General features: G+C 40.5%; 4 protein-coding genes and 1 long non-coding RNA gene across 10 annotated transcripts; 2 read left to right on the top strand and 3 right to left on the bottom strand.

Moving 5' to 3' along the window:
- Nucleotides 1-12,217: 12,217 nt before the first annotated feature.
- LOC133218328 (uncharacterized) lies at nt 12,218-36,649 on the bottom strand. The gene is made up of 2 exons (XR_009727102.1): nt 36,044-36,649; nt 12,218-13,341 (listed from the first exon to the last, which is right to left on the bottom strand). It is a non-coding gene; the product is annotated as an uncharacterized LOC133218328 (long non-coding RNA).
- A 1,430-nt stretch (nt 36,650-38,079) lies between these two features.
- LOC133218326 (cytochrome b5) lies at nt 38,080-90,120 on the bottom strand. Of its 2 annotated transcripts, XM_061364675.1 has the most exons (6): nt 90,092-90,120; nt 52,251-52,380; nt 44,553-44,681; nt 42,898-42,927; nt 40,289-40,323; nt 38,080-39,195 (listed from the first exon to the last, which is right to left on the bottom strand). In XM_061364675.1, exons 1-6 carry the CDS (start codon nt 90,103-90,105, stop codon nt 39,117-39,119), a joined length of 417 nt encoding a protein of 138 aa, XP_061220659.1. In that variant the 5' UTR covers nt 90,106-90,120; the 3' UTR covers nt 38,080-39,116. The 2 variants fall into 2 exon arrangements, with proteins under 2 accessions (XP_061220659.1, XP_061220658.1); XM_061364674.1 differs by lacking the exon at nt 90,092-90,120 and having other exon boundaries at nt 52,251-52,446.
- CUNH18orf63 (chromosome unknown C18orf63 homolog) lies at nt 54,155-72,596 on the top strand. 4 transcript variants are annotated; one of them, XM_061364671.1, is made up of 14 exons: nt 54,155-54,310; nt 54,975-55,053; nt 56,431-56,487; nt 58,748-58,859; nt 60,013-60,054; nt 60,942-61,018; nt 62,500-62,609; nt 63,253-63,349; nt 63,452-63,537; nt 64,108-64,285; nt 65,437-66,513; nt 67,124-67,240; nt 67,690-67,774; nt 71,516-71,658. In XM_061364671.1, the coding sequence occupies exons 1-13, from the start codon at nt 54,177-54,179 to the stop codon at nt 67,741-67,743; spliced, it is 2,220 nt and encodes a 739-aa protein (XP_061220655.1). In that variant the 5' UTR covers nt 54,155-54,176; the 3' UTR covers nt 67,744-67,774; nt 71,516-71,658. The 4 variants fall into 4 exon arrangements, with proteins under 4 accessions (XP_061220655.1, XP_061220654.1, XP_061220656.1 ...); XM_061364670.1 differs by lacking the exon at nt 67,690-67,774 and having other exon boundaries at nt 71,516-72,596; XM_061364672.1 differs by lacking the exons at nt 63,452-63,537; nt 64,108-64,285; nt 67,690-67,774 and having other exon boundaries at nt 71,516-72,596.
- Nucleotides 90,121-98,217: 8,097 nt separating the features above from the next.
- DIPK1C (divergent protein kinase domain 1C) lies at nt 98,218-110,846 on the bottom strand. 2 transcript variants are annotated; one of them, XM_061364677.1, is made up of 5 exons: nt 110,552-110,846; nt 110,067-110,124; nt 103,922-104,599; nt 100,111-100,275; nt 98,218-99,423 (listed from the first exon to the last, which is right to left on the bottom strand). In XM_061364677.1, the coding sequence occupies exons 1-5, from the start codon at nt 110,611-110,613 to the stop codon at nt 99,208-99,210; spliced, it is 1,179 nt and encodes a 392-aa protein (XP_061220661.1). In that variant the 5' UTR covers nt 110,614-110,846; the 3' UTR covers nt 98,218-99,207. The 2 variants fall into 2 exon arrangements, with proteins under 2 accessions (XP_061220661.1, XP_061220660.1); XM_061364676.1 differs by lacking the exon at nt 110,552-110,846 and having other exon boundaries at nt 110,067-110,513.
- A 15,686-nt stretch (nt 110,847-126,532) lies between these two features.
- CNDP2 (carnosine dipeptidase 2) lies at nt 126,533-138,919 on the top strand. The gene is made up of 11 exons (XM_061364681.1): nt 126,533-126,689; nt 127,627-127,770; nt 130,170-130,332; nt 131,781-131,869; nt 132,749-132,949; nt 133,457-133,541; nt 134,089-134,249; nt 136,211-136,375; nt 136,895-137,036; nt 137,653-137,800; nt 138,224-138,919. Exons 1-11 carry the CDS (start codon nt 126,630-126,632, stop codon nt 138,291-138,293), a joined length of 1,428 nt encoding a protein of 475 aa, XP_061220665.1. The 5' UTR covers nt 126,533-126,629; the 3' UTR covers nt 138,294-138,919.
- The last annotated feature ends 5,260 nt before the right edge of the window (nt 138,920-144,179 follow it).

The following is a 144,179-nucleotide window of genomic DNA, read 5'->3' on the forward strand; positions in this document are numbered from 1 at the left end:
TTAGCAGTCGTTACTATGTGATTATTTAATGGTATATTTGGACTGTTCTAAAGTTCATACAGTGTTCTCTCATACAATGCCACAAATACTATATGTATACCTTCAGTAATGCTACTCTGGTCTTAAGCTATCCTGTTGATCTGCCTCCCAGTAATCCCACTTGCAGAATCATAACTGGAGATAATGCTTTGTTACACCCAGATAGCTGCCTTAATCACTACAACCTTGACTTCAGTCAGATCCTCATAATGTTTGAAAGTATTCTGTGAAGATGAGTCACACATTCATCCCAGTCACATGGGCAGAGCTAACCATTATAGCAGAGCAGCCACCAATGTCAATCTGTGATAAACTGCAAAGCATTTGGGGGTTTCCACACTGTACACAATGTAACTGACTTTTACTGTGTCTTTAAATAATGAAAGCAATTGATTCCCATTGTTCTTCATGTTATTTTCTTGAAAGCAGTAGAGTTACTAACACCTTTTGACTTACGACTCTTCCCAATTCTTAGCATTTCATTTTCCAAAACTTCTGATTCAGAAGAAATTTTCAAACTAACCTAATTGATTTACAACCAAATAAAAAAGGAAGAAAATAGTTAAGGCCCTCATTGCTTCACTGCAACCTGTTGCAGTTCTGAATGATAACATTACACACCATATTTACCTGCCACTGCTTATGTCCAGTTGCTATAAGCATCTGTCATACTGTTGTGGTTACTGAGAACCATATTTAGAAGAGTTTTGTCATGAATGCAAGACAGAGCATGATTGTCAGAACACATCAGAAATACTGCCAGCTATGTACGTTTAGAATCCAAGATCACTAGCCTTAAGCCCATACTATACCTTGATAAAAATGTAATCTCTCTTCACCTTTTGCAAACCACGACTACATAAAAATACATAGTTTAAATTAGAAAATCGAACACTGTATTTGCCTTGCCTTTATGAGTCAAGCAATGTCAACCTGTGATGTCAAGCTGCCTGAAAGCCGCTGTAAACGTCAACAACAGGCTAGCTTGTGGAATGGTGGGTAACTGGAAGGTTCAGCTTTCCTTTTCAGTAACACAGGCAGTAAATATTTCAGTGTTTTCTTTTTAAAGCTCTTTCCTTTTATTCTCTGAAAAGCACAAAATTGCAGCATGTATGGGTTACTTTCTGATGTGAAACTGTCATGTTACTGTTACTAAAGCTGTGGAAAAATCATGGCCAGGAAGTCAGAGCTCAAACAACCTTTTCATGGAAATTAAACAAATTTTCCAGAGTTAAGTTTTGATTGTTGCAGAATTAATAAAATTACATATGCTCAAAACCCACATCTCCCTTAGGAAATGAAAATATTTCAGCAGTGAAATGCTCTTTTTCCAGAAACATTGTGTCGCAAACTACTCAAAATGTACTTGAGGTGGTGTGTAACTTTGTCTTAACTTTGGTGTCTCTGCCTTCATTTTTGTGCATGCCAAAACTTGTGCATGTATTAATAGGCAGCCAAGATCCTTTGAGCTGGTTTGTGGGAATAATAATGTTACTCTGTCATCTACACGACCTCTGAGTCTAGGCCCTGTGTATACTTGCTGTATTGTGATAGAAAGAAATAGACCTTCAGGAAATTAATTTTGTGAAAACTTTAAAATATAACAAATGACTACTCTTACTAAGCTTCAGTAAACAGAAGATCTCGCTAAGGAAATGGAATTTTAGACTGGAAATGAAAAATGTTGTTGTGCATGACTGACTGAGTTTAAAAATTACCCTGATACATAAATAATTCCTGCACAGAAATCAAGTTTCAACGATCAATTTAGGTAATAGAGTCATGATCTTGGGAATGGTTGCAAATAAATGTATGTCTGATACAGCAAACTTCAACAAACTCACTTAACAAGGAGAGGAGACAGGAATGTAAGACAATTATTGTGTCACGTGGCAGATGCAGAAATAAAAAGATGTGCTGGGGGTTTTCACAAATAATTTCAATTCACTTTGTTCTCAGCCATGTCTCACTATCACAAGGGATGCTATCCTAATACTCATGAGGTTATTACAGTATGTAAATGATCAGCCACCTAGTTTCAAGGAGCAAGCTTAAAGATATGACAGTGAGGGCTTATAACAGGCCTCTCTATATGGGGCTGTGAAGTCTGCTTGAAGATTTGGAATACAGTTGGTACTGGAAAAATGGATAAATTTGAAAGCAAAAAGATCTCCCCTCAACCTCTTTTTTGGTGGGGCAGAATGGCTTATTCCCTAGAGAGGTGTTCACTTGCTCAGAATAGAGAATAATAGAACTCCAGTGCAAATTCTCCTTAGGCAGCTGGGAAGTCATTATGATACAATATACCCAAGAATCATGAAACAGTCATTCCAACCTGTACTGTAAATAATTGAACAGCAGAAGTATTTAACAGTTGTTCTTATTAAATTCTCAGGGATTTTTTTATTCTGCATGAGTTACGTAAAATAATCTATAGGAATTATAATGTGAATTAGTACCATCCTGTATTCAAATTCAGTATATTTAGATGTCCTTAATAATGATACATAGTTAAAAGTTGAAAATGTACCAAAAATACTTTGCAAGTAAAAGGAAAGAAAAAGGAAAAAAAAAAAAAGAGTCTGTTTGGAAGTCTGTGGTTGTCCTAGGAGGAATACATATGATTCCCTTCATCTCTGATAGGTCATCAAGGAATATTTGTAACTCAACAAATAAAAGAAGCGCAAGTATGTATTTCAGTAAAGGAGTTCAGTTTGGAAAGCCTCTTGCTTGCCTCTCAAACTGTTATCAAACTGCATTTCATTTTAAACAGCCACATAAAAAGTAATACAACTTGTGGAAAAAAACAGTAAGTAAGCTTATAATTATTGACATAAAGGATATGACACAGTACATCTTAAAATTATCAAGGATTTTAAATTAATAGTGTCAGGTTTAGTTGGCGTATATGGCAAGTACGAATATTTACCTGTCTATATGAAAATTTGCTACATGACAAATCTTGGGGTTTGGGAATGAAGATGGAGGTCACTTGCCAACTACAGTTGCAGACAGAATAGACTTGAAAGTTAACTGTATTTATGGCCTGACGCAGCACAGCGGCATAGGCAACCAGTCACAGTGGTGGAATACCCAGGGGAGCTGGCAGTGGTGTACATGGTCTTTACTTCCAGATCATGTACGTGCGCCTGCCTCTGCATCTTAAAACCTCCCAGTACTGTGCTGAGAAACGTTTCCAGGATAATCATGTTTATCCAATCTCTATTTAATCACAATTCCCTTTATCTGAATCACAATTATGTTCTCTAGCATGAGTTGCCTTCTTGTATTACTCCCCACAATTAACTCTATTAACCTTCATTTATCCAAGCGTGTTTTCACTTCTTACAGGAACAGGGTTGCTTTGCAATTTGAATCCAAATTCTTTCTTTACTTTTTTTTATTCCCCCTAGAAACAATGATCTCACCCATAGCAGTGCCTTATTACGGTTACACACATAACATAGCTATATTCCCTGACAACTGATTTGCGGTATTAGTGCTGCAACATCCAGAGAGGGGCTGGAAATGAACTGCTGTTTTGTATGCTGTCTGGGGCCATGCATTACCCTGTTTAATAACATGAAGCCATGTACTGATGGCAGAGTGCAGATTTGCAGAATGCCACTAGCTGCTTTTCGGCATGATACCTGGTGAGATCCAAGCACCTTCTCCTCCTCCTGGGGCTGCAAAACCACCGAGTTCAAGTGTGTGACACTGGTAAGGATAAAAGTGATGGAGAAAAATAGCTGAGACATCTCAAGATTTAGGACAGAAAGCAACTTTTTTTATCAACTGCCTTGAGCATAAAAGTCTCATAATAAGCCACAACTATTTTTCCCTGAAAACATCCATGAAAGATATCCCACTTAACTAATTTTTTTGTATTCTTCCCACTTCTTTTCCCTGAATTTCCTCTTTAACACCTTTTTTGAGGGAGTCCCGCCAGCCTCTAAAACTATTTCTGTTTTCCTTCAAAATATTGTGCCTAACTTCCATGTCTACATTTATCTTCTTATATTTAATCCAGCAGAATGAAAGCTGACAAAGAAATATCACACCTTCTGTTTCCAAGATTTCTAGAGCTGGTGGCTTTTCTGCTGTGGCTGTTTACAACTTTTTCCATCATGCTTGACTCACTTAAAAGGTAGTACAAAGTCAGTGGCTACAGCCCGTAATTCAGCATCATCTGGATGACAGGAAGTCTTACAGCTACGAAATATTTTACCCTATGTTAAGGTAAATAAAGTGAAAGGATTTCAGGGAAATCATTTTGATTTTACTGAGTGTCTGATTTCTCCATCAAAAAGCAGCAGTATAACATTCAGTGTATTCCCCATGAAAATCTGGAGGTATGATTATATCAATATATCTACCATATATACAATGGTTTATATCCAAAATAAAAGTCAAAAAATTAATCCCTGACCCATCAAAACCTGATTAAGGGGAATTAATTCCGAAGAACAATGTCATCCAAACCAGCCATCTGACACATTCTGCAATTATTAGCATATTAACTTGTCATATGTTTCTGCATAAATACATATATATGCATATGCATAAAAATACATCAATATATAATGTAAAGCATATATGTTGTATCATGTATATTTTATATATGTACTAGAAATACATATGTATATGTAGATACACATATGTATACATCTACATATGTGTGTATGTATATACATTCTTGACGTCACCTTGGTAAGCTTTTCATGGAACATCAAAGTAAACCAGCTTCTTGAGGCTATTCAGAAGCAGACACCTACCATTACAGACCAAGTCAGGTCTCCAGGGATATTCCTACTGTGATCTGAAATCACTGTGGTCTGCGTAAGCCATGTGAACTCACAAGTGGTGAGTTCTGGATGGTAGCTCAGATCAATCCCTTCATTTTTTAACTCATGTCCAGCTCTCCATCCAAATGTTCAAAGGCTGACATCTACAAAAACTCCAGACATCTCTCAATGGCAAATGCTTCAAGGGGAATTAAAAAGAAGAAATCAGATAAGGACAAGGATGTAATTTGTGCTATGATTAGAACCTGTCATCTCTAATCACTCCTGCACTGAATGAATCATGGCAGTTTCTCCTTGATAATCTCTCACTCCATCCTGCATTGTAATGGTAAAGGCCAGAAAAATAGTGCCACATTCACTGGTAGTTGTCAGCGTTTGGGACAGAATACCAAAATTAAAATCATAGACTCATGGAATAGATGTAAAAAAATATATACATATTTATTATTATTTTTTTAATATTAGATATATATAATCAATGTAAACCAACTGCCAATGTCACAGTCAGCCCTAGCCACCATGCTGTATCACCCACCTGAGGGATGTTACATAGTGACTTCCTTTCCACAGAGGACTGGCCCTGTACTGCCCAAGCAAAGTGTTCCTACATGTTGTCTACAAAATAGTTATCCATCACAACATAAATACCAAACCATACAAGATCAAAGTAAAATTAAAACTCTAAAAAAAGAACCCATTGTAATGTGAAGAAAATGACTACGTATTCCACAGAGTGAAGTCTATGTTTTTAGATTTAACATGCTCCTGTGAACATTGTTAGGCAACGCCATAGTCAGTGAGCAATCTTGCTGTGTGAGAGCATTAAATGCTTCTGCTATATGCCCAGTCTGATGTGGCTCCATTGCTGTACCTTGTGATAAGAGTTCAGAAGCAACCAGCCCGTACATACCCATGTTGAGGTCACTGAGATGACATAAAGGGTTTTGCTTGCTGTGCCTGTGGTCTGATACTCATGGGAGTCTCCACCTTTCAAAGGCACACATTTGATGGCTTTCTGAAAATTACATTCTGTTCAGTCTTGGAGCCCCGGGGAAGGTTTCTATCTCTAATTCAAGGGTCATTGATCTCTTCCCTGGGAATAAGAGGTGGTTTGCTGGAGGCCAGCTGCTGGCTGGTCTTTCAGACCTCTGCATACCACACACATTCCTAGGGCCATGCTTTCTGCATTCACCCGGCAGATCTCACTGGGGTTTTAAAGACAAAAATAATGTGGATACTTTCGGAACTGCCTATATATATCACTGCTTTTATCACAGTGTATAGGGTTACATGACAAGCACTTTCACACTGAAATAATTTACTTGGTAGTAGTAAGGGCTTGTCAGTAAAGATACAAATACTTTCTGTACCACTTAAACCAATAATGAGCACAGGGCTGGGACTCAGGAAATACTGATTCTGAACTAAATTCTGTCATCCATCCCTTCTGTTGGCATTTCTGTCTTTCTCTCTGCTATAATAATCACCTGTCACAAATGAGAGTTATGAGAATCAGGTAACGAAGGGAAATGGCAGAAAGCCTGGGCAGGTAGGCAGGGGCCCTCAAATGAAGCAATGATTTTGCGAAACCCAGAGGGCAAATTTTCAGTAGCTGGAGCACATTTCTTAAACACATTTCAAGTCAGGCACTCAAAAGCATTTTTCCAGGAAGATCTCATCACATTTGTCTGTGAGAGTGATGGGTAAAGAAATAATTACATAATAGGTCATGACATTTAAGTGAAATCAAGACATAACTCAAGAAATCCATAATCATACAGGAAGTTTCATAGGAAACTGTTAATACTAGCGCTGATAATGAAGGGCTAAAGTGTCCACTAGCCCAAGCCTGGTATTCCTGGGCATCCCACATCCCTGCGCTGCAGTTAATCTCTGGTTTTAGTGAAAAGCTTTTTGGACTTGAAGAAGAATGTGGTAAGAAACAGAAGCTCACTTTTAAGCTCAGATTAAAAAACACAACAAACCTTATGCATAAAAGAATGAAACGGGTCGCTCAAGGGCAGTATGAACATCTTTGTGCATATAAAGAATATAATACATATCTCTGAGCTGGACGCAGCTTTCTTCTGATACAAACAGGAGCCATAGCACCACATGCCATTTGTGGGAGCACACACATCGCTTCACAATGTAATGGGCTGTCTGAATAAAAGCCATGAAGTTGAAAGCAGATCTTGATTCTTCTCACACAACAAAACTAACAGAAACTGCAGAATGGGTTGAGCTTTCCTAACACTTAAACGGGGGAAGTTTAGATTGGATATAAGGACGAAATTCTTTACTGTGGGGGTGGTGAGGCACTGGAATGGGTTACCCAGGGAAGCTGTGAATGCTCCATCCGTGGTGGTGTTCAAGGCCAGATTGGACAGAGCCTTGGGTGAGGTGGTTTAGTGGGAGGTCCCTGCCCATGTCAGAGGGGCTGGAACTTGATGATCTTAAGGTCCTTTCCAACCCTAACTATTCTATGATTCTATGATAACACTGAACTAGGAACTTTATTAGGAGCTGTTAAATTAAATCCTAAGTCCTTTTACCTTCCTTTTTTACTTTCTTCACATTCCTTCTACAATCTTTATCGGCTTCAAGAAACGTTAATTAGAATGATGAAGTCCTTTGTATGCAATGAAAGCAGGCTCTCTCGGCTTTGGCTATAATTTGTAGTTTAGCACCACCTTCCTAGACACCAAAGAATTACAGCTTTGCTCTGGCAAATCTTTCAGCTTGAAACCTTCCTACAAAAACGGAAGTACAAAGAAGGATCGGGTTTTTTCTCAATCTGTTTCAATTACTAGACATTTTTAATAATAAGATTGAGTTCTTAGTCCTCAGCATTTTTTTGGAGATCATCAGTTTTTAGAAAGTATCCCACAGACTGGTGTTCCCTATAGCACCTCAGGTACGGCTCTGTAGCTGTGAATCAGTTGTCACAGTTTCAGGGCCCATCATTTATGTTTCCAAGTCATGAAAACTGAACTGTAATTATAGATCATGCTGAATATAGCATATTTTAGTATTAAAAAACGAGCTTGTGAGTGTCTGATCTGAACATGATATATTGACTTAACATTGTAAGCAAAAATTTCAACCTATTTTCTATGCTTCATCATAAATAACTGTTAAGAAAAGAGTTTCAATGATTTCTTGAAAAACAGGATTGACAGAACAAATAAAATTGTGGTTGGCAGCCTCATGGTTCACAATATAAACACTTTCTTCCATAATCCACGGAGATGATAAGGAAAACATTAAAGATGACAGACGTAGGGTAACTAACCTGCATCAGCATCAAACACAAGCCCATACCTCAACGAATATTGAAGCAAACCATAAAGGGTTTTTTTAATGCATTTTTCAGTTTTCCTTTTCTGCATGCTCCCCAGCATGCCCTCGCTTGAATGAGGCATGTCCAGGATCAGCTAACCAAGAATAAGCTTAATCACAAAATTACCCTACAGTGACCCTCTGCAAAACCTCCTTCTAGGTTGAGCTTATCTTGTAACCCAGAAGCTGCATGCAACCCCCATGTCATGTTCTGTTTTACAAAAGTCTCACATAATTGATACTTCAAAATACCCCAGGGGTCTGTGTACTTTTGCTTGGCTTGGTGCTTCCCACCACCACCACAGGAGGTGTTCCCTAAGATGCGGTCACAGAATTGTGGGTGACATGTTGTGTCCATCCTGCCTGTGTTCCTCAGGACAGCCCTGTGGCTAACTCGCTCACTGCCGTGTTCCATGCTGAAGCTGCATCCCCTCTTAAGTCTTTGCTGACATGGGGGTGCAGCAATCTCCCTGGTTGTAAAATTATTCTTCATCTAGAAAATGCCTTTAATATGGAGGAAGCCTCTTGTCTCTTAGTTTCTTTGCCTGTGCAAATACTGCAGCATAATCTGACTGTAAATGTAAAGCAACCCCTCATTTTTGTCTCTTTAGGGAAGAAACAAAGCTATTGCATGTTAAGCAACCATCACACTTTCCCTGATAGATCTCCACCCTTCTATTACATATTTAATTTCTCATAAACAGAACCCTAGTGGCAACCGACAGTGGGTTTAGTTATGGCAGTGAACTAAAAGAACAGACACAGTTACATCTGCTGACTGGGCAACAGCACAGAGAGAAAAGATGATGATAAGAGAGGAGCTGTAGGTGTCAGCCTTTAAAATCTTCCCTGAATTCCACATGTGAATCAGGTATGGTTTCTGGAAGCAGCCTCAAGAAAATGCATGTGAGTGAGTCTTTTCATGTAGATTAGTTTGATTTCTTTACACTTTTGTGTGGATATTCTCATTAAGAATTAAAAAGCCTAAAGTGACCTTTATTTAATTTATTTAATTTCCAAGGAGAACTAAAGCAGATTGCATTAAGGACACTAATTCTGGCTAAGAGTGTCCACATATTATTGTATAATGCAGTTTAGTTCTTGACTTTTCAATTCACATCTTTAGCTTGGACTGCATTTCAATGAGGCCCTGAGAAGCAAACACAAAGTGCATTACTGTTTTAAGAACGTCATGATAGTGTGCAATGCTTAACAGATTTATATTGTTTTCTTGTCCCACTTAGTGGAGCATATAAATATTTCCATAGACATTGCTACTCATTAGAGGCAACTGCATAAACAGATGCGCATGCTTACATGGCACTTACTTTTGATGCTTCTCTTAAAATTTGAATTTGGCTTTAATCACACCTAGAGTTTGCATAGAAAATATATCAGAGACTTCTTTCAACTGTATATGACATTTACCCTTGCAGGAATGACTGGTTTTCATACACACATGCCCAGTGAAAACAGATTATATTAGCAAGGAAATTATTTTTTAATGTCTGCACTTCCACTGGCTCTGCAGCCCTTCTTAGACACTGTTATCTCTAAAACCCCTCTCAGATTCCTCAGTATCAGACCAGTCACACTGTGGGACAGGTAGCTCAGTTGGGAAAGCCATGGTAAAGTCTCAAGCATCATGTCATTTTCCAGTCATAATGTTTATATCCCAGTAAATTAAGTTTGGGAGGCTCAGAGCATCAGAAACCATGATCCTGGAAGGGCAGTTGCCCTGGGCTGACCCTAGTTTTCCACCTTCCTCTCCATTCTGATTGTCCCCACAAAGGCGAAAGCACCACCCAGGGGCTTTTGGGCCTTGTGAAAAAGGAGCCTGGAGAAGGGCCTGTGGGTTCCCTGTGAGCAGGAGTTATGGACTTGGTCACTTTGATTTAATGCTTTTCTTCAGTGTAATCCACCTTCCCTCATGAATGACTAATAAGCAAGTCAAAGTGTTGTGGTCAGTAAGGTATTTCTACCCCCAATGTATTGACCTGGTGAAGATATTTGCTTGCCAAGCAGTTTTCCATCTTTCAGGTAAGTGAACTTTGCAATTAGCTCCCCGAGCATGGTGTTTGCTTGAAAGTAATGCCATTAAGGATGCTCTCTTTGCCTCCAGCTGCTGCACTTCAAATTTGATGGCGTTGCTGTCTTGTTAGAAATCTGAACAGAATGAAGGGCATACAGAGAGGACAGAAGGCACACAGTATTAGCAGTTATTGTTTGATGAATACAAAGTGATAGCATCAACTATAAAAGCTAGAGAAGTCCTGCTTACAGTTCTTTAATAACTTGGAATTAAATTTTACACAATGAGCATCTGTTATCAGTCAATTTTCCGCCACACTCATACAGCAAAAGCTTCAGCCAAGATAGTTTGCCTGTTTTCTAGGGCCAAGGCTGAACAAAAAAATGTGTCTCCATTTCTCCCCCTGCCTGATGAAATATACCAAGATCCTATTCTGGCAGCTCCAGCAACCTCTGATTTCAAGCAAGTATTTTGGATTCGCCTACAGACAGCTTCTGTGGCAGAAATATGGCTTTTATTCCTATGAAAATCCACAGAAACTTTGCCAATACACATAATTACCCTTCTCTGGTTCCCACAGACCAAGGCTAAAGGCCCTGCCTGCAGTTTTCCCCAAGTAACTGGGACAGGGCAGCCCTTCCTAGGTCATGATACTTGGGGCACCCAAGTCTGGGCACCCAGGGGGACCAGACCCCAACCCTCCCATGGCTGCTGGGTTGAATCCATAGAGATATTCCACTGGGCAGCAGGAAATCCCCTAGAGCCTCACAAGCAGTCTTTTCCCAGCATCTCAGCCTTTCCTATGGGATTTATGGCAAGTAACTAGGAATAGCTTTCTTGGAAAACATCATATTTTTAAATGGTAACATCTGAAACTCTTCTGTGTGCTGACAGATCCTCGCATCTTTCACACTCAGGATGGTAGAAGCCAGCTGAGCAGCTTGCTGCTGAATTGGAGTTGAGTGCTGCAAAATCCATTCAGCAGACCCAACACAGCTGCTGCAGGGAGAATGGGACCTCGACTTGGGCACCCAAGGCATGACTTTGATGAAGCAGAGCTGTGAGATTCTGCTATAGAGAAGAATACCAATAACTAAAAGGGAAAACCAAAATAAACCTTATTTAGAAAATTACTCCAATGTGGATTTGTTCTGTGCTGAGATTACCAGCCACTTGTTCTCTGTAATTCCAGCAGCTGCAGGAGAGTCCCTGGCAGGGACAGGGACTGGCAGATCTGGTTTAATCAGCACATCCCACCTCACCCTGGGGATGAGTGCCTCTTTCAGACACCATATCTCAATTGCACCCTGTCATGTCCTTAAGCCCTTACTTTTTTCCTATTGCCATAGGAAAGGGGATAAGCAGAGGCTGGAGTGAAGGTCTGTAACAATGGAAGAGGATGTTTTTTCTCAAACCCTTTTAGAAACAGGTTTTACTGAATATTTGCAAACAACCATGCACTGCTAGCAATTGAAAAAAATTGCAAAAAAATGAACAAATTGTCCTAGGTCACCTGTCTAAACATGTACAAAGTGCGCAGTGGGTATGTCAGGGAGGAGACTGCCAGCAGACAGCCTTGAGGACCCACTGGGATCCATCATCTCTTCCCTTCATACGCTTGGGTCAGGGCAGGATTTATTTCCATGGCCTGAGGACTGCAACTGCTTCATTTTAAGCCCAGCTTAGACTCATTAAATCCACACCGATGCCTTTAACAGGTCTTTTTTTCCACTTCAGAGCTCCCCAGGATGATAACTGGATTAATTGGTGTTTACACAGAGCTTTGTGATGGAAAGTCTTGGTAAAATGTGTGCTGTAGATTTAGCACTTTTTGGACTACAGATTCAAAAAAATGCAGTCTGAACTTACTTAGGGGTCCTCATTCAGTAGGATAGTTCCAAGCATGTTTAAAGATAACAATTTGAGTTGAGAACTCCACTAGATTCAAGCCTAACTTTATTAATTTCTTACACAAAATGAGCAGTTTTCTACGCTGTAATGTATGCCAAATGTCAACAATGTTTTATTTAAAGGTGTAAGCAAATTACACTTTTGTCAGACATCCATAAATCCTTCTGAAAAGGTGTCTGACTTATTGTGCATAAATAATTTGCACAATGTATATTGAGAGATTTTAAGTGTTTGGAGACAGATGCCTCTTCTACATCCCTGAAGAAAAATGGAGAATAAAAGTGTCTTTAACTGTTCAGAACAGATGGCAGGGCAATAAAAGTGCTGAACAGCTATAAAGCAAGCAAAAGAAAATAACATCCGTCAGACAGGAGTCAATGGCAGTGAGATGCACAAATACAGGTATTAGAGAAAAGTTACTTAAGAGTAAAGAATGACACTTTTTATCCCACACATCACATTCTGTCAGCCTCTGTCTTTTTGTTTCTCCTGATGCCAGTCTCTAATCGAGCAATGAACAAAAAATACAGTTAATTGATTTACTGGAAACAGATCTAGCCATATCCTGCATTTATCCCCCATGGGCAGCAGAGGCTGTATGCTGCAGGTATTACCTATTTCTTCACCCACCAATGCTGAAAACAGTGAACACTTTTTGCTGTAAATTCAAAATACCCTATCATATACTCTGAGAAACTTGGTTTCCCACTCTTTGTCTTCTGCACTGACTTGCCCTGTTACCATTTCTATGCAGATCTGGAAGGAGCCAGGATTCCCTGCCTGTGTAGCCAATGGCACATTCATCACCTGATGTACTCATGTGTGTGTTAATTAACAATTTCAGTTAATTAACAGTATCTCTGCTCCTACCTGAACTACTGTGGCCTATGACAACTCATTTGCAGGCTTTTGTAAATAATATTCTTAATAGTTAACATTCTTAATCATTACATTATTATTTTCATAGTTGTTACCTCTAGCACTCCAGAGCTTCATGAGGAGGTGTAAAACATAGCACTTTCAGGATCTCTTATTATCTGCTATCCTCAGACTTTGAAAGTGTCAGTAGAATTCTTAGATCCAGCCTCATCTATTCCAAAATTCATGTGTCTCTGTAGGTCTTTCTGTCTTATCTGGGGCTTTGGTGTCTCTTCAAGTTCCTTGTGATCTGCATAAGAACCCTTCTTGTTGTCAGCTGTTTCACTGAAACCCCTGAAAAAAAAGATTCTCCATGAGTAATAAATGTTATGTTTCAAAGGATATTTTTAGATTTTGCAAGCCCAGAATTTAAGACTTTGAGAAAAATTACGCTTTTAAGAAATTGAGTTTTATCAACCTGAAAAAGGGTAGATTTTGACTAGATATTAGGAAGAAATTCTTCACTGTGAGGGTGGTGAGACACTGGAACAGGTTGCCAAGAAAAGTTGTGGCTGCCCTATTCCTGGAAGTGTTCAAGACCTGGACGTCCCTGCCCATGGCAAGAGGGTTGGAACACGATCTTTAAGATCCCTTCCAACCCAAACCATTCCATGGTTCTATGACTCCAGAAACAGAAGATTTATGCACATGTCTTCAAACAAATAAAAATAAATAAATAAATAAATAAATAAATAAATAAATAAGAGTAGCATTGCAAGTCTAATAGCAATGCATGTAAAAGTCTATAAACAAAAAGGAAAGCTAATTTTTCCAATTTTAATCAAATTCTGGGAGTAGACAAGAAAATAAAGTAGGAAAAGTAGATTAGCTACCTTAAGCCTTTTTTTTTTTTTTTTTATATAAGACTCCTGGTAGACAAGAAGAGACTTATTTATAACTAAAAGTATAATTTAATTGTTTAATCATTATTGCTTTGGTTCCACTAAGAGTGTGTAATCACATGTGTTAGCTATGGAAGATGGTGTCTTTGAGGCTGCACAGAGCAATAAAAATTGTATAGCAATTCCTAAAGCAGTAGAGTTAGGCTTCTTCTTTCTTATAGGTACAGAAAATGTTTGTTTCTACTCTACAAACTGAAAAATCTTTTCCCTTTGGTGGTTTCTTTAGAATTTATGACATGCAGAAGGTTTGAAGTGTATTGACAGCAGGAAGGTTAGCATCAGCTGACTCTACACATCAATGTCTACTGCCTCAGATCTGCCGATGCTCTATTTCTGGGGGGATTCATCACTACATAAAAATCAGACCTGTGAATTATGTCTGCTTTGAAACTGTTTTGTGGTTATCTGATGCTCCACACTACATCGCAGTGTTGCAATGACAGGCATTTTATCCTGAATAAAAACAGATGAAAGTTCACTGGAAATGCAGTTACTTTGGGTTTTTCGTTGGGTTTCTCTTCTGAACAAGAGCAATATATTTTCCCTATTCATAACCTAACTTGTTCAGTACTCTTTACAAAAAGCAGGTATAGGATTTCATAGTGCTTTTGTCTACAGCATGCATCACTTTTTACATAGCTACAGTTGCATATTAAAAAATGGAAAAACCGCTTCCAATCAAGTCTGCCAAGTTCACAAACTTTTCCTGATGACCAGAAGACTTGGCTGGATCCAAGTATTTTTCTTTCCATGTTGTATGTCAACAAACTATGACTCATACTGAATTCACATAGCCCCTAAGAGGATAATATTAATTCTGGCTAAAGTCAAAGAATTCAAAGGTTTTATGTGTGAACAGGAAATAGATTCAGCACAAATCTTCTGTTATAACTGAGATTAACATAGTGATAAGGGGCCCACAGCAGGTAAAGGCATGAACTGTTGAGCTGGATATGCCTAACAGTTCCTGAGAACTGAAGAAATGTCTTTCAGAACCCCTGGGTAGTACCTTAGCATCAGTAAGTCAGTGGCAGAACTCCTACTGACTTAATGAACTACCTCTAACTGGGTGGATCTTCTTAGGTATTTAACCACAGACTTGCCTGGAATTCATCCTGGCAGGTCAGCCTGCAGGCACTGATCTTGAATAACACAGGAAAATGAATTTGAAATAGCTACAGTGTCTATGCAGTACATGTTATCTACTGCAAACATAGTGATTAAAATATGTTGCATTGCACAATAACCATCAAGAACATACCCATGAAACTGAGAGTGAATAACTTTTAATCCTTCCCCATTGTGCCACCATTAAAGCAGAAGTAGCCTATTAGTTCAAAACATGTACCTTTTTCTAGCATAGATGCAGAATGTTTTAGCATATCATGGCAAAATTCAAGAGGAAGTGCACACTTGTTTACGTGATCGTATACTGAATATAAAACTGTGAAATATTTCTTAATGCAGTTCTTAGTCAGTAAGGAGAAAATGTTAAGACTATTAAATGAAATCACAGTAACTGTTCACACTTGCAGAGTCCTCTGCAATGTATTTCCTGAAATGTACACATCCATTTTTTCAACTAGTAAATACCTTATTAAAGCTAAAGTATTTTCAGCAACACAGTCCTGGTTTTCACCCACAACTTCTACTGTTATTGTTTCCCACAATGAAGCCACACTGGCAGTAGTCACTTGCCCTTATCTGTGATGCTTTGTATGTCTGCACAGCTGAGGGAAGAGGGCTCCAGCATTCTTAGTCTCCTGCTCCTGTCCATACTGCCCCAGGCATGAAGAGCCTTGCTGGCCACTGACCTGGGAACACAGCTCCACACTCCTCTTTTCACAAAGAAGAGCAAAGAAAAAAGATCAAATTCAAAATCCTCTTGTCCTTTGAGCCTTTAGATGGGCATTGTGTACATACATATTGAAGGTTATGTATTATGGCAGCCTTATAAAAAAAAGATATTTTAGTGAGGGTTCATTAAAGGGGTTCACCGATACGCAGAATTTTACCTCATCTCCTGCCTGGCAGTCATAATAAATGAAATCTCTACACTACCAATTACTAACAGGCCTCTGATTACTTTTAAATGATAAGGTTCAATGTTTTATTTACAATTGTGGCTGATGTGTTATGCCTATTTTCCGAAGCAGTAGCTGGGAATGCCCTACCCCTTTATGATTAAATGCTTGCAAAAATTGCTTCGCTTTGCTACTAGAAATGGGAGTGGAGTGTTTGGCAAATCTAAATTGGCATTCCACTGAAACACATTTGTGCAGAAAGTTGCAGCAAGTGAGTACTGAAACCATCCAGCCCCACTTCTGTACACCCAAATGGGGTTAAAAAGAACACAAGTCACATATATGTTGAAGACATGTATCTCCAGGAGTACTGTGGCAGTATGTAAAAAAAAAAAAAAGGATGTGTCTTCACTGTAGAACACAGTACTGAGGAGATATCTGCAATAGCTGAGACTGAAGCTGCATGTTAGCATCATGTCATGCCTATCTTGATTTATAGTGTGGCTCAGGCCAGCTATCATGCCCTCTCAGCCCACAAACACTTTGTTCTGTATAGACAGAAGCTCAGCTAAAATCAAAATGTACTTCAGTTCAAGAAGCACCCACATGAGCTGTGCTCAATAGCTTTCCCTCTAGCTTTGCCAAAAGCCCATGCAGACCATATGTGAGGTCTGTCACTTCTGCATGGGACAGGGAGGATACCCAGCTATATTTTCTGAACTCACAGGCCACATGACCTGCATCACGGTGACAATCTATCTCTGTTTCATTGATGGCTTTTGCTGGACTCTGCTGTTCATGCTGCCTTAGACCTTAATGATGCCCATTTGCATCATTACAGGTAAAGTGCCCACAGGACACCAGAATGCCAGTGCTACCAAACTGTGTCAGAACAATACGTGCAAGACTACCCAACACATCTTCACACTCACCAAGATGGGTAGACCCACAGCAAAATCTGGAAATGCATGGGTCCTACCCAGGTGCATGTTTAGTTACCATTCCTAGCTTGATGTCCCAGAAAGATAGCAGTGATGTCCTTGCCCTGCCGTTCTCTAACACTTCCCCTCTGGTTTGTAGGCACCAGCCATGGCAGTCACCCAGCCTCTTCTCAGCACCTGTATTTAGCCTATCAGTATTTAACTTCATAGGTTACCAACAATTTAAACTCCACAGACCTTTTGCTATGCTTGAACGATGGGGTGCTTTCTGTAGAAAGCTAGTGTGCGCACACCCACTATTTCAGCTTCAACTGTATCTCAAAACTGCAATCTGTGTTTCTGAACCTGGGAAGTCATGGAAGAGGCAGACTACTCTTAGGAAAGTAATCTGAAGCTAATAGATCCCACAGCCAGCACTGCCAAGATCCAAACAAATGTTAAGTGGGAACAAATGAAACGGAAACTAAGTTGAAAATATGTTGCAACTAAAATATCTGCAGCATGTTTATGCACAACAGCTAGGGACTTTCCAGAAGTAGAAACCCTTTCCCTGAGGGAACTAATAAACCAAGGCAGATAAAGGTTAGGGAAACCTTATGCCCGAGATACAGTGGAAGGTCACCAGAAGTTATATAATTAGAATTTAAAGAAAAATTAATTCTCATGAGCAGTGGGAAAGTTTTTAAACAACCGTGGGATACAGGCGAAGTATCTTTCACCTGAAGTTACGCTTACAAAATCCTGCATCGCATACCACAACTTTGAATAAATGGCTGAATAGTAATTTTACATGAAAAAAGAAGATGCCATTTGGGATCATAGGATAATTCTGTCTGGGTGGGAGCTCAGGGCACCTCAGTTGAACCTCCTGCTCGCAGCAGGGCCAGCTCTGAGCTCAGACCGGGTTGCTCAGGGATTTGTGCACTTCAGCTTCTTAGCACAGTGGATTTTTTTCCCCTTCAAAGTAAGGGAAAGGGAAAAACATGAGAAGAAGCTTCTCTTCTATGTAGTTCACCAAGAAACTACCTAGACCAGGATCTTGTCCCCAGCAGTGCTCCACGCTTGGGCATCAAAAGCTGCCCTCATTCATATCCTTGAGCACAGCCCCAAGACAGCTTAATCTGGTGCCCCAGAGCTGTACTGAATGCTCAGCCCCTATCTTACCTAGTCATACCAACCTCGATTTTATACCGCTAAGGAGCTACAACACTAGAATTTCTTTCTTTCCTTTCCTGTATTATCCCATTCCTTCTTTTGTTTAACTAAAAAAGGTACAGTAATGAGCCCATACACCAGTGGTACATGGTGTCTTAGCTTTTAGGCTTCAAATATGACAGAAAAGATATATTCAAACATGACTGAATTAAAAGAAGCCAAATCATTGCCTTAGAGAAAATAACACATGTCTAGCAAAACACAAGTTCTTGTATGACCTTCTGGGAGAAAAGCTTGTATGAGACAAACACATCCAACAATTATATTTTTTCCCAAAAGACAAAATTCTAGGAAAGAATAAAAACTGATACTACAGAAACTATATGATCTTATGCTAAATTTGTTCTCCTGGAAAATACTAAATGCCATATTGAACAGGAAAAGGGGAACTTTTAGCATGAAAATGCCAGGTATTTCAAATTAATCAGTAGATCACCAACTGCTATAGGAAAGGCCCCTAGCAAAGATGGAAAATAAGTACTTTTGTAGGCCACAAAAGAGATCTCCCCCAGAAACTTGAAGGGAACTATAAAAAACTGTGCTGTTCTGTACTTTCTCTAGGACATGCACAATGTGGTAAAGACATCTCAGAACCTTTCTTGTGCAAATGTCAGCAAGCTCACTCTGTTTGCCTTGGTTTAATGGAGGATATTAACATCTGATGTGGTAAAAGTGTTTACAGACATACTTATTACTTCTGAAAATTAAGTCACAGCATTTAGGGTAACTCATTATGGCTGTAAAATCCATGTTTTTGCATTGTTACCTCAAATATATTTCAGCTGCATGTACAGACTTTATTCCCCATTAATTCGTATTGATCAGTAGCTTATAGATGGGCCACTCGTGAGACTGAACTGTCACGGCTACAGCCATACTACAAAGAAAGTTTGATAGCAATTTTCTTGGGTATGTCCCTTGGAGTAGATGGGTTACCCTGCTTCACTCCTAGCTCCCACCCAAGGCTTGGGATGGCGGCCTGCTACCTGCAAGTAATGGAAGACTATGTCCCAAAGAAAAAGAATTGCTGGTCTGTTTTTTTATGTGTTTGATTTGATAGTTCAGGTGTCGTGGTTTAAACCCAGCCAGACAGCTTATGCACTCACTTCCCCCCCCACCTTCTTGCCCTCCCCCTACTCCTGGAGGGATGGAGAGGAGAATCAGAAAGAATGCAACTCCCACGGGTTGAGATAAGAACAGTTTAGTAACTAAGGTATAACACAAATCACTACTGCTACCACCAATAATAATAATGATAAAGGAAATAACAAGGGAAGAGAATACAACACCTCATCACCAGCTGACCGATAACTTGCCCCCCCAGCCAGACCAGGCACTGACTGATACCTCCTCCAACCCTGCAGTCCCCCTAGCCCTTCCGGTAACTCCCAGTTCCCCCTTGGGCATGACGTGCTGTGGTATGGAATACCTCTTTGGTCAGTTTGGGTCAGGTGTCCTGTCTCTGCTTCCTCCCGGCTTCCCTCCTCCCTGGCAGAGCATGAGGCTCACAAAGTCCTTGGCCAAACCAAAACATCATTTTTATCAGCTCTGTTCCCAGCCCGAAAGTCAAAACACAGCACTGCACCAGCTACCAAGAAAGAGAAAAATGACTGCTACTGCTGAATCCAGGACATCAGGGCATAGAAACATAGTATTCTTTTGTATGTTTCTAGCTGAAAATTAATAGCCCCCTTATTTTGCCACAAGGGCAACAGTGATAGCTACTCACCTAGTCGAGTCTGTCCCATTTCTCAGCTTATTTATAAGGAATGAGTTTGGATGAGGAGCATTTTTGATGCTACCCTCAAGTTGAATAAATCATGATTAATTCTTTTGGGACATTTCACCCTTCTTCAAAACATATGCATTGTCATGCCACTCATCGCTGGGAGCTGCTTATTTTACAGTTTTGTATGCCTTGCCTGATAGTACTCTGAAACACGTAAACATCCACTGAAATGCATTTAACAGCTTTCTTCTCCTTGTACTTATCTAAAGCTTTAGTGGTCTGTAATTGTTGTTCACTGCCTTCACTGCTTTGCCGTCTTGCTGTTAATGTAAAGCTGTAAAGGACTTAGAAGTTGGTCTGATTTTCCTGCTTTAAGGAATGTTACTGCATGCCTTAAATCAAAATGGTTATAAGAGAACAGTTCGTGCCTTGAAGAAACTGAAATCATGCAGTATTGTGTAGACATAGTTAAAGAAAGGCACTGACACAAAACAGGTATTTTGGAGACAATTCAGTAAAAAAGAATAATTTTATCAAAAGCTAGTCAAATAAAACCTCTAAAAACATTTTTGTAAATTAATCTTTATATATATATATGAAGATGAAGGTTTGGTTTGAACAGATAAATCTGAAGCAAGTGTGGGAATGAGGCTGGGTACCTACACTGCCTTTCAGATGCATTTTGAATCTGCTAGATTTACAAGGTCAAACAGTTCTTGCATAGTCAGCCCTGCAAAGCCTGCCAGAGAACTGTCAGGTTAGGGGGATTTCTCTGTTCTTTTTTCATCTTCATTAATTAAGGTTCACAAGAGAGAAGTTTTCCATGTTCCAGCAGCAGCAATTATATCCTACTCTTAATTAAGCTAGTTAAACTGCCCTGAAAACTGTGAAGTGGCTTGAGAGTTTTTGACTGGCTTCCTGATTACAAATAACATCAAATCTGGTCCCAAGTGCACTTGAAGGAGAAAATAATTTGTTGTGAGATCTTGGCTTATGGCTTTTGCATACATTATGTATTTTTTACACAAAAATCCCGTTATAGCAAGTAAAGCCGAGAAGATACACACTTAATGTGCTGATGAAAATAAAGATGTGAGGTCCCCTGAAGTATATTGTATGGTAATGCATCCAAAATCAAAGGAAGTGATCCTGCCCCTCTCCTCTGCTCTCGTGAGACCTCACTTGGAGTATTGTGTACAGTTATGGTGTCCTCAACATAAAAAGCACATGGAACTGTTGGAACAAGCCCAGAGGAGGGCCACGAGGATGATCAGGGGACTGGAGCACCTCCCATATGAAGATCAGCTGAGAAAGTTGGGGCTGTTCAGCCTGGAGAAGAGAAGGCTGCGTGGAGACCTCATTGCAGCCTTCCAGTATCTGAAGGGGGCATATAGGGATGCTGGGGAGGGACTCTTCATTAGGGACTGTAGTGGTAGGACAAGGGGTAATGGGTTAAAACTTAAACAGGGGAAGTTTAGATTGGATATAAGAAAGAAGTTCTTTATGGTCAGGGTGTTGAGGCACCGGAATAGGTTGCCTAGGGAGGTTGTGAATGCTCCATCCCTGGCAGTGCTCAAGGCCAGGTTGGACAGAGCCTTGGGTGATATGGTTTAGTGTGAGGTGTCCCTGCCCATGACAGGGGGGTTGGAACTTGATGACCTTAAGGTCCTTTCCAACCCGAACTATTCTATGATTCTATGAAATCAACATTTGAAGATGTGATCTCATCAGAGGGAATGAAAAAGTTCTCGTTACAGAGGGGTCTTTTTACATCAGTATTGTGATGCTAACAGCTCTAAAAAGACAGAAAAAATTATTTTAATTTCTAAAATACACATAATTGACTTCACATACAGCCTGGATGCAAAATTTAGTCATGGAAGTCACCATTCTTGTTGTCAAATGCAGAAGAAGCTCTTTAAATATGACTAAAATCCTCAGACCAGTTTATATATTTAGTGATTTTTAGGTCTTGCTAAAGTGATGCTGATTATTTTTCAGATTCTGCACCCTTCCAGCTCTGGAATATATATTTACTGTGAGTGTTACATGTTTGCATAAGTATCTTATGACCACTGAGGCTCAGGTGCTAGGACTTTTTCTTACTGTAATGACCACCATGTACAGGAGGCACACAGTGTCTGGCAACTTCTATATATGTCGCTCCTGTATATGTCCCTTCTTCTCCCATCTTCCCTTGCTGGGTTTGCAGAAAATACTGCCTTTCAAAATACATTAAAAAAATCAGTGGAAGCTCTTTAAACACTTGTTAACCTTATCTTTTTTCACATGCTGAGTATTATGTGGATAAAACCACATTAAATAATGAGAGTATAAAGTGTGGGGAGGGAATATGAGGGCTTGGGGTGAGACAGATCTCTGAGAGAGCAAGCCAAAGGAAGAAATGAGGTGATGTGTCATGGCTGCAGGTAGACAGCTAGGCCTTGGCCCACGCTGATGCTGTCTGTCTCAGCAGGATGGTAATATATCCAAACATATCACAGCAGGACATGGAGAAATCACTGGAGGTGACAGGTAACAGTGGGAGAAACTGACAAAGACTATGGGGGGGGCAAGGAAGGACAGCTGCATTTCATAGGGCACTAAGGGAAGGTGTGTGAACAAGGGCACAACACAACAGCCGAAAGTTGTGCGGGGCAATTTGGGTGCATTGTAACTCACAAAGCCAACAAGGCCTGGGGATCTTCTTTAGTAATACCCTTCAAGGCTGAGGGTATCACAAATAGTGAAATTGAGGTGGGATGCAGCAAAACTAGGAGCAATGAGGAAAAAAGGATTAGGGCAGGCCTTGGGTAGAGATAGGGGGAGGTGGAGAAAGGGATGTAAAATGTCAGCTAAAAAGATGATCGAAAAAGGAAAGAATAGGGCAAAGGAAGATAGGGTATGCAGATGATGTGATCAGGCAGTCTGCAGGTACTTGCAGAGCAGCCCAGCACTTGGTCACAGGCTCACAGGACCATTTGGGCTGGAAGAGAGCTCAGGAGGTCTCCCCCCAACCTCCTGCTCACAGCTCTGAGATAAGAACTGGTTGCTGAGGGCTTTGTACAGCTGGGTCTTGAAAACCTACAAGGACTGCCAAAACTAGGATGTTTAAACCATGTTGGTTGTCTTCGCCTGTGTTTCAGCCTGTGTTTCAGCCCTGCTACCATGGTCTGAAGGCTGAAGGCAATGGGGTGCTCTCCATCCCAATTAGCAGGTTGCCCAGAGAAGCTGTGGCTGCCCCATATCTGGCAGTGTTCAAGGCCAGGTTGATGGGGCTTTGAGCAACCTGGTCTAGTGGAAGGTGTCCCTGCCCACAGAAGGAGGGCTGGTACCCAGGTGATCTTTAAGGTGCCTTCCAACCCAAACCATTCTGTTATTCTATGACCCATCGAGCATGAACCTCCCTTACCAAAGCTGCATGTTATGTCAATGCAAGCTGCCAAAACTGGGTTCAGTGTGTCCCAGGTAGCTGTCTGAAAGCTAAAGGATAATATATAAGAAATTGGTTTTAATCAGGCTATAAGCCATTTATACAAATCAGGCTGCATATCCAATGTTGCCACATTTAGTAACTTGTGAGTAATTCTTGCATCATTAAAAAAATTTTGGTACCTAGTCATTTAATCACTCAGTTCTTTGCACTCATCAAATGAAGCAGTAATAAACCCTATTTACTTACATTTCATTTTTTATTGACTCTTTACATGCATCACTCTGAGACCACAATGCCAAAACTGACCTCTTTCTCAGGCATCAGACATTATGATTTAACCACAGGAAACATCGTTCTTGTAGCCATAAGACAGTACAAGACCACAAGAGGGCAGCTAGTCTAGGTCCTGATTCAAGACCAGGGAAAATCGCACCTAAAAATGAACTGCCTAACCTAAAGGCCTGTGTCTACGGCAGCTCCACAATCACGCATGCAGCCTCTTCCATTGCTTCCTAGCCTTGGTATGTTGTTGTAGCACTGTTGGACTTGCAATCCCCAGATGTCCTCTGATTCTCTCCTGCGCAGTGACAGTGCTCAATGACTCCTGCCCAACTGTACCACCTTTTCTTTTGTCTTATCACCAGGATTAATGTGATCCCTATCTCAGGTTTCTCAAAATGTTTGAATTCTTACCTTGCTCCCCTGTGTTCACACCTTCTGGTATCCAGGAACATTCATGCAAGAGACACGGCTCTCTAATCTAGCATGAGCCACCAGCGAAGGTACAGCTGGGTCATCTCCACATCAGCCTCCATAGGGGCACTCTGTGTCCACACAGACTCTGCTCCTACACTGCTGTGCTTCAGGGCATGCATTAATGGCTTTTCCTTTGTCGATGGCTAGCTGTTTTTACAAGTAGTGTCAAACTTCATATCTCCAAAAAGGTTTTTCCTCCTGCCAAATTTGTTTGACAATAGTCAATCATTTCAAAATTATTCAGGGAAAATAATACACGTTTCATTCCAAAAGTGACAGCTGTTTAGAAAATAATAAGAGCAAAAGATGGGCTAATAAGGGGTTTTTTTGCTAATGTTAAGTAACTAATTTCTTCATTGACTACACAAAATTAGATGAGCCCACACCTGAATATAACATTTTCAGCTCTCAAGCACCTACTTCTGCTATAATTTTAAAATCCTGGTATAGGATGCCAACTCTTAAAATAGTGACAGTCTCAGGCCTGGAGAAGGTATTTTCTAAACACTAAAACAAGAACTGATGAAAGAGTTACCTGTTCCACCAGAAAATATATTATGATACTCATCTTGCTTAAGAGGTAGTGGGGGTTTTATCCAGAATAACAAGCCTGGTGTGAAGTGTATTTAATGCACGACTTTGTTTCTAATTTGAAAAAGCTGATCATTTGTTTGTTTTGGTTTTATGGTAAAAAAGCTTGTTGTTTACACTTTGACTTTGTAGCATTCCGGATCCAATAAACTTCTGATTCTCTTTTCTTCCACTCTCACAGTGGCTGTTTGAAAGGAAGGCAGAAACTACAGCTGCTGTGCCAGTACCTTCGATACGTAGAATAATCTGCAGTTGACAAGTTTCATCACTAGAGGGAAATCCATTACAGTGTTCTTCTCAGTAATGCTAGTATGCACACTGCCATCCAGAGCTGCAAGATGTGCAACAGGCTTCAGTTTGGATGCAAGAGTTGTATCAACCCAGAATGACCCAGAGACAACTGTTTTTCCCTTTCACAGAAGGGTGCCCAGAGGAATTGCCTCCAGTCTCATCACATCACACCAGAAAACAAGAAGGAAGAGACTGGAGTGGAAGTGTTCCCAGGAAAAAGAAAACCCCAAACTGAGACAACCTTAGGAGTCCAAGTTTTCTGCAGCAGTGTCTGCAAGCCAAAACCAGGCCAGAAAGCTATCACACTGATGACAGCACAGGAAAGGAGGTAGTCAAGACTATTTGCACCACCAGCCCTCAAACTACAGACATTTGGAAGAAACAGCAGCATTTGAAGATGCTTGTAAAAACCACTTCCAGATGCTCTTTCCCTAGATAGTATGTACCTTAAGTCAGAGTTCATGTTGCTGTTGATGACCAAAAAAGATATAGAAGACATCTTGTTCTGTCCAGTTTTATAAGCCTGGGACCAAAAAGCTGATTCGGAAATTAGTGGTCATAAGTGGAAAGCATGGCAAGCAGAAAGCTGGGGTGCTGTGAAGGCAAATATATTGCACTCTTGCTATAATTCTAGTTTGAACAGTTGTCAAAATCCATTTAACTTTCAAAGTTTCTTATTCTGTTCCAAAAACTGGAGTAGCTCTGTGTTTGCATATTGTAAAACCAAGACACAGTAATACATCGTGTCCTAGGAGGCTCACACTATATACACATACAGAGAAACTCATAGAGAAAACTCAGTCAGAAGGATCATCCTGGTCTCATCTTCTCTGATCCCTGCTCATAGCAGGGCCAACCTTGAAGTCAGATTCAACGTTAAAATTAGATCAGACTGCTCAGGGTCACATCTAGTCAAATTCTGATTTAACTCCAAGGATGGAGGAGATGTATGCTCTTTCCACAATAAACAAGTGACTTAGATACAGAGCACAGGCAGCTCAAGGACTTCATTTTTTGAAGTTTGCAAAATAAATTAAGAACACTAACAGAAGGGATCATGTGAAAGCAAAAACACTCCATAGCATTCACTAGACTCGGATCTGGGCTTGGATTATAATCTACTGTTCTGTAGCTTTTCCAATTCCAGTGTTTTAGTCTCACCCTAATATCACAAAAATCATGGGGTTTTTTCCCACTAGGGAAAGAAATGCTTACATTATGCACAGGTATGCAGTTTAAGGGTTATAATAAAAATTACATCAAGATGTTTCCTTTCAGGTTTCCTCTCTCAGCCACAGACTCTGTAAAACTTCCTTTACTGATTAATAGACTTCTGGCAATTAAGCAGTCCACAGTTTTCCTGGCAGGATTGAACCCTTTTGCTCTTTCTCGCTGATAAGCCTTTTAAAAGACCTGTAAAAGTAATTAGTTAGACTTTTTCCTAGATCACTCAGGGAAAATAAAAAATCTTTTCCACCAGCTCAGAGACATCAGGTAGCAAAACAATAAAATCGGTTCATGAAAATATGGGTTTACTTCAAGATAAGTTTCCAAATGTTGTGGCATTCGATGTGTTCCACATTTATTTTGAAAGTCTATGCAAAATATTGATCTCTTGTATTGTAATAGATGATTACTTCGAACTATGAATTGTTTTGAAAAAAAAAAAGCACAGACAGGGTTTAAAATGCTCAAAATACTGACTAGCTATATGAAATTTTTCAGCTAGGTATGACTCAGGTGAAATACAGGACCAAACTAGCAAATAAAGGCCACTGTATCTTAAGTCAAAGTCACTTCAGATGTTCTTGACCTTGGTGAAGGTCTCTCTTCACTACTGAAGGTTTCTGAGCCCATCCCTATCTCCATTCTTCATTCTTCACAGTCATGGCCACTGCAAACCCCTCACTTATGAACAAAGACTTGTACTAATATGCTGATTTGTAAACTGGGTTATATACCACTTGCCACTGGCACAGAGGTGACACCTCTGGCAGAATGGGGCTAAATCCACCAGTATATGTCTGTCAAAGCTGTCAGGCTCAGCAACACAAAGCATTAGAGCATTTGTCCTCAAATGAGAAAGAGACTCTAGATTCCTTCTCCCTATACCTGCCCCTCATCTCTTAGAAGAAAAGTTTATTTCCACCTGTGTAGCATGCTGAGCCTCAGCCTGGCCATAATCTCAGAGGATGCCAAAGCCATTCCTCCCATATCAAGCCCCTGGGGACTCTAAGCAGAAGGACATCTATTTTATGGTTAGCATCATCAAGGTATCAATTTGCTCAGCACAGTTAACAATGGGACCTCTTTGGATACACATACAGGTGCTACTGTAGTCATTGGGGAAACTTAAGTCAGACAGAAAGATTTTTTTGTGGCTACTAAGAGACTCCAGGAATAAGAAATATTCAGTCATGATTTTCAGGGCCTTTAGTTTTGGACATTGAGTGATACTTTCATCTGGCTTCTGACACCATCAGCAACAGTATAATCACCAGTAGGCAATAAGAAAACACCCCAATGAATCCTCCCATCCTGCCCAACAGTGCTAAAAATTAGCATCTGCAGAAACTTGACCACCAAACCCATAAAGGATCCCATACTTCTTTGCAAAGCTAACATGGCAAAGAGATCGCAGCACATAGAATCATAGAATAGTTAGGGTTGGAAAGGACCTTAAATCATCAAGTTCCAACCCCCCTGCCATGGGCAGGGACACCTCGCTCTAAACCATATCACCCAAGGCCTCGTCTAACCTGGCCTTGAACACTGCCAGGGATGGAGCATTCACAACCTCCCTGGGCAACCTATTCCAGTGCCTCACCACCCTAACAGGAAAGCATTTCCTCCTTATATCCAATCTAAACTTCCCCTGTTTAAGTTTTAACCCATTACCCCTTGTCCTACCACTACAGTCCCTAATGAAGAGTCCATTCCCAGCATCCCTATAGACCCCCTTCAGATACTGGAAGGCTGCTATGAGGTCTCCACGCAGCCTCCTCTTCTCCAGGCTGAACAGCCCCAACTTTCTCAGCTGATCTTCATATGGGAGGTGCTCCAGTCCCCTGATCATTCTCGTGGCCCTCCTCTGGACTTGTTCCAACAGTTCCATGTCCTTTTTATGTTGAGAACACCAGAACTGTACACAATACTCCAAGTGAGGTCTCATGAGAGCAGAATAAAGGGGCAGGAGCACCTCCTTCAACCTGCTGACCCAACTTAGGCCAAAACAGAGAGAGAAGAGCCTCCTCTGGTACTGCCAAATCAAAATTCACCTTGCTGCCTTTGATGGAGACCAGCAATTTTCCCAAACACTTCCCGCCTTCTCTGCCTGTCTTTGAGGCCACCATGAGTTGGTGGGTTTCAGACCCTGCAAAGCCGAACACAGGGCTGAGCTCTCAAGGGCTTTCTGGGCTGAGCTATTCTCAGTGTTCAGCATCATGACATTTTAGCACTGGAGGCTACATGGGATGCGTAGACCAGGACTGGGCTTTGGATAACTTTCAGGACAGCATGGAGCATCTGGGTTAAAAAAATGGGTTGTCCATGACACACCGCAAGTTGCAGCCTCATAAAGACAGCACAGCTGTTGCAGGTAACAGGACACAGCCTTGGCATGGACTTTGCAGAGTCTTATGATGAAGGTTTATCAGTCTTGTTTTGTCCAAATCTGTCTAGACCTGCTGAAAGCTTTCCTCTTATTTGGTTTGATTTGCTGCTGTGACAGCCATTTTTCCAATGAACAGGTAGCTATGCCTAACTTGCTTTGCATGTCTTCTTACAATATAACCATAGCTTTTATAAAGATGGTAGTAACATGCAGCTGTTTTGTATAGCATGAAATATTAATGACCTCAGCAAAATAATGTAATGCAGGCCTGGTATGAAAGAGGATGCCCTACAGATGGGCTCACAGGGGGTGGTGTAGAGGAGTACAGGCACAGGGTGATTGAGACATGGGTTAGCACTAAGGGCTGCACAGCTATAACCCACACACCAGTGGTCCACAAGAGAAGTAAACACGTGAGCAGTTTTGAAGGTTTTGAATGTTGCAAGGCTGCACAAACAGATGTATCTAGGTGAAGGGCAGCAACGGTTGCTAGCCACCGGCTAAGGCTGGAGTCAGATGGGTTCATAGCTCAGGTTCAAAGGGCTTTTCCAGAAATCTTAGAGCTTTGATTCCAAAACGTCTGTCAGATGTGGCTAAGCTAAACCAGTGTCGTTGACTGTGGTCCCTTCACATCTGCAGCTACATTTTTGCAGGCATCCTGAACTCTTACAGTTCAACTTCTAATGTTGTTCAGTGACCCTGTGAAGGAGCAGAGCTCAGTGACCTGTACAGACATCAGATGACGGCTTAATCTGCCACCACCTTTTTATCCTGTCAGTTTCCCTGGTATATCCCAAATGCCAGCTATGATGGCTGGCTCGACTACACACGTAAGTAGGAGTAGACTGGAGATGAGTCTAGCTGGTACCACCAGCACTTCTGCAGCTTCCTGCCTCATCTGCCACTGCCTAAATCTGGGGGTTGAAGCTTGGACAAAGGGTCATGCTGTGCCAACAGGGAAAAAGAGAGAGGCTGCCAACAGAGAGCCTGAATCAGTTCACTGTCTCCAAGACAGTCTCACTTTTCCCTTGGGCTTCCTGCTCTCTGGTGTCTCTGGGCTTGGCTTAGGTCTTGGGAAATACATTACTCTGAACGTTTTTCCTTCCAGTTTGGATACTGGACTATGATAATGCTCTTAGGCAACAGAAATAGTTAATTAAGCAGCAAACCTCTGAATGAAATTGTCATGCAACAGGGTCAATATAACTCTTTTGCCTTGGACTCTGTCCCGTGACTGTTACCTCCACATGGTGCAGAAGGACACAGTCAAAGTTCAAGTAAACAAGAGATTATTGGTGTGCTTGGGCAACTGGGAAGAAGAGGGAAGATAAATTAAATTGCTATGATAACCATAAAAAGATTGATTGCTGTTAGTAGTGCAGGGCAATGGGAGAGAGGGGACAAGAGGTTTATTCAAGGTTTGCAGTGAAAAAAGACAGGAAAAAACATCAAGAACAAAGCCTTTCCCACTTATATTTATATGAAAACTATTCTACACATAGACACTGAGTTAAAAAATTTACTGACTAGGTAGGAAAAGAAAGCTTTTTATCCTTTCTCCTTTTTAACCAAATGTAAAGACCTTGCTTACTTAAAAAACTTACAATCACTTCTTTTCTGTTTATACACTTTAAATTTCAAATAATTTACAAAGAGTAAAAAATATTTTGACCTATTATTATACTCCAGTTAAGCCCACAAGCCTGACATAACTATACTTATCATCATAGAAAACTTTCTCGGCAATTAATCAACTTAACAGTATAAGCTGTTCCCTTAGCACAACTTTATGAAGCCTCGCTTCTAAGGCCACTGGATTTCCTTTCATTAGCATGCACTTGCGTGACTCAGCTGATCCGGGCACACCTTCAAAAGAAACTCCTCATCAGCCTCTCACAAACCCCAGATAAATGGTTGCTCTGAGAGCTTAGCAGCCTTCAGAGGTGCCTGTGAAAGGAGTCCCGCAAATAAAGCCACACTAACAGAGAAGAAAAAACCATGGAAACACAATAGGCAGCCCTAAAGCATCACCTATGACCCAACCTTCTACAGCCGGACACTTGTTTAAAAACCCTCAGCTGCAGCTAGTAAAACTCTTGGCTACAGAGGGAGTCAACAAAGTGCCTTCAGCCAGCAAGCCAGCACTGGCAAGTGCTGAGAAAACACACATGAATACAAAATCTCTTCATGGTGGGTGTGCAGCAATTTTCTTCCTCTGAAACTTGAGTTGAACCAAACCCAAAAAGTAAATCCCACTAAGAATGAGGGAATTGTCAAGAAAAATCCCCTGGGCACAGACAAGCCCATCCACAACTCAGAGCTCTGTTATTTCAGCAAGGTCAGTGGGAGTTAGCCTGAACTTATGGTCAAGCAGCATTTGTCTCAATGTTGTTTTTTAAAGGCACTGAGTTTTCTTCCTAACTTTCCATTGAAGGCCTAACTTTCCACTGCCTAACTTTCCATTAAAAGCATGGTAAAACTGTGTGAATGGGGCTGAGTGGGGTTTTATACTCATCCCCCAGCTGCCCCTGCCTGTAGGGGAGGGAAGAGCTTCGAAGGAAGAAAACACAGCAGCCGGGTTTACAAAAGCCCAGTAACCCCATATGGTACATATTTCTGTACTTTTATCTTGAAAAGGACAAAAAATAACACATCGCCTCAACCTCTTAGGAACCCTTTTGCTCCCCACTGATCGTGTTGTCCAGCAACAGAACTGCTTTGTATTTTGCTGAGACCTGTGTCTCAGCTGTATTCTGGCACAGATACAAAATCCAGACACAGGCTTTGCCCCATGGAAGAAGCCATTGAAGACTCAAGAGGGAAGGTGGAAGAGAGCTATTCATTCTTAAGTAAAAACTTGAAGAGAAGCTTTCAAAAAGAAAGACTTCTCAGTGCCAGGTTATCACAGAGGAGTAGATAAGCCTGAGAACCGATTTTTTTTCCTGAGAGCACTTTATTTTTTCAGTTTTTAATAACATGTATCTATATATATGCATGTAGATAAACAAATAGGAAGATATCTAGGTCTTTTCAGAAACTCAGAATAATCCGACATTTTGGCATTAAGCAACCTTAAGATGTATCTTAGCTCTGTAAGTATGTTTACTTTGCTCAAGTGTTTCTAATAAGTACTGTGTCTCCTTCACAGCTGTACCTCTTAGAAGCACCACTATCTCAGCACTAGATTGCAAGAGGCTCAGAGTATAGATGGAACAAGTGAAGTGGCCTCCTTTTACCGGCACAAGGCCTCTCAAGAATGCAGCTTCACTGGTAGGAAGCATTGTTAAGCTGAGGCAATGATGCTGATTTTAAAGGGATCAGCCTGGTCAATGCAACAAAGCATCACTGGAACGCTCTGGAGTGAAGACACCCTCTGACACATGAGGACGCTTCAGCAGCCCAGCCATACAGTGGTGGCTTAGTAGAGTACAGGAGCTGCAATATATAAGAAGCAGGGCAGTAAGACTGTCACTGTCCCAAGATAACTCCAGAAATACTTTGCTTTTGAAAATCAGCACCAGTGAATGTTGCATGGCACTCAGAAGGTGGTATAAGAAAAACAACTCTTACTTATTTGAGAAGAGTTTCTCAGAGTTTTCAAATCCATGTGCCTTGTCTTTGAAACCTTATTTTTATTTTACTAATTAAAACTTGTTAAATTGCACTTTCCTTCCTTCTTTTCTTTTCTTTTCTACTGCAATTTAAAGAGCCCTTATGAGCTCCATACACTTTCTGTTTTACTATGATACTTCTGATCTCTGAACATTACAACTCACACTAGCATTAGAAGCTGGAAGAACTTTTGGATGAAAACTTCAGTGTTTGGAATACTACCTTTTTATTTAAGTAATGTTATATGTTGGCAAACTTTTCATTTAGGATGGAAATCAAATCAAGTTCTGACCTTGTGAAGTCACTGTACCCTATAAAATTTTTATTCCTAGGGCAGAGATAGGAAATGCCTGCACTCTGGCTTGGGCACATTAAATTATAATACAAATACTCAAACTATATCATGAAATGGAGAAATCAGAAGGATGATGACCAGGGTATAAAGTAGATCTTTTGTTACTGTCTTAGCCTCTTAGCAAACAGGTTTCCGGAAGAAGGCTATCCTTAATTCTAGAGCACTTTGCCAGACCTTTGTTGCATAGACTGGATTGATCCCCCAAAATGAAAATTGTTGTCCCAGTGTATGAAATTTATTTGAACTTTTAAATTTTAAAAACCACATTTTTATAATACAGCAATCCAAATTCTGTGGAAACGCTGTTTCCTTCATGGTATTTCTGGTCACTGATCTCTGAAGGTAACATCAAAGCCAAGATACAATCAATGAACACTAGAACTCATAACGCTCATATGAAACCTAGAAATCCTTTTTTATTGTGCAATAAAACAAAGCAAATTTAGCCGCCTTCTAATAGCATGGTATGGGTGGATTCAAAATGAGATTATTAAGGGAAGGTTTACCCAGAAGACAGAATGACTAGAGTGCAGCGTGCCAAGTGGAATACGTGCTCCTCTTGCTCACTTTTGAAGAACATTCCATAGCAAGGCACACAGCAGCAGTGCACCACAATATTCACACGTCGCGTCTCATTTTGTGCTCAATTTCAAGACAAAGTTTGTAGTCTTAATTCATTCTAGTCTTCAGATTTTTAGTTATTCTGGTAATTTACATAGTAAACAAAAAAACCTAACACTGACATGTACAAATACGTATTTATAAGGGAATTTAGACTCATCCACTTGCCTGCAAGGCCTGTCACTGATACTATTTTCAGCAGTGTTATTAGAACTACTGAGCCCTCCAAACAAGAACAGAATCTGTTTACACTAGGTATTTTACACGAGTGAAGTCCCTGCAGCAATGGGTTTAAAATATGTAGATTATTAAAGTACCAAAAAAATGTAGCTTGGTGATTTATTACTAATGTTAACACTATGCTGGTTTTTTTTTTTCTTTTCAATTCATTTTAGCAGTTGAGAGCAAGGTCATCTATTTTTGTGGGATTCATAATAAGCTTGTGACAACTTAAAGAACAAACTGAAAGGTTCTGACATGCAAGTGTGCGACAAGTCTGGAGCTGTACTCTCATGCCTTATGCAAACCAGAAGCGAGACCCAGCAGAAACCAGTAAGGTTACACTTACAGGAATGATGCAGACACATCCAAACTCACTCTAAACTAGGCCAGAGTTCATCCAGGCTGTAAATCTTTGTCCAAGAATAAGGGCAAATGTTCAAGCAGTTCATCTGTTTCAGTAGAAAAAACAATGCCGAATTCATACAGGAGAGGAGAGCAAAACTGTGCAGCTTAGCAGTTAGGGTACAGAGCTCAAAGAAAATCCCAGATGAGAAATAACCTACAAAGGAAAGACTATTTCTCTTTTCTCCAGTAACTGTTTATTTGCAGACACCAACTTACTGTGTGAAAAAGCGTAATTTGTTGCGCAGTCCAGTCCTGTTGATGTGTGTTACATGTTGCCTGAGATACCATGCTGGATGAAGACTCTCATGGGACAAGGCAGGAAGGTCTTACCTGGTTAGACTTACACATCTTCTAGATACTGAGCTTCTCAAGCATGTGATCATATAACCTGCAGGAAAGGTGCAACAGATTATCTTGCATGCAGCTGAGACTAAGAGCAGCCCACCACCAGGAGGTGCCTGGGAGTAGTAAACTAGTTTTAAATCTACACACCCTAGCTTGTATTCTAATGATTTGTTCACCCATATCCTCAGGTCTGAAGACCTCGCCATGACAATAAAGTATATAATAGCCTGTAGTACTCAAACGTCTTTCTTACGTCAGTAGTGTCAAAAGGTAGTTCTACAGAATCACTTAAAAATAAAACAAGGTCCTCTCATTCTAATCTCAGAAGCTGCTCATACCAACTTTCCTTTAGTATTCACAAATTGCTCAGACTGATGCAGAGAACATTACTCACTACAACACTACTCTGAAAATGGATCCAAACAAACACAAGTTAGGAATCCATTCAGTTTAAAAATGAATGGACATATTTGCATGTTTCCAGTTACCAGCCCACCACTGGGCAGGCTTCTAAAGCAGCAGGCTGAGCTCTTCATTCACATCCATCCTCAACATCCTTGCACTAAACACACCTATCAGGCTCTTACGGATATCCCTGCAAGCCATGTTAAGACCAGATGACTGACACTAAAAGTAGCAGCTGGCTTCAGAAATCTGTGACAAATATGACAGGAAAATGATCATTCCTTTTTTCAAGTCATTTAGGAAGGGACTCCCATTGCTTGGCTTACCACCTCCTGTCTAACCACCCCCTTAGTAGACCTTGAAGTAGTTTCCAGAACACATTCTATTTAAAGAGACATTTCCCCACAGCTGCCAGGTAAAAACCTTGCAATTTCAAACACAGGGCTGAATTTATCCTGGATGTAAGTAGGTGGAACTCCAGGGATACTATGAAGTGCTGTCACCCTGCAATAGGACCAATCAATCAGCTTTATCCATAGACCATGGTCTATGGAAAAGGGCAAGATTTCTGTGGTAACTGCGCTACTGGGTACAGTTCCTGCACGCCGGGGCATCCACATGAGATCTGCCCAGAGATACCAAAACAACCGTCCCTAAGGTTTTTGGATAACTCTTCTTGCCTAACAGCACTATTCTTCCCTCAGTGAACAGAACTGATGGCTCTTGTCAGTATGTTATCTGCCTAAGTGCATTAAATGTTAAGACCCAGGAACAAATTACACTACCCAGGATGAAAGTTAAAATCTGTTCCTTATACATGAGACTCAGCAGTGCAACTGAGTCCATTCTGAGCTTTGTTTCAGCAGCTATCAGTATAGATGAGGAGTCACGTTGCACATCCCCGATTTCAGAAAGCTGACAAAGAAAATGTCAAAGATGATTGTTTTAGGCATACTCTTACATGTAAGAAGATTAAGAACAAGTTTGACTAGTTTTCAGAAAGAGCAGAAAATCCAGCATTAATCATCTACCAAGGTCCAATGTTTCTCATGAATTCCTGTGCTTGTCTTACCATCTACTTCTAAGCTGGGTCATTCAAAACTCAAAATATTTCAACACATAATGAATTAACCATGAGAAGGAATGTAATGTAGTATGAAAGGAAAGTAAAATTCAAGTATATGATCCATTAGTTATTAGCTTCAAATCAGATCAGATCAGGTCAGGCATCACCGCTAAGCATACAGGAGCATGAGTTTGCTCCCATTCCTTGTTCCTTCTACGCTGTTTCTGAAATAGTTTTCTATATTCAGAAGAAAATGGTGCAACGCTGTTATTGCTCTATGTTTTAGTATGATGCTTTGATACAGCTCATTCTCAGTTTCACTTAATAATCTTCATTGCCAGCCTCAAAGAAAATCAGAAAATGCAGTAACAGTTCTGCTCAAACAGGACAAGAATTTATACGGTTCGTTTACCCTCAGTAGTGAAACATTCAGAAAACAAAAACAGTACCTTTCCATTTTTTTTTACCTCAAGGAAAATTGTGACCAACTTCCATTTGCCTAGCTTGTAGCGACCTGCCAGTTTCTCTAGCATCCTGTAAAATCCTGACTGCAGCACAGCATTCAGAACTAGAGAAAGGCCAGTGTGCTTCAGCAAGTGAGCCAGAAAAAGGGACAGCATACTATTATTTCCTTGTCATAGCAGAGGGAGCAAGTGAACAAGTTGTGCTGGCTTTACTCCACAGACACCAAGAAGAAGCCAAGGCTGCCTCCATTTAAGGGACCTCTCCGCCACTATGCATTTCTTGTGAACAGCAGAACATATGCAAGTGAAGGCCAATAATGCAGTGATCAAGTAATTTAAGGCAATATAAATATTGTGAGGTTGTACAAGTAGACAAGATATCTGATGTAAAGCTTCAACCACCAAAACCAGCCTTTCCATGCAAAAATTAGTATTAATTACCAATTAGAGCAAATACCTTTATATTTAGCGACAAAGGATTTTGTTCTGAGAAGAAAGCACACTGTCCATCTTTTATTTTTGCTTTCAGACTGTAAGAACATTGACTACCCTTAATTCCCTAGACTAGTCTTTCAATAGCATAGTCATTCAGTCCTCACCACACTCATGTACCTTTTCATTTCCTCATACTCAAAAACTAAAGTCACATAAAAAACTCCCATATCACCCCCTATGGAAAGCAGCTCTAAACTTAGGGTACTGGAAAGGAAAATTATTTTTTTTTTTAGCTTATAGTTTTGTCAATTTACAAAATCAATTTAAAAATCTGAAAGTCACATCCATCTCTGAAGAACAACTTCCATCAGCACTGGTGGAAGGGAATACAAACAGACCAAGTATAGGGTACAAGCTGTGCTGCTCCACTCATTTCACTTTTGGTCCACATTATGGAAATTCTCTGTGTATGGCTACTGAACTGTGGCATTGTGTAAATAAAAATCCAGTATATGGGACTCAGAGCTATACCATACTAAAACTCTCAAAATATGTGCAGCTTAGGTAAAAAGCCTTTTGCAGCATGAGTGACCTTACAGATCCATTTTGATTGCACTACCCTGTCTGCTGGTGTGAACTTAATTATCAGTCTGAAATTCTTGGAGGTAAAAAGATAGATATGAAAGGTTAAGCTTCTTAAAGTTGCTGGTTTGAGTCCCCCTCCCTCCCCCCAAATGTGAACCTGAATTTTGTTGTTTTTTAAAAAAAACATTTAAGACTGAAAACTTGATTTACGAGTCTAAATACCAAGTCAGAGTTAATCTGTGCTTTTAAAGGTTGTCCATAAAAGCCTGAATTTTTAAACTCTCATCCCATTCAGAGGGAAAGCTAAGGCAAAACCAGAACAAAGTAAGCTGATGCACAATCCCAAACACTCCCATTTTTATTGCAAGTTAAAAGTTTCAAGGTAAAGTTGATGGGCTTTACCCTAAGTATAAACCAAGTCTGACAGAACACATGAACACAAGACTGAGAGATATTGAACACTTTCACAGTCGAAGGTATGAGATACCCTTACTTGCTATAACAGTAAAGGAATTACCACAAAAGGAATCCTTAAAGGATTCCTGTATTGATATATTCCTACATATGCATAAGACAGCCTCCTGAAGTCACAGCACTTCCCCTCTCTCATTTTTCTATTTTTTTTTTAAGTTCATGTTTATAATGTACTATCTTTCAATTTGATTTGACTTGATACAGGGCCTAATCTCCATGCTGCATCTTCTGTGGTGTTGCCAAGAAGCAGTCCTTGGAATAGTGTTTTAAGTCCTTCTGAATGTCAGGGAGGCAAGAGCTTGCACAACCAAACCACTAAGTCACTAGCTAGTGCTGAGGTCACACTGATGAAAGTGCTTATCTAGGCTAACTGCTCCATAACAAACTTTCCCACTTTTCACATGCAACTCCTCTGCATAAAGGACATACTTTGACTCTTAGCTTGCACCATCAAACACGTATTCCAAGAAGTGTCTCAGTATGTGAAAGCATCCTGACAAGGCCTTCAGAAACATTTTCAGTGAACTTATTTCAGCCAGCAAAAGTAAGCAATTAAACTTTTATTCATAATCATTCACATATGACTAAAAACATTCACCACAAAATGCATACTTTCAGTTATCTTGTACTTAGCAGTGAAAATAGTAATCTCTTCATAGTAAAGCACCAAGGAGTACATCACAGAACAGTCAGAAACAGATTCCACATTATCAGTTTTTCCCCCATCACAATGCACATGACAAAGCTGAAGATCTTATAAAAAGCCTAAAAGTTCCAGAACAGATTCCAGAGTCACCTGAGTGCTTGGCAGGAACAGTATTATTTAGTAGCAGTTACATTTTTCTGACTTTTTTTTGCAAGAGAGCTACTTTTCACAAAACCGAGACAGACACAATTATGCCAAACATTGGGGTTCATATTTCACTGGGATTTTTTTAAATAGGAGTCAAACAGAACAGTTTGCTAGTAGAGTACCTACAACAACTGGAAGAGCAGATGTCAAGAGGAAAGAAAAAAAGTCAGCTCATTATAGCCTGATAGGTGCCTGTAAGCAGTTGGGACCTACTAAGACCCACTACTCCACTCAGCTTTTTCCATTATGTTTAATTAGCATTTCATTCAAACATACTACATTTAAGACAACAACATGGTTTTTTAAGTTAAGTTGTGTACATGGACAAAAATACCTGTACAAAGTTTTGGTAGTTATTTAAAGCTGTAAAACTTATATGTAAAGGGGGGTCCTATGGACCCCATTACAGACTAAAGAGAAATAACCATGATCAGTGTTACATACAGAACAATATTCTAATACAGAAAATAATACAGTTATCAAGTAATTCATTAGGGAGTACAATTGTTATATAAAAAGAGAAATGCTGCCTTTTTATCACTTCAGAATAGCAAATAAGAAGGCAACATTAGGAAAAGTGCACAGCAGACAAGAATGGTTCAGTTTTCTGAAAAAGTGGATTTTTTTTTTCTTCAGACATCAGGCTTTTATCTGGAAAAATATTGGATTAGGATTGCTTATGTCCTCTCCCAGCTCAGTCTCTTCTTGCATTAGCTCTTAGTAAGGCGCTTACTCTGACATGTAGGAACGATACATCAGGGCCACGATGATTGCTGCTATTGCCGGGATCACCCAGTTGGACCATGAACTAGAAGGATGTTTTTGAAACAGCAGTTTAGGAAGTGACAACCAGCAAGACAAAACAAACAAACAAACATGTCTAACAAAAAATATCATTGCTTACAGAAGTCCTTCCTCCCCACACCACCAAGTACTTCAAAGGTAGGGCAGCAAAATACCTGGCTGGCCACTAACACTCTAGCCAAGTAAAAAAAAAAATCTTGTACTGTTAAGGCCTCATACTGGAGCTTACAAGAAGTTTGCTTACTAGAGTAAAACTCTAGTAAGTAAGCAACATTTAAATCATGGCATGCTGCCCAGAGTATCATTCATTCAAAAGCCATTCAAGCAGCATATCATGTGACACTTCCAGAGGCATGGAACAGTCCTCTGACATTTCAGCAAAAGCAATTGTCAGCAGGATACAACTTCATAAAGTTTGATTCAGTGGTGTTTCAAAGTGCTCTTCCCCAACCCCAGTTCTGACAGACTTTCCTTCTTACAGGCATAATCCTCTTATTTCCCCTAGATGTAAGATTTGCTACAAGTATTGCAAGTAAGGCACCCATGTCAGTAAAAAAAGTCAGGCATGTCACCAAATCATAAAATCATAGAATCATAGAATAGTTAGGGTTGGAAAGGACCTTAAGATCATCAAGTTCCAACCCCCCTGCCATGGGCAGGGACACCTCGCTCTAAACCGTATCACCCAAGGCCTCGTCCAACGTGGCCTTGAACACTGCCAGGGATGGAGCATTCACAACCTCCTTGGGCAACCTATTCCAGTGCCTCACCATCCTAACAGGAAAGAATTTCCTCCTTATATCCAATCTAAATGTCTTCTATTCACCTGGCAGTCCCCGGAAATGAAAGCTTGTGAGACATAAACCATTTGGTAGATGCTGACACCTATTAAAATGAGAAAAAAAAATCTAGCTAGTAAGCCAACATGCTTGTAAAGTGGTACACAGATGCCAACTTGGACTTCATGTAAAACAAAAATGTTCATGCACCACTCTCTGACATCTAAGCTTCCAGCAGACAGCAGCTATTCGGCTTTCTAAGCTTCAGAAACATAATCACGAGGAACTTCAAGTTTGACATCAGGTGTCATACTATACCTGGAACTGGACTGAACAGTGGTAATAAGAGGTTCCTGGAAAGTAAAGCATAAAAAGATATATCAGGGAGACATCCCACTCCATCATCACTACCCCCTCAGTTTTTCAAGACTTGTTTTCAGGGTTTAAGCCTAGCCTGCAACTAAGTACCATGCTGAAAACAGGACACTCATCAAGTGCGATTAATTTAAAACCAGCTCCATGCATTGCATTTGGAAAGCATTTTCTCAGAACTCCCGTAACAGACTGTTGTCTTAGAAACCAGCTAGCAGCAGTTTCTGTATCAACACTGCATCAAGTGTTATTAAAAGAACAAAAAAAAAAAAAAATAAAATTCGCCACAAAGAATTTTGTTCTAAGTTTTCATGAAGCCAGCTTCAGCCTAAGGTTATGAAAAGCCTAACTTACGAAAAGTTCTAACTGCCTAAAAGATCCCTTACTTGTCTAAAATCTAATTGAAAACATTCTGAACTAATACACAAACATTTCCTTTATCAAACTTACATGAAAAAAGCTACTAATTTACATGCATGAGGCTTATTAAACTCAGTGTTTTAGTGCAGTGCTTCAGATAGCTTAAGCATCAGTCAAATTATAGCTGTTCCTGATACTGATTTGGACTCCTTGTTCAGTTTCCACAGGAAAAGTGCTACAAGATCAAATCCCAGTTAGGTACATGTGCACAATTTCTATGAAAACTTACTACTTCGAATTTTAGTAACTGCACATGGCCCTAGTGCATTTGTAAGATCCAAGCATTCAAACTGTACTTCAATTTCCATCACTGACAAATTAGTTGCTCCAGTATAAATGGACTGCAAATATTCGGGAAGAGCAAGATTACCAACACCCTTTAATGGGTTCAAACAGACTACTTTTGGAAGCACCCAAATCATCACATGTTTAGATGTAACCATGTTTAAGAGTAGGACACAATGATTACATCTATACTGGTGTTGTGAATGTCTCCATGAAAAACTAACCCCAAAGCCAAACAGCATGGAACAGCTTGTATCCACACTATCAAGGCTAACACCTCATAAAACAACCTGTCACAGCCAGGGCCAGGGGATGGCTCCCCCTTCACCAAGATCGTAAGAAAAATACAGCACAACTCATCAAAACTTGTTTTTAAACACTACCACACTGGACATGTACACTGAGGGTACTTTAAATACAGTGCAAGGATGAGGACATTTTAAAGCACAAGGCCTTTTTACTGCTTCTAGAAAGCCAAGGCACAGAGCTGAACCTGTCACATTGCCCCCCAGAGAACAGTGCAAAGTGAAACTACCTTATCAACTACACCCACACATCCTGCTGAAAGAAAGTGCTCCAGCTTCCTTCTGGAATGATGGAAAACATACATGCAGTGTAGATAACTATGACCAGCATTAAACAAGTGAATAAGCCAAACAGGAGTGTGGTAAGAAGTCACTTGGATCTTAACTCCCTGATGGCCACCATGCTCTGGCCAAACTAACATTCTAATTACTTCAGTTTAGTAAGTTCCCGTGAGCTTAATCAAGGGATTGTACACTACAACTTGCATTGGGCAGTCAATTTCTCAGCTGTGTTTATCATTGGTATTCTTACATCTTAAGCATAAGCTGCCCTGAATTTCAAAAGGAATCCAAATAGCAGATGTTATTCTTGGTGGGGAAAAAAACCCCACTGAATTCCAGTTACCACTCCATTTCTTATTCTTATTTGTAGATTAGTTGCAGTCCTTAATAAAATTAATAATTGCTATAGCAAACATTTCAGTGTATTTTTTGTTTCCATCCCTTTAGCTTATTACTTTTAAAAAAAGCAGTCACTTTTAAGATCTTCCAGTAATACTTAACAATGGTAAGATCCTATTCCTACTGCACTTCACCTAAAAATAATATTCAATTATTTCCTAATTGGACTGCTGCTGTTCTGCCAGCCCCGAGCAAACACTCTATCCACACAGCAGCAGGAACTGTACAAATTAATCCCCGAAGCACTTGCTCCTTTAAAAGACATCTGTATTTTATTAGGTCTATAGTTGAGTGCCAACACAACTTTATTCTATTAAAGATAGGAAAAAAAATAGAAAACAAGTGCAATATTGCACTGACAGAACACAGTAAAATCTACTGAAACAGTCAGGAAGGAAACAGTATTTTCACCTTGAAAAGGATATAAATTGCAAATTAACTGATTATAACGCAGCAGTCAAATGCCTTTACATTCTCTCTATTAGTGTTACCAATATGTTATTAAGCATCACATTCCCTCTAAAAAAAAAAAAAAACACCACTTAGTTTAATCCATTCTGTCTATAAACTCATTTTTTTCTTTAACTGAATACTAGAAAACCATTTGGTGATTCTAGATTCACCTTTTTACTAGAGTGTAATACCTTCACACTTAGTAACCTCTTGGTTCAAACCACACAAATAAGAAAAGAACAGCTAACAGGAAGAGTAATTTGAAGCCATATTAACAGGTTTAAGAAATTATGGATTTCAAACATTACATTTAAACCAAACTAATTTATTTTTGCCTCCAGGGGTATACCATTTACAGACACTATACCCAATGCCTAAAAGAAAAAATGTGGCATTTCAGGAAACACTTACTGGTCGTTTCTGAAGCTTCCCTCTATCGTCCTGCAGGAAAACAAGCAACAAACATTAAGACAAAACCCCAAAGTATTAAAAATAAAAAAGTCACTAAATCCAGTTTGCAATTTATTCTGTTAATGTGCACCTATTTTTACCTATGAAACAGGATTACAAAAGAGCAGATGTCAGTGTATGATTCTGAGCTATCACAAACAGGATCACTTGCTTAAAATAATACTTCCCAGTATGCAATAAAGAAGTGAAACTCACATCTCCAACAAATTTTGTTATTCCTTCTGCCCTTGCAAAAAATGCCTTTGCATTTTTTTTTCTCTAAACAGTACACATAACCTTAGTTTATGAGCTGATCTCAATTGTATTAGCTTGCTTCTGCCTAGTTTAACTTGTATTATCGGGCAAAGTCATGTAACTAGTTTTGTCCAACATCCTGTGCAATGGTCCTAAATTCAATGGATCTTTCATAAACTCATGAAGTTTTATTTAAAAGTCACATTCATTACAAAACACCCAACAGTATATAATCTTAACAGTGCAGTAATTATGCATTAAACTATCTTTTGGTTTCACATTAAATAAAAATAGGCACCTGTTAAACGAGGAAGAAATTAACTGGTAGCCAGGTTAAGAACAACTTTACCGGCATCAACTGCTACCTGAACTAAGTAACAAGCCAGTAAGGCTGCAAATGTGCAGAGTAGAGTTATTTCATATTAAGGGAAGATGCATTACTAACATTTATCAAGAGATGACCTAAGAGACACATGATCAGGAATATTACTGTGAAACATACTGTTCAAGACAGTGATATTTACTTGAACACAAGACAGAACATAAACAAAACAGAAGAGGGAAAGAGAAGAGGCAGGAATGGGCAATAAAGTAGAACAGATGGGCACATTAGCAGCCTAAACCTGTAACAAGTGGTTTTCAATTATTAAGATGCAGTAGAGATTAAGTAAGGCCTATCTGAAGGAAGCCAAGGTAGCAGCTCTGTATCTAAATGTAAATCCTTAACAACTTGACACAGTTTAAAGGTGCTTGTTAGAAATACAGGAAATGGTAAGGACAGTACAGAAAAGAGGAAGTGACAAATGATCCAGTTGGAACTAATCATAAACAACTCTTACAACTACAAGTAGGGAACACTGAGAGGTCAAAATTAGGGAGCCAGAAAGAGAGCGCATCAAACTAAAAGTACAATACAATAGTCGTTTTCTAAACATACAATCCTAGCTCTTCATAGGTACTTTTAGATCCAGATGGAGGCCTGGCATATATGTTTACCATGACAAAATCAGCTCTTAGTAATCACTACATCTTGACATAAGAAAAGGTCTAGACATTCTGACTTATCACCTTCAGGGGTTAGAGAGTCTCATTATATAGCTTACAGAATACATCAGAAATGGCATCATTCCATATTTAGTTTATTCAAGAATTATGCTGTAAAATATTTCAAAGCAGCAAAATTTTAGATGTGACCATCCTTATGCTACACTAATCAAATACCTTCATACTGGGGGAACCTATCTCCAGTCCAGGTCCATCCACAACCAGTGGTTTTTTATTCTTAAGTAAATTACTAGAGAAGTAACTAGACACAAAACTACTACAGTAAAGAGCAAGTAACAGTACTCTCAGATACTCACCGGGTGAAGCTCCCCAACAATAAAGGTTTCTGACATTGCCCTTGCATCTGAGGAATGGCCAACATCTTCAAAGTTCTCGGTAGCATCTCCCCCAGCTTGCTCCCTGAGGACCTCTTCACCACCTGGGTGCTGCAATTTTTAATGCATTTGAACTTGTTACTGAAAACCATTCCACATTTAAAAAATTAAATTTCTTAATTTCTAAAAATTAGTAAAATATCCTTGCAAAATCAGCTGCTAGACTTCTTAGTGTAAACAAAGCTCTCCAGTAACTCAGAGAGGCTTATGTACTCTCTGAAGCCAAATCCAAGAAAGTTTCTACTCCACCAGCACAAAATAGTAAAAGGCATTACCCACAGCAACTAAAGCATTTAGAACATCATTGGATTCAGTCTTTTCACAGCTCAACTACTGTATTCTCGCTTCTGCAGGAAATGTGTATTTTTTATACAAAAAATGCCACACATACAGCCAAAGGATAAAAGGCAAAAAAGGTATAAATTGCAGCAAGAACATTCCAGGTTGACATTAAAAAAGTTACTCATAAGAGCAATCAAGCACTGAAACAAGTTAGCAAGGGAAAACACAACCTCCATCCTTTGGGGTTGCCTACACAAGGCACTAAGGATCCTGACCTTCAAGTTAATCCTAGTTTGAGCTAGGCTTTGGACTAGATAACCTTACAGGGTTCTTTCCAAAGGAAACTGTGTGATTACCTAGTAAGTCAGCTACTCCAGAACTGTTTAAGCACAACTGAAAGCTCATACAACAGACTAGAATAGCAATTTGGTTTTAACAGACTATGGTAGCTCAGAATTCCTCTGCTGATAAAACCCTCAAGATGTACAGAAACCATCTCCCAGTATTTCCTAATATCTCAAAACCATCATCATTCCCTTAACCTAAATCCCTGCTCTCTACTGACTTTTATTCTTCCCCAGCATGCACCTCAATACTGCTGGCAGTTCCACATTTCCAGCCAACAAATAACTCTGTACATACTGCAAAATCTATCGTATCTTCTAGTTCAGTGCATTTTTTCAGCATCAAGTTACTCATTCATCTAACAGATCCATAACATGCCATAAAAATTCACTACTCAACTTTTAAGAAGGAAACTGCTACATAAACACCAGGAATGATAAGGTAAGCAAGTTGAATACACTTTAGTACTACTGCCTTGGAATAAAGCAACCATGAAGTAAGTTCTAATACTTGACCAGTGACACTGCAAATAAGGCTTCAGAGCAACAATTCTGGTTCTGATGCTTCTGACTACAGTGTCTGAAATGATTAAAATAGGCAAAATTTCTACTATTTAGGGTCATCTTGCCTGAAGCATCACTGAACAGAGAGTCTATGCTACAGCAGTAGGTTAAAGAAATGGCATAAACATTCCTGATAGTCTAGACAATTCAGGTTAGAATTTACTTAACATTTGCCACATTAATCTCCTATCAATACTTCTCTTCCAACATAAACAAGATTTCTTTATAGAGATCAGGAAGGCACTATTACTACCAGTTTCCAGTAGTACCGCAACTCGAAAACTCAAATCTTTGCATTAAAGGCAGACATTTATTTTAATAGTTGAAGTTGCCTTAAACCCTACCACACACAAAAAACCCACCCAGCAAAACAAAAAACCCCACTCCTATGTAACACTCTAAAAAGCGGAGATACAACAGCAAGAATGGTAAGGGATCCCTACCATGACTAAGCAAAAGCAAGATTAAGCAACTGATAAAGAGACTAGGCACAACAGCTGAGCCAAATAAAGGTTAGAAGAGTGCATGCAGAGTAAAGATTATGCAAGCAGATGTGTAAATATGGCATGCTCACTAAAATCCCTGCCCTTGAATCCATTCTGATAAGTATTCAGGTAAAGGACTAGACAAAAGTTGAGGGATCACTCAAGTTCTGTGCCTTGAAGCATGCAACACATTTAAGAAACTGAACTTCAGTTTAACAGGCTGTCACAGATAATGCTACAATTAGGACTTTAAAGAATACCTGCAGTAATGTGAGGTTTGGGGCTTAGGGTTTTTTTGTTGTTTTTGTTTTGTTTTGTTTTGAATATCATGCTAAAGGATTCCACTCTCCAAAACACACACACAAAAATATATGTAGTATCTTCAGCAGAAAAAGGCAAAATTCCTTAAAAAACATACTTAAGACATCAACAAGCAGAAGGCACCAAAGTTAAACTACCCATAAGGCACTAGTTGCATAAGTAGCGCATAGGCTCACATACATGAACTGCAGTGAAACCAAACCCTACTTGCAGAACTAGATAAAACACTAGTTACTCCAGCAACTTGTCAATACTACATGGTTTACACTAGTTACCCCCAACAATTCACCAGCAAACTAAGTTGATATCTCCCAGTATAACACCATCTACACTGAAACTATTCCACAGAGTACTTCAACCTGCAGGTTGCTGACTAACAGAATGACTATATATTATTTTGTTCACAAATCCTTATGTTGTGCCACTACGAAGAAATCATGTAGCTATATGGGCAACTTCACTGAGGCACTTAGCTTTTCTCTGTAGAATTAGTTTTTGGTCTAACTAGTAACTGATCCCCTCTGTCTATGAAACCACAATATTAGTGTCACCACAGTGACTGTGACGAACCCTCTCAGCAGCCAGTACACAGCAGCAGAAGGGGACAAGCTGCCTGACCTCTGCCACAACAGCTGGACAACAGATAGTATTTTTCCACTCACATCACCAAGACTAAGTTAATCAGACATAGAATTCTTCAGCTATATTGCTGATGACACTAGTAACCTAGTAACCTACTAGACACACATAAAAGTACTCTGAAAAAGTACTTTAAAGCTATGATTCTATGCTTATACAGGGTATTTGTTCACACTTTTGCCTGGTGAACAAGGATTGCTACCAGAATTTCTACTTTAATGAGGAGCCTCTGGACAGCCCCTGGAACTGAAGAGCCTGTTAAACTAAACAGACAGTGACTTCTAAACTGAAATCCTGCTGATACAAATAACTGAAGTGTTTTGCAGGTAAAATAGTGGGTCAAAGGAAGCAAGAAAGCTTATGCTGATAAATTAAGCTAGTCCGGCTCATTCCTAGGATACTCCCAATAAAGCAACATAGATATTTAAGTGACACGCATAACGTATCTGTACAGAGCCAGCACTAGTACATAGCATAGACCAATTCTTAACAGCAACACATTAGAAAGTTAGATAAGGCACATGAGCAGTTAAACTTGCTGCCCTCATCTAGGTCAGAAGTCCATAATTACTTCACCCTGAACACCTGTCACCTCTTCCCCCTCGCACTACAGTCATGAAACTTTTTCAGTACCATAGTTCAAGACTCTATTAAAGTATAACTACCTTAACTCATAACTGCTCTAATGCACAATTCTTAGCCCCTCCCCCTTCCCATATGAGGGTCCACTTTAACTTTCAGTGAGATTAGCAATGGCCTTTATCAGTGGCAGCCCTGTAAATTCAAGTTTTGTTTTCTGCACTACAGCAAATGAGAAGCAGAGAGGGGCAGCAACAGAGCCAGGAACACCAGGATAACCTCAGCATTATTGTGCAAGACAGACAGAATAACCCTGTTTGTTTCCAGACTGCATGAAAGTGGCCTTAAGTGAGTTCCCCAAATTATTTCTATCTTGTAATTAAGTTATAGGATAGAAATTCTGTATTCATGTAAAATTTTAAAAGCCAGGATCTTTTTACAAGTGTATTTTTGAAAACCAACATTAAGGTTTTAGATAAACTACAGAAGAAATGCCCTATAACTGGGTGCCCATTTCCCCACTTCCAATTATAGCTTGCAGTGCCTAGTGTAAAAGAGTGCTAAGTGCTATTTTTCCACAGCATTTGCAAATTCACCCACAAGCTTAATCAGAACTTAGGGAAGTGACAACACTAGTTTTAATTCTTAAACTGCAAGGTTCTGCAATAAAAACTCACAAGATACATTGACAGACCTCAAAATGTGCTAGTATCAGCACCCTTCACTGCAAGCTTTTAGTACCTTCCATGTTTAAACTGACGTCATTACTCCTGCACAATACCATTGTACTGAATGAATGCAAGTTTTTGGCACATAGGGGACAGAACATTTTTCGTTCTGACAGTAAAATAATATTTGCTTTTCTGCAGTTTGAGCAGCATGACTAAACAGACTTTGTGGGAGCTGCCCATTCTGTTTATGAACAGTACTGTGAAAGCTCAAGTTCATACTTTCTGAAAATCCATTTTCATAGCCATTAATGTTTTTGCTGGATTTTGAGTCCACCAACAACTGAAATAACAAGTCTGCATTACATCAATTTAAGGCACATACCACAGTTTCTAGAACAAAGGATTTCTCTCAGATACATGTTTCTATTCTTGTTAGCTTCTTTGCCTTATTTACGGAATTCAACCAAGTTCCCACAAAAGCCATAGGGAAGACTCTCACCACGATGGGAAGCAGATCAAGAGTCTTATTTTTACAGACCCAGTTACTCTTATTTAGCTCATTAGATGTCAAAGTTTGACTAGTAGGATTACTTCATTAATCCATTGATTGACATTTAATAATTAAAGTATGTTGGTAATGCTCAGCAGTATTAATCATATATGCATTTATCAGCAATACAGATATAGCCATAGAGATCCTGCTGTGATTAAACATGAATTTTCCTTTAAATGACATAGAAGCTGAAACTATGGAAAAGTTTCACAACTTTTCTGTAATACAAGTCCAACACCCTTTGACTGAAAAAGCTGATATACAAGTTTCTGTTTTCAAGAATAGTACTTCATACCAAGAGCTTTCAGATACTGAACTGCAAAAGCCAAGGTCTCTTGATTTCCTCTTCTAGAGAGCATACTTTGATAACCAAAGAAAATTCAGAGATATATATTCAAGTTATAAACTTTGCCAAGATCTGCCATTTAAAAAAATACACACATAAAAAAAAGCAGTTGCTGGAATCTTCATCTTCAGTAATCCCTAAAATAAGGCATCAAAATACATAATCCTTTCCTTCTCCAGCACTTCATATGTATTTCAAAAGACTTTTTTTATAAGCCTTGTCCTCAGGAAACCAAGGCAACATGGTCACACTATGTGATGCCTCCACTCCTCTTCAGCCTTACCACTCCCAAAACACACATCACTGCCCCCAGTCCACTTACTAGCCAGCTTCAAAGAAATGCTCAGAGGCTGATGGCTCCCAAGAACCAACCAAGCTTTCCTAAACATCTATAAGCTTTCTAAACAGACAACAGCTCCATGACAGCATTGTAGTGGAGCAAAGCTGCAGCATACTTTCAGTTACTAGACATGAGAGCATTCAGAGTGTCTTCAACAGTGAAGCACTGTAAATTTTTTCAACTTCATAACCAGTAAGAAAACATTTCCATTGTTAATGCAGTGGCTGGAGAGACTGCTTGCTGAATTAAGAAACTGGACCAGGGAAGTAACCTTCTGTCCCCAGTTATTCACTCCTTAGTCAACTGATACTTTTACTTACTTAATACTTGGAAGAGGAGGCCTGAAGTGATGCTTTAGCAGAGCATCCTCTTTACTACTACTAGACTTGTCTTAGTAGCCTACATTTAATTCTTGAAATATTTTAAGCTTTTATACTCCTACAAGGAGCTGCAAGAAGCAAAACCAAGTTTAATCAATAATGCTGTTGAAACAGCTAATGTAATTCTTACTTCACTGAGAAATATTTACAGTAGTCTGGAACAAACCAGCAAGAGGCTAGCTCCAATTTCTCCTCATCTATCACAGGCAAATGCCTCAGGGCATCTTCATGGTGTTAAAAGAATTAGCACATCACTTGAAAAATTAACCAGGTATCAAAAGCATATATTTAAAAAAAAAAAAAGTAGTAAAAAAGTGGCCTATGTAGTATTTTATTCTAAGTGTTCCATACCAAAAGTCACCAACACAAGAAACGTGACAGTATCAAACAGCTTTCCTTAAGAATGTAACTTCATTTAAATACTTTGTTGAAAATTGTCTTCTAACCTCATTTATTGTCTCAGAATATGACTCAGGAATTTCAGCTCCAAACACAGCCATATTCTATTGAAAGCTCTTTAGAACAAGAAAAAAAAAAGGTCGACCCAAAGTGCATCAGACATCCCACAGTTGTCAAAAACACAACTACTCAACTGCTTACAGGCAAGCTGAATTCTTTTGATAGGCTGCTGAATTAGTAACATCATCCTGAAAGCTGCAATGAAGATTTTCTTGGTGAAATCTGGTAGTTAATGCCTCTTAATAACAACCAATTTCATCACATGTACTGAAGGAAGAGGCTGTCAGCTTTCTTGTGCAGCTACTTATATCCAAAAGCTTATAATGTTCTGCTGGATTTTGTCAAGTGTGAGGCTTTTTTTTTTTCCCCTTGTGTTGTGTTCAGCTTAAAGTTGTGTGTGTGTGTGAGATCATCCTCTCCCACAACTAATCTGGAAATGCTTACACAGTTATGTATCAACCAAAACTAATAGTTTTCAAAAACAGGTACTTCAATTTTCAGGTCATATGAAAAACTGTATTCTCCTCTAGGCAATCTATAATTAATTTGGTCTTTCCTGCATAATCAAACAAACATTTCCATAACTAAAGGATAAATCAGACCTGGGACAGAGCTAGATGAAAAATAATCAAGGAAGAGTTAACAGATAAATTTCACAATACTGCCTCGCTGAAAAGCCAAATTGTGCTGACACACAGCTGAAGAGTGACATACTATCTGTGCCAACACTGCCTTTTAAAAAAGGCTTGTCAACCTTTTATTTCTAAAATTCTCAATTTAGGCTTGGAATTTTAAGTTTATAACCACAAAAAAAACAAGATGAGGCTGCAGGGCTACTTAGGTTTGAATTCTGTCATGTCTCTACAAATCTAAACTGCACCCTCAAAGAAATCACTGTAAATCTACAGTAATGCTTAACCAGATGCTAGACCTTTGCAGAGGGGGTATAATGGGAGTGAGAGAAAACTTAGCTACCACTACTTGCTCAGTAGCTGCATTTCTGAATCTCCAGTGAAGAATGTTTCAGACGAAGAACTAAAATACCTCTTTGTTAACCATGACTATCAGTGTTTACATCAGTTGTTCACCATCAGCAAGTGATAAAAAAACATCAATCGTTAACCAGAAGAGGGGAACAAACCAACCAACCAAAGGCATTCCACCCGACCACCGTACTAGTCTGATCGCATACCCACGCCGAGTGCTCTGGGCCACCAGCAAGGGCTCAAAGCCTCCGGGTACTGTGGTTTATACCATGGCAGACAGTTTAAAGGCAGACGAAGGGAGCGAGCAGTTCCTAGCAACAGGTTACTAGCAGGGGAGGACAGCGTGCCCGGCACACTCGGGTTTTGCTTGCCCCAGCCTGGGGCGCCCGCAGCATAACCCGCCGTTAGGGCCTCCCTCGCGCGCCTCCAACGGCTGCCGGCGCCGCCGCCCTCCAGCCCAAGGCCAGCGACCGCCACACGATCGTCTCAGCAGCACCACCGCGGCAAGCCGGCGGCAGCACCCCACCGAGCCGCGACCGCCTTGCACTCGCCCCTCAGTGGAGGCCGCCAGAGGCCCCCAGCGGGCTGCAACCCCGGCCACAGACCGGGGAGATAGCCGGCGAGCCGGCATCGTCTCACCAGGGTCCCCTTCTCCCTCCCCGGGCACCCACCTCATCCAGAAACTTAGTGACATCGTAGATGCGGTGGTGCAGGATGATCCAGGTACTCTGGCTGTTGTTGTGCTTCTGCACCTCCTCCAGCCGGTAGTACCTGCCCCGCCACGGCTCGCTGCCGGCCTCGCTGGAGCCCACCATCCCTGCTGCACACAATACCGACTCCCCAACAGACTACAAGCCCATACCCCGACACACACTGACCTAAGCCCCACTTCAAGCCTATCACCGCCCGTCCCCTCGCTTTCCGGCTTCTCATTGGCGGAGACAACCGCCATTCAAAGAAGGCAGGCGGCTGGTGAGCGCGGTGGGCGGGACCTGGGAGGGGTGGGCCGGCGGCCTCGTGTCTGCTCTCCTCACTCACCACGCTCGCTGCTGCGAGCTTGCGCGGTTCTCTCCATGTGACCAGACGCCGGTCACGTGTCGCGTTCGCCGGCGTCTGTCAGGCTGTGGCGGGGGATCGAACTCCTGGCCCTTCTTTCTACACCCACCACTTGGCGGGACGGGCGGTTCTGTGTGGGGTGGTTTAACTTGAGCTGAGTTAACTGTATGTGTGTTTCCAACAGGGGAGCTGGCCTCAAGCAGCAAGTGGATTACTGGAGTATTGCAGCACGCGCTTTATAATACCTTTGTCATAAAATCCCCAGTTGGCCATTTAGGATTCTTTTAAACATTATGAAAGCTGAGGACCCAGCCTTTCTCTTCCATGTTCGCAAATGCGCGAGATTGTTTTCTCATTTGTTTAAAATGGTCCATTCCCTTTAGATGTAGCTTTTGGAATTTTCTGATGAAGTGATAGTTTTGTCTGGCATTTTAAAAAAATAAATATTTTTCCTTATTGCTTGAACACCTTGAAATGTGTTTTCCTTTAAGGGTAAGCAACAAGGAAACATGTTATTTTAAATTACAGTTATGAAACACTGTGCTTTCTATAGGATATGACGGAGGTCGATCTGTTTAATGTGTAATACTGTTAAGCAAAGCAAAGTAAAATCAGAACAACAAAGTTGTCTTTGACATTGTTCCTCAAAAAATGTTTCCAATTCATAATTTTTTGATAATGATTTGCAAAATTGCTCTTCAGGTGAATACCTGGTGGCTTCCTAAAATTTGGAAACAGAATATTTATTGCTGTCTTCACTGTGCAGGTAAGATAATTTCCCCAAAGGTTTTTAGGGTTTGGAAGGGGGAGAACTATTAAAACAGGTTTTTCTGGTGTGCAGTGTTTATTCCTAGCTTTTCATAAGAGCAGACTTTCTACCTGCTTCTTTTTCTTCAAAATGCTTTGAGAAAGGTGCTATAGTTAAAAAGGTTTATTTTCTTTAAATAATGAAATATTAGTTACTCTTTTTTTTTTTCATAAATATTATAGTTCCTTTACTATAAGCCTTGCCTGTGCTGCAACAGGCATCCAACAGGCTGAAATAACACAGCTGCCTCTGTGTTTCCATGTTCTGTGGTTTTCATTCTTTGCCACAGTACAGCCATGGTCTTTATATGACTGAGCACATCTCTGTGGAGCTCCTAGGAATTAAACTTTCTTGCCACATAGGAGGGGACCAGCTTCACAGAGGGATTCCTCAGCTCTTGGATCCCAGATAGATTCCGGCCCCAATGGAGACTGAGAAGATGGAAAGGATGCTTTCATCCTTGTCTTTATTCTGAATATTTTTACTCTTGTAAATACTTCGGAGTTTTTTTTCAATCGTAGCGCAGTATTTATAGCAACAGTATATTGAGCTGTCCATTTTAGTTGATTCAATAATGTTATATTGTCTACCTAAAATTAATCAGAAATGATTATCCATTTACCTGATACCATATACTTAAAAGTTCGGTAAACAAATATCTGCCTTATAAAAATTAAATATTTTTTTTCCCTTTCAAGACCCAGAGGCCGCTTTGGGGCAATCTACCTATAGCATGAATGACACCAAGCACCAGCCTTTGTTCTTTGTCAGTCTGCCAGAGTTAGAAAAACTCTGTGCTGCTACAGTAACACTGAGTTCTCAGATACCAGAAAGTGAGACAAGGAGTACACAGATAAATATTTGCAGGTAAAAAATTTCAAGGGCTGTTATTTCAGAAGCTGGTGGTGATTATTAATCAAAGATTTTATTAGCAGTACTAAAATTAAGTGTAATAAAATCAGCAAAATTCTTAGCAGCAGCAAACAGTATAAAACTGTTCAGAATAGATTTTGGTTTTTGGGTTTATTTTTTGGTGGGGGACTCATGCTATTAAGGGAAAAAAAACATTGCTATTATATTTTAAATATCATCAGCTAAAACTAGCTAGGCCAAATTAAAAAATAATTGAAATTGACCTCTGTTCATTTGTAAAGCTAGAATGCTTTATGTAGGTGGAGACTAACTAAAAAGAATACTTGACAAGCATATGTACACTCCTTAATGTTCACCAATCATTATGTTATTACCTTTCATAGGAAAGGGGAGAAACAAGAAACGCTACCAAAAGGAACACTTTTGGAGAGTTCTGTTTATGTGCCAAAGACCTGTAGTCTTTGCCTTAGACCACCGTGGGTGGGTTAAGAACAAGTAACTTGGACTAGCCCAACGTCCTATACTGAGCCATTGAAAACCGGTTAAAAGGGGTATATATTATGTTTGGAGATGGTGAGGAAAATAAATTTAAGATGAGAAAATCAAGTATGGAAACAAAATTTTTTTTCCCTAACATTTTATTTATTTGTTTTAATAGGCAGTTATTATTCCTGCATCAAGACATCCTTTCTGCACCTCTTATTGGAACACTAAATCAAATTTCAGTCGTAATGGCGGTCAGTATCACTGTGTAAATGAGTATATGTAGTCACATACCTTAGCATATGAGTGGAATGCACCTCACTCAAAAGAGAGAATCTGGAAGATGTGTGTTTTATAGAGGTAAAATAATAATTTGACAGAGTTCAATAAGTTTGATGGAATTTAGCAAAGTTTTAGCAAGGTTCACCTTATTAATTACTGCATGGAAGAAACATAGAGAGGAAAACTGACTAAGAATGACTCATACAGAGGTTGGAGGCAGGAAGAGTAGAGGACCCTCCTGTTGAGTCATGAGGTTCAGAGTGTACCCTGTTGTTTTCTAAACTCATTTTGAAGCCTAGGTGTCCAGTCTTAGTTTCAGACTTGGTCAATGGTTCACATCTGATGGAATTATCTACACAATGCTTATAATATCTGAGTAGCTATATGGATTATTAATGCTTCATAGTATTAATTCTGCATGATATCACTAATTTAGCAAGGATCTGCCATAGGTAGGAGATCTTTCCACCTTGGCTAAGGAAGGATCTCTTAGTCTTAGCTAAGGTATCTCTAGCCTTTAGAAGGTCCCTGCTCAAGAGGAGAATCATCTGGCACACAGGTCAGCTGCTGTTCTGGAGCAGCCCAAGTCTGGCCTATCCTGATTTCAGTATTTATAGGGTGAAGTAGTTTGCTGCTAATCAGTGTATAGACAAGGCAGAGGTCTTCAGTTCAGCTCTGGTATCTTGTTCAGTACTTCGGTTATCTTGTACTTTTGGGTTTCAAAACCACCTTTCAAATATTTTTCAAGACACTTCACTCCCTCTTACATGAGCATGGGGCTTTCCAGCTCTCAGGTTTATCCTGAGGACTTGAGGCCTGTTGCTTCTTTGTCAGCCTGAACCAAAGTACAGCTAGGAGTCAAGTGTATCCATCACACATCCCTGCATGTTTCTCTAAGAAGTGTTTTGTTTGAGAATAAAGGATAAGTAAAATAAAGTCATTTAAAGCAAAATTTTATTTTTGTGGGTTAGTACTGTAGATGTCAGCTTATGACTTCTACTTTTCTGATGAAACGGCCTTTCCAGATGGTGAACCTCTTACAGAACAAAATGGACTCAGTTGGTAAGATGCCACCGAATTCACAGTGAGAGCATCAGGGGCAGAGCTCTGCATTTTTGTTTTGGATAGTCTTTTGCTTGCTACATAAGGTATCTTTAGCTGGTGAAGAGTTTACACTATGGCAAATGCCTGAACTCAGTTATTGTGCTCCTTTAATATACAGGATATGGCATTTGCTGTAACTATTTCTTAGCATGTTTTTCTTAGGCAAAGTCAGTGACGGACCATAATTTAATTTATGAATTGCTAAAATACCCCTTAATTTGCCTTATTTTTATAATTATTTTTAGATACCATTTTACAAATCAGGAATATGTCAGGCCTACATAGAGAAACAAGGAGCTACTGTAAGTGCCGAAACATGTCTCACTTCTTAAGACTGTTACACTTGTCTTCAATTGCTGTTTCCAGAGATGTGTATTTTTTGTAGGGCATGCAATTTGCACTACAGAAGCCAAGTTTCAGGGTAAAAAAAGTCTGCCAAACTCTCCTTTATGAATCTTGGTTTAATAAGTGTACTTTGTCAGTCAGAAGTTTTAAGAAGTTCCTGAGCAATTTCATTAGGTTGCTGCAGTTGGAAAACTGATCCTACTCAGAAGTGTTGAGGTTTGTCCTCAAGGCAATGACAGACCTGCCCCTTGGGCCAAAGACCTGCAGCTCTTCTGAGGGTGTCAGGTCCCTCTGTGTGTGCCCTGTAGGTTCCACATGTGCGGGTGTTCAGACAGCTGAACTGTCTCCCCATTCACGGTTTGGGTTTACACAGCTTGTGTAGGACAGTCTCAGAAAAACAAAACACAAACATAAAGAAGAAATGGAGCCCATGAGCTTAACATCTGATACGTTTTTAGACCATTATGCACATGATTTACTATCTTCTAGTATGTCATGTTTGTGGAGTTTATGAATGTATGGACACACTAAAGTTGCTGAGTCAAAAGACTGCTTGTAATCAAAGCCAGGAGCTCTCACGATTCATTTACAGTCAGTCAGGTGTATTTCTCTTTGTTCCAAGAAGTGTAAATGCATATCCAGAGGGACCTTGACATGCTTGTCAGGTGGGCTGCTGCCAACCTCATGAAGTTTAACTATGCCAAGTGCAAGGTCCTACACCTGGGTCAGAACAATCCCAGGCACAGCTACAGGTTGGGCAGAGAAGAGATTCAAAGCAGCCCTGTGGAGAAGGACCTGGGAGTGTTGGTCGATGAGAAAATGAACATGAGCCGGCAGTGTGCGCTTGCAGCCCAGAAAGCCAACTGTATCCTGGGCTGCATCAAAAGGAGTGTGACCAGCAGGTTGAAGGACGTGATCCTGCCCCTTTATTCTGCCCTCGTGAGACCTCACTTGGAGTATTGTGTGCAGTTCTGGTGTCCTCAACATAAAAAGGACATGGAACTGTTGGAACAAGTCCAGAGGAGGACCACGAGGATGAGCAGGGGACTGGAGCACCTCCCATATGAAGATAGGCTGAGAAAGTTGGGACTGTTCAGCCTGGAGATGAGAAGGCTGCGTGGAGACCTCATAGCAGTCTTCCAGTATCTGAAGGGGAGCTGTGAGGATGCTGGGGAGGGACTCTTCATTAGGGGCAGTAGTGATAGGACAAGGGGTAACGGGTTCAATCTGAAACAGGGGAATTTTAGACTGGATATAAGGAAGAAGTTTTTACTGTGAGGGTGGTGAGGCACTGGAGTGGGTTGCCCAGAGAGGTTGTGAATGCTCTATCCCTGGCGGTGTCCAAGGCCAGGTTGGACAGAGCCTTGGGTGACATGGTTTAGTGGGAGGTGTCCCTGACCAAGGCAACGGGGTTGGAACTAGATGATCGTAAGGTTCTTTCCTTACCCTAACTATTCTATGATTCTATATCTGGACTAGTAAGGCATACACTGCTCAAATATGCTTACCTTGCATAATTGCTTTATGTTGATCTGTGTAACTGAACTGTTATTGTTAGATTTTTTTCAAAACCATCAAATTAGTGGTACAAAATATAGTTAATAGCCATGAGCTGCAAGCAGATCCTTGCCAGATGTCATTAGAAACATCCTCCTGGAGGTCTATTAGTTGGCTTTTCATAACCCATTGTAATTAGTTTCTTTTTCTTGACTAATGCTAACTGCTCACAGGCAAGCAGTCTGGCAAGTAGTACTGCTGGGTGAATGAAGTTGCTATTTATTTATCTTTTATTTATTTAATTAATCTGTTTATCTATTGTTCTTGTAACTGCAAGAAATGTTTCTGGTCCTGAGTTTGACAGCAGGGTTAATATAAGTACATTTTGAATGTTGTGGCTATTGTCTGGAAAGAGGCATATCTAGTAAAGTACTCCATTTAGCTCAGTTAATCTTTTCCCCAGGTCTATTATCAGCCCTGTAAAAACATTAACTGTAGTGCACATTACTTTGATAACACATGAAAACCAAATGCCTACATTAAATACTGTGCTAACTTCCTCTTATAGCCAAGTAGGTGAAAAATAAAGATATGTAACATATACTAGGATTTGGCTCCAGGATGCAGTAGTAGTGTCTTTGATTAAATTATGACTGAAGCCTGTAAAAAAAGTGTTAAATTATTAATAATGTATTTTTCTTTGCTCACTGTCATTATTAGCTGCAAGCACCACAGACAGTTAGTCCAGCCATTCTGCAAGCTTGTCTCTCCTACACACTGACAGCCAGACTTGCACCCAGGTGGAACAAAGCTGGTCATTTCTTGGTGCAAGGTATTTGACTCCTCTGGGTGGGGAATTGACCATTAAGTTTTCAGTTCTTTATTGTTGCATTTGCTTTCCATAATTTAATTTCCATCATTATTTCATTCATTATATTATTTCATTCATTTATGTCCTATGACTTTTTCTTTGGTTGCATTTTTATTGTTCCTTTACCCAAGTTCAGTGATTCAAGTTAAGAATTCACTTTTTCATCTTCCTCCTCATCTTTGTAATAGATCAAATAATTTTTTCAACTGAATGCTATATACCAGATTAATAATTTCCAAACCAAATACTGTTGGATGCTTAAAGTGCTCTAAAAATCGGGCCTTTGGTTTGGATTCATGCTTTCATCACTGCCACTTCTGCATATGGTTTGCATGCTTTCCTAATACGGAAGTGGTTTTCCGTCAGAACATCTCCTTCTATCCTTCTATCTCACTTTATCTGTCTTTTTAGATGGTAGTTCCTTTGCCTGACATGTCTCTACTAGCTCCTGTGTAGGATAAATCTGAATTACCAAAGTATGGAAACCAGATGTGTTTCAGATCCTGTGGTGTGCTCTCTTTAAGTAGAGCAATTATATAGATATAACAAATACACATTGCAAAAAGTATGTAAGATATTGTCTTATTTCCAGACACAATATTAACAGTATCTTGTTTTCAATATCCTCAAAATATATAGTGCTCTGAATGAGATCATCTGATATGGGAATAGCAGGTAGAAGTAGAGGGCTAGATAGTAACTGATACAAATGAAAAACATTGACTAACAGCAATGTGATCCTGGTACTTGCAGCTTGTCTGATGATTTATGTTCCTAAAGCTGGGTGAAAATGATGATATATGGTAGAATATGTAGTAATACTATACTGATTTGCTTTTGAACCTGAGAAATTCATTAGCTGTTGGTTAGTTAAAGATAGTTCTATGTAAAATTTCCTTACTGGGTGAAAAAAATGATGTATAAGTTGCTGCCCACTGCTATACTTTCATGTATCTTTTTTGATATGTTAATGAATCAGTGAAAAGTTAATTGACAGAGATCATTCTCTTTCATCATTCATGACGCACACAAACAAAACTCTGTGATTTCTCCTGTTTTGCATAAACACATTAGACATGTGGTTTAGAAAATAACATCTGTTTTATTTATTAAGGAAAAGATTTTTTGTCTCATTCAGGAAGGCAAAATGCTGTTGGTAAGTACAATATTCTGTTGATAGTATTACCAACACAGCATCTTTCTGATTTTCATTCTAAAATATCCTGTCAAAATACACTGTTAAAAAAGGTAATTTTTCTACTATTAATCTATAGCCAAGATTAAAATTTATCATTTACAAGTTATGATTATTACAATGAAATTTACTTCCATCAAATGAGTCTTGCAAGTGTTGTGAAAGTTCCATAATAAGAGATAGGAGAATAGGCTAATGTGACTGTCCTGTGTTGTACTACATCTGCTGTTCACAAAAGTTAAATTAGCTAATACTGCTAATTTAACATACTGCTTAGCTATTGCAAAAATTGCAAAGTCGTATTTTAATTCCAGTATAAAAGTTAAAGATGACATCTAGGGATATTGGTGCCTAAATTTGTAACAGGGACATACGTTGAGGAGTGTGATACATTCAGTCTGTGTGCTACAGTTTGTTGAGAGTTGAGTGAATGTTCTAGAGATGTGTCAGTGAATGCTTGCATTGCTCATGCATTCTTACCTATTGACTACTTCAGGATGTGTAACACTGGGCTAGATGACTCAGTACAGCCAGTGGTTATAAGAACTACATTTGCTTTGAAAATAGGTGCTTATATATCAAGGGTGTGAGTATCAAGCACCCAGATGCAGGGACAGCCATGAGTTCCCAGAGAGGTGTGGTCTATAGATGGTTATTCATAATTATTTTAATTTTTCACAGTAAAAATGCACTTTATTTTAATTTCCATGGTAAGGAAGTTTAGCCTTCTGATTTTCAAATGCAGTATTTTCATTAGCAATTACTTTAAATAAATATTTTGTTTAGCTTTCTGCCTAACAGATGCATTATGGTTCAAAACTAGGCTTTGTGCTTTGGTTTTATCTTAGTCATAGACCTCAATGTATCAGAGAGACAGCTTTGCATCAGTGTGGAGGCTTGCTCGGTTCGGTTGCCACCCCCTGAGGTATAATACAGTTATATTTTCTGTAATTGACTTACTAATTTTTATCTTCTTTTCTGTTATGTGACTTGCAGTTAGCGTGATGGGGATAGAAGTGCTTACTTCTGATTTCATTAAGATCGTAATCATATTCACTGACTATCTGCAGCTGTTATAAACGCACAACATCCATATTATACCAAAATTGACACCCATATTATATCTATTACTAATGCATTCTAGCAAACATTGTAAAACTGAGATTTTTGACTACTTAACAGGCCTGTCAAAAAAATGCTAACAGAATATAGTAAAGTGCCTTTACGATTCTAGATTTCATTCTAGCAGTGTTTTTTAGAAGGCATTCACTGTCTCACTGTAATACATAGTTTTGAGTAACATCTTAAAAGTGAAGCTACAGATAAGTTGTTAGCACTGTATTTCAAGTCTCTGCATGTAATTATTCCGGAAACTGCTTGATTTTCTATGCAGCTGCCAAAATACTGGAGCAGCCTGGACTATGCTGCTTGTAACCATAATTAATAAACTGTTTAGGAAATCATGGATTAGGTTGAAAAAATACCATCTTTGTGACAGCTGTGTCACCTTTGTTGGATATGTCCATACATACAAGTGCGCATTTGTCAGGCTTGCTGATTTTTTCCAAAACAAGTATTTCTGATCCAAACACTTGCTTAGGGTAGAATAACGGGATTTGTTGTGTGACCTATTCGGACAGCATAAACATTAAAGCTATCTATAGGAATCCAGTTCCAAAATGACACAAAGCAATGATGAAAGTGATCATGATGTGGCTTCACTGTCAGTTGGATCATTTTAATGCTTTTTAAAAATAGAAATGGCAAAATTTTCTTGCCAGTGAATAAGTGCAAACCATAGTAGGACACAAAGAGAGAAGATGTTTCTCAAATATCAGTGTTTGATTGTCCCCTGCAGTCAAATATTTCTGCATTGTGAAAATGTGGTGGGTTTTGACTTCTCACAGGGTGAAGCTGTATATCCCATTAATTCTGGTGCTTGAATCTTTGCACTTGATTGAGCAAGCTGGCATACACAGTTCCTAAACTGTCCACATGGGTTTCTGATTTGAACTTCAAAAATGTGCATGGAAGTGAGAGAGTTCTTAGGATGAGAAATTCCTTCTATGCTCTTACTTATTAAAACACTTCAACCCTTCCCATGGCAGAGGGATTGGAACTAGGTGATCTTTAAGATCCTTTCCAACTCAAACCATTCTGTGGTTCTGCAAAAGTTTAAATCTTACTGATTTAAATAACCTTTAAACCTTGTACTTGCATAACATTTGGAAGTATAGGCTCTAACATAAGACACTGTGCAATTTGATGATCTTCTGTAATAATTAGTTTGTGAGAGCTGATAATAATGTACAAGCTTCAATATATTGTGATGCACACTTTGAAAATTTTAATTGTGTACTGCTGTAGAAATATTTGCAAATAACTTTTTTTTTTTTTCATTTTAAGCTGTCAGATTTTGATATTTCAGCAAACATCTTAAAGCTGTTTGATACCAATGAAAATACAGTTATTCAGCAACATTACATATTAAGTAACTGGTGCTATGTTTTGCCAAGGTAGGAGTCTGTTCATGTTTCATCAGAAACAAACATTTCCTGGAATTGTTGCCCTACAAATTGTGCATATGATACTAGTGATAAGAACACCTCTGTTTTACAGTCTGTTTTACATTCAGGAATCTTTCTTTTTTATTTTAATAGCCTCAGTGTTACAGAAAATGAGAAAAATAAATCAGTGAATCATAAATTACACATTTAAATTTTACTTCAAGTTTACTAATCTCTCTCCTACTTCTGTGGTATGCAAGAGTATTAATTCTTGTCAAATATAATTTTAGCCAAAAGTGTCAATTTAAAAAAAAAAATATTTCCACCTTCACCACAAGCTGTCCCTACTTTCATCATAAAGATAAGAGAAGTAATGATACATTTGCTTTTGTTCTACATTCACTGGTAGTGTGTATTGCAGACTAGAAATTAGACTTGTAAGTGCCAAATTCTTTTCCATACATCAGGAAATATTGTTATTTTTCTGTCGTAAACTTAAAAGTTAATGGTATTAGTCCTCAAAATATAAAAATAATCCATTAGTACTTTCAGTGCAAAAAAAAAAGATTTACTTTTTTCCCCTTAAAGTTCAGTATATTTTCAGCTGAGTTTTATGACACCCTTTCTAAGCAATCCCCCTTACCTATCACAGCATGAAAATGGGTCAGATTATAAACATCAGCCACATAATTCCACCAGAATCTCCTTTCCATTCATATAAAGAACTTCAGATGCACTGGAAGAATCTGGTAAGAGACAATATATACTGATTTTGTTTTTCCTTCCCTTTTTTGTACCTATTGAGTTTGTATTTGTAATGCATGTTTGTATATTGTTTTTTCTTTTTCAAGTATGGATATATTCTTCCAGAGGATCTTAAAGAGAAAAAAATATACTTAAGCGTTTACTTCAAACCAATAGGAGAAAGGTTCTTTACGTATCCTTTCAGAATATTTTTGTTACATTTCCTCTGCTTTTAGCAAAGATCTAAATTTTCATCTTTGAATGTGCCATGTTTTCTTCTTCCATAATTTCATAGAAGTCGGTGAAGAATTGTTTCACTAGACAAATCCGAACAATATATTTAGTGAAGTCTCTTTGTCTCATATATTGTATATATATGTTGAATAACAGCAAGTCAAATAGAACACTTTGCTTCACAGATTCCATAAACATGATAAATGCCATTCTAAATGGTGATGTATAAAGATGAGTTATATTCCCGTAAAAAAAATGTCCAACAATGGTTTGTTTTAAAGAGAATTTTCCTGCTGTGGGAAGCTAGACTAAGGCTTACTTATATTGAGTAATCTTTACTATGCTAGGTTAGTATGGTATAATCATGGTGAAGTCCTGTAACTTAACTTCAGTCCCTTAAGAAAGTATGTGCTTCTGTTCACCTCTTTGAAAAAGCTTTAGCTATGTTCATGATTTCTTCTCAACAATTATGATTCATAACTCTAGAAATGGAAAGAAACTTGTTACATATCCCTGAGCACTTATCCAGGTACCCCTTAAGTTGCATTCGAAGTCAGCCAGTGCAGTATTTCTCCAGAACAAATTCGGAAAGCGTGTTGAACTCATTTCTTTCTGATCTTAAACATAATCTTTCACATCTATGTGGATTTCCAGTGAGAATGACAAGTAAAGCACTTTACGCTACACAGGAACTCTCCAGGGCTCCGGTACGTATAAGATTTTTTTATAAACATATTAAGGGCATGTACTTTCTTCAAGGTATGGAGTGATCTTTATCATATTCAGAACACAGTAAGAGCATAAAACTGCTTTTCACAACAAAGAACTATCAATCACATAGCTTTTAATTGTATGTAATTAAATATTATGCTATTTGCCATTTTTAGGTTGTTGTTCACATCACAAATACATTTGAAAACTAGACTTAGTGTTAAATAGTTGCTAGCAATATTTGCAGTTCTGTAGACCTTGTTTTAAAGTTGGATATCCAAAACTTCCTCACCCCTCTTTCATGAGAATAATAATAGTATCAACAACAATAAAAACAAGATATTGTTATTGTTGCTATTGTTATTATATTATTACAGATTATTATTACAATTTATTGAAGCTGAAACATGCAAAAAAACAACCCAAGAGCAATATAAAGTTCTGTGAACCTAAGCATTTAAAAACCCTGAATCTGTAAGGTTTACTCCGTTGTTGGTGATGGAAAGGAGGCAAGCAATCAAAACTCATTTAATTTGAGGTTGTGGCAAATGCTGAGACTCAAATTTCTGTGGTAGCAGTGTGTGAAAGAAGAAATGAAGTAATTAATTCTGAACAAAGAGCAGTGACAGAACTTGCACAGATTCTAAAATACTATAATCCTCTTTCAGAAAGCAGTTGCTGTTTATGTCTCCTCAGTGATCAAAGCTAGAATGGCTCCTTTCTGTCATCTGCAGTTTTTACAGACATCCAAACTGTCTTTGAGTCAGAATATAGGTGCCCTTAGAAGTTTTAAGAGATGAGGAGCCCTGCCAGTCAAACTCTTTGCAGATCACTTCAAAAGGGGTAGGCATTACCTAGCTGGAAAGCACTAAACCTAGATAATGGCTGCAATTTAAGTCTTTCCTTCTGAGAAATAAGATATTCCACCATAGTTTAGAAATAAAGAACAGGGGGAGGGGAAAACAAATTTTCATTTATAGTGACAACAACATATTTATTGAAAATATAGTTCATTCTAATTCAAAAAAGGAAAATGTGTAGTTATATATTGTGGTATTAGGTTGATAATGTATAGTGATGCTTTATGTTACACTATCAGATTTTTAAATCCTGTTCGTTCTATTTATTAACTCTTGTTGTATTGCAGGAAATAAAATCTAAGCATATGAACTTGGCTGGTGAGATGGTTTGTGTAGTATCTCTAACACAGGCTCCTTCAAGGAAACAGACTTTGCCTGGAATTTCTTCACCATGCAGTATGGAAAACAGCCACTGGATGGAGCATTTGATCAAAGAGCCAGAAACAAACGGTTTTTCGAGTAGCAGTAAGAATATAGGAAAGGTTACCATTGAAGCAACAGCGATATCAATGAATAACAGGCAAATACCAGAAGTACCAGAGTTAACAGTTGCGAAATCACTAGGAATGCCTGTAAATTCAGCCTTTGAGCTCCCATCGCAGAAAGTCAGCAAAATTATACCAATTTTCAAGGGAAAGTTGTTGCAAATGAATGGAAGGACCACATATCATATGGATGGGAAGAAAAGAGAAAGTGCTGAAAGACATTCACCAATGAAAATTATGGGGGTTTCATCTTCTATGCTGACTGGGTACAAGCCCAGCATGACTCAGGTTTACAAACCTGTTCAAAATATGTCAGTTAAAAATCCTGCTCATAGCAGCATACTTCAGGTAACAAACACGAAAACATATGTAAAACGTGGTGCACCTGTATTTCAATGGAAAACGGAGTCTTCTGGACAAATGACTAGTTCTGATTTGTCTGATAACGCAGCTTCAGGTGGGAATTCGAGTGAAGCCAATCACAGAATGGCAAATTTTCCTTCCTTTCTTAAGAATGTTGGGTCAGTGCTTCAGAAATCAAACATCAGTTTAAGTCTGAATGCATATGAATCTCCTGTGTCCAGTGCAAGAAGGGGAAAAAAGGTTGCAAGTCAAAATACCATGCAAGTTCTTCAGAAACAAAACCAGTCAAAGAAAGTAGATTTGCAGATTCGTAAATTAGTCAATGAAATGACAAATTCCAGTTTATCACAGCAACAAAGAAAGAGATCAAATGAAAGCGCAGGGTTAAATATTAATGAATCTATCTTAAAAGGTACAGCGTGCATCACCAAAAATGAAGAAAATAAAGCAGCATGCCACTATATGGACTGTATTGCTGAGACAATCAGCCATCTTTCCAAATCTAACTTTGAACAGGTATGGTAAATAACAGCCTCATTCTCACTGGTTCTTGCAAATTCAGTATATTCTAAAACAATGTTAAGCAATAAAGAGCATGAGTTTCACCATGTTCTACCATCATTCTCAACATAGTTTTCTAAAATTTGTATCATGCAAGTTAATGTTTTCAGCCACTGGTGTTGTGGGGTTTTTTTTCTGAAAGGGAAAATGTCTTGCTGTGTTGTCTGAGATAGACATTTCTTTTTTCTGCTTGAGACTTTTAAGATGGGATAATTAGTTTTCCTTTCTTTAAGACAGTTGATTAGGGAATCAAGATTTATGGGAGTTTATCTGCTAGGGGTACTTCACAACCTAATTTTTTTATGATGCTGTCTGCTTTTTAGTAAAATAAATAGCTGAGTTTATTTCAGCACAATTTTTATGAGGATGATAATCCCACAGATTGGGCACATGGGTGAAGTGTGTTCTGCTTCTAACTGTTTTCACCTATAAAATATAATTTGGTAGGTTATTTAATATTTGTGTTATGAGGGCATCTTTTGAAAAAATAGGCCATTTTAACAGCTAGAAAAATACTGGGTTGTTGGTTTCTTTCTAATAAAGGTATAAATTTCTATACTTTAAGGTGATTACAGGGAACAAGTATCTGACATATGAAACACTGACCTCAAAACTGACTTCCTCAGTCAAGGAGAGCGATGTGGAAGAATTTGTAAAGAAAAGTTGTGCCAGAAGAAGACAGGTAAACCCCACACACACATAACACCCCCTAGTCCTGCAGACAAGGGCCTGAATTAAGAGAGAAAAAGGAAAGTTTTTTGTGGGTTGGTTGTTTTGTTTTTTTTTTTTCATTTTAGCATGTTTCAGTTAAAATAGGGAAGCCCTGTCTGGATAAATTTAACCTTAACCAGGATAAAATAAACCTTAACCATTAGTTATGTTACTGGTCCTTCAAACATGATCTGGTTTTAATTATTTACCCACTATACCTACAAACATATTTGTCATGGAAATTATATTTCCATTGGAAAATAACTTTTATTAATTGCTTGTCCTATCATTCAACTAAGGATTTCACTCAGAAACAGCTTTTTAGTTGAGCTATTAGCTTAGTTCTACTGCTTTATTTGCTTTACTGTTTTTTTGCCTTTTGTTTGTTTTTTGGGTTGTTTGGGGTTTTTTTGTTAACAGAAAGAAGAAGGTTCAATGTTAAAGAAAGCCAAGAGAAGTAAGCCTTCTATTTAGGATGTTCTGGAGTACTGGAAGAAAACCCTGGGTATGCTCATTACAAATCTTAAATATTGTTCTTTATTAAAATAGTATCATGTCTTTAATAGTTCCTCCTCTTTTGGATCATAATAATGATATCAGCAGTCTCCAAAGGAATTACTTGACTGAACAAATGCTTTCCAGAATCTAAGATTTGTTGTTTATTGGATACTAGTAAATAAAGCTTTTCATTTTTCTTTTTCTTTTCTTTTTTTTTTTTTTTTAAGTCATTGAATACAACGGCATCTTGTACTTAGTAGAACTTAGAATTTGGCTTAAATTTGTATTTTGATTGGCTTATTTTCTTTCATACTAAAATAATCATAGGTTTTGTGCTGCTGACTTTCATTTGAATCTGAGCTGAAAACTATACATCATTAAAGTGAAGCTATGTATATTATTTAGTATCATTACATGAAATGGGGCAAGGACAAAATGGCCTGTAATATGAAATGAATAAATTTTTTATACTTTTATATAAACTACATAATTTTTATACAAACTATATAACTTTATATAACTATATAAACTTTTATAACCATATATTTCAACCCACATCATGGGTTGTTGTTGACAATAGTCCTGCAGGATAGAACTAGCTTTTCCTTTGAATTTTTTTTTTAATATTAAGCATACATCCAGAATATGAAACCCACCAGTCTTATTGACCTAATGCTTATCTGAAGTCAGCAGTAGTAAAACATGCAGGAAAGAGTAGCCTATACAGTGAACTGTTTCAGATAAAAATAAAGTATATTTATTACAAAGAAAATATTGATGTAAACAAGATGATCACACAGACACAACAGCACAAAAATGTATATTATACAAAACCAATAGAAAAAAATAGCAATAAAGAAGCAAAATATGAGCTATCCATCTTCTAATCTGGCTTTTGGCTTCAATATAACTGATAACAAGTAGCCAAATGTGCATTTTGTCTCAGAGATGCACTTTATGATCTTCCTTTCTTCATGTGGATAAATTTCTTCCAGTAAACAAGAGATCAGTTGTTTGCTTTCCCTAAAGAAAGTCTGTTGTATGGATGGAAGCTTTCCTTATAAGGCCTTCATACTTCATTGTTCAGCCTATCTTGTTCCTGGGTCTGGCATTTCATCTTTCCTGCTTCAAGCTAGGCAGTTCAGGTATGGTGCTTCTTCGGATATGATCTGGTTTAGCAGTTCAGCATAGATAGGTCCAAAGTCTCTGACTTTCACTGAGGATTGATAAACAGAAATGGTGTCTCTGAGAGTGGTCAGAACTTTACTTTTTTACTCAAATAAAATCTTTTATTATTATTATTTATTACTTAAATGCCACAGGATCAAGTTGATTGTGGTAGGTGATGCTTAAACCCTTGGGAAGAAACAGCATCTTCCATAAAGTGTATAAAATATGGGTTCTTCATTGGTGTTAATGACTTAAAAAGAAGACTGGAGCTAAAATAACTTCTGCTATTGGATAGGTGCCTACAGTTCTGATTCTGAACAGCTTTGCTCTGAATTTCTTTATTATGTATTACTACACATGCATTCAGAGTGCATGTTTTCCTTTGAACACATGAGAATTAGTTATAAGTTTTCAAATGGACGAGAAGGTCTCACAATGTAATTCAATGACATAGTCAACCGTAAGGACTTGGATCTATAATTCATGATGATAAAAACATTTTTTTACAATTATCTTGCAAAAAGGGTCAGTTTTTATGACTAAAGTGCCACGCTGCACTGCCTCTTAACTTGTCCAGGAAATCACAGCATAATTCTGATTTATTTTTTTCTTTTGCTGATGAAATAGTTGGTATGTCAATAAAGCAATGTGAGAGAAGTATTTAACATTTTAAGAAATTGAAAATTTGATTCTAGCACTAAGTCATTCTCATTCATTCTGATTTTAATCATATGCAGACAATCCCCCATTCTCTGAGGAAGGATTTTGGCTTTTCTTTGGCATAAAAAGAGTAGCTAGATATTAAGCATGAATTTGAGACACTCCCCTCCTGCCCCCGTATTTAGTGGTCTAGACTACACTGGGTACATTGCTCTTTTTCAAGGCTGTGCTGGTTGGGCCAGGGGAAACTACAAGGCTGCTGAGGCGCTCAACCCATGAAGTGGGGGCAGGATACCTGCTATAATGAGCTCTGTAGAGTCTGTTGGGTATGTCTACTAAATTTCCATGGAATTTCATAGTTCTGACATCTAAAACAGATGTAGACAGCTAAATGTAGGTGGTCTAAATCTGGAGCTCAAAACCATTGCAAGAGTCAGACTTGAACAGTTATTCGGTTTAATAAAGATCTGCATCATTAAAAAGTTTTCAGAAGCAGTTTATAGATCCTTTTTAAGCTATTTTATATTTACTATCAAATGGGAAATAAAAAGTCTCCATGTTTGGTCCTTCATTAACAGAAGTCATCTTGCCATTTTCAAGGTCAAAAGGAAAGTTTGGGTTCTAAAACCAATCAGAAGAGCAGAGCTTCCAAGGAAGAGTGTATACTAGTACTGAATGACAAAAGAAGGATTTTCAGCATTTCAAACATTCGTGCTAGAACAGACATGTTAAAAATAGCAGCACTGAAGTTACCAAGCCTTTTCCACTGATTTGTAAAACTCTTCCTGTTACTCTGCTCCTGTGTTGTCATATGATACCAATCTTTTGGTTTAGACACCAATTTCATTTAGCAAATGAAAATCTACAAATTCATTACATAAAGTAATAATAGTATTATTTTACATGAAAGTAATTGCTGCCATTACTGTAAGGATATTGTATGAACACAAGATAGAGACAATGGATCCACACAACTGGAATTTAGTAAAAATTTTTAGCAGTTTTGTATAAAGGGCTAGAGGTCTATTGGACTATTTCTTCTAAAAAGTGTATGGTCCCAAGCCAACATTTAGGAATTTCTCTTCTAATTAGAAGGCTATGATACAGAGATTTCCACAAAGCCGTCTTTCAAATGCTTTCTGGAAATATGAGGCTAAAATAATACCTTTTAAGATATATAAATATAATAGCTTGAACTGCTTTCTGAGGAAACAGTTTTGACTTACATTTGAAAATATTTGCATGGAAATTATATGTAGTGAAAATATTTGGGATTTCATAAAAAAAAGATTATGAAAATATTAAGTCTTTCAATGAAAAAGCAGTTTCTTTTATGATCGGGGCAAATTCATTTCCTAATAGAATCTAGTGGCAGAAATAACTTTTGCTCTGTGTACATTAGTAGATTATTGGTACTTAAATACATGAGACATACTCCAAAAAATAGATGCTGTCATAACTTTATTGCTATTATCCTATCCATTTTTAATTGCTGCAGGATTGTTTCAGGTTAGGGACAATCTAATTTACTGCATGGCTGACCACTTAAAAATGCTAAAAAATACTTCCTCACGATTCTGTTTCTTATGTTCTTATAGAGTTAAGAATGTGATTTGGCTACCTGATCTCAGCTGGTTCAGGAGTCGTGAATAGACTTCTGCAGTCAAAGTTGCTTCTTCCAGCACCACAGCTAACTGTAATATTTTGAGGCCTTTAAATTTAAAATCCCCAGACCTAAGAGGAAGGACAAATCTGTGCATAGTACCATAGTGAGAGGATTCTTTCTTGGTCTGTATAAAAATACAAACATTTAACTTGAATGTGCTAAATCCAAACTTTGTAAACTTTGCGTATTAACCCTACTGAACTGCCTTTTGGTTTCATGATCTAAACTTTCTCTTTGTTTTCCACCATTCAGGTTCCCAAGAGGGCATTAACATACTTGAGGATCTCTGAGCTTTGTGAACTGCTGTTTATTTCACATCTTTTATACCTGTTTCTGAGTGAAAAACTGAGTGTTAAGTACATGCAGTCAAGTGAAACCATGTATCTAGAATTTTTCAAGTTCAGGTTAATAAGCAAGTGTCTCTAAAGAATTTGAAAATGTAGCTAATTGCTTAGGTTTTGAATCACATTATATCTGTTCTAGTACTTGCACTTAATCATTCTTCCAAGTTAGTTTTAAGTTTCAAGTCCGTCTTTTTATGATATAGTTATATTTCATTCCTTGCTGCAATGTCTAGGCCTCTGTTTCATCAGTAAAACATTCCTAAGTAACTTTTCCTTGTCAAGTCCAATGGTTAGAAACCAATTGGTCCATTTTTTCTTAGGGGAATAAGCCGGAGGATGGATTTGACTCAAGCTTCTTTAATTCTTATTATATATTCTAATGAATTAAAAAATGAGCAGAATTTTGCCTTATTACAGTGACAGCTTTTGTTTTGTTTTGCTGTTTCTCAGATGGTGACTGTTAACATAACCGATTTAATGGTGCCAGTGTTTAAAAGGGATTGGGCACTTCAACAACATGTATTTTTCTCATACTTAACACAAAGAATACAAAACCACACAAATATTACAAAAATTAGAGCAATATACGGAGTGAGGAATCAATATTTACATTTTGTCCGGAAGTTGGTATACAAAAGTGCCTTTCAAATGCTGTGGATTCTTTCATAATTTGCCTATATGTAATTGATCTTTTTCTTGTCTTACAGTATGAAAAAGCCTGTAGAGCAGTTCCATTTCTGCTGTGCTAGATAAATTAATGCTTCATCTGATCTGTTTCCTATTGTTGCCTTTTAAATGTTGCTGGTTGACAATATTTGCCTTGTATTATAATTGAATTAATTTTGCATTATTCTTGCATTTTCAAATATTAACCTAATTTTGTGTTACGTATTATAATACTTAAAATATAGAAAATTAAATTATTGCAGGTCCATTTTCTTACATTTAAAATAAACTACTGAATTATTTATTTTTGCCAAATTGCTAAATGCTTCCTAGTCTGTGCTGTAGGGAAAGACCCTGCTATTCTACCCACTACACACGCTCCTTGTAAATGTAAAGTAAGGTGTTGATAGTGAGTGGAAACATGCTGGGTGTAGGAGCGGTGATGGAAATGCCACTGATGGGAAAGAAGGACTGGTGCTGTGGCTGCCTTTGGAGGAGCTGGCAATGCTGAAAGGACCTTTGCTGCTGCCTACCCTTCACTGTTTATTTAGAGAGGTTGCAAGAGCCCATCCCAGTTTCTCCTGGGCAGAATACCCAGGCTTCTGGCACAGGAGCCCTCAACATCTAGGATCACCTGGGGCCTCCACATGTGATGCCTGCAGTCCTGATTTCTTAGGATTAAAGGAACAGACCCTTCAACCTGCCCCAAAATATATAAATGTACATCCAGAACAAGTGGAAATGTCAAAGGTAAAAAAAATCACCAGGTGTGATAAACTGGTAAGAGGTCAAGTGGCAGAAGATATCACCTGCCCTTTGATGCCTGCAGGTCTTACAGTGTTTTAGATTACAGTGTTTAGCTTTTTCATCAGTTTTCAAATAATCTGATTCTGTGTCAAAGTCGAATCAAGTTCACATTTGTGAAAATGTACATAGCTGTTTTATTGAGCCCCTGTATTAGGTTCAGAAAGTATTTGTTGAGTTGAAGTACTCATAGTGAATTCACATTATTTAGTAAATACGCACTTTCAGAGAGTGATCCTTTCTCACGTATTTTCATAAGTTGACAGTGTTATTTTCCTCCCCCATCTTCACAGATGTAAGCCGGTGGGACTTTCTACATAGTTTAAATTGGCACATGCTCAAGAGCTCTGTCAAATCTGAATTTAGAAGTTTACAAATTATTCTGTAGGTGCTTATAACTTCAGGGAAGCTTGCTGTTTAGTTTCTTTGGTGCTGGTTTTATACCAGCTTATGGTTAATAGTTGGTTTAAAAATAGTAAAATTAAGATCTCTGAAAGTACTATGTCACTGTATCACAAAGTAATTTAGTAAATATAGCAATATAAAGGACTTTGGGCTGGATGTTTATTCTCTTCAACATGCTCATCTCCTAGCTTCCCAGAGAACCACGAGTTGAACAACTGTGGTATTTCTTTCATAGTTCAGGAAGAGGATTTGTCCCAAACCTGGAAACCATACATAGTTCTGTCTCCTTGCAAAACTGTAGTTTCGCTGGCCCATGGACAGCACAGAGCAGCGGCGCAACCTCTCACCTAAAAACTTGCAGCCAGGATGAGCATCTACATTTTCCCTGGGATCTATGCAAAATTCGAACAACCTCTAAACAGCTTAAACCCCCTAGGGCAGCATTAGAATCCAGGACAAAGCAAGCTAACTTTGTTGGAAAATATGTGAAAATTGTTCCCAAAGAGTTTACAATTGCACCAGGAGCACAGATAGCTTCTTACAATGATTTTTTTTTTTTTAATTGCTTAAAACAGTGACAACAAATTTCTTTCTAAACCCAGTATGTAAAAGGGATTTAAGCTTACTCCAGTGAGAGGAGTTCAAAAGTATTGAAAGCTAATACGTCTTATTGGCTTGCAGGACAAAGCTTGTTCTCTGGGATCAAATAATCACTTTTAGGAATAGATACAGTTTTGTTCCAGTGTGAGAACAGCCCAATAGGTGTGTACAAATAAAAATATATACATACGCACACATATGTATACGTGTTAGAGTGTGTGTGTGTGTGCACATCCGTACATATAGCTGTATCTCATTACAGATGTTTTAAAAATATGCAACATAATGTGAAAAATGTTGTTCTAGTACAGACAATTCAGTTTGGGTAGCAGCATTTGGTAGTTCCCCACTGCTGTGTACCAGGAAATGATGCATGTGGAATAATCCCTTGCCTATGCCACAAAACTCCATTTACATTGATGAGAGCAGGCTGCCAAAGCTCAGCTGATTGCAACTGTGCTGTCTCTATCAGTAGATGAGCTTAAATACTATTAAACCATCAACTACTATTTAAATAAATCAGCGATTAACCAAATACGCTGATAGCTGCAGCAGCCCGAAGTTGAACCTTCATGTAAATCACAGAATCACAGAATGGTTTGGGTTGGGAGGGACCTTAAAGGTCATCTAGTTCCAAGCCTGCTGCCATAGGCAGGGACACCTTCCACCAAGCTGATCAGGCGGTTATGTGCTTTCCAGCTAACACAGTGCAGTAAAATGCATTTCTCTTAATTATGCAGGATATCACAGCACAGATTTTAGCAAGAATAAACATTCATCTTACAAAGCAGCTGGCCACCGGTCTCAGCTCAGGCAGGGAACAATACCAGGGAAATCGGCTGAGGCTGCTCAGTGCCAAAGTGCTTTCCAGAATAAAAATAAGAAGGATTACTCCACTGGGAGGTGCTAGCAGGAGATAGCTATGCCTACACACCCCAAATAGGTGCAGATACCTTTTTATGTTAAGTGTTTTATTATGTAGGAGAATTATTATTATTGCAGCTGAAGCTGCATGGCTCTGGGATATTTCAAAGCAGATGAGGTAAATGAAGCAAAATTAAAACTGCTGAAGAGGGGGGAAAAGGTTGTTAAGTCATAATTCAAAATGGTAACACATGAGTTTTGGTCTTCAAAAGAAAAATTTATCAGAAAATTAACTTCTTTTTTTCTACCATTCATAATATGAAAAATAAAATGGAAAGAAGAAAAAGGGACCATCTCCAAAGCAGATAGCATTCTGCAGCTTACTGTGCATCTTTTAATGTATGTGACCAGCATGGTAAAGAACTGTAATTTGTGTAAACTCAAACGTATGCTAAGCAGGAAATTTCTGTAGTGCTCTTTCTATTGAAAGGGAGATCAGACTCAGTTCCACAAGGTTTTATTTTCTGGGAGATCAGATGCTTTGAAGGCTGACGAAAGCAGTTTGGTTTCTATCAGATCTCACAACCCCTTTGGGAATGCCCTCACTGAAATGCCACCCAGACAAAGGGAGCACTTTGTCCTATTGACCAAACTTGGGTTATTGTTTTTCAGTCTTCTGATACTAATTGGATATTCTGCCTCTGCAAGTTTTTTAATTTAGAAAGAATAACAATAAAATCTAAATTCTGCACATCACTGAGAGTAAATGGATTCCAGTAATGGAAAACATGTAGCTCCCAATACCTGGGCACCCAGCCAGTCCAGCTTGGTAGTAAGCATACATCTTCATTAATTCTCATTTAGAGACAAATCAATTGATTTTAGCAGTGTAAGCTCAAGTAATGTGAACCACCATTCAGATGGAAAGGAAAAAAACACAGGGATTTTGCTCCTACTTGGAATACTGGATGTGTGTACATCCACTGGCTATTGGCCTGCATGCATCTGCTTAAATCTGAGGCCTCAGCTGAGTGAAGGATGCTGAACTGTACTCCCTCATGTCCTGCATTTCCCTGGCAGAGCCAAATCTGCTGGCCTTGGGGTTGGAATGCTGATTTTACCTACTTTCCCAGGCTTTTCGGGGCTGAAGGAAGCTCACTGGGTGGGAGTAGGCAAGAAGTTGTGTTAAATCACAGAGACATTCATTCAGAAATCTGGTTTTAATGTTTGACATACACCTACGGAGATTAATTAATTTTGAATTAGTCCAAATTCAAAGGCTTAAAAGCCACTTACTTTCTGCATTGTTAGTGAATGATAATAAGCTCATCAGAATTTATCATAACAATTACACTGGGAGTTTCAATACTCTGAATGCTGTATACTTTTACAAGTTTATGGAGGAAAGTTTTCATCTACTTGGATCTTTTCAAATATTACTGGAAAGCTTAAAAAGTGCTATAGAATAAGGGGTTTGGTTGGGTTTTTTTTGTTTCACATTTTAAAATTTTGGGGTTTTTTCCAAACTTTAGTTAAAACCCCCATATTTTTATGTTATTGTATGTAATTTTTAACCCAAGATGAAGGTCTAAAGCAGTCTTCTTGACAACTGAAGGAGAACACAGAGCAGAAGATCTCAGAGAAAGTCTCTGTAGATTATGTAGAAAAATAAAGGTACACAAAAGGAAAGTTTTTTGGTGAGCTAAGCCCATTCCCCTGTATACCAAGAGTGTACCCCCTCTGGCTAGGATTTCATCTGAACCCACTGAGTTGGGCATCAGTAATGAGATAATATTGAAAGTACGCATCATTAATTTTTAAGAGAGCCACCGCTAGAAGAAAACACAGACTTTGTAAAAAGTGTGATAGACCTGTCAGGGCTACATTTTAACACCAAAACATTTTTATTTTCATGTCCCCATAGAGTCGGTATCTGTTTAAGTTAGAGCAACACTCATTTATTGTGCAGTTTCACACAGTACCCAGGGGAAATTTGATGCAAAGTTTAGCTCCTTCATATCAACTGCACATGCCTGCCACTGCATAATCAGGGCAAGTATTTTCAGAATATCTCAGAATAATAAAACAGCAGCTTTTTAACATGTTCATTACAAAAAAGAATAAAAAGTTTAGCATGGAATGCACCAAGTGTGTGTGTGGGTTAAAATTTTTGTGAACATAGGAAAAAATATTTGTGCTGTAACTCACTATTCCGTTAAGGTATAACGCGTTATTATCACTTTTTGATATAAAAGTCACAGAAGCTCAGAAGGTCTGTAAAAGTTTGGATCACTGGATATGACACTTGCTGTTCTGATGAGCTTATCCTCAAACAGACAAGAGAGACCCACAATTGGAGGCACAGGCTATGAATAAGAACAGAGAGCTGGTAAGGATCAACATTTATAACTGATTCTAGGTCACCTGATTCCCATCGAGTTCCTTGAATATTTAGTCACGTCTCCCATTGTGATTATGGTAGCATTTCTGTTCAAGTAATTAATCAATTATATTGAATTCTGTGTCATTTTTGTCACACCTCTCCCACAAGTTTATGCATGCTTAGTCCAAAAGCGCAATTCTCTGCCTGCATCCCAGCGTGCTTAGAACTTCAGTGTGAATAACACACTTTCGGGAATGCTCTGCAGAAAGTAATGAATGGGGTTGGTTTTCATTCCTAGTGAGTCATGTTTGGGCCAGCAATGATTTTCATACAGTTTAGGTTGTTTTCTCTTGCTTAAGAGGACAGATGTGATTAAGCACATCCAGAATGTCAGAACCAGGCCTTTTGAAAAGGGAACCTAACAAGAACTAAAATAATCTGTAATTTTCTCACTTTGGTCTTTTGAGATTAAGGTACATCATTCGTAGCCATACACATTAGATTTCTTTTACCTTTTCTTTCTAACTTCTATTCTTGGGGAAAAAACATACTTTGACTTAAAATAAAACTGAGCACAGGTATTTTGCTGATATATTTGCTCATGTCTCTTTCGTCCTTGTCCTTTCCACATCTGCTTCTGTTGCTTCTTGGTTGTGCTTACAATGTGTATTTTGCTTCTCTTTGCCATTTACTGCTTTTCTTCCTGTTCTGTTCCCAAGCGGATCACCCACAGCTGCAGTCACTTAGGATGTCTCTGTCTCTGCCACCATCCCCCTGGCCAGGAGTGCCAGCACAACTGAGCAGTGCCAGGACCAGCTTTACCTGTGGGCAGGTGTCCCTGTGGTGGCAGGGCTCCCAGGGAAGACATGTCTCCAGCCTTACACCTGAACATGGTTCTCTGTTGCTGCACTGATGGTCAGATGGCCGCTCAACCTAGATCTGTGCTGTCAGCAGCAGGAGGAGAAGTGGGTACCAAGGCAGTGTGTCTCATGTGGGCTCAGTGCTCCTGTACCTGCAGCTGCAGAAGGTGCCTGCCATGCTCCTGTCCTCAGACTCAGCCTCTATGCCATTTTGGAGCAAGCCAGTACTTCCCATAGTCATTTTGTACAATGTCAGAAAAGATCTTAACAGGAATAGTCTTTGTTTGAGTGCAAACTACTTGTTCTAAAGAGATAGTCCTGCTCAATACTCAGGCCCTGGTCAGCTGGCTGCCTCCCCTGATGTCCTGACACTCACCCCTCCATTTCCCCATCCCAGGCTTGCAGAGTTTACCCCGGCTGGTTGATGCTCCTACATGAGTCGTGTGGAGCTGATTCCCTCCTGGGTCAGGCACTAATTCTGTCTGTGATTACATGCCAGAAATCTATTTCTGAGCAGCCTGGTGGCCCAGTAAGACAGGCAGGACCAGCCTCTCCCACATGCATCTGCCTTCCCCACAGTCTTAACCCGGTCCAATGTTTTCTTAGTTTCCCAACCAGAAATCTCCATCACTAATCAGTGTTTTCTTACCCCTTCCTTGGCTTCCACACTTGTACCAGCCCAAGCAAAGATCCAGGGAGGACCAAGAAGCTTGCAACTTGCCTTCTCTTCCAAGACTTGCATTGAAGGGAACTTTGAGAGAGGGACCTTGAGAGTTGTCTGTTAGAGCAGTGTCTTTTCCAGAGTGTGAGAGAACAGGCTCTTCTGCTGACTGCACCACCACCTTTCTTCTTGCTCCTAAATCCTTTTATTCCAAATGACCAGTGATTACTGCCAAGTATATTCTTTCAGATGTGTATATGAATATTTGGAAAGTGATCCAAGATGGGGTAATGGGTAGTTAGGGCCCTGGATGTGTCTAATGTAAACAAGATGGGAGGCAGCTGCAAGGGCTTGGGGGTAGACCCCGCGCTTAGGGTATGCCAGGGTGCCCTAAAGGGCTGTAGTGACAATGCAGGGTGCTTCAGACTCAGCTACCTTCAGAATTAACCTAATAACGAGTTGTAGAGGTGGCCTCAGAGAGGAATCCTGTAGTTCTTGACTTTGCTGATTTAAAGTCATGGGAGTTTTCCATATGTAAGATTTGGCCCAAACCTATTCTTAGTACTTGAGTACATTTCATAGCTTACAGTTTGTGATTCAATGGGGAAGTTCTCATGCCCCTTCATGCCCCATTTATCAGCATAGCTGCCTTGAAACTAAAATAAATGACCTTGGAAAGGAGAACTTTATGTTACAAAAGCACTCTTACAATATGAATGGTAAGCATGTGAATATTCCTGAAATATGATTAAAACAAAACCCAGGAGACTCAAATATTGAAGTAACAGTATCTTTCCTATATTCAGTCCAAGCAGAATTTAAATATGCTGCTGGCAGTCTCTAGAAATAACACTAAATGTGATGCCAGAGTATCCAGCAGAAAAGGTGCAGCACATCAATGCACATGGATTCTCTTAGGTTTCCTTTAGCCATGTGAATGAAAGGGCATAATTGGATATCAGCAGTAATGGTAATTGTGTCATTGATTCAGTGATTAGTTAAGTGCAGTGTTGTTCTTCCATGGTGGAGAGCAACAGGAAGTTAAAACATATATAATAAAGTCTCAATTATTAAAATAAGTCTGGGTTAGTTTGTCTTTGAAAAAGGGTCTTGCATTAGGAGAATGACAGTAACTTCCTAGAGCAGAACTTTTCAGGTTGTTTGGTTTTGGTTGGGGAGTTTTTAAAATATTTTTATTCTTCCTATCCTTGTCCCTGGGCTCTGTGACAGATTTTACATCTCTGTGGACTTTGAGGTTGATGGATTTACAGAGCATTCTTGTGTTTGTCTCAGGTTTTCAGTATGCCTTTATGGTGCCGTCCTTCCAACCCCAGCCTATTAGCAGAGGGCAGACAGACCCAGCCCTGTGCAGTGACACTGACATAAAGAGTGACTGAATGTGAAGGGACTGTGTAGACAAAATATTTCGGGCAAAGCAGTAAAGCAGTCATTAACATTGAGAGCAAAACTTCCATAGGTTTCGGTGGATTCAGGCTCAGGTTTTCTTCTTCTTCTCTGCACTGTATTTTTGGCATTTTTGAGTAATTCCTCTTTCTTCTGGACATTTGAGACCTCAGTTTCTCCGTCCATCCTGATTTCAGGGTAGAGTTGGCAGAGAAGAAACTGCTTTCTACTGAAAATACAGCTATTGAATGCCACAGCTGGGTCTTTAAGGTTTTTCCCGATGAGTTTTGTTAGAGGCAGGTGAAGCACTGCATTTTATTCATCCTCTTTAGTCAGCTAGACCATCGGCTGGTATTTCGAGTTTCCAGTGCTGTTTTGACCTACTCTTAGATAGTGGATTTCTCTAACTTCATAAACACACTTGAGAATGCAGATGTTCATCATACAAAGCAGAACAAACGTGTAGGTGTTTTTATTTTGCCAATTCTCAATAATACCTGCCTAGAGAAATATTAAAACCATATGTACATATAGTGCTTTTCGAATGATATATAAAACACTAATTCACTGGGGTTTTTTTTTGTGTGTTTTTTTTTTTTTAATTCATTTAAATGAATATATGAAGAGTTTATAATTAAAAATGCTAACAACCATTCTTGCAGAGCATTTTGCTTGAGGGGATGTAACTTGCCAGTGCCTGACCCTGACTTACCCAAAGCTGTCTTACTTCATGAAAAAGACATTGTAAGGATAAATGGCTGGAAGCCAGCATCAGGCAGATTTAATTGAGAAACAAGTGTGAGTGATTAGCCATTGGAACAAACCATGAAGAGAAGTGGAGGGCTTTCCATGTCTGGATGTCTTCAAATCAACAATCAAATCTCACATGGAAGAAATGAGTAATCAAACAAACATTTTGGGGGCCTCAACAAAGGGTAACTGCATGAAAGCCTATGATCTATAGAAGATTACAGTGTGTAATGATTCCTTCTGGCCTGAAGTCTGAGCTCAGGTCAAATTAAAATGCTGATAACAAGTGTGACTTTCTGAACCCTGAATTCCCTTGCAGATCTTTTTCTCGAAGTCTGACAAACTCTGAATGTACAACTATTGACTGAGTGTGGAAATTATTTTAAAAAAGACCAGTTTTGAAAAGTTGCCAAGAAAATCATAGGCCCACATGTTACAGTGGACAGCTGTTGGTGAAAACCTCTCACAGCAGAGAGAAGCTGGTTTTATCCTAATGGGCTATCAAGGAGACCCACTGAAAGGCAGTCTGCACTCCACTGTCTCTCTTTGGCTCAGAAACCTGTTGGTGACCCCAGGTATCAGACCACGATAATTCTTTGACCCAGTGAGTTATTCTAGATGGATATCAAATGTAAATGCTGCCAGGATTTGATTGTCTTCATGCTTGGAAATTCCAAGGACAGAAAAACCAACTTGTAAGTCATCACCACTTCCCCCAAAACACGAGAACAGACTATTATGGGAAGCAAACCATTAAAAGCACTTTATGCTTTAGATGTTTGTGGTGATATAGTCTCCAGTCTTAAGACCAGCAGACAAACACCACTCAGGACTGTGAGTGCTCTAAAACCACTGCAATTACCCTCCATGACAGTAACTTTAGCATAGCAAGCTATAAGTTCTCCATAGCAATGACGGGTTCCTAGCCAGTCCGTATTCAAAATATCCATATGAACAGTGGCACATCTTCTGGCCATATGTAATGAATGAATAGTAATTAGAGGAAGAAGATTTCAGTAGCTTTTCTCCTAGCAGTAAATTATAGTATGTGAGATATTAAAAGAGCTGCAGCTCCATTTTTGTAATGTTTTCCTTGCAAAATAAGCAGATCCATGTTTTAATTTCTGGCTAGCACTCTAACCAGTGGTTTGGGGTTTTTTCAAAATTAGAAAGAAAAATTGGTTCCTTTGGTGCATGGATTCCTGTGATCTAAAACCACAGTGAGATATTTCCCCTGTTATCAATATGCCGCTGCTTGCTTTAAGTCACTAACTTCTGAAACATTTTATCAAATGTGCCTGAAATAGAATGTTTCATGTGGAAATAAATGAGTTTGTGAAACCCTTTTAATTATTTTACTTTAGTGAAAAGATTAAAATCTAATTCTCTCTTGCTCCATGTTGTAACCTAAAAGAATATAAGAGAGATTAATCATTTTCATGCCAAAACCAGAACAAAGTCTATTTTTCTGTTTCCCCCACGCAATCTGAAAGCCATCAAATTCACCCGCCCACCTACTGTGTGTATGAGCTGAATATTGTCAAGTACAAATTAGGGATCTGATCTAGCAATTGCTTCTGAAAGCAGTCTTACAGAGCGAGGCTGGCTGCGGTGGGGAACCACAGGGTTGATTTAAAGCTTGCAGAAACACTTCCCTAGCACGCTGCGGATGTAGGCTCTCAGAGAAATGAAAAGTCTCTGAGTGCAAATATGGCTCACCTCTAGTTGTACCTGTAATAAAAAATGTTACTGCCTCAATTTTAGAAAAACTTAACATCGTTAAACAATAAAACGGCATGATGAGGTTTTGGAAAGGAGGATGTGCTTGTTTTGAGGGGCTGTTTGGGAATCAGGTTGGTGAGAAACTACACCTTAAGAACTGTGTCTTTTTGAGTTTATATTCAAGGCTCAAGTTTGAGCCTTGTAGTGCCCTTTGCTCCCAGTGAACCTAGCAAGACTTCTGCCGCACTCCCAAGGAAGCTGGTTGCTGGGAATAGACTAAGGAATAAGGTCTTATATGTAGCCTACTGGCCCTGGGGCTACAGCTGGTGAATACCATGCCACACACTGCAGAGCTATGAAAACCTTGATTACAATTTGGTTTGCTGTAATTTGCACTTTCCATTTGTACTGTGCATTTTAAATCAGGTGTGCATTCATGCGTCAATTATCAAGAATGAGCATCACAAAGTGTCGAGCTTTTTATGAAGCTTATTCAACGCTAGCAGATTTTTAATGTCTGTGATTAGTTGCAACCAAAATTACAGTAATTGAAACAAAATTATATACAAAACAGGATAGAAGGCTTTTACATAAGAATGGGGCAAATGATACAACAAATGCCAAATTGATTTCTAATGCCGGTTCAAACAAAATGTTTATAAGAATTACTTATGCTTTGATCTCAGTACTGAAAAATGTGAAGATTTTGTTTATTAAAAAATACTTGAAAGCTATTAAGCTCTCTGTTATAGGAGGGCATGTCCATATTTGTATATGCTTTAGAGTGACACTAAAATTGGAAGTTTCTTTTATGCAGCATAGTGAGCATCATTCACAGCAACAGAGGAATCCCAAATGTAGTGGGGAGTTCTGTATCTCAAAGTCTCCTTTTGCTCAAAGTCTCCAGCTCCCAAATGTTGTGTCTGTTCTCTGAAAACCATCATTTGAGCTGGGGATTCTACAGTGCTGGTTTTGCAAAAGGGTTCTAGAAACCATGGGGTGATATGCTGTGAGGCAGCCCACACATTAGGACTACTCCTAGGTAAGAAAATTTTGACATCTTCAGGAACACTTCTTTTGCTGAGCAGCCACAGAACAAACAGATCCTAGACATTAAGCCCAGTAGGTAACTTGGTGAAAAAAAATCCAGCCACTTGTTCAGTGCCATTTTTGTGTTCCTGCGGATATTTCCCAAAGCAGATATATTAAATATATATATATATTTGCTTTGATTAATTGGTATTTCCCAGTCTTGAAAATGCTGCTAAAGAAACTCACAAGCAGCTGTCTTGTGGAGGCTTTACATAAGAAATAATACTTAGTACCCTTGAATCCAGTCCTAAGCACTGCACTGCTTTAGACCAGTTTATCCCCAGAATCTTCTGTAACATCTGGCTGATTGTTGTCTGTTTTCCCTGGCTCTGCTCCATGCTTTTGAGTAATGTCTCTCACCAGCTCACTCAGTGGCTTCACTATGAAGAGATTTCCTGCTAAGTTTCAGATTTTTCCTGTGCCTCTCAGGTATTCTGGGTTACCTAACGGAATTAGTCTGGGGCCCCTGGCCGTGATTTGACTGATAGGAAAAAGGGTTTCTGTTCCCTGGACTCCATATTTGATGTTTATTCACCTGATTTTCATTCAGTTCATGCCTGCCGCATATATGTTTCAACACATTTCATCACCTGCTTTCCTCTGAAACACTGCCAAATGCCACTTCACTTTTACAGGAACGTAAAGGAGCTTGCACTAAACTTGCTTCTGACCCCAGGGAAGCTGACTTCTTCTGAGTTAACCTCACCTCCAGTCTCTGCAGCTGTAGTGGAGGCATTGCTGCAACTCTTCTCCTCCCTTCTGAAAGGATTGAAGGAGAAAGGCACAGAGATCTCCACAGAGATCCCACTGCCTGATTTTCTTCCAGTGCTGCAGGCGATGGAGCTGGTTGGTGCTTTAGAGCCATGAATCCCAGAACGAGCTCCAGCTTCAAGGTGCTTTGCCAGCACAGGGTGGTAAAGCAAGGCAGGCAAAGGGGCTGGGGCTTTGGGCTAAACATGCTAGCCCAAAGATCAGGGGTTCACTATTACCTTTCCTCCAAGCATCCTGTGTCCTTCAGCATGTCAGTACAGGTTAAAAGATACCTCTGCCAGGAGATCCACCCAAATACTTATCTGGAGTATTTACCTGCAGTGTACCTATCTCCCCATGACTATTAATAATCTAATTAACAGTGTAACTAACTACTCCTTTTTATCTATAAAAATCATTATAAATTAAATCTGTTTGAAATACCTGGAAAAGTTACTAGTATAACTCTACTTTGTAGAGGTACTGCTCAAGGATAAATGCATAAAAGTTTGTGGGGTTCTCAGCTCATGTCCTGGGGGCTGTAACAGTGTCAGAGGCAATTCAAGCATGGAAAAATACTAACATGTGGAAAAAGCCAAATCAGTAGGTTACTTTCATGTACTTGGGGGTAGGATGTTTGCTGCACATTTTAGAGGTTGACTGTGAACTTGTTTATCAAGAGAGACAGGCCTATGACACAGCTAACCTTTACTAGAACTATAGACTCAGCTGTTGTGGTAAAGGGGAGCAGCTGCTTTGGCCCCTGGGGAGTAGCTGATGTAGAAATGACTCTGTGCTTAGTAAGAATTGAGCATGTAAAAACTCCCCTAGGCCATAGGAATGAGGTTTTGAGCCCCTGAAGCTTGATTAAAGCCTGAAACGTGTATCTTTTGTAGGCCATTTTGGTTTTGGTTTTTGAGGAAGGCCAAACCCTTAAGAAGTTTCTATTAGATGTCACCTGCTTATTTCTCATTATTAAAAATAAATTCTCTCATCCTCCCTGCAGTAACAAGTAACAAATACAAGGCAGTACATAACAAACGCATTATTTCAGAGCACTTCACTGCAATTTCACTTGCGACACTAGACGACATGTTAGTCTGTCACTAGAATGATGCCAGATTGCAGCCAGTGAGGATCTGACTGCTAATTTTCCTCTCCCAATGTTCTGTACTATTTTGAAAAGAAATGATTTTTAATGAAAATTCCATTAACATTATTCTCTTTCACTACCGTTAGCTGAGAAGGTTCCATTGACTTTATTATAAAATCATCTTTCAAATAAACTTATTCTGATGTCTTCTTGTTCTGATGATGAGAAAAATCTCTGAATAATGTGAGGGGAATAAAAATGTGCTGCCCTTCTTTTTCCATAAGGAACATATTGTAAAAGATACCACCTCCACCAGAACTGCTTTTGTGAGAGCATTTGTGGCTTCCTTGATAGCAGGGCTGTAAGACAACTATTTTTTCTATCTCAGAGCGGCTCTCTGACATATCCCATTTGATACCTGATGAGACTGCACAGCCAGCTTAAATTGTTCAGCACCAGATTCTCAGCCTGTGTAAAAAGCCCCAGCTCCATTAACTTCACTGGAGATGTGTCTATTTACACCAGCTGGCATAGTGTGAAATGCAGCTATTGTCTGTGGAGCGGAGAGGATATGAAATGTCAGAGAGGCAGCCACTGACAAAGAGATTATATTTGACAACAAAAGAGGAGCAGAATGAAATCTCCATTACTTTTTTTAGTGTTGCTACTAGATGCTTTCCCCTAACTAATGCCACAAATCTTTTCCTCCTACAAGCAGCAGGCTTGTGTTAGCACAGATCACAATTTAGTGTGCCAACAATTTCTGAGGACCCTTCTAAGGAAAGTCTTAAGGTTTATTTAAACTTTCTTGCATTTGCATGTTGCAACAATATTAGACCTAAGATCTACAAGTATTCATCCCAGATGTTAAAAAGCCAAGATTTTCTTGTCAAGGGTAACAAAACAGCTCACAGCAAAATTCCTGGGAAGCCTGTACACCTACTGAAGAGTGTTGGATAGGCTTCTTTGCTGTGGCCACACCATATTCTCATCCAAGACAATAAAGCCCTGGGGGCATACCACAGAGGCAGCAGGCAATTCATGCCAGGCATGTCCAGCTGCTTATTTGGTGGATGACGATAACCCTAATTCTCAGCAACAAGCTCTTTCTCTCTCGAAGCTCAGTGGCTTAGGGGAGCTGAATCATTGTTTTTATCAGATGACATTCTCTGTTTCTTCTGCCATACAGCAAGGAGCACATTGCTGATTAGAAAATAAAGGTTTTTATTGCCTCCTCTCTGCAAATGTCATAAGGTATGACAAGGTACACATTATCCTTTCTGGCCTTCTAATGACTTGTCTATATGTTTTTTTGCAGTCCAAGCTGCCCCTTCACTGCAATGGAAGTGGAAGGTGAGGCAGGAGCATCTGTGGCTGCAGTCAGCTTCAAGCAGAGGAGAAATGCCTGCCTAAGCTTGTTCCTACTTAGAAACCCAAGGGATGCATTCAGTCATCTCCTTCACCAGATATGGGTCAGATTTACGAAGAATTACTATTTTTTGCATCATGGCAATAGGTCAGTTTCAAGGTCTCCAGCATTGTTTTATTAATGAAAGCTAAAGTGGTTGAGAACTGCAAATTAGGAGACCTTAACAGCATTTACCCTAATCTCCAGATCTGTTGTAGGTCACGTATGGGGGAATATGGTTTCACACAATTATAAATTAATGAGGAGTATGTTATTAGTGACAATAAACTCTTTGTGGTTTATGGTTTGCTGAAGAATGTTTTTAAGAAGAAGACTTTGTGCTCTCAGGGCAGTTTATGTTGGAACAAGAGTGTCTGTAAACTGCAGGTGTCTCATTAAATTCTGCTGGTGATTAGAAGAAGCAGCCATGTGCAGAGATGTTCATCAGGGGCTTCATGATTTGTGCTGTCATGCTTGTTTTTTCCCTAATAGTTACACATTACTTAGCATCAATGCTCAGCTGCTGTGAGCAGAGCTCTGCAAAAACAGCCAGCTTCCACTCAGAAGCGAGTGGCATGGAGCCAGCTATTGATTTATAGACTGACACATACCCCTTCATAATGACCATGAGAATGTTTGCCACTTACCTGTTACCTTTCTTCAGGAGTATGTTAAAAATAATTTCCCACTTGGTAAACATAAGCACACAGCATAATATTTTTACTGTTCGTTTGCATAGAGAGATCTGCAAAGGGCTGCTTTATACAGAGAGAGAGGTTGAGAAAGTTTGTCAGTATTCCCAGTTCTGGTTAAATGGTTTGGCCTGAAGGCAAGATGGATACATGCCCATTTCTTCCCAGCATCAACATGTGTTTGAAAACAGCAACTTGGCATAATGCTTTAAAAAAACCAAAAACTAAACACAAAACAGCAACCCTTTTGTATCTGCCACATATTCTACTTCTTGGGGGTGAAAAAGCAGTAATATTCAAGCTTCTAACAGAAGTGATACATTGTTTAGAATCTTGCTATGTCTTATTCATCTGAGCAACTAAAAGGCGTTTATTTTTATATTTCTGTGGAGTTTAGTTTATAATTCTCTGCTAGTTACATGACAGCTACCTTTTGAATTCTTTGTGCCTCCAGTGCTTGGCTGCTCCCTTTTTGTCCTTAATCTCGCAATTGTGCCCAAGATAAAGGAGGAGCAGTGGGGTTTTCTTAGCACTGAGGTTCTGTCTGGGAGGAATAATCTAAGTCACAGTAAAGGGTACAAAACTGTTTGGCTTGATTCCAAGTTTTTGTTATATTGAGGTCTTTCAGTGGACACAGGTTCTCCTCCTGCCCCTGAAGGGCTTTTACAGAGCAGGTTGGAGGGGTCCAAATGTAAACATATGCTCAGGCATTACCTATTACTGGTCCTGTCCAGCGCCTAGCACAATGACGCCCTTATCCACTTAGCCTAATAGAGTCTACAAAATGTTTGAACCATGACCAATTTGTCCTAGAAGTTCAGATGGTGACTAACTTCTGGGATTCTAGAATTTTACAGAGGATTCATCCTGTTGGCAATGCAGTTCCTTGGCATTCATGAAACTCTTGTTCTCCCCATTCCTCAGCTTCCATAGAGCCTAAGTTGGCTTTGGCTAGGCCAGAGTGTGAAATCTGTCCTTCAACTTAGTGTAGAAGATGCCTACAAACAACTGCATGGGGCACTTGTTAGATAGAGACCAAATATGTGCTTTTGGCTCCTTCCCATGAAGAACAGCCACTGTCACAAGAAACATTTGGTATTAATAGTTAGAAAAGACCATCATGTTTCTCTGATTTTTAAACCCTGGTTGGCATTTTTGAAGGGCTGCATGCTAGCAGTGGGACATGGAGGTCCCCTAGTCCAACCTCCTGCTTAAAGTGTGCCCAATTAGACCAGATTTCTCAGGGCCTTGTCCTGTCAAGCTCTACTATCTCCAAGGAAGCAGACCCCACAACCTCTCTGGGACCCTGTTCCAGTTCTTGACCCTCTTCACAGTATAAAACATTTTCTTAGTACTGAGCGGGAATTTCCCATGTTCCAGTTTGTGCTGATTGCCTCTCATCCCACCACCGCACACTTTCAAGAAGAGTTTGGCTCCATCTTCTTTGCATGCTCCCATTAGCTGTACACAGCACTCACTTCTGAAGGCTAAATGAGCCCAGTACTGTGAGCCTCTTGTCATCCCTGTGCAAGAGAGAAGCTGTATTCTTTTGATATGCCTTTCTTTTCCTAATGAAAAGACACCATTATCTTCTGCTTTTAATAACGCTTCAGAGTACCAGAAATGTCCACAGAGATGCACACAAGCACCCTTTAAAAGCCCATACCTACTGATGTGGCATTGCTCCAGCTCTGTTCTGCACTCCAGTATCATTTGCAGCTTGAGAATATGCACTCAGAACAGCTAATTTAAATATTTATAGCTGTGTAGGTTCACACTCCAGCTACCACACTTTCATCCAATGCCCTAGCAGGTACGTGTGCCTGCACTGAAATCCCTGCTGGTTCCAGAGAGTCCATGTGACCTGGCTGACAGCTTTGTGAACTCCTGGACTACAGATTACACACAGCCTTGCTATTCTTTGCTGTCTATAATATGAAAAGATAAAGGCCAACAAATTCTTTCTACTCCTTTCCGCTTTCCAGAAAAAAATGCCTTATTTTGTAGTGATTATTCAGACAATTCTTATCTGTTTCCCACATGGAAAAGCAGATAATATTAAATTCACCACTATAATCTTTTTGCAGCATGCTACGTTATGAGAGTAGGTCTTTCTCAGCAAAAATTGTGTGAGGCTGTCAAAATCCTGGAGCTGTGGGAACAGGATGTACTTGGTAGATGAGGAACTTCCATGGAGCCACGTTTGTGTACTTTCATTGCCCTTTTGACATGATGTGGTGTTCCTCTGAGGCACCAGTCTCAGTGTGGGAAAAGCTATTGAAGCCCGTTACAGAGGAGCAGAAGGGCAAGAAGTGGGGTGAGCTCCCCACACAGAGCCCACCATTGCACTGGGAGTGGGAAGACTCACAGTTATTAGACTTTCTGGAGGAGACACCTCAGCACTGGGAGCAGTGCTAGAGACTCACCTTCCAGCACTCTGTGAAGATGCATTACTGAAGCAGCTTTTATTTTCCAGTGAGCTTGAACTGAAGGGCTGAGGGAGTGAATGCTTGTAACTGATTGCTTAATAACCATCGCTATTGATCTGTCTGCTCAGCACCCAGGTGGAGAAAAGAAGAAGAACCCGTGCATGCCCCTGAGCTCCCTGCCTGGCCTCCAGCCGAGAGCAGGTGTCTGAGGTGGGAGCAGAGCCGCAGCCTCATTGCCTGCATGATAGGTGCCATCACTGAGACAGCAGTGTGGAGTGGTAGTGATGGACCGTGTCATGGTCCTTGAGGAACATCCCTGGATTGTTCCTGGGGTTGCACAGCCATGCATTGTCCTTTCCACAGAGATTTCAGCTAGGGAAAGAAAAAAAGCTCTGGGCTATAGTTCTGTACTCTCACCTTTATTAAATGAGCTTATTGTTCATATTACTCCTACCTCTGGCCATTTAAAACACAGGGAGCTCCTCCTCTCCTGCTGAAGTAAATCACAGAATCATAGAATCATAGAATAGTTAGGGTTGGAAAGGATCTTAAGATTATCTAGTTCCAACCCCCTGACACGGGCAGGGACACCTCCCACTAAACCATGTCACCCAAGGCTCTGTCCAACCTGGCCTTGAACACCACCAGGGATGGAGCATTCACAGCTTCTTTGGGCAACCCATTCAAGTGCCTCACCACTCTCACAGTAAAGAACTTCTTCCTCATATCTAACCTAAACTTCCCCTGTTTAAATTAAAACTTAAACAGGAGCACACACCAAAATGCCAGTTAGTTATGCTGGTGTAAATCCAACTTGAAGCTTAAAACATGCTAGTATCGCATGTGAATTCATGTAAGTACATATGCAACAGAAAATGAATGCAAAATAAATGAGGTGGGAATGAAGATCTGTCCCTGCAGAGCCTGTTTGCTGGCATTTCAGTAGTGTTTATCACTGTTCTGTCCAACTTTTGGCTTAATTTTTCTGCTTTGAGAAGTATCTACTGAAATAGCGATGGAAATTCATGCAGTATACTTGTATTATCTATTGCCTCTTCAGTGATATTGCTTTGGCCAATATGATACTATTCATCCAATATTTTCTGAAAGTTGGAAACTAGAATCTGATCCAAGAAGGTTAACTCTTTAATCACCTAGGAAAGCTCAGTGCAATCTGGTAAAAATGCAGAACTTGATTAGACCTTCTGTTAATTGTTCATTGTTTCTGTACACTGTGTTATGCTCATTCATCTTGCCAATTAGTCTTGCATTTTCCTAATTTATACAGACTATAATAGGAAAAATAAAAATACCAAGCATTTGTGGACTATTCACTGAGCATTTGTAACATGAAGTTACAGTTGAACTAACAGATTCATAAGGAACTCTGTGTGTACATACTGCCTTTACTCCACAAACAACTGAATATGAGGACTAAAAGAAAGAACATGGATATAAGTTTGTAATGATTATATTTAGTTCCTCTATGCTCCAGTCGAGATACACAGTTTTACCAAAAGTCAGTTGTCTCAATCCAAGTGAAAGTGTAACTGAACGTAGGTTGGGCAGAGCATTTACTTGTACATATGTAATCTAGACTCAGATTGGGTAATACTGGTATCTTTACATTAGAAGTAAAGTTCTGAGGTCTGGAGCTATTACATGGATATTTATTCAGTTATTGTCAGACACTGAGTCCATATTTGTTACACAAAGTTTGCTTTGCGTAATAAATATTTAGCCACTGAAGACTGTCATTAAATTAGAATAGTGCTTAATAACCCTTGAACAAGAGAGAAACATAAAAGCATATTTTCCCAGAAATTTATTTTCATAGGATAATAAAAAAAAAAACAATTTCCTAAGGACAAAGATACAACCTGAAATGTCTGACATAGTAATGGGAAAGAATTGACATACTTGTGAAATGTGGAGTAGTAAACATGTTTTTCTTTTTTCATTTTCTTTTGAATGGGAAAGAAGCAGAGGGCTTTAAATTATGCAAATACAGACAAATGGTAATTCATAAATGTACATGGGATATAGGTTGAAACATGAGTTTTCTCTGCTATTTACATTTAGCCAGAGAACCTCTTTAGAAATAAATATTCACCTCTGCTCTTTCCTGCAGCTTTGCATGTCGTACCTTTAAGAGAATGAACCCATCCTGAACTTGATGCAGTTTGGTCTTTTCCTGCTGCAGATGAATCTTGGAGAGATTATAACCATTTTAAGCAGGATGGGGGATTCTGTTTCTAACTAGCTACAAGCAACCGCCAAGGAACCAGCGAGGGAAAATGAGAGGTATTCACAACAGTCTCCAGCTTGGATTACATGTATCTTGAAAGCACTAGCAGCAGATGCTTGTGGAAGTGATTATGCACGGGATCATATGCACATCCTTCTGGCTGCTGTCACTACTTAGGCGCATTTGCAGTGTAAGAAGAAGCCCCTCCAGTTTACAGAGAAAAGAGCTAAAAGTACATTGCAGAAGGCACTTGTAACTGTGGAGTTTAAAGGAGACCAGAAATCACCCTCCTACTTAGGGGCCCAAGCCTGGAGGATCAAAACTTTAAGCAAACTACAGGATTATGGACTGCAGCCCTTCAGGGATTTCAACATTTCCCCTTATGTTAATTTACAGACATAACAACACTTCTACTGAGAAAAACACTCTTTTGTCCTTCTTTTGGGGGGGGGGGGGAGCTGTTACTAATCAGGACAGTTTTCTGGATTTATGTAAATAGTAGTTCCAAAAGCTTTTGTTAAATTGTTTTATTCTGTCTATCCTTTAGGCTGAAGATGTCATTACACAGCTCCGCAGTCTGCTTGACAGATCCTTAGACACATACAACAAATGGCTTTGGAGATGCCTGCACTATATCCCCTGTGCTGCTGCACTTTTTTATTTTAAAGAACTGTAATAGAAGTGTTTGGGATTTCCACCCCATCCCCCCCAAAATCAATTTATTGACATTCACTGATTTTTCAGTATTGAGTCTCTTACTTGCTTTGTTTCCAGGTTCAGTTGTCCTGGGTTTTCATTCTTCCAAGCAACTTATTCTTTCCCCCTCTACATGTTGTTGACTTTCTGCTACTGAAAGCCTAGTAGCCTTTGTCCTGATTTCACTGAGGATCCAGGAAAGTGGCAGTGACGGAGGCTCCCGCAGAGTGATTTTGCTTATTGCTTGGACTTGCTTCAGGTCAGCCCTGACAGAGGGATTTCATCATTCATCTGTATGAGGCTTCCAAGAGCATGTGCTGAGATGGCTAATCTGATTGTATGCTTCCACTGATACTGCTTATGGGTTGTGGTTTTTTTACAAGGCTCCAATATTACAGCCTGATACTCATTAAAAGCTGCTGTTTATCGTCTTCCTGCCCATTACATACAACAATATGAGCTGCTGAAAGACAAGAGTCATGGTATGTAGCTTCTTTAATTTTTTTTTTTTTTAAACTACTGAAAAAAAAGGCAACTTGGGTCTACACTTTTTAACAAAGAAAAACAAATGCTATCCGTGAGGAGTCGCTAGCTCCTTCCAAGACATGACCCCATTTTTCATAAAGTCACAGAATCATAGAATGGTCAAGGTGGGAAAGGACCTTAAGATCATCCAGTTCCAACCTGTAGATAGTCTTTCTTCCACTCAGTATTTCTAATCACAAGAAAACAAACCCTTCCCTCTCTTTTTCCCCAGTCCCAAATATATGCGGCTGGTTGCTGCTACCAGCGGTGTATCTGAACGCCCCCACTGGAGGTGGGGGTCTGTGAATTCACACTAGGGATTAGTAACCTCTACTACGGCTATGGCAATGACCTGCTCTTCTGTGTTAGTCACCATTAACTCAGCCTCAGAACACAAGGAGACCATATAAATCCTTTGGGGCAAGGAGTTTTGTTCTGTTTCACATCACCCTAGTGCAGGAATATTGTTTGCAGATGTTTCTGCAGAGCATACAATGCCAATTGGAAAAGAATCTGCATTTGAAAAGTTCTGTGAAAATCTTGAACAAAAGGTTGAATTTGTAATTCCTAAAGATTACGAAGTAGACCTCCAACTGGATTCACCTCTTGTAAAATGTGGGAAAAGACAGTGTATTTAGATTATTGCAGAGTTGAAGCACATGCTGCTAACTGAGATGCAAATAAGGAATAAACAATGACTTAATGCCATTCGTATTTCACAGAGAGCTATAAATATGGGGAGAAAGTTGCTGAGCAAAGCACTAATGCAGCAAGTGGTAGAAATTAATCAAGAGATAGTGCCACTTTTATAGAGTAAAAAGGATTCAGGAACAGACTCACCAAGAAAAGAGATGGGGCTGAGATCAACTGAATGGGAACAGACTTCTTGGACTAAGCGGCCATTCCCAGACAAATGCTATTAATGAACCTATATAAGAAGAGTCATCTTTCATATGGAGGGAGTGAACAGGATGAAGAATCATAGAATCATAGAATAGTTAGGGTTGGAAAGGACCTTAAGATCATCAAGTTCCAAGGACACCTCGCTCTAAACCATATCACCCAAGGCCTCGTCCAACCTGGCCTTGCACACTGCCAGGGATGAAGCATTCACAACTTCCTTGAGCAACCTATTCCAGTGCCTCAACACCCTAACAGGAAAGAATTTCTTCTTTATATCCAATCTAAACTTCCCCTGTTTAAGTTTTAACCCGTTACCCCTTGTCCTGTCACTACAGTCCCTGATGAAGAGTCCCTTCCCAGAGTCCTCAGAGGCCCCCTTTAGATACTGGAAGGCTGCTATGAATCTTAATGGTCTGTGATTTCACAAAGATGCAGTGAGCTAGATATGAAACAGAGATGCCAGGAGGCAGATGCTTTGGAGATACCTGCAAGTAAGTGAAGCCAAGCAAGCAGAATCCCTTGCAGCTCAAGTTCACCGCACAACCAGTATGCAGAAATGAAGTGGGAAACAAAGGTGACTTCAAAGGCTTTATGTATCTCTTTTCTGGATCTGTCCAGTGGGGTAAAGTGAAAAATTCTCTTTAAAAGATTTTGAGTTTTTGTAAAGGTCCTCATCTGAATCAGGATGAAAATTAAACATCAGAAAATGCTGAAGGTACTACAAAGCTTCACGGTGCAGATCAGACAAAACACTGGGTTTTAAATTGTGATTCTTTTCAATCTTTGTCTTTTTGCTTTACAAACCTTTTCAGCATGAAATAACTAAAATTGAGAAAATAATTTGCAATTTTTCCATACAGAAACTGTTGGAACTGACAATGTTAGCCATTTTCAAGCTGATGTAGAGGAATTTTAAATGGGGAGTTTGGGTGTTAAAAAACCCCAAACAATAAACAGCAAACCAATACTGTTGTAGTACATGATCCATTTTGGACAACTCTTCATTTTTTGAGCACAGACCAGGAATGCTTCTCTGGAAAATTTCCCAGCTATCACTGCTGGCTGCTGTATTGCAACAAATGGTGCCAACAGCCCAGGTTCAACAGCACACAGGACTCTCATTCAGTACCCATCTGACCTGGCCATGTCCTCTGAAGTACGTGCCAGCAGCGTATATCCCTGTGCCAGGGCTAATTTTAATGGGCAGTGCTGCCAAGGCAGTATGAAAAGGTCTTTGTTGGAAGGGAGCACCAGGCCACTTTAAAAAACACCTATGGAGGTATTTACACCAAAAATACGGATGTAAAATAATACAGGCTCAAGTGATTGCAGTTTACACTTGTCTCTTTAAGGTCAATGGCAACTAAACACATCTCCATCTTCTTTCCTTTCTATCCCAAGGAAGTAAAGCCACAGCTACTGTTTTATTCCTCCTTTTGGTCATGGTACCCTGACAAATAAATTGAAATGTTTAATTTCCTTAACTGGTAGTATTCTTCTCTCCTTTTTCTCAGGTTTGAGTGACTTTACAAGGCACATGGGGGTAGTGAAGAATCAAGCACTGCGTTCACCCAGCCTGTCAGACTGTTCTTGTCTTTCCACTTGCTGATGAATGTGTACCAAAGCCAATCGGAGCTGGCTGCATCAGTGGTACGCAATCTGTCATCTCAGCCAAGTACAAATGACCCATTTGTGTTGCACTTCAGAGGTTTCTGATGATTATTCTCTGTATCCTGAAAAGAAGTAAAACCTAATAACCTGGGAATGTGTGTGGTACCTGGGAAGGATGTCTCTGCCAGGTGGACGTGGCTGCAGCCAGGTCCTGCGGGGCTTGGAGAAATCTGTCAAAGGCAGATTCCCTTCCTAAATCCTGCCAAGGGGAAGGGCTTTCTGAACAGGATGACATTCCACCAGCGTCTGGCCACCACCAGGTTTCATTTTGCTGGGTTTTTTTTCAACCTGGTTTAAAACTGAAACATCGCATCCAACAAAAACTCAGCCTGTTTGAAATGCAAAGCTGAGAACGGGAAGGAGAGCCCTGCCGTAGTAGAGAGTACACTGCTCTGTACCCTCCGGGCTTGGGAAGGAGGAAAGAATTAATGGAACCAGGGAAACAGGACAATGATAATGTATGTTCTTCAGGTTCCCAGCGGTGTTTGGCGTATATGCTGCATCACTCCTGAACCAGCAAGGATCAGTGCCTTCAGCAGGGCAGTCATGTGGGGAACACACAAACCCTGATCACACCACCAGGCTCTGTAGCATCATTTCCACAGTTGATGTCTGTGCCTTCCCTTCTCAGGGAGCCCCACGGATTTGCTCATATAAGGTAAAGGAGGGTTACCTTTCCCCTGTCTCAGAAGGATAGAGTTGATTGTGAGGGAGTCACAGGAGCACAGACATAAGCTGGTAATAACAGGATCACAGGACTTGGAGATGAAAGGCTACCTCAAGGCAGGATCATAGATGAAACTGCATGTACATCATTCCTGAGAGGCACTCACTCCTGCCTGTAGTTAAAAATCACAGCTTATGAAGACTGAAGTTTTCCCAAATGATCTGTGCCACATCTCCACTGTTACTGTTAAAAGCCCTGTAACAAATGTCTAGCCTGAGTTTCTCCTTGCTAGATTTAAAGCTCATTGCTCCTCATACCCACAAAGAATATAGATGGGGCAGTTATTTCCTATTCTCTTTTTGTCAGCCTTTCTGTTTCTGAAGAGTGTTAACATGCTTCTCTTCAGTCTCTTCTTCCTCTCACTAAATGCCAGCTTATCCAGTCTTATAAACCATGTTTTCACAAAGCAGGCCATATTTTTTACCTATGTCTTCCTATTTCTCCTTCATCTCTGATTCCTCATCTTCTCTCTACCTGATACTTTATCTGTCACAGAGTCACAGAACAGTTTGGATTGGAAGAGAACTTAAAGATAATTTAGTTCTAACCCCCCTGCAATGGACAGGGATGCCTTCCACTAGACCAGGTTGCTCAAAGCCCTAAAACTACCAGGGATAGAGCATCCACAACTTCTCTGGGCAACCTGTGCCAATGTATCACCACCCTCACAATAAAGAAGTTCCTTATATCTAATCCAAGTCTAAATCTAAATCTGAATAATGTATTACTGAAGCAAGCAGCAGCTTATCTTCATCACAGCTCCAGGCAAGACAGCTGCCCTTGCCCTTGCCATGAGTTTCCTGAAGGCTTGCATGGTTTTTAAAATTTTGGTAGTTTATTGCAAGAAATAGAAAAAGCCCAAGCAGCTTCAGTGTGAACATTTGAGCTAGTCTGGGGTAAGTAAGTGTCAAGGTCTGCTGAGCAGATCACGTTTTTCTGGTCACAAGTTTGTGTGCAATTTGTGCTCACAAGCTTCATCGCTGAGGGGTACAAAGACAAAAAAGACCAGGTGTTGTTATGCGTCTCACATCCACAAACCAGTATTGTCACTGTTAACACTGGGGAGTCCTTCTGAGCTGAGGGCTGTCATAACCTGTTGGGTTTTTCTTTTTGTGGGGTTTTTGATGTCTTCATGCAGTAACCAGCTCACGAATATATTAAACAGCACTGGTCCCAAACACATGCAATATCTTCTGAACCCATGTGTTAAGATTCTCCAGCCACAGCTACTTACACCTGAAAGGCAAATTTAATATCTTAAAGTTAATCAAGGGATCTTTATTTATGTAACTTATTGCAAGATAATGAATTCTTGCATAATTTTTTACTTTAGAGGGTTAAAAAAATACTGTGTAAGAAAACTCCTGGTCTGGATATTGTTCTGTTCAGTGTAAAGGACAGATTTTTGGCATTCCTGGGTAATTCAGCTCTCTGGCAAAGGAGTGCTTCTTATCAAGTGCTCTGAGGTACAAGTGCCTGAGGGCTTGTTCACATGAGAAAATTCAGGGGCATTATTCATACCTCTCCACTGCAGAATATGAGTACCCACATGGGAATTCAGCAAGGGTATTTTGCTCTTGAAAAGCCCTAAGTACCATTATATAATTTCTCCCCAGCAAGGTAGCTATGGCACAGGTAATACAACACACCAGAAAAAATGCACCTGGGGACATCAGCAAAGACTGCTTTGTACAAAAGCAACTCTTGACTTGTGTGGCAATACATTTCTCTGTTTGAGATAGTTTCTTACCCCGAGCACTCCATCCCTACTTAAAAAACCCCACCCATTCTACTGAGAAATTAGAACCAACACAATGCCTGTACTTACCTACAGCCACCCACCTACTATTTTAATTATTGATATTAGTTCTACTGCACTTATACTTCTGTAAATGCGCCCTTACTCTGAGCACCACACTCAGACAGATGTTATCTGAGCAGCAGCTACAGCTTTTGGTAAGCAAGCAATGTGCTGACTGCTGATGGAGAGGGCTAAGGTCAGCTCAGGAAAATAAGAACAGAATCCAGGTAATATAAAACATTTTCACACTTGAAAAGATATTAACAAGACATGCTGCACCTGTAGCCATGAATTTCATTTGCATAGGACAAAGACAATCTGTGTTGTAAATGTAATACAATGGGTAGGAGGGATGGAAGAAAGGAAGAAGAAAACACAGGCTGCCTCATACACAGTGTTCCTTAACAGTGGCTGGGATGTGGCCTTTGCAGTTCTGCCTTCTGTGTCTACCCTGCTCTTTGTAGTTCTTGCTGAGAGACCCGAAGCAGGTGGTATAGCTTGGAGAGAGATTTCAGAGTCCTCTGGTGCCCAGCAGCATCCACGTGTGCCGGCTCAGCACACTCCTGCACAGCTTTCTGCAGCTGCAGCTGCAGGGGGAGAGAAACCAACGGCCCTCGGAGACTTGGGGAAAACCAGCGACGGAATATTTTGTCACAAATTACCTGCGGGAAGGAGAAACATCAGATTATTGTCTTTCAGGAGCTACAGCCAGTGTACTGTAGAAAATGTCAGCTGGATCCAGAATGCCTCCAGCCATTCAGGCAGGAAGGTGTAGAAAAGGAGCATCCACAAAGGATGAGGAACTGCTCTTCTTCTCAGACTGCTCTCACATTTCTGCATGACCAGTGGTGAGGGTGTAGAAGAAGCAGGCAAAAGGCCACCAAGCTATGGTCCCCCAGCCTCCCTGCTGTGCCATAGCCTTACACCAGCACAACCTGAGTGAGCTATTACACACCTCACCCTGGGCTAAGGACCCCATGGATTCCCCTTTCCACTACGTCCACATACTACATCTGTAATGGGGAGAATCACAGGCATTGCTTACACCTGAGCAGCTCTGACTTCACCATTAGTGGAGGCAGCAATGCTAATCCCCTTCCCCTATTTCCTTCACTCTCCTATCTGAGGCATTGGGCTACCAGCTACGCAAACCCAAAGAAATAAACACTAGTGAGTATAAAGATCTGTTTTGTGCCCCAAGATGGGATTTCTGAGGAGGACTGGCACTTAGGTGGCCACGATTAAAAATACACTATCTTCATCTCACAGTCTCCTAGTACATACCACACATTTTATAGTCAATGTGACTTTAAAAGAAATGGATTCATAAAGCAGCTGTGTCTACTCACTTGCAAGTTGTTATTCGCTCTCTGTGCTCCACATTTTCTGATTCTCAGATTGCACTTTGAAAAGCAATCAAAAAAATTACAGTCTTCATCTCCCGTGCAGTTCTGTTCGAGGATGTCCCTCATTTTGGGTTCAAAAAAGGCCATATCCACATCAATGGCCACCACCTGTGGATCAGAACAACCCATCAGACTTGTGGGACAAGGCTAAGCAAGCATTCCTTGCTGCTTGCTTTTGGAAATGCTGTGCTGAGAGCATCTGCCAGTGGGGAACTGGAATCACAGTGAATGGGCTTAATTTGCTTAACTGGGCTGTGCTAGTCTCATGAATGCTACTTTTTAAGCAAAACCAGCCAATGCTTATGACACCAGGAAAGGGAAAATGATTTGTGTCCAGTATGCATCCCTGAGGTCAACTGTGTTGGGACTTCCAACTTGAACATTAATTTACTTCTTGTTGCAGCGTGTGCAGATGGCACCTCAACATTTTAATTATATGTGATGGTGCAAAATTATCCACAGGCCAGATGGTATCATTTCATAATCCACCATTCCGACTAAACCCTTGACTTTACCACTGTGGAGAAGAGCAGTGGGATGCACAGAATTACCTGCATCTAGTACAGCTCCTGCAAACCTGCCATTGCCTTTAGTGGGTTTGAGCCTGTTCAGCTGTAGAAAGAGATCCCTGAGGTTGTTGAAAGTTGAGGCTGGCTTTGCCCTGTCCTGTTTCTATGGTTTGATTCATTTATTGCACACGGTTCTTGTTCTGGTTGTCCAGAAATAGAGCCCAGCCAGCAGTTGGTCTCAGCAGAAAAAACAAGGACTGAAGGGATCAACCACTTTTCTCACCCCAACACAAGGCTTGCTAAACAGTGAATACACAGCACAGAGAGGTCTGCAGGGCTGCTGCCCATGCGAGGTTCAAGACCACTCTGGGAGCAAAGGGCTGGAGCCTCGGTTTCTGCCAAGTGCCACTCCACTCATGAATACCTCCTCTAAAAATATCACAGCAATAAAGAGGGAAAGAAAGGAAGCCAGTAATGGGATGGCAGCTGCTTAATGTGAGACAAGCTGTGGGTGACCACAGTGAACACAGCTTGCCTTCAGTGCAATAGATGGATGCAGCAACCAGCTCTGAACCTAGAGCTGCACTTAACACTTGACAGTCAGGGACAGAGATGTTCCTTTGCAGCAGCAGACACACATCTTCATGAGGGGAAATGTCTGAGACCTGGGCAATGCAGAGCTACTTGGGCTAAAAGGGTAGTCCCATTTTTAGGATTCAACTTCCCATGTAACAAGGAATCTGAACTGTGTGGCTGAAGCATCTGGATCAACCACAGGAACAAAAGAGTCTGGACTGGTAGAAGGCCAAATGAACCTTTCACAGGCAAAAGAAAGAGCACAGTTTAATCTTCATTTTATTCTACTCTTTTCTCCCTGTGGAAAAACAGATGAGGCATAGCTTTAGAACGTATTTTTAAGCTTCTTGGAGAGCTTGATAATGACATAGCCTAAGGAATTTTACATGTTTGGGCAGGCAATTTCTTCTTTTCTTTTCTTCTTTACTTCCTTAAGCTCTCTGCAGTTTTGCTGTTCACTTCTTTGGAAGGTTTCTCCAATCCTCGGGTTGCTGCATCATCTCCAGGTGTAGTTTCTGCCAGCACCGAGCACTTTTGACAACCTGATTGATTGCTCCTCTAGGAAAACCAGCCCTGGTTCCCGAAAGTGCTGCTGCCAAAGGGTTCAGTGTTTTCACTGAAGTTCAACTGTTACAAAAATGTGTGGGCATGCAGCCAGACCCTGCAAAGATAGATTTGGATGACATTCTACCTATAAACAGCTATGTTTTGGTGGGGTTTGTTATGATTGTAATTGATGGTGAAAGTAGCTGAGGAAATGCAGGAAGGACCCAACCGATTTAGAGTCATGTTTAAGAAGCTGTAATCTTCCTAATAGAGCAATGTATTCACCCAGGCCTCTTCCTAACTCTGTAGGTGCATGGCAGCTTAAAATTCTCCTGGATGATCTACCAGGCAGTGCTCTCTCCCCTTCATGCTATAATAACAGACTGTAAAGGCTGAAGAGAGGGCTGGAGGCTTATCCCCTCCATTTCGGAATAATCCTCAAAGAAAAACTATTGCACTCCCCAGGCACATTTCTTTGAGCATTAGCAGACTCATTACTAGGATGAGGAATAGTGGTACTCTTATGGGTGTTTGTTATTATCCTATATAAGGCACAAGAAAGTGAAAAAATTGCTTTAAACAAACATGACAAAAGCCAGACTGCTTTGCTGTGTCCCCATTCTGGAACTGGTTGGAAAAATCATCTAGAGCTTCTGTTTCTCACTCTCCTTCCTTCACTGATCAGAAGGTCTCTCTGTCCCATCCTGACTGTGTGTATCTCCTGTCTCCCAGTCCAGCGGGGTGATAATGGGTGATACCAACAAGCTGTAAGTAATGTACAACTGGGAGAGCCATGTGTGAGCAGCAACTCACATTTTTCTTTAATTAGTTCTCCTAAAGTACTGAATTAGAACATTTTCCTATACTAGAAGGTGACTGCCGTCTCTTTGGACCCAGAACTCACAGGAAAATCCTGGAAGAGCAAGCCTTACCAAAAAGAAAGACTCCATAAGATACCATAAGGAAGCAGTTCATAATATACTATAAGGAAAGAGCCTTCCTAAATGAAGCCTCTTCTCCTGTAAGCAGGCTGTAAAACAGATGCTCTGGTGTGTGGTCAGCCACATGCAGCCACAGTGCTGCTTAACTGAAAAAGATGGGCAGAGCTTGCCTTGAGAAATCCCGGCTGTACCCTACCCTGCCTAAGTACTGGTACACTTGCAATTTCTTGCTGTATCTCCTCACATTCCCTGTTCTGCTGCTGTATTGCACCTGAATAAACAATGAGTGAGAAGAGAAAGGTGAAAGAAAAGCATTCTAATTGCTCCTAATGGCTGTATGTTTAAGCAATGTTTGTCTAGTACTCTGAAGATTATGTTAGGTTAACACTTGGTGAGTACTGGAAATAGCATTCACTCAGAGCGCAGAAACACCACTGATGTCACTGCAAATTGTGAGGCTAGTTCTAACACACACTTACTGCACAGCGTCCCCAATCCCTACACACAACTTCCACCGAAACCAGTGGAATTTCTGTCTGCATTGTGAGTGCAAGATACCTGCAGCAATGTGGTGCTGAGCTACATCACTACTTGGAAAACATGCATTGCTATTCAGGTCTGAGTTACAGCTGAGAAGTCAAAGAGTAACGGTGCCAGGGAGTTTCGTGTCACTGTTCTTGGATCATTTCCATACCAGATAAGCTGAAAACTAAGCACAAACAGGTGGGTTTGGATGGGGGAGCTCCTCTTGTGTCAGGACAGAGAATTCAGCCTTAACTTTCAAATTCAGTTTCTCTTTTCAGCACCACTCACTACCAGAAATAGTTGCTATAATTCAAATTACATCTTCATTTACAGCTTTTGAGATCTCGTTGCCTTCAGGAGGTATCCCTCACTATATCCAAGGGATCCTGTCCGTACCGGTGCCTTTGAGGAGGTGAAACAAACCAGAACTGAGCAAGCTGTTCTCAAAATAACCATCAGGATTTAGTGCTCGGAAATGTGGCTGCACAAACTACAAGAGGAGAAGCAGCAGAGAATAGCCCTTGTTGCTTGTAAATGCATTGGCTTTGCAAAACCTTGGCCAAAAGCTGTATAAGTGTCCTTTTTACACTTCTAGTGTCATTTACACTGGAATTTGACCTCACACCACTGCAGCACCACCTCAGAGACCCAACTTACTGTGAGATCATGCCTGATAGCGAAGTTTTCTGGTTTGATGTCACACAGGTGAAGTGGGTGGGAGAAATCGTTATCAAAATGCTGCACCATGTCCAGAAAGCTGAGTGCAATGTCAATGATGGCTCTCACCCTGCTTCTGCGGCCAGCAAAGGTGGGACTGACCACATTTTCCAAGGGAAAAAGAGTTTTGTGCCAGGCATGTCCAGCTGTGAGATACTCCACAGCATAGAAGTGTCCACAGGAGCCAATAATTCGTAGCACGTGTTTGCTGAAGTCCTGCAGCAAACTGAAGAAGATATATTCTTCCTGCTGGATCAAGGACCACATGCTGGCCACCTGCGCTTTCCAGTGTGGTCCCTTCCTCCTTGTCCACAGGGGCCCCATGGTATTGTTAGACAGTTCTAGCCCTAGGACGTTTTTGACCTCCAAGGCTACCATCAGCAGAAGCTCTGTTTCAGGAATATCTTCTGTTTCCACTTCTTCTAGCATGCTGAGATGCTGGTAGCTGGAGAAGATTTCCTTCTTGGACTTCAGGATGATGGGCTGGCCTCTCCAGTCAGCTTGGATGACCTTCTTACCTCTGTCATAGTAAAGGCAGTGTTTATACACCAGATTCTGTGCCACACACAGGTCCTCACAGAGGTCACCAGTCAGGGCTCCACTGCTGTAGTCAAGACACTGGAGAGAAAGAGCAGAATATTCATAGAAGGACCATATGTCCATGGACCACACAGGAGAAAGGCAAATGGCCAGAAACAGTTCTAAGCCTGAGAGGCTTGCAGGTGTACTGCAAGAACACACCTACAGCCACTGGTGTGCTCACCAGTGATTCGATGTTTTTCAGAAGTCTATAGAGACCTTTTACTAGCAGGGGTTTTGCTTCAAAACAGGGATTCTTGGGATGGTAAAGGATGATTCCTGACACACATGAATTCAGTGAGACAACCTTTGAACACACTTGGCTGTGCTATGTGAGATTCTGGGCTGTAAAACTTTAAGGAACAGGAGATAATTTCCAGTGTAATTCAGGAATTTTATGAGAGGTTTGGGGCAACAAAACTTTGACAGCCCTCCTTAAACTACAGGAAAATCCATGGGTAACTGGATTGCTGGGGTCTCACACAGCCCTGCATATTTTAGCCTTGCACTCAAGATTCCCTGAATGAAGCTGTAAGAACCTTCCTCTGAACTACCACGAAGCACAGAGGTTGTGCTCAGTCCTCTTGAACCAAGACCTTTCTGGATCCTTAAGTATATAAATGCTGTAGAAAAAAATTTACTTTTTAGTTCTTATATGTAATTATCAAAAGCGACATTTTAATATTAACTGCTTAAATACTTATTTTTATTTTAACTTAAAAAAATAATAATCAGCTGGTGGAAACATAGGAACTGCTGCTTGATAGTTAAATGGTCACTGCAAATTCACATAAGAACTGCAAGAAATCCCTCACCAGTCCTTCCCTTGACCCATAATTATTTCCATATCATCATTTCCAAACGCGTTAGCAGTCAATATATTCCTATGGGCATGCAGAAGTGCAGCTGCAGGGACTGCTTTGGGTGAACCAGTAGAGGGGATGAGCAGAGGTCCCTGTTGGAAGAAGAATAGACTGTGGTGATGTAGAAAGCCAAACATCTGGGAGGCAGCTTGACAGTGTCAGCCTTCCTCATTGCTTTCTAGCATTTGAACCTTCATTTAAACCAGCTGCCAGCTCCCTGTGCATGTGGAGCACTTGCAACAGCTCCCTGAGTCCCACCCTGATTGTGTGACTTGCTGTTATATACACAAGAAACATGATGACAAAACACAAATGATGCATTTACTTAGGACAGTGTCTAAGATGCACACCAGAGGAGCATGTACTGATGCTAGGCAGCATTCAGAGTCAAACCTTAAACAGGACACTGGGGAATGGGTGGAGGATTAAGTCCAAAATCCGGGAATGGTGATAAATTGACTAAAACTGCTTACTGAGGGCAGTTCAGACAGACATAAAACTTATTTATATGCTGATGATCTCATGGGCCAAATGAGAACTTTCAATTCCAGCAAGGAGAGCCAGGTAAGCAGTCTTTACCATGAATGCCCTTATCCTGAGTCCAGGGTGGTATACATGTGTGAAACACCTGCATCTGCATGCACATCCACATCAGGGTGGCCTAGCAGACTTACTGCACTGTCCACAGACTTCAGAGTACGCATGCAAATCCTCTTGCTTTTGAAAATCTATTCCTATGAATGTAACACAAACTTATGCTCCCCTTTTAAGGAGGAAATGTAGTTTCCCTGATAGCAGTCATTACTATCTGGAACTCTAAGTGCTTTTAGAAAAATTACAAACTGAAGAAATTTTGGGGTTTTTCTTTGAAGCATAAGTATAACCACATTTAAAATCAGTGCCCTCCTGTTGAGATCACAACCTAACTGCTCATCTGCTACAGTAAGAGAATATAGGACTTAGTCCTGCAATTGAATCCACATGGGTGAACACTTGCCCCTGTGCACAATTTTACTATGGTCCATCAGGTTCATTTTTAGATGGCCTACATGCATGGACCTCTGGCATCTAGAAGAATGCATGCCCAGAAGACCTGTAGTCAAACATGTGAACACACAGCTTATTTTGTCGTGTTGCCATCACATCAATCTGAATGACATTAAAAAAGCAAATAGTTGTGGAAAAGAGTTTCACATTTCCCAGACATAGGGGATGAGTCATTTTTGAGCCTGGCTGCAGTTTAGGACTTGTCTGCTGTTCCACTTGAGCCCATAAGTCTTTGATTATTAACCTAGTACCTAACAAACAAGTCTCTGAATTGGATTGTTCTTACACTGAATGTGTGCAGTGTTTTGCAAACTGCAATCTGTGAAAGGAGGCTTGATCAAAGATTTCCTAGTCCCATAATGGCAAAACACAGATTAGCCTTCCAGAAGTAACACTCTCTCCTGGTCACCAATACAAGCAAGAACTTCAAAAAGGCTTCCTCAAACAAGCAGGCAAGAAATCTGAACGATTTTTGAGGTGTCCCTCTGCACTCACAAAATGTAGTGAGTTGTGAGTCACCCAGTGGCTTTAAAAATCTCTTCACTCTTCCATTCATTGTAACCTAGAAAAGACTGACTGCACCTTCACATCCTCGCTTTCCCCCTCATTGTTCCAACTTCAAGTGTTTTATGTTTGCCACAAGCATAATACACTAAGTAAGCTTAGCTCCCTCCCACGATAATCCTTATTCCTGCAGTTCATGGATGATTTCTGTGGTTTGATTCCCTCCTTGCTTCTTCTCTTCATTTTTCCCGTCCTCCAGCCTTAGAAGGACAGACATCAGAATTGAATGCTGTTGTCCAGTGCTGCAAAGACAGCCAACAGCTCTTTCCTGCTTCTTCTTTTTGGAGACATTCTGAGATTATATCAGCCTTTTAGGCACAGCCTGTGCTGGTAGTTCATGTTGAAGTAATTATTTGACCCCTATGTCCTTTCTAAAGTCATAGAATTTTACAAGACAGTCTTCCATCCTATTGGCAAAGCCTGTACTCTGTGCTTCCCAGTATACTAGCTTGCGTTTTACTGTATTAAAACACATTTTGGTGGACTGACAAAGTTTAGCCAGGTGATTCAGATTACCCTGTTATAAAAAGATGGTCTGTTTATTATTTATCAACCTTTGCACTAACTGCAAGCTTCACCATACAAGATTTCATATCATCACGATCACTGCTGATAAAAAAAATCAATTCCCCAAAGAACTCTTCCAGAAATGGTCCTCCACACTATTATCCCTGTCTTAATGACTGCATTCTGAGTTCTGTCGATAAGGCAATTTTAAATCTACCTAATGAGCACCCTTTGAATGTCTTTAAGTGCCAGATTTTTAAAACTAAAATATGAAAGTGATACAAAGCCAAAAGCTTTATGGGAAAGCAGCTATACTGCACAGAAATGGAAACACAAGCACGCTTTAGACTTAATAATCTCTTTCAGTTTAATTTGGCTAGATAATTTTAAATACCCTTAGTGCACTTACCAAGATAAGTTAAAAAAAACTGGGCTTAAATCAGCATAAAAGTTTAAGTTAATGTAAACCCAGCTAAGGATTCATATAAATTAAAATAACTTACTGTACCCCTATCAGTCAGGCCTGAGGCTGAGTCCTGCCTTGTCATCAAGTACGTCTCCTACGTAAATGCAATACTGAGCAAGGCTTTGGAAGGCATCAGAATTAATTTATTTCTCTGGAGAAAACAGAAATTGATTGCTGTGATTTAGTGTGCTCAGAGTGAATGAAGATGAGACAGGTGTTAAGAAAGAGTAAGCAATTTTTTTGAGAGTTAAAGTTCATCTCTGCAAAATGCCCAGTGCTACTTTGGTCTTCCCAGTGTAGTGCACAGCGGTACAGATGTACATTTTGCCCAGAAGAAGGAAATAAACCTTCCAAAATACTGCTTGCAGGTGTATGCAACCATGCAGTTTTCACTCACTTGCTTAAAGTAGGTCATCTTATCTCCTGCTGAAAATATGTCAGATGACAAGTAAAATAGCTTCTCTTGGAAGTCAAATTTTGTTTAATAAAAGGCATGAAACTCAAGCCATCAGATAATTTGTTTCACAGATTAGTTGCACTTTCTACAACTGCAAAACTCATGCTGTACTCAGAGGATGTATAAATCCTTATTTTGGGGCTGTTGAAGATGAGCTCGTTTTCTGATCATTCCACTGAAAGGACAATCCCTTTCAAACATCATATGGGAAAACTTGCTTGCAAACCTTAACCGTGCTGTTGAAAACTCACCTATGTAAACAGATGAGCACAACAATCTCAGCTACTCTTCCTCTGTAAGGAGGGCCTGAAACTGAGCTGTCACACAGTGACAGAGATGACTTTGCAAGCTTGTGCCTAAACCTGATCCCTGTAAAGTCTTTTGAAGCCCTGCCTAACACTCTCCAAACTGAGAAACAGAGACAAGTCTCTGTGCATCTGTTTGCTGGAGGGTGTGATGGCAAGGTCCTGAAGTGCCCTGAGCTTGGTGGCTCTGTGCACCTCCACCTCTGTGCCCTTCCCATCCATGAAAGGAGCAGTCAAGATTCACTCCTTCAGCTGCAGTCCCAAGCTCAGCTGTTCTTTGAGATGGAGTAGAGAAAGTGCATCTCACTGCCATTAAAAACACCGCTGCCAGGACCACTGTCTATAGCTTCACTTCATTACACAAAATTTTAGGGAAGTGTACAATCAGTTTTTGCTTGTGGTAGTAATAGATTATATAGATTAGATTTAGATTTAAGGAAGGAATTCTTCAATGAGAGTGGTGAGGCACTGGCACAGGTTGCCCTGAGAAGCTGTGGATGCCTCATCACTGGCAGTGTCCCTGCTGATGGCAGGTGGATTGGAACTAAATGATCTTAAAGTCCTTTCCAACTCAAACCATTCTGTGACTCTATGATTTAACTTTCACCAGCATTCCTCCCTTCCCATCTAACCACTGGCACTACAAATATCTTAATTAAGAAACAAAATTAAACTCAGAAGTCAGACCCAAGCTGCTACTCTTTTTAAAGTGTTTCCTGCACGGTTCTAAATCTGGTATTTTTTCCTTTCGTTTTTTCTTTTTTTTTTTTTTTTTTTTTTTGAGAGAGAGAGAGATTTTAATGAATACTTACAAACCCTTTCTTAAATTTTTAATACCTACATCTTAAATGCCAGCCCCTGCCAGACGCAAAGGAGGCGTCACATGCTGTGTGGCATTTCTGAGAGGTGACTTTTGTACAAACACCTTTGCGGATAAATAAACACACACACACACATACACACACAAAAGCAATAAAAACAGCCCGGAGGAAGCTTTCTCCCCGCTTAGGAGCGTCCGGGGTGCCGAGCAGCCCTTTCCAAAGCGCTTGGGAAGCCCTTCCGCACCGCACGCCAGGACCGCCCGGCGGCCCGCACCTGCCTGTCCCCGGAAAGGCTGGTAGGGAGGCAGCCGCACAGCCGCTCCTCCCGCTCCTCCCGTCGGGTGCTGGGGTTGCTCCGGGCAGGAGGAGCCGGGCGGGAGCGCCCCGTTGACCGCAGCCCAGACGGATTCCCCCTGCCTCAGCCTGTCGGGCCGGGCAGCCCCCGGAGATGCCCCGCGTCCCGCCGAGGCACGTACCAGCCTCGCCAGGATCCGGTGGCTCTTCTCGTCCGTGCAGCGCTCGGAGAAGACGCTCCTGTGGAGGAGTAAGAGCAGGGCGCTCACCACCACCCAGCAGGCAGCCCAGAAGAGGAGGAGCACCAGGGTGCATCGCCGCCAGATTTTGAGCCGCAGCCGATTCAAGCCCGGGATGCCCCTCATCGTCGCGCCCGGGCTGGGCTTGCGCGGCCGCTTCAGCCGCTGCTGCCCCGGGGGGGCTGCGCTCCCCTCCCCGCACGCGTGTCCCGCTGCTCGCCAGCGCCCATCTCCCCCCGCCCGCTCCGGCGCCGCTCCCGCGCAGCTCCCCGGGCCGGTGCTGCCCTGACGGAGCCCCGAGCGCCCCTTTTGAATTTAAGCCACGTAGTTCCGCCGGCTTTTGTCTGCTCTCCCCGTGCCAAGCGGCCCCTGCAGCCTCCCGTCGGCTCCTGCCCGCTTCCCCCTCCCTTCCCCTTCGAGTTTCTCACCCGAGAATAAAAGGGGGCTTGAAGGGTGACGGAGGCGGCTGTGGGAACCCTGCCCGCCCCATCCAGGCGGCTGCTCGACCCTTGGAAACAGGCAGCCTGGAGACGGACGGTTCCTTCTGGTGAAAGCTTCGCCTCCCGTCAAAGGGGAGGAGGGAGAAAAACAAGTTGTTTATTCTGGAGCAACTTCTCCAGTTTTATCCGCCCGCTGCCGAAAGAGGAAGGCAGAGAAGTGCTTCAGGTGTTCGTTCACTAACGCGCCCCCAAGGAGGGGCAACTCCTTGGCCCTCCAGCAGCTTCCACAGCCTCCCCCGCCACCTTGGTCCCGGGGATGCAGGCTGGCTCCTGCCCGGCACTCCAAGACCCTGCTCCCTCCGCAGCCAGGGGTGGGGAAGCCATAGCAGCAGCCCCTTCCAACACTTTCCCAAAGCAGGGCAGGGTATACAGGGTCCCAGCGTGCTGGGGGAGATAAACTGCCTCCTGGCTTTCTGGAAGAGAGAGTATCCATGGCTATGAATGACCCTCTCGGAAAAGGGGTCAGCTCCACACAACAGTCTCTAATATATTCGACTTTGTTAATGTTTCTACAGAGTCAAAACCCAGATGTTTGTTCCTGTGTGGCAAATAAGATCCTGGCATCCTTTCCTCAGTCCATGTGTGGATGTTCACCACCTCTGTTTAGACCACCACACTCACTCTTTTCCCTTGACTACCACTTGACATCTCACCATCACATATTTTTCAATAGGAAAAATCATATTTTAAAGTACAGCCCCATGCAGTAAGGGTGTCTGATTCAGGTTTACCATCAGCTACAATGAAAAAGGACCAGATTAATCTTCTTTCCTGTGTACTGATGGTTACCTCAAGCTACTTGTAACCTCATAGCAGGAAGATGAATTGCAGTAAATGAAAGCACTTGGAAGGTAAATTATTTACCCAGATGAGTAAGAATAGCAGAATCTAGTGCACAGTTGAAGAACTGCAGAATAATTCAGTAGACTTCTTACAGAGTGTAAGTTGCTCTGGTGCACATTATTTTAGTGAATTAATTTAGTATTGCAAAGGGCAAGCTCATTGTTGAAGAGCTGGGTTCAGGGATCTATGCTCTGTACCATCATGTCCAGATTAATGAAAAATATCTGCCTGTACATGCTGTTAAAAATAAAGATGTGTCTAGTGACATGATCGACTTTGCCTCTCAAAACAGCGGGGGGAAAAGCATGAGTGCAGCAAACTTGCCTCTCTGCATGCCTTCTGTATGGTCTGTGCAGTTCCCCTCTACATGGCAGAGCAGGGCTTGAAATACAGCTTCCAAGTAGATGGCAGACTAGGGCAGAAAAGAAAACAGAAAGATGAAAAGTACCACTGAAAATCCTACAGCTTTCTAGAGCCTGGCAGTAGGGAAGGGATGTGAGAAGAGCAAAACCACTTTCATCTCCCAAAAGTCTCAGAAGCAGAATCATTATCACTAGCCACATCTTCCATCACTGGCGTGTTTTGCTCTCTCTTTCTGCAATCTCATTTCTTCATCTGCAGGGACTGCCTTTGGCCATTCTTTTAATATTTAATATTTATATTTTTAATATATTTCCTGGTCCTTTTACTGAGAGGAAACTTCCTCTGAGGCACTGATGATACAGGCTGGGTTTTGGGAATGTAGCAAGCCAGAAAGTCCAACTGGGCAACCAAGAACTGAAAATGTTTAGTCCTGTTTCTCAGCCTGATACAAAATACTGTCAGGGGCTGTCTCTGACCAGTTTTGGATGTTCATTTGGAAATTCCTAGGGCATGGAGTGGGGAAGGCAAGAGGGACAGTTGCTTAGCTTTTCATCTGTAAGGAGTACTAGCTACGTTTGAACACAACCAATCGTCACTGGCTGCTGCCTAGGAGGCAAAACTGCAGATCTTCCATGCCTATGTCAGGAACCATCCTGAGATGGACGCAGGTGTGTCTCTCATGGAAAAAGGACAAAGCCGGTGGGGGAGAATCAAGCATCAGGATATCTTCCTACAGCTTGGTCCTAAGCTGTCTGGGTACCAGTTTAGACACTACCAAAACTGTATCTGTTTTACACTTTGTTTTTTTCAAACATGGATCTTGACTTCTCTGTATGTCAGCATTCCCCAAAGGATATTATGCATGAGTATTTCATGTCCGTGAAATCCTGTGTATGTACCATTTGTTTTAATGGTTCTGAAAACAAATATTAATTACTCCTTTCTCTGAGCTAGGAACAAAAGATGGAGACTTCGGACCTGGCTAAGTGTCGTGTCTGAGCTGCTCTGATTGCTACTGAAAGGAGCAATCATGTTCCCTCCTCCTCCACCATCACTTCCCTGCTTCCCCCTTGGTCTCGCCTGCCTCCTCCAGTCCCTTCTCCCAGTGAAAGACATGTCTTGTTGCCCAGTGAGTTCTCTCAACTCATTGCCAGGCCAGAGACTTGTAAAGCTGTTCTTTGCTGAGATTATTTTCAGATGGGTTAGAAAGCCCCAAGGATGCCTCCAGGCATGGGAGTAGGGCTGCTTCAGGGCCAGGAGTTTGGGGATGCTGGAGGCAGAGCTGTCCCTCTGGCTCAGCTGTGCTGGATGTCTGCACCTTAAGGGTGCAATGCAGTCTTGCAGATAAGGTGATCTAGAAGGAAATACTTGCTGAAAGGAACAGTCCTGTTACCCCAGCGGTATGCTTCCACTGCTTCCCTGGGAGCTGTATCAGGGTAGTTAACCCAGCAGGCAGAACCCATAGGTTTCTGAGCGTGCTTTTCATTTCTTCTTAAGATACCAGCTAAAATTCACTGAATTTGGGGGGTGTAAGGTCCCAACATCCTTCTCTTTGATTTGTGAACAGCTGCTGCACATAGCTAGTGCAATTCTACCCTTTACATACAGGTCTGCTGCTTTAAAATTATGGAATAAAAAGAAACAGACTAAAAATATCTAGTTCTAATAAAGTTTTTAACAGCTTTAATTAATAAAAAAAAACCCCAAAACTACATGAAGCAAATGCAAGTTGCATGACACTCACACTAGACTGCTTACTGGTTTCATTTTATGGGAAATACTACAGGAGGCATTTGCATGGAATAGAGCCCTGCCTTCCCCAAAGATTTTCATACAGCATTCAGTCAGCAGAGAGACTTTGTATCTAGTTGTTCAATCTCTGACCGTTCAAATATCCCATTGACTTTAGTGGGAGTGAAGAGTTGGACAAGCCTGGTAAATGTAAGTGTGTGCACACCTACACTTATAGATGTACCTGCATATATATATATATATATATATATATGCACACATCTTCAGAATAGATCAAGAATTAACCCAGGAAGCATGTGTTCAGGGAAAGGTAAAAGCCTAGGTGCTTTAGGATCAGGGGGCTTAACCTTTAATAACAATCTGTTACTAGCTGAAAAATTCAAAACTGGTTTTAGATTTCCTTAAATTCCAAGGTTCTTCAGACTAGCAGAATTAGTTCTAGTCCATCCTCTGTGAAATATGTATCTAAGTGCCTCTCTGTCCCATAGCAATTTTCCTTTGAAAAAAAAACAAATCTGCATCATAGAAACCTTGCTTCCTATACATATTAAAATGTGACTTTCACGTTGCATTCTTGTATTCCTAAAGGAAGCTATGTTCTTGCTCTCATTTTAACTGAGAATTAAGCTTGATAAAAATTAATTAGTAGAAGTTGAATTAAAGCAAGTGACATCAAGGGCAGTAAAAATAATCCTGCATTAGTTCCTACTCAATTAAATTGCTGAAGCATTTGAATTACTGCTTTGAGCACGATGACAACGTCAAGATGGTCTCCTCTTCATGGCTGTGTTGGGGACATCACAAAATTACTCATCACCAGTGACAGTTCACAGCTGGAATAACCATAGGCTTCAGCAGGCAGGAGTGAGATGCCTTGGCAAGGCCAGGCAGAAGAGCCTGGAGTGATGTCTGTCTGTACTGTCCACCTATATGTGGGTTCAGCAGCTCCTCAAGCCAGGACCATGAGGAGTCCAGCCTGAGGAGCTGCTGAGCCTACTTTCTCACTGCCTCCAGACACAAACTGTGTTGCAAAGACTCAAGTTGTGTCAGGCTGTTAGTCCTTATTTTCCTGATTACTTAATTCTTTATGAGAGTTTAAGAGAAAGAAAATAAATCTGTCATTAAGAACCTTGGCACTCGAGTTAATGAAATATAAGACTGGTTCATTAGGAGTTATTGTTCTGTTTGATTGATTTCATCACCATCTGTCATTAGCACACGGTTGTCTACAGAAATAGGGTACATTTCAGTTCATCCTTCAGGGGGCACACACAACTCATTTATTTTCCTGCTAGAAGCTCAGGAAACTTTCAAGTCCTGTTCAAATCTACCTTGAAAATATATTTTAACATAAATATTTATTTCTGATTTCCTGTGGCAAAGCTGAGTTGCTGAAGAACATCACAAGGTTTGATGTAGGTTTGAACATGCACTATAAGCAGTTAAATTCCCCTGCAGAGTACTGAGTCTACCAGAGGAATCCAAGTGTATTTTCCCATTTTTGCCATTAATCAAAAAGAATATGTTGCAAACTACACACAAAAATTTTATTGCATCGTTGTGCAGCGAGTTTATTGGGCTACATTGCAAACCAGAAGCAGAAAAATGGCACAATATAGCATACAGAGTATAGCTTTGTGGACAGGGGAAAAGCCTAAAGTAATTCACTGATTTTAAATATATAGAATAAAAAAATTGTAATATATTTGTTCTGTTTGCTTTTTATTGTCAGCACGTATTTCTTAGGCATAACTGCCCATGAAAGCCAAAGATTTTTATTTTCTCCTTCCCTTTTACCACTTTCTGGATTCCACACTGTAAATTTAAATTGTCCTGTTCTTCTCATATATCCCCTTCCAATTAATCTCTTTATTAACCTCATGCCGGCTTTTCCTTGTCCTTTGGAAACAGTATTGCCTGAAGAAGCCAGTGATATACCTTGGCAATGACCGTGGCAGATTGTGGCATGCTTATAATTCTTCAGATTGGATGGAGCAATCAAGATGGAAAGACATCCTGGAGTTTCTGTCCACATATCAGAAATTATGCCAAGCACAGCATCACTTATTGTTTCTCTTCTCCGTTCTTTGTCTGCTCATGCTACCAGTCACCAACAGGAAAAAGTAGCTTTATTAGGGAAAAGTAGCTTTATTAGCTGTAAGATGAAACTTAATCAGTTTGCAAGTGGAATTATAAGTGGAATTGTCCTTGCCTGGGATTGGAGTTAGTGACTTGAGAACAAGTTTTCTAGCTAGAGGATGCTTTCCAACAGAACCTGCTGCTGTGTGGCATGTTGCATGTCTGTCCACAGCGTGTGAAAGGGAGGACAAAGAAGGGAAAATGCTGTGATTCTTTTCCAGTCTTTCTAGATGCAGTTTCTATTCTCTGCACCGAGTTCAGGCCAAGTGAACTCATTATGCCAGTACTGACTCTGGCTCTTTGTAGCCTCCCTTTATGAGTGTCTGAAGTAATTCCAGAATATTTTGAAGTTGCATAAGGTTATGTAAAAGGAAAAAGAAACCCCGCAGCATCTAATAAGCTAATTCCCTCTGGCCTCTTGTATTGTGCTGTTATTTATATGAGTGATCTAAGGTCATTCAAGCAGGCAGATTATTTTACAATATAGATATGGAATTCACAGGGCTGTGATCTGACATATGTGGTAACTCAAAAAAGAAAGCAATTAAGTGTCATTTTTTCTAGTCCGATGGCTAGATTATATATTTCAGTGCACTAAGATGTTTTTATGGCTGATACTGTCTGGAAAGTTATCATGTTGTCATAGAGATTAGAATCAGTCCAGCTTCATGGCTGCAGACTCTGTAAAGTGAGTTTATGTTAGCAATTTGCACCAGGTTGGTTTTAAATTTGTTTCATGGGCAAGACTGATTGAAGACAGCCATGGCCCACACCCTGCATCTTGTTATGCCATACATTTTAAAATGCAGCTCAGCTGTTCCCAGAGGTCTGCGTGCTCTCTCTTACTAAAAGAGGAATGGAAAGCAAATAACTGATTCTTGGAGATGGAGAAAAGCATCCCCATTGTAGGCACAAGTGACCACCAAGTGGATACTTTCGATACTGCACATGCAAGTTTTGTAAACTGTTAAGCAGACCTTTCAGAGAGAATCTGTGCTTTCTCCATTCACATAAGCAAATCTGAATTTTCTTTATTGCTTTGCTTTGTTCTATTGGCTCAAGGGCTGTGAAATGCAGTGAAATGCAGCTATCACAAGTGATAGCTCACAGCTCAGTTACAAGTGGGTATGTCCATTTCCTGAGTTCTCTTCTAAACTTACAAACCTGGAAAAAAAAAAAAAAAAAGGAAAAAAAAGAGGATTTAGCAAGATCATGGATGCCTTTCAGTATCAGTTCTGTAAAACCTAATTACTTTCAGTTATTGCCTTGAAGCTCTTCTTAGCAGTTTCTTTGCAAATGATGAATGGCTGGAAATGGAACAAGCTGCAGAATGATCCATTAGTGTAATTCAATTTTCTATCAGTCTTTGCAAGTAATTAGCTTTTCTTTAGGTAATGTATTGTTAGTTTGCACGCATCCAAGGTTGTATGGCATTTGTTTAGGGAAGAATAGACAACTCAGGTGCTGCATTCCTTACAACAAATATCTCGTTGTTATACCATGGTTATTATCCATTAGGATGAGTGACTCCCGTATGTTATGCCTGAGCAAGAAATCTGTGTTTGACATCCTGTTCAGATGCCTGAGCAGTGGCAGTGCCCCTGATGTATGATGCTCCTCCTGTTACACAGAAGCATCCTCCAGGAATCTGAGTGGTTCTTGTGGCCAGGCCTATTTCTGAGGGATCACTGCTACACAGGCATCAATATCCAATATAGCAAACAAGGAATGCCATGGCACTGCCTCCTGTTTCAAGCAGAGTTGTCTGTTTCGGAGAAGCCTCAGAAGTGGGTTTCCATAGCTTCTTCCATAGACACCATCTTTGTAGCTGATAGAGGATTCCTCTCTATCTCTTCCTAAGCTATTCTAAAATCTGGCATTGAGTCAACTCTTCCTACCAGGCTACACTGGGTTTTGTGAGCTGTCTTTTGGTGAGCAACTAAATTGACTGGAAATGCTTTATAAGGCAATAATGTATCTTTCTAACAAATTCGTTACATGCTGGAGCCAATGGTCACTGCAGTTAGTGGGAGTCACCCCATGGTTTTCAGTTGGCTTTAGCACTGTGTCTTTCAGCTTTAAGGGTGTGTGATTACAACCCCCCCCCCCCCCCACACACACACTTAAGCTTGCTGCCATGTTGTCCCTATCTACATTTATGCAATGGGTAATCAACATTTTGTCTTTTTTGTTAAAAGCAGAATTTCATATAAGCTTGAATAATGCCTTTGTGTAATGAAGCTTTGGCTGCAGAACTTCTTATAATTAAATTGGCACTACTTTTTTGATTTTTTTTTCCCTGAAGTGATGTGTTTTCATCCTTCTTCTGTCTTTTTTGTGTCATTTTTCTTCAGTAAAATCCCATTTTCTTCCCTACTTATATTTTTTCATTTCTCCTTATTCTCCAATGATTTACCCCTTGTATCCTTATTAGCCCTTAATTATCTACCTCCAACAGCATCGATCAGTCGTCTCTGTCCTCAGAAGACTTCGTGTGTTGTAGAGTGCCTCTTCCACATCCTTAGCAAGAGGCTTCTGAAGACAAAACCTGGCACCTTAATTTTGAACCTGTACCAGTGGAATTAATTTTTATTTACACTAACGTACATAAAAGGAGGAATACACACAGATGACATTATTAGACAGTATTTAATACTCCTTGTTTTTGAAGCTCCCTGTTTCCTGTATATAACTAGATTGTGCTTTCAGCCCATGCTGTACAGATGCACAGACATCTGTTCTTACCCGAACAACTCATAGCAAGTCCCCCTTAATGAAAAACAGGGACTGAATTATTCTGGATGTGATCCTCAGTTTAGGAAGAGGGGAGATCCACCAAAGAGTGGGGGAAAGGAAGTGTGGTGAAACCACAACAGACACTGAAGAGCAGTCCTGCAGAGTTGCAATCCTGGAGGAAAATTCCAGCTGGGGAAGCACTTAAGCTCAGTTTCATTGAGGAGAACATGCAGGACTGGCCAAGTCTCTTCAATATTTCTCTTTCACTTTGGCAAATCAGCAACTTATAAAAGACTGAAATAAAGTCCCCCAACACTCCAAAATATATTCAAGGAGAAATTGAAAATGGTATCTACTCATGCACATGACATGTTCTGTGCACTTTCAGCATGGATAAAGTGGGCATGGTGTTGGGACAAAACACTGGATGAGATACAGGGTAGTTGAGATTAAGCTGCAAAAGGGTAGGGGTTTTGGCATTTCATCTCTGTGGTCATTCCAAAGAAAAGTGCTAGACTGGAGCAGTCTCCAAGGGCTGTGGTTCTTATTTGCTGTCAGACTGCATCTAGCCAGGCTGTTGACCCTTTGCTTGCCTGTCTAATACACTTGCTTGTGGTATGACACATATCCCACCTTTCACATGTGAGACACTTCCTTGTTATATTAATGCAGAGTATCAGGACAAGCAGGCAGAAGCAGAGCGCTTTGGGGACTCTTAGGCAAAGGAAGACATTGAACAAAGGTACACAAGTGCCTTTTTTAGTCCTTTTAGAGCACTGGCACAAAGAATTCATTTGGCGTGCCCATTCAGTGACTTTCCAAGATATTTTGGCTGTGCAGTTTGAGAGCCAGTCCTCCAAGGTGCAGGAGAAAAATTTACTAACAGCCATTCTCACTGTTCTTTCCTCTGTGCCTCAAAATCAGAAGAGGGAACAAGAACTGCTCACTCTGAGCCTAAGATCTCTGAAATAGAAAGACTTCCTGTTCCTGGGCAGCATTAAGGCAGTGCAATGGGGAATGTGCTGCCAAATGCACATTGATATTTGAGCCATCTGTACATTAAATTCAGAAGAGGGTTTGTGTGTGTGTGTGTGTGTCTGGCTTTCTGACACTCTCTAATTTGAGAGTCTCTCCAGCACTCTAGACAGGTTATTCAGTCTTCAGGTTTATCTCCTGACAGAGACATTTCCAACGTCACTTCTGCATCCTGACAAGAGGGTGTGGAAAACACAGATTGCAGTGAAGTGCACAGACTTGGTGAATAGCTGTTACAGGGAAAAACTGCCTTTTATGAAGTCAGGAAGAAAAGAGTGAAGAATTATCCAGCAGTGCACAGCAAACCCCTTGTATTCTACTTTATGCTGTCATGGTTTGCAAATAAATCTAGTGCCTAAAGCAAGACTGATGGTGTCCTGAATTGGCTTAGTTAAGTAATTAGTGACTACTAAAGGCTTAGAGTAATTAAGTTTTGGTACTTTTTGGAGACACTGAAGGATCTGAAGTTGCAGCAAGCTTCTGCGTGTGCTTTTTTAACAGGAAAATTGCAACCTTATTGATACAGGGGCTACCAGAGTTGCAGAGAGTTTGACGCATCAATCACTGAGCCAGGAGGCAGGGGGCAGGAAGAGGTTTGTAGGAATCAGTGAGGAAGGAGAAGAATCCTGAGCATCCTGGGCATCCTAAGCAACCCACCATTGCTGGGCACAGTGGGGAGCTCCTCAAGCTTGTGCCAGCCAAGCCAGGAAGTCAACATAGCACAGCAGCACAAAGTCACCCTGTTGTAGTGCTGTTCTCAGGCAGGCTCCTCCGTCTGCTGCACAATGCCCTGACCCTGTGGGGTCTCATGGGGGATCAACGCAGATGCCTCTGTTCTGAGATGGATTGGATGGAGCTGGAGGGGGTATGTGCTATTGGAATATAAATCCTCCACTTGCTTGGCTCAATATAGTGAGGTGACACTGGAGGTGATAAAAGGTGCAGCTAATAAACGGTGGGGGAGAGGAAGGAAAGGAGCAAAGAGAGGGAGAAGTGTCCTTTAGTATTTGTTATTGCTTGTGAAGCTGAGCCATACAGGCCACGTTTTGTGTCGGTTCCCTATTATACAAGGATGAGAAGCAGGTTCACAGGATCAGGACTCTAGACATAGATTCGGTTCTTGTCTCAATTGCAGCATTCGTCTGGGTCCACATCTTTATCCACAACAACAAAAGCTGGGTACGTAGTCCAATGCTGGACACGATTCACTTCAACAGTATTCTGACAAGGGATTCGGGCACACAGGCATCCCATGCTATGCTCTTTCACATAAACATCAGTGTTACCTACGTAGGTTAAGTGTAAACTAACCCTTTTTTTGATTAATTACTTTTTAAGAAAAGAAAACAGTATTACTTTTGTTGAAAGAAGCTTGTGAGGATCAAACTCATGAATGGCCATATGGCATGCATGCATATACATAGGCGAGGAAGGTCATGAACATACCTAAATATTCAGTACTCTACAATTATATAAGCAGCTCTGCTTTTTTGGAGGCCAGAGCAAGGTTACTTCTGGAGCCATAGTACTGACTGGAAAAAAAGGAGAGTAAAAGATACTTTGATTTGGTTTGGTTCAGTTTAGGGCTATTCTAAATCAGTTTGGGCTCTCAGGCCACATTCTTCCTACCTCTTTGTTTTGCATGGTTCTACTAAGGTAGGTCACAAGCCCAACTTTCGAAACATCAGGAGCTCACACTACATTGGGTGGATTGCTAGACTGAAAGATTATGTCTATGAATTTGCAGAACAATGCTCTTACAGCTTTTTATGTGGGATTTTTTTATTTTTCCCTTCAGAAGTGCAGTAAAGTAGCTGATGCGTATTTATTGCTCTCAGGAGAAAGGACAAAGAAACTGAGCAATATGAGATCTTCAGATGCTATACACCTGCATATAGGGACACAACTGCTGCTTGAGATTCATTTCAAAAGAAATGAGAGTGAGATTTTGTACTGTAGCATCCGTAGGAGCTTTTCATCAGGTCCTATTTCATTGTTTCATGTGGAATTTTCCAGCAAGGATGGCTAGACATCGGTACCCACAGCCTGCAGCTTTCCTGCAAAGATGATTAACACAGTTGAACTCTCCTCAGATCAGTGCTTAGGTTTCAGGCCTCTCACCTACTCAGCTGCTATTGCTTCAGCTGCCTCATACCCCCCTGATTCAAAAGCAATGGCACAAGTATCTACAAATGATTTCTTTAGAACAAAATAAAAGAAGAACATATTAAAAGAAGAAATAGAGAAACTTAGATGTTTATATAGCTTCACCTGGACCAGAGAAGGCTGAGCATGCCTATATTTTCTTTGTAAAGCATCTTGCTTTGTCACCCTCTGTCCCTAAACCATTTCTGATAAATGTGTCTTTTCCTACCTTCCTTTCTCCTCTGTTCCCGAAGGATTTTTATGTATGCATGAATTCTTTTCACCTCCAAATTACCAGCCTTGTAAAACAAAACTGCATTTCATTAAAGACAATTTACAAGGCCCTCAAAGCTGATAATTGGGCCTCTTATCTTTCAAAAAAGTTGTTGATGTTTTCGATGGGGTAAGCTACTGTGTGGTTTCCGTGTTTGTTCTTCACAAATCCTTTGTGGATTTTAGATCAATACAGGTTTGCAGAAAACACTGATAAAGCAGTACACAGTATTTTCCCCGTATGCTTCCCTAATGCTTTTTATTTTTTCCCCTTTTCTGTTTTTTGCAGTTTGTGTCCTTGATTCACCTTTTTTGTTTGTGGGATTTGTTTTGGTATGAGAACAAGCTACCAAAATTGACTCCCGTGTAGGAACGTGGGAATGCAAATAGGTCACAAGGAATCTTTCCATGTCATGTCACACACCTTTCATAAATGCAGAAGACTGCTTTTTAGAAGCAATTTTTTTACTTCTTCTTTTAAATCTTCTTTTTTCCTGTTGCTCTCCCACCAACAACACGGAGCAGTGCTGGGTGTTGGTGACAGAGGCTCCCCAGGGTCTGGGGTGCCAGAAGCAATGGGGGTCCCCGTGGGTGTCCATCAGGGCAAGGCTTGGCAGCCAGGGGAGGGGATGCCCTCAGGCCCTTACAATCACTATTGATAACTACTTTCCTACCCCTTGTGCCTTAACCCCAGCATAAAGCATGCTCAAAACCATGCCTTTTGTCAGTCTTTTCTGTAGGCTACTTAAGCCAAATTCCTATGCTCTGAGACAATTCGCTTCTCTGACCATCTAAGTGGCATTCCAGAGAACTGTTGCTATAGTTTCAGCTCATCGTCCATGGGTGACCAGAGCTGTGCCTGGCATTCCCTCTGGGACTGTGCTCACCACAACCTTGCCCAAAGTCATAGCACTAACTTCACTCCCCCAGGCACCACCTGCCAAATTCCCAAATCATAGAATGGGTTGGAAGGGACCTTAAACATCATCTAGTTCCAACCCCCTGGCCATGGTCAGGAACACCTTCCATTAGACAAATGACATAGTTCTCTCCCCGTGGCAGTCCCTGCTAGCTCACGGATTTTCCATGACCAGCTATTATGTCCCCCTCCTTTCCAGCTCATGAGCTCTCAGTTACCTTTCTTTGTTCTGGTTTTATTTCTGCCATCATCAGGGTCATCACTCCATTTTCCAGACTGATCTCAACAATGATCTCAACAAATTTTGTCAGCACGTTTCTGTGGCCAATAGGTTGGACTGAGTGGTGAACCTTCCTCAGTAACCCAGGTAACATATAATTATACTACAGCCTAGGGCCAATCCCCACTTTTACAGTTCTTTGACCAATATCTGTAAAACGGTATGAGTTCCCAAACTGTTACACCCATATATGGTTCACAGCTATATGTATCAGAGCTATTCAATTACCTGTGAACAGAAGCAGCTTCAGCACTTCCCATCTTACAAGGATCTGCCTCATCAGGTTAGGCACTGGGTAATAGCAATCCTTACCTGAATCTTTATATTTCTGCACATGGAATGACTTTATGCATTTCCTGCCATGGTTAAGATCTAAGGAAACTCTTCACTGGGGGACCTTACTTCACTGTTGCATCTTACTATTCATGTTACACTTTCCTTATCTAAACCACAACTATAGGAAGGCCATGATGATACTTCCATCACTGGTTGGAATAATTCAGTTATCCAGGCAGACTCTGTCCAAGATCCCCTGCATTTTTCCGCTTTTATATTCACCTGTATTGTATTCCCTCTTATTATCTCCCATATAATACCTCATATCCCCTATTATTCACGTTCTTGCTCATCACTGGAGAGTGGGAAGCTCCTTACCACTCGAATACCTGGGGGTAATGCTGCACACAGCAGGGTGACCCCATCACCTACGGTGACACCCCCCCCAACCGTGGCCCCGGGGCGCTGTGGCGCGGTGCCGCCGCTAGAGGCGCTGCAGAGAAGAGCAACCGCCTCCCCAACAGGAAGATCCCCACCCAGGCCCCGCCCCTTCTTGCAGCAGACGCTTCGGATTGGCCACCGTGGCGTGCGGCGCGGGGCGGGGCTGGAGCGGGGGTATTTAAAGCTCCGCGGCGGTAGCCTCTGCCTATCTCAGGGAGGCGGGACGCTGCTGGGATCGTGAGTGTGGGGTTGGCGGGGTGGGCGGGCGCGCCCGCGTCGCTCCCCTTTCGTGCTGTGCCCTTTCCGTGCGGCCCCACCGGTGACTGTCCACAAGCCGCAGCCTTGCGGGAGGGTGCCGGGTGCGCGGCATCCCCGGCTGGCGGGGCCTTGTCCGGTGGCCCGGGTAGGCGGTGCAAGCCCAGCCTCGTGAGGCGGCCCTGCGTCGTAGCTTGCTCCTCAGAGGAAAGGTGCTGCTGCCTCCTCCCCCCCTCCCCCTCGCCTTCCCCACGCTCGTTCTCGGCCCCCGTGAGCCTCCTTCGGACTCGTTTCTCTGCGGTCACAGGGCTCGGGGCTACGGAGCTTTCCCTTTTCCTGCAAAACCGTGTGAAGTCCTAAATCTGACGTTTTAAGCCAGGTCAAAGAGCAGGGCCTGTAGTGTAGACGTGGGGGTGTATGTGTGCTGCTGCTTTTAGTGGAGAGTGGTAAGTGCTGTGTGGTGGCTACAGACCTTTCCTGACACGATTAAATGCCTTCAACTAAGGTACTAATCTGACCTGTGGATGCAGGTGGCAGAGTTTTTTCGGGGAACCCAGGCTTCAGTGAGAAGCATTCCTCTAACTTAGTTATGTCTGTATAGCTCACTGATGGCCCTTTGGGTTATCATGTTTTTTCATAGTCGCAGTGGTGTGAAAAAGGTAGACCTGTGGACCTTCTTCCGTATGTGGGCAGGAAGGCTAAAATTTTCCTGTTCAAGGGACCTGCAGGAACTTCCAGCCCTGGTTTTGAAGAGGGGAGGTGAAGCAATACCCAGCCTTGTGCAGTGTAGTAAGTGGTATGTGCTTTTCCAAGTCCGAAGTTTTCTGGGGCAGACTTTGCAGCTCTGCTATGAGACTTTAGCTGTTCAATGCCCCTCTAACTTTTAAGAATATTTAATTTTGTTTAAGACAATACTTAAAGTAGTCCCTGACTTAGCAAGTAGCTCAAATCTGTGTTGGCCAGAACATTAGCTTCCATGTAATGTGTTGTATTTTGTGGCTGTGCTGTGAAGCTAGAGTCTCATGTTGCTGTAGGAACTGCCTGTGTGCTGGTTTCTCTGAAAACCTCCAGACGAATCATGTCTGAGCTCTAAATGCATGTGAGGATGGTGGCTTTCTTGGGGAAACCAGGCTCCAGTGAGAAGCATTCCTTTAATTTGGTTATGTCTATTATAGTTCACTGTTCATGACTATTCAAGGGAATGCTTAAGCTGTCTGGTAGTTTGGGGTTGTTCTAGTTGGTGTTTAAAACTCAGTATGCAAATTTAAACCTGATGGATGGTGTGAATTAAGTAGAAGCGTTCTCCAGGGAGTGAAAGGATTTTTGGGTGTTGGACATTAGTGACCTGTGTATGTATAACCTTGCTTGAAAGAAAATGTGTTCTGTGAGTTGTGTAGATTCAGGGTGGTAGGATGTGCTTATATTGCAGTATGTTGCGTGGGACAACCTGCAGATTGAAAGTGTTAGTTTCAGTTATATGGAGTAGTCAGCTGTTCAAGAAATCCAAAGGCAGTCAAATGTTTTAACTCTCATACTTGTCTTGTGACTTACATGTAGAAGCGGAAGAAAGGCTTAAAGGGTCTGGAAGGGTCTGGCATAAAGCTGACTGGACAAAATACTGAATCACAGCCAGGTAGTGCTGCTGAACAAACATGTTCGGTGTGTTACACAGACACTGGAGTTTTTCTCATAGTCTAGGCCCTTGGATTTCAGAGGATGTATTTGCAAAGCTCATTAATTTCCTGGCTTAGAGGAGGTGCTGTGTCTGTAGTTCTACCTTGAGAACTAAATTTAGGCTCACTGGTTTTGTTGGTTGAGTGGACAGTATGTCTTTTAAATACGGACTTTCAACTGGTAAGGAAGACAGAAGATCCAAGACCTCTCCCCTGCTAAATTTTTCTAACATGAATTTCAGTTGAAACTAAAACAAAACTGGGAAGTGGTAGTACTGAACTAGTCACTGACCACTGGCTTATGGGCTGCTGGGACTAGTTTCTGTTCCTCTGGCTTCACTCTGAACTCCTTTGGTAAGGCTGAGTGGCAGGTTGTGACTGTAAAGCTGGAGAAAACACAGTTCTTAGGCTTCCTGCTTTTAACTTCCTTTGTAGAGCATAAAGTGGGCTTCCTTGGGCCCAGCTACTAGCATTCAAGCCTATGGCACACAATTAGTTGAACTCTTAAAATGAAATCTATTCTTTGAAGTTACGTTTTACTTAAGTAATATTTGGCCTGTAATTCTCTTGTAAGTATATTACTTGATTGAAATACCTTTATAAAGCAGCTTCCTCAGTTTAACTCCAAAGGGTTTTTTTGGGGGGGGGGAGGGGAGAGGCAGAAAATGGTGGTTTTGGGGTCAAATATGCTCTTGTTTAGCCACTTCACTGTGTGAGGGAGTGGCCTCAAGTTTATATTAGCACAGCTTATTTTATGGCCTTAGCAGTTGAAAGTCTTCTGTGGCTACTTGATTACTGATGCTTGCTTCTTAAACCTGTGAGGACTAAACTATTTTTCTGTTACAGAGTCTTCAGCAATACCATTCTAGTCAGAATATGTCTGCTCTTGAAACCCTCTTCCAATACATTGATGAACACCAGGACCTCTATATTCAAGTAAGTTTCCTTTGATTTTTGCCCTGCAGCACCACACAGGTATAGGATATTAAATGTGAGCGGGTCAGATTTATGCTTTTTGTAACACCTGTATAATATGCCTGATAATAGGGTAACACCATATGACTGAGAGGGGGAGCAGGCAGCAGGTATGACTGCCTTGAGTCAAGCCAGAAAACTTTTGTTTAAGCATAGTTCTGTTCAAAGACCTAAATCGCCATGGCAGGTTGATTAGAAAATGCTGTTATTGTATAGTACAGTGACTTATACCAAGGTACAAGAAGTTTGGTGCTGTTCCTCAATGTCAAACTAGGTTTTGTCTTTCCTGTTTTGAGATGGGACAGGAAAGGTAGCAACAAGGCTGGAATAAAGTTTTCTTCTATGAAACTGTTCATATTTGGCTATAAGGGGAGAGGTTACTTTCTGTATTTTGCTGTTTAACCTACTGTTTAAGTGCACCTTGTATTGCAATCCTTATCATGTGTGATGGAACCAGTGGTGTATCATGGTAAACTCTCAGGCAAGAACTATGTCAAAGTTCTTCTGCCAGTTGTTCTTGCTGACCTTGCTTGGGGAGAAGGAAGCTAAGGTGACCTTTCTGAGGAGCCTGAAAGACATTTACTGGTTCTGGATACTTAATGGCAACCAGCAAGGCATGATATGCACAAGCTGTCATACTCGTAAGCTTACTTTATGTATCTGTAGACTTTATGCTGCACTGCAGGGGCAGCTCTAGGAATGTGATGCCTTGGGCAGCTCTTGAGTGGAGTATTAACCGCTAGAGTTCTCCTTTCATCAGAGGATAAAGCTGATTTGTCTCAAGTTTAAGCTCAACTTTTAGCTGGTTTTAGTTGGATTGCAAGGTATTGCATTTGTATAGAGCTTCCCATGGCATAATTCATGTGTAATTAGCTTCAATTTTTCTGTCTTTTTGTAGAGGCTGGCTGAATGGGTGGCAATCCAGAGTGTGTCAGCATGGCCGGAGAAGAGGGAGGAAATCAAGCGTATGATGGAGGTTGCTGCAAAGGACATTGAGCGTCTGGGAGGCACAACCCAGCTTATGGATATTGGGAAACAAAAGGTACATGAGCATCTGAATGCCAGCTTACTAGAAGTTGTCTCTTTAGAAAACAAGGTGTTGCACTAGGGAGTGCTGGCTTCCTGTAGTCTTGCCAAGAAAGCCACTTGGACTCCATAAAGTATCATTTAAAATGCTGTTTATGCTAACCTCTTTCTAGTGTAGCTCTAACAATCTTATGTCCCTTCAGATGTGGGGAGCCTCAAGCTATATAGCATCTAGTGGGAATCCAGTAAGTGTACAGCATTATTCTGTGCAGATCCCATTCGTGGAAATGTTATCTCTTTTTTATTAAGGTTGCTTAATTCCACTTCCGAACAAAAGGGATATTCACACGAGAAATATCTGCTGCCCTTTTATCTAAAGAGAAGGACATGCAGGTTGTGTAATCCTAAGTGCCAAGTGGGAGCTGCCTGCAAGCTGCTGTCAACTGGCTAAGTTTATCCTGCAGCTCAAGGATATGCACAGTGCAAACCAGGCAGGAAGGCAAAGCTGTGTGTGCAGCTTAGCACAGCACAGGCTTGGGTGTACTCAGGCTAATTATGTGGTTCACTACTTCCTTGGTGTCTGGTCTTCTGCTCAGGATCACCACAGAAGGGTATTGTGGGGAGTGGTGTAGAAAAGCAGTAGCTCTTGGGGTACAGGATAATGTCTTTCCTGACATGCAGTCTGAGCTTCCTTGGGATCCAGATCAGTTAAGCATGTTGTGCTACATTTTGAACTATGTATTAAATGTGTTTTAAATACCTGCCTAACTGAACATGGAGACAGCACCTGCAACAAATGTTAGACACTTTTAACAGCAGGCTAGTGTTGGACCTTATGCTTGTAATGTAAAGATACTGACTGAAATCTCAGTAAGTCTTCCAAAGACTTTTACGTTCTTCACAACTGTTACATTTGTCACAAGTTTGCACTGCACCCTTACCAGAAACAAAAGAATAGGCTGACTCTTGTCTTTATTTTTAGTGATCTAAGTTGCTTTTATTCAGCTGAAAAATGTCTATGCTTATGATAAATATGATAATCTTATACTAGGGAACAATCCATTTCATATGTTTCTCCTCTGAAGTGCCTGGTTACTGCATGTCACAGAATAAGACTTATACCAAAATTGTTATATTAGCATTTAAATATTGGCATTGAAAATGCTATTGTTTGCTATTTGTAAGATTGTCATTGTAGTTGGTACTGGTGACTGCTGGGTGAAATCTGTGTGTATGAGGACCCTCAGAGCAGTTCCAGCTTTTGGTAGCTGGAATACACTTGTTGGTAGCACTACAGGTTCCAGCAAGACTTCATGTTCCTCTTGGGAGGGAATCTGTAGGGTAATTCCAGTTTTGCTACTACCTACGGCTGAAAATCCTGTCAAAAGTATTTCAGTTAATTCAGACATAAACTTTTTCCTCTAATCAGTCTAATTTCTCGGGGGCAAGAATTCATTTTTAGTTTATTACGAACAACATTTCTATGAGGAATTCTTGCAGCTGGATTCAAGTTAACTTCAGTATTTAGTTTTATATTAAGTATAGACAAAATTAGTCAGTGTATTCGGTACATTGCTCCTGTATCAGTGAAGGACAATGTAAAGCAACTGATGAACTTATCTTAGTTTGCTGCTACACAAAGTTTGTACTGTCTACTGATTAAGCGTAAATTCTTTCAGTAATGCTTTAATCAGAGCTGCAGGTGTCCAAGGACTATGTAATCTGTTGATTTTTTTTTTTAATAAATTGGAACTTGGAGCCCATGTGAGCAGAAAGTCAAAGCTGTTCTTTATCTGCTGCACAGTGCTGATGAGTATGTTCACTGAGAGAAATACATGCTGACTGAGTAGCATGCCGTAATTGCTTTGGTATTCCAAAGGACTAAGCAAAGTCTAGCTCTTGAACAAAGATCATCAGCACTACCCTGCCCTTAGTTTAACAGCATAGGCTTGTATAGAGAAATACATCTGTTGTGCTGACCTTGTTTGGGTGGAGGCATGTGTTATACTCGATGATACCACTGTCGGGAAACTTTTGTCTAGAGCTGTCCTGTGTGCAGGATAAAAGTGCAGTGACAAGCAATACAGAAAGCAATATTGAATGGAGTTTATCACTTATGCTTATGTCAGCATTAGATATGGCAGTATGGCATGCAGACAGCTTTCTCTGCTAAAATCTGACATGGGATTGCTAGTTTAAAGCTAACAGGTCTGAGTGGCTTGGAACATTTTGACTATTATTGGAACTTGTCAGGAAACTTACACTGCTTCTGGCAATCAGTTTAGCTTAGTTTTGTTTAGCTGTCTGTACACCTTGTCTCATAACCTCGATGTTAAAGTAATTGATTCATCTGATAAAAAATGTGCCATTCTAGAGTTCCACATTTGAATAAAACTTCTTTCATCCTATTTCTAGCTGCCAGATGGATCAGAGATTCCTCTTCCACCAGTTGTTTTGGGAACACTCGGCTCAGATCCAAATAAAAAGACTGTGTGTGTGTATGGCCACCTGGATGTTCAGCCAGCATTACTAGAGGATGGCTGGGATAGTGAGCCCTTCACATTGGTAGAAAGAGAAGGTAAGAGCAGTGGACTTCAACTGATGAGCAATTCTCTAAGAAGTATGGTATTTCTTAACTGTTCTAAAGTTGTGCCCTTGACTGAAAGGGGGGGAAGGAGAGTAACAGCAGACATGGATACTTATTTTATACTGTTGAGAAAATATGTGGGGTGGGAAATGGTAAACAGCAGAGTTGTAACATTTTCCATCCCTGATAGGCTGTACTCGCATGTAATCTTCCTTGCAGCCACAGCAAAGTCTTAGCTGCTGTCTTCCATTGTAACAATTTGTTGCCAGAAAGCTTTCTAGACCTAGTTTCTTGTCTTGTTCACAACTTGCAGCCTGTGAGGACTTTGGACCACTGCAGTGGGCAGACTCAACACAGCTGCTTTATGCCTAGTAAAAGAAGTGGTATATCAGCTTCTCCGGGTTGCCTTGTGTTTGCATCCAGTGCTATGATGAATACTGCAGAATCTATTTTACAGAGCTAATGCCCAGACAAGTGTCCCCCTCCCATAAACAGGGATGAAGAAATGGCACAATAACTCCTGTTGAAGCAACACATTGCCAGTAGACAAAAGGAGACTAAAGATTCCTTTTCTATTTAAAGCTGGTGCTACCCAGCCTTTTTCTTGTTTCATTTGCTCAGTGCTGAGTGTCAAAGGTCATACGAATAGAAGGACATTAACCATTCTTGTTGCATAAGCGTTAATCATTGCCAAGAGAAGTATCTGTGGTAACTAGTATGCTTCAGGCTGTGGTTTACTTTCATGCCGCCTGGCAGTGTAAGAGACGTATCTACCTAAGGCTTCTTCCTTATTGTCCAAGTTGTTGGGCCTGTTCTGTCACTGTGGTTACAGCTAGTGCTTAGGGGCTGTAGCCACAGCTGAGTTGCTGCAATATGTGCGTTTACTGTGATCCCATGTGCTGCATTTCCTGGGACTTCCCTCTGGCCTGTAAAACTCGTTTTTGACTAAAGCCCTTTCTGGGGAGACCAGCTTTTACCTGGAGAATTCAGAGAAGTGATTGGTCACTAGCTACTGAACTCTTCAAGCAAAGAATTATTGAGTTGAAGCTAATACTGGATAGTTTCTGTAAAAGGAGGTAACTTGTTTCTCTATCCTTATTGCTGTGGTCATAAAAAATGATACTATTGTGAAGGACATGGGAGCAACATGGTGCAAGGCAGTTCCATCTTTTCCAGGCTAATGTTCAACTCCTATCCAGGGAGCAAGTAGGGGAAGAGGTGGGGTAGCTTTGTAAGTGAGGAACTGTTGCAGTCCTGTGCCTTTTCTGTTTGCGTGGATGTATAAAGCAGGATGTAAAACCGATTCTTCTGAAGTAGAAATGGCAGTTAATAGAAGCAGGGCTAAAAAGCTTATCCGAAAAGATGTTTTCCCCTGCAAGCAAGAGATGACAGAAACTTCATCCCAGTTTATCTCCACACTAGTCAATTTGTATCTACAGGAAAGTTGTACGGGCGAGGATCAACAGACGACAAAGGTCCAGTGCTTGCCTGGTTGAATGCCTTGGAGGCTTATCAACAAACTAACCAGGTATGTGCCCAAAATGTATCCTGCGTTTTTTGCATACAGCTGAGTCTACTGATAAATGTTATCCAAGCCACAAACCCTTGAGGCAAGCCTGCTTATTCAGCTGATCAGAGAAGTGATGCAATAGTCTTGTAAATTTGCTGATGCCCCAGTAAGGCTGCGTTGACTTGCTGACTGCAGGTTGGTCTTGTAGATGCTTGGATTGCATTTGAAATTATTTTTTGCTGTAACAAAATGTGTAGGAAGGAAAATGTAGACGCAGTCATATGGTGCAGGAGGAATAATCAATTGTGATCACTTTCATGTAAGGATATCAGATTAACTTGGCCTTTAGCAGTCCTTAATGTCTCACTGCCACTGATGTCTAGGAAGAGATTAACTTAGTAACACTAAACTGGGAGTTTTGGTGTTTCTGTTCAAGAAAAAGTGCAATCAGAAATAGCTCAGGTTGTCTACATTACCTTGCAAGACAAGTTGCTGTTACTTGCAAGAAGAATAACTAGTTCTCAGGTGCTGTCTAGGCATATAGAATATGATAGACTGGATAGACAGGGTTGCTCTGACTCCTACTGTGGCATGTGGTTTCTGTGGTTAGTATTGATTTTCCTAGCCCTGTGACTTAACCTTGGCAACAGATTTCTGCTGCATTCCCACAGTTAAGAGGATTGAGAAGAAGTTGCCATTGAGTTTAGTTAATAGTTTTTGCATATATGTGCAGTCTGAATGTGTTAATTATACACAAAATATTATTAAATTCCACTGTCATGGAACTCATTTACCTGTATCCACTTTTCTGCTTTGTACATGACATGGAAATTACTGACTGTTGAAGGAGTCCAGTGTTTTCACATACTTAATTGTTCTTGGTTTTAACTTTCAAAGGAGTTTCCAGTAAATATTAAGTTCTGCCTAGAAGGTATGGAAGAATCAGGATCTGAAGGCCTTGATGAACTGATTTTTGCTCAAAAAGATGCTTTCTTCAAAGATGTAGATTATGTTTGCATTTCTGACAACTACTGGCTAGGCAAGAAGAAGCCTTGTATCACTTATGGCTTGAGGGGTGTCTGCTATTACTTCATAGAGGTAAGAGCTAAAGTACACTGCAAAACCAGTACTATTAAACTGGATTTTCTACTAAAGAGTGGTAGCTCTAACATTTTCATGCCAGTTGCCTTTAAGAAAAGGTGAAATTGGCTAAAGTGGAACAGTATCTACTAAGTGTCTAAATATCTTCCTTTTACTGTTCTAAGTGATACTTAGGTGGGAGGGAAAACTTTCAGATGTCTGAAGCAAGACATCCTTGTACCTTCACTGGAATATTCTCGTGGCATAGATAATCTTCAGATATTTAAATGCAAGAAGAGGTGTCACTGAAGTCCCCAGGGTTGGGACAGTCAGTACTAAGGGCTTGTACTCCACAGGGCAATAAAAAGCATATCTGCTTTAATTTATTACAACTTGGTAGTCTGGTTCCAAAAACAGGTTCATTCTCAATATGTGCAGCAAAAAGCTAAGGCAAAAGTCTGTTCTGTATATTTGACAGTATCTTCATGCTAAAATAACCCCAAATCTTTATTTACTTCAAACCAGGTGGAATGTAGTGACAAAGACCTTCACTCTGGAGTTTATGGTGGTTCAGTACATGAGGCCATGACAGATCTCATTACTCTAATGGGTAAGAAAAGGGAGGTTTCACTGAATGCATCTGAAATAGGAGTAAGAGCCATTAAAGCACAGTGAGCTTGCAGAGAGCGAGTTCCAAAGGGCTGCTTACACTAGCAAAGCAATGACTAGTGAAATGGTGCTTGCCAGGTATGTAAGGCTGATGCCTTAGATTCAGAAATACGATGGTTTTGCCAAAAAGCTGTCTGTCTACTTTAACTCCCCCTAAAACCTTGCTGCAAACTTGTATGTTAAATTGGCTGTCTTCTGCACACTCGTCTACAAGTGTGACAGTGAACTCCTTGCGAATCCTGCCTTCAAACAGCCAGCTAAACATGTAGCAATAGAATTATAGTTTCAAGGAAGTGAATAACTGCAGATTCCATAAGTTCTTTCTGTGCGTAGTGGTACAAGCTCTGGAAGGGAGAGGTCAGAGTTTCATGACACCTTAATGGAATTTTCAGAAGGCAAAGACTACTATTTCCCATGGGAAGTGTTCTCAGCAACGACATCTTTTTTGTTCTAGTTGAAACCTGATATTAGGTGCTTCTTGTTTACAGCTTCTCTTATAGACAAGAAAGGGAAAATCTTAATCCCAGGCATTAATGAAGCAGTGGCACCTGTTACTGATGAAGAGCTGGCACTGTATGAGAAGATTGATTTTGACCTGGGAGAATATGCAAAAGATGTAGGAGCAACAAAACTATTGCATGATACAAAGGTATACTGCATCACTCCCCGTCTACCCTGGCTGGCTGTATTAGATCAAGCTACTTGTATTAGTAGAAGGCAGAAACAAGTTTTTGTGGATACTTGTATGGTTACAGAGTAATTTAGTAGGCAGAGAATTAATCTAATGTCTTGAAAATGGTGAGATTGCCTTGAAGATAATTTCACCTGGTATACAGTTGGCTGCGCTCTTAATACTAGCAGTTCCTCTGGAAGGTGTTAGGTGCTTGGAAACTTAAATCACAGTTATTCCATGTTTAAGAGAAGAGGTCTAGACAACTTTAAATTTGCTCCTGTCGATATATAAATAACATTTCAAACTTGTGCAGAACTTTCTTTATCTAATGCTGTTCTCTTAATGCTAGATAAGAACTGCTAGCACTTGTTCAGAGGTCTGATACCACATCTACACAAAGCATCTGACTTCATGCATCTATAGGAAGTTCAGTGGGTTATCAGAAAGTAAACTGCTTATAGAGATGCCTTCTCATTAGGTGAGAAAACAGCTTGATCTAGATGTGGTGAACTTAAGGCTGACATACAGAATGTCATCTTAGACCTGGCAAGCAAGCACTGTTTTGTAGCCATGAATTGGGCAGCTGCCCAAATCTTTGAACAGCTCAAGTTCAATAAACTCATGTCTGAACTTCTCAAATCTTTACCCTGGGAGCTCTCCAAATGAATGTTTTTAACAGCATTGAATTCTGCAAGGTATAGGTCTTGCATGCTAATTTTAAAGCATTAAACCCGAGATGTAAATACATCTCTTACCATAAAAAAGCAGAAACAGGTGTTGTAAAAGACAAATTTGCATATGCAGGACTGTTTTCTGTCCAAGTACTGTCAGGAGGAGACTCAACTCAAATGGGTATGAGTAACAATTTTATATCCTCAACCTTGTCTTTACGTGTTCATCTTTGTTCAACTGGGAGCATGCAGACTTCCTTGTGTAGGCTTGTCCTATAAAGTAGTGGATGAAATACAGCTTGTGTATAAGGAGGAGCTTTGATAGCGAACTAAAGCAGTTCAGTCTTAGTTAGACTGAAATCCTAGCTTAACTTACCAAGGGAGTTTTAAGTTGCATGCATGCAAGAAGAGTCTTAGGGATAAGGAGAGAGATAGGAGTGAAGGCTGTAATATGTGAGAAACAGTGCGTGAGATATTTGAACTGTGGCAGTTCAATTTGCTTGGAGAGTTCAGAGGCGGGTTGTACCTGGAACAAAGCAAACCATGAACATAAAGGCCACAAAATTTTTACGTCTAAAACCTTAAGTTCATGTTTGAGGTACTGTAGCTGTCTTTATGGGACACATATGTGTTTTGGTATCCAGTGTACTGAACAGCTGTGTCCAAGGCAGCAAGAAGGAAATGCAGGAGTGTAGCTGAAAAAGGCAGTAGTACTCATTTTAATCAACCTGGAGTTCAGGTAGTTTAATGCAACAGATTATATAAATGGGGAAGGTGTATGCTATGTGCCTCAGTCTACATGTGGTGAGGCTTTCAGCAAACCTGTGATCTTCATAAGCATGCGACTCAGTGAAGGCACCTGCCTGACTTGAGGCAGTGGGGGCTAGACCTTCCAATACACTCCCTGCACACTGTGCTTGAAAACATATATATATATATATATGGAGTATAGATAATGTATGCATAGATATGTATATCTTACATATGTATATATATTGATATATGATATCCTTGTCAGAAACAGACCATTCATGTTCTACAAGTTCCATAGAACTAGGAGAACTAGAACAATCTAGCTGTTGTATCAACTGTGTGCCTAATGGGAGTAACAGCTTCTGTTCATAACTGAGGAGTCTTGAATAAGCTTTATTTCTGGATGTGGGAAAGCACTGTTTCTTGCAAAGTCTATTAGACTGAAGAAATTATTACTTTGAGGAACCCTGTCAAACTTGATTTAACCTTTTGTATTTCCCTTTGCTTCTGCAGAGAGACATCCTTATGCATAGGTGGAGATACCCTTCCTTGTCTCTCCATGGAATTGAAGGAGCCTTCTCAGCCTCTGGAGCCAAGACTGTGATTCCTAGGAAAGTGATTGGAAAGTTCTCAATCAGACTTGTGCCAAACATGACTCCTGAAGAAGTCACAAAGCAGGTATGTGGAGACGAATTGGTGGTGTCAAAACAAGTAGTGTCTTAATTTTAGTTCTTCTCCATGCTGAAGGGAAAAGTATTTCTGTTTTCTAAAACATTTGTTTACTTCCATTTTTCCCTGTTCTGCACCTCAACTTGGATAGTTGAGGAAATTGCTGTATGGCTCATGTACAGCAATTGTATGATCATTGTGGCCTGAATAGTCAATTTCTGTCGATTAACTCAAAGAAGGGGATCAGGAGTAAAGGGTAATTTAATTGTAGGGCACTTGGATTGCCAGAAGTGCATATACAGAAACATAAGTTTGATATACTGGCTAACTGTTCTACAGTATACTGTTAACTTGCCTAAAGGAGATATTCTCGTTTCAGGGCAGAGATACATAGGAATAATATTAAATAACAGGAAAATATTGCTGTACAGTAATAGTGATCTGCAAGTATGTAAGATGCTTTTAGTATACAATCTTTACCAGAGTTCATGGAAATGCTAACAGTAGATTGTTCAATCTTTCTCATAGGTTGAAGAATATGTGAGCAAAAAATTTGCAGAGCTGCATAGCCCCAACAAATTCAGAGTGTACTTAGGCCATGGTGGAAAACCCTGGGTGTCAGACTTCAACCATCCCCACTACATGGCTGGTAGGAGGGCCATGAAGACAGGTCAGTGTGTTTTCTGCTTGCTATTGGGAGAACTAAAGCTTTTATTCCAGCACCTCAAGAAATTCTGAGGAGGTTATGTTTGCATAATACGTAGCATTCTGCACTTAAGTTTGTCTCGCTTAAGTCAGGAAGCATGTCATGTGTAGTCCTTGAGCCTGATGTACAAGAAGGGCAGAAATAATATCAGGCTCATTCCTACTGTACTGGAACAAGTCTGTTGGTACAGTGTTGCTTCTGCGTATAGGTGGGACTGTCAGTTCAGGTCACTTGCTTAGCAAAAGCCCTCAAAGTTTAGTCATCCTAGCATTCCTCTTTAGCTGCCCTAGCATAACTGATAGATTGTATTGGGCAACTAGAGCAAATCCAACTTGTGTTGGAGTACAAACAGGCATTTGAGTGAAGTGTTATTTGTGGAACTGTTTGGACTGTACTTTGAAAATGACTCCAGCAGTACGTCTCCGGGAAAGAAGCTCCACACTACTGTGGCCTGTGCAGTCTGGCTGATTAAAACAGGAATTGGCCAGCACCTGGTACAGATGTGGTTGGTACTTAATGGCTTAAGTAAGGTTTTGTTAAAAACTACAACTCCAAACTGACTAGAGTATCACTTTTACAGTTTTTGGAGTTGAACCAGACCTGACAAGGGAAGGAGGAAGCATTCCTGTTACACTTACTTTTCAAGAAGCAACAGGCAAGAATGTCATGCTGCTTCCTGTTGGAGCTGCAGATGATGGTGCTCACTCTCAAAATGAAAAGCTAAATAGGTAAGAAAATATTTATCCCTGTGCCAGGCTGAGTTTGCCATGTATTTTGGCATGTATTATGAAAAGGACCAAGAAAAGTTGAGCTCATTTCCTTAATTTTCTGGAAGCCTAAGTGCCATTTCTCTGTAGCAGGGAATGACTGGTTGAGTAAATAGTCTATAGCTGAATCTTGTTCTCATTGCTTCCGATTCAATAAATTTAGAATGAGAAGCTGTTTTTATACCTTGGTCTCCAAGCTTGGTTACCCTCTATCCCATGGGTGGCTTTTCTCTCTTACCAGGGGAGATGTGGGAAGGCTGGGAATAGTTTGTTGCCTGCATCAGAAATGTCTGTAGCCTGTTGTGTGGATAGGGCTGATTGCAAAAAGCACTACAAATGCAGCTCAAACTAAGATAGTGCTAATGGAAGCTATCTTCTTTCCAGGGACAACTACATCCAGGGGGTGAAGATGCTTGGTGCATACCTTTATGAAGTTTCCCAGCTGAAGGACTAAGTTAGACAGTTACCTTCTGGTTTATGGATCAGAAGTCTGAATTATCTTACGAAGAGTCATCAATTACCAAGTCTCACATGGCTCCCCTATTCCACCAACACTCCTCTGCCTTGGTGGGACAGAGGGAAACATACAGTTCTGCTTGAACCAAAAGTATTTCCTTAAATGCTTACATCAAATGACAGACTATTAATTATCTGGCCAGCAGTACTGAACTGCATCTTTGTCCCCTCTGTATCACATTCAAGTTGTGGTTTCCTGTATTCATCTACTTCTCCTGTAAAGCAAGAGGAAAGGTTTTCTCTCAACTGTTAAAGCAGCCACATCAGTTGCAGAACTGCTAGTCAAGTTTAAAATTCTTGTTTCTGGATATGTCCTGGAAGGAAGTAGTTGAAGTGACAGATTATAGGTCTATACTGGAATGTATTCAAGCTGTAGTGAGGCATCTATCTTGCTGAGTGATTTGGAAGAGCAGGTTGTCTCTTACAGCTTATACCTGATTGCAGGTTTCAGTTTACAGTGAATTGTGTTTTAACAACGTTCACTGTGGTAATAACTACTGGCCATCTTTTTGTAAAGCTGTCTTTGTACTCCTTAAAAAGGACAATAAATAATCATGCTCTAGAGTCTGGCTCTTGGTCTCTAAGGATCAAATAAATGACCTGGGGATCAAATAAATGACCTGGGAGGAAAAGCAACTTCAGGTAAGTTGAGAGGAGCTCTTCCATGCTCACAGAGGCAGATGAGCAATGTGACTACACAGGCTGTACTTCCATGGAATCCAAGTTTTCATTCCTTAGGATCTGGTGCTTTAACAACTTGTAGACTTGAAGCAGATGTTGCTAAATCCTGCTCTTCTGGGAGAAAACAAGCTCAGAAAATACTCCCGTTTTGGCTTGAAGCCACACTAGCATAGCTGATAATACTGCAGGGGAGGGGGGGGAATTTGAAGGCATAAATGGGGAGAGCAGAGCATCACTCACTGCAACTCCTGACTGACATCCAACTTCAAGCTGTCTTTTGGGAACATTAAAGTCCAGCACTCCTGGTACTACGTCAAAAACCAAACCCTCTTACATGTGTGCTAATCTGAACTGGATTTGGCTCACTGACTCTGAATTACCTGACCAGCACTAGCAGTCTAAGCTAGGTAAGTATTTGAAGTGATAATGTCTTGCTCTGAGAACTGTCTTAAGAGCATAGTGCAGTCCTGTATCCTGACAAATAAGCAAGCAGCATGTGATGCTTCCTCCCCTGAAGGGAGGAATGTCTTGCCTATCTTGTTTTCACTGTTGCTTGATCTGGAGTCTTTAACAGTGGAAGGCTGTTGGGGCAAGGAGTTGTCTTCTGTTCTCACAGTGAAGCTTCTGAAGCTTCTCTTCTGGTTTTGTTCCATTTGGTTTGTCATGGAGGTTTATGGCTGGAAACAATCTGGTATCATTAAACTTTGCACCTGCAGCTCAGGTACAGTCTGAGACCTGTGTCATATGCGTGTGATAGGAATGGTTAGCACCAAGCATCTGTACATACACGCTGGGCTGCTAGGTTCTCACCTTTCAGTGACAGTGGGGCTACTCTGCTATGGTATGTGGTCCATACATAGGACAAGACTGGCTTGCCTGGATAATTAGAGGTCATCTGTATGCTGAGATCATCTAGTTATACATGGTAACTAGTCCTAGCAGTAAATGTGTTTAAAGCAGCTTTCTGAGTTACTGAGTTGACACCCCAGACTACTCATGAAAAGACAATTTGCTGGCTGTTGGTCAGTTCTTATTGCTTACTTTCTACCTATTGATTTGAAAAGCATGGAAACTTAAATCTAGTTCCTGGACTGAGGTGATGCTAGTTTCTAATAGTGTAAAGGAACAGCTTATTTGGGCAGGAAAAAAAAGCTGATTTTGTCATGGACTGTGTTCAGCAAATGAGCATGTTTGTAGTTGTCTTATTTCACTTGTACCTGATTCTTGAGAATCAGTCAATTATCTCAAGTTTTGCACTGATGACACTGCATCAGATCCTACACTTACTAAATAAGTACAGCATGGCAGAATTGTGAAGTATGGCCAAGACCAGTCTCTGGTGAAGGGGAGAGTGTCACCAGGATGAGGGCAAGACTGCAGGTGTTTCAGGTGGGTTTGATTAGCCTGGGTAGCTGCTATGGTTTTAACTTGAAAAACAGGCTTTGGTTCAGCACAACGAGTTCGGATGTACTAACTAAATCCAACTTATTTTTCCATAAGGTTACATGATAGGCTGTCTTAAACTTTATCTTTGTAATCTTGACCTTGAAGCAGCATGAAAAGTGGAAATAACAGCTAATTTAGATAAAGTGAGATGCAAGTTTGTTCATTCTGTCAAAGTACTAGCTTAAAAACATTACATTTCTTTAGTGTTATTTGAACTCAAGCTAGGATAGATTCATGTATTAAATGTGCTTTTTACATTTAGGAGTCAATCTGAATAAATCACCTTCTCAATAATTAATAAAGTTCTGCAGGGGATTGAAATTGTTCCTCAGAGAGTCTGCTTAGACTATACAGGAAAGCTTAGCAGTGGATAATTTTGATTCTAGTTCCTAGCTAGCTTGAACATACCATTCTGCATCATGATGTTAGGTTATTACAAACTCTGAATGCTAAGACATGTTTTTCTAGTACTTTTAAATATTCATCTTTCTATTATTTTGCATATCCTTAGCAATTCTGAGATCTCTTGAGGCCTGCTTAAAGCACATGGCAATGAAATGTGCCAGCTGATGCTGACACACTGGTATGCAGTTTCCTCCTCCTGTCTGGGCAGGCTTATGTTCTTCTCAATCATGAAGACATCTGAAGGGCCTCTTATATTTCTGCCCTTTGGACTGAAAAATGAGATGATAAATACAGTTGGGCAGCTGGTTTTTGTAGTGTTACTGTGCTCTGCTCTCCTTTGGAAAAGCAGCTGTCGTGTACACAGTTGATCGTTTGAATTGTGAGACCTTTTGCAGCCTTGGAGAATATGTGGTCTCTTCACAAAAAATAAAAACCCAAATATTAAATACGTGGTTATAATCTATAGTGAAAAATCTAACCCACAGCACAAAGTGCCAAGTGTTACTTGAAAGTGGAATATTTTAGTTATATTCAAGCAAGTCTTTTTATAGAGACATTTCTTCTATTAGCTGTTGCCTGTGAATGTGGAGGAGTGTTTTCTTGTTCTTTTGGATAAAGTAAACGGAACTGCAAATCTGGGCTGTTAATATATGCAAAATTGTATCAAATTCCTGAACCTCAAGGTAGCTGCTAAGATATATGATGGAATTAAATTTCCTGTTTCTGAACTTAATGGATTTAATGTGCATGTAGTAAATACTGGAGTCAAGGTTAGAGGCTTAATAATAAATGCTGGCTTCTTTTGAGCAGTTTGAAATTCTAGGAGGGAGAATTTGAAGGGGGGCTATAGGTATGCTGGGGATGGACTGTTCATTAGGGACTGTAGTGACAGGACAAGGGGTAATGGGTTAAAACTTAACTGGGAAGTTTAGATTGGATACAAGGAGGAAATTCTTTCCTGTTAGGGTGATGAGGCACTGGTATAGGTTGTCCAGGGAAGTTGTGAATGCTCCATCCCTGGTGGTGTTCAAGGCCAGGTTGGACAAAGCCTTGGGTGATATGGTTTAGTGTGAGGTGTCCCTGCCCATGACAGAGGGGTTGGAGCTAGAGGATCTTAAGGTCCTTTCTGACCTTAACTGTTCCATGATTCTAATTGAGATGCTGCTGCTTAATTTTAAGAAAGCCTATTAAACTCTTCCCTAGACTTCCAGCAACTTGGAAAGCAAAATATAACTAAAATGTTAATGTAGTAAGAGTAGCTGCAAGAGTCTTTTGCAAGCTAGAATGCTGTTTAGTATTTATTTATAAATATGCCTTTAAGGTGGTGGTTTAGGCTGTCTTGCTGTAACAGTAATGGGTTGACATCTTCTGTTACCAACTGTGTTCTGGTGCATCATTAGAAACCTTTAAATGCAGAAACTCTGTTTCCTTTTGGACTTTCCAATAGTACATGCAGAGTACAGAAGGCCTGGCTTTTGCCTCCCATGTTCTCTATTACTGATGGTCTTCCTGCTCCCACTCTCCTGCTAATTTTTCCAATCATTCACATTAGTGGAGCTAATCTTGCAAGTGGGGGCCCACAGCATTTCCCAGCAATACAACCAGGCTTTCACTTTATAATGTGATAATTATATGTTGAGTGGACTGAGTGTCATCTTTTTATGTTAAGACTGTGGTTCTTATCATGCAATTGTGGAAAATGCTAGCCAGCAGCAACCTTAAATTTCAACTTTATTCTGTAATTGCCACTGCAATGGTTTGCAGTTTCTGGAAGCTGGCACAACAGTGCAATAACACTAAATGGAGTGGGAGAAGGTAAAGGTAACTTTTTATTTCCAAATTCATCTCCATTAACCTCTTTACTATTTGAGTGAATAGCAACATGTAAAAACTCTGGCAGAAAAGCAGCAATTTCTGCCAGTCCACTGGAACATACTTTTTAATTTGTGTAAATGCCAGAAGTTTAAGGCATCAGACCAAAGACACTTAGAAATAGTTCCAGGAGGATCTCTTGAGGTTTTTCTATTGTGTGCATTGAACACTTAGCTGGAGAGCTCAAGTTCAAAGCTGTAGGAATACAATATTAATTCAAAATACAGTATAGGCTGCATGGAATTTTCAGGAATTGGTTGTCAAGCAGAATTAATAAAAATAAAGCAGAAGATTTATTTCTGCACAGCTTTGAATCCTATTTGTGTTTCAGAAATATCCTGTAATGTTTTGTCAGCCGTATCCTAAACTTTTGTATGAGGTGGCACAGTGCTGCTTATGATTATTTTAAGGCAGTTTTAACTCTTGAGTGGATGGATTCAGAAGCGCAAATCAAGAAGGAGGAGAAAGCAGCAGGAGCTCAGGCACATATTTGTTACCTATTCTGTTATCTGGCAACAGAATTTCAATGTAAAAAGACATGAATGGAGTTCCCTGGAATGTGAAGAAGCTGGGGAGAAAGACAAGTAGAGAGCAGGCTTCAGAAACTGAATGAAAGGCTTCATGAGAAGGGGTGCTAAATGAATGTATAGGTACATGTTCCTAGAGCATAGACAGCCAGAGTTTATTAGCTTTCAGGCTTTAGTCTGCTAATATTCCTTTGCACTGATGGAAATGATGTTTAATGGAATTTGTCTGGTTATGAACTTTAAGTTTGTAGAGCTTTTTCTAATTTTTGGGAGCTTTTTTCTAATTTTTGGGAGCTTTACTTGGAGTTGTCTGACACTTCCAGATGGAGTTTAAATACCTTTAGACCAGTTGAGAAGCCCCTATTTAAATGTTAATAGGAGTTTTGATGAAGGGATTTGAGAAATGGGAGAAAAAGTCTTGTCTTTAACTGCAGGTAACTTCATGCATTGATTGGTTTAAAATAGAAATGCACTAAAAAGTGTTATCAAATTCATTTGAATCCCACCCCCCCCCCACCCCCCAACCCCTGGGAAAACTGGAGCGCCAGTTTTACCACTGTATTACATTGCCCACTCTTGAAAGTGTTTCTACAGGATATGACAGGTAATTGAGTCATCGACATAAAATATAATTTAGGATGATACATTCAATTTTCTTAATGCATTGTAGTTCCACATCTACCTATGTGCAAATATGACACAGATTTACTGGGACACAGCAGTCACCTTGAAGCTGTGCACAGTAGCAGCTGATTAGCAATACCTGTTCCAAATGTAAAACAAGTTCAGCTTCTCTGACCTCATCAGAGGGAGCTGAGAGCACCTCAGTAATAAATGCTCCTCTAGCTCCTTCCAATAATTTGATGGATGTGGAAGAAAGCTTTAATGACACA

Source organism: Neopsephotus bourkii, unplaced genomic scaffold (assembly GCF_033783945.1).
Source record: "Neopsephotus bourkii isolate Nb327-2 ecotype Australia unplaced genomic scaffold, CSIRO-AGI_Nbou_v1 NB_1248, whole genome shotgun sequence".
NCBI classification, from domain to species: Eukaryota; Metazoa; Chordata; class Aves; order Psittaciformes; family Psittacidae; genus Neopsephotus; species Neopsephotus bourkii.

Bases quoted from the DNA above. Each gene is read 5' to 3' on its own strand.
- CUNH18orf63 (XM_061364670.1), top strand. From the start codon at position 54,177: ATGAATGACACCAAGCACCAGCCTTTGTTCTTTGTCAGTCTGCCAGAG. The intron at 56,488-58,747 runs GTAAGTGCCGAA...TGTCATTATTAG, and splicing joins TAGAGAAACAAGGAGCTACT to CTGCAAGCACCACAGACAGT. The intron at 63,538-64,107 runs GTATCCTTTCAG...GCACTTATCCAG, and splicing joins ATAGGAGAAAGGTTCTTTAC to GTACCCCTTAAGTTGCATTC.
- LOC133218326 (XM_061364675.1), bottom strand. The intron at 42,928-44,552 runs GTGAGTATCTGA...GTTTTCCTGCAG, and splicing joins TTGTTGGGGAGCTTCACCCG to GACGATAGAGGGAAGCTTCA. The intron at 40,324-42,897 runs GTAAGTGTTTCC...TTTACTTTCCAG, and splicing joins GGAAGCTTCAGAAACGACCA to GAACCTCTTATTACCACTGT.
- DIPK1C (XM_061364676.1), bottom strand. From the start codon at position 110,249: ATGAGGGGCATCCCGGGCTTGAATCGGCTGCGGCTCAAAATCTGGCGG. The intron at 100,276-103,921 runs GTAAGTTGGGTC...TCTGATCCACAG, and splicing joins CTATCAGGCATGATCTCACA to GTGGTGGCCATTGATGTGGA. The intron at 99,424-100,110 runs GTGAGTAGACAC...TCCTTCCCGCAG, and splicing joins GAGCGAATAACAACTTGCAA to GTAATTTGTGACAAAATATT.
- CNDP2 (XM_061364681.1), top strand. From the start codon at position 126,630: ATGTCTGCTCTTGAAACCCTCTTCCAATACATTGATGAACACCAGGAC. The intron at 126,690-127,626 runs GTAAGTTTCCTT...GTCTTTTTGTAG, and splicing joins ACCAGGACCTCTATATTCAA to AGGCTGGCTGAATGGGTGGC. The intron at 133,542-134,088 runs GTAAGAAAAGGG...TCTTGTTTACAG, and splicing joins AGATCTCATTACTCTAATGG to CTTCTCTTATAGACAAGAAA.